The following is a 144,179-nucleotide window of genomic DNA, read 5'->3' on the forward strand; positions in this document are numbered from 1 at the left end:
AATCACAATCAGCATATCCATTGTTCTGCTGTCCAATCTTCACCAATTACCCATACGCGTCAGATATCACTTAAGCCAAGGTTGCAAATTAGTTTACCGCTGTATCCTGTACTTATCCGTGTAGTCAGTCACCATGCGTCTCCTTGTGCCTTAAGATTTCCTGCCAACTCTCATCTGCTGCCTATCCAGTGACTTACCTGCATACTCGTTGTCCTTCCTGCAAACATTCTTTGGATTAGCCATTCCTCAGCCTAGAAACTGTCAAGATCATCCTGCATTCACTTGCATGAGCAAGTTCTAAATAAATATCTCACCTTTGTCTTCTGTTTGCTTTTCGGTTCTGCCTTTATGCACCTCATGACATAAAGCACATCACGGAGCCAGATATACGATATGTTCTTTGGTCTATTTGTGGAGTTAGCATGTTCTCCCCATGTATGTGTGGGTTCTCTCCGGGTACTCTGTCTTCCTACCACTGTCTAGAAACATACATGTGACGTTCATTAGTATTTTTAAATTGACCCCACGAGTGAGTGTGAGCATGCTTGTCTAATTTGTCTCTGTGTGGCCCTGTGATGGACTGGTGAACTATACAGGGTGTATCCTGCCTCTCGCCCAATGACAGCTGGGATAGGCTCCAACCCCCCCACGACCCTGAATCGGATTGAGCAGGTATAGAAAATGGATGGATGGATTGACATATTGTACTGATCACTCCAAGATTACTTTTGTATGTTTACTGAGCAGGAGAGCTTTAGAGTGGGAAGACATTTGACCACCCAGGTAGGGGCACGTATGCAGAAAAATGGTACAATTCTGTCAAGTTTTGGCCACTGCGGTGGAACGTTCCAAAGTCCTCCATACTTTATGGGCAATCTGGTTGGCATGACAAGGCCTTCTTGGAGCTATTCTTGAATAGGCCTAGAAAAACCATGAATAGGGACGAGCAATTTGTAATGCAAGGCAGCCTCACTGCACTTGCAGTAAAGACTGACAAAAACCTGAGAAAGAGATGCAGGGAGATAAAGTTTTCTGACTCTCCAAGTTCTCCAGCTAATCCTGGGGCAACTTTACTGAGACTGAACCCTTATCAGGTCTATTGAAAATTATTCTTTGAATATTTTAACTTTACTTTGACTTCTAGACCAGGTTCCAAAAATACTGAATTTCATGCTCACTCCCGATGGTTTAGCCCACAAGACCCTCAAGTCAGCCTGGACACCATCCTTCCCTCCTCCTTTGTGATGGTCACAAATATTTCTGGGTATCGCCATTTGAAAGATTCTTTGAAGATGTCTATTTTGTTGCCATTCCCATGTTGTAGTTAATCATGTGGCAGGATCTGAAAAGAGACAAAGAGGAAACATATGTAAAGGTAAGTCATTTATCTACAAGACATGGTTGAATATGTATAGATAGTCAGGCGACTGGTTGCAGGACAGAGTTGTTTCTGAATGGGTCAACATCTTTGGGGGAGAAAGGTCGGTAAATACTTGATGGTTTTTGAATCCGGTAAATCTGGTATTTGAGCTGAATGGTTAGCTGGACTCCAGTCTCCCTGTAAGCGGAAACAAGGAATACTTTAATGTGAACTCAAAACAACGCCAGACAAACTCTTGAAAGCTCTAAGAATTGGCCGACATGATACCACATGTTGAGGATGTTGAGCAGTTAAGCCGGAGCAGGAGTAACTAGCCATAGGTGTAGGGGATAGGTAGTTAGGATCGCCACCTTGTCCACCAAGAACAAACATAAATTAACACAGAACAATGACAGACCCTAACATCCCAAGCTTCCATCTACTTTCAAGACAACCATCCTATTACTATGTATACTGTGCTCTATCTTTTGGATGACAGAGTTACTATTAACTGGCAGAACACCGTCTTCACATTAGTCTTATTTTTCCTGGGTCGCTCTACTTTGATTGTGTGTATTGGTCTTTCCCTTTCTACCACTGAAACCAGGCCAGAATACAAGCCTCAGTGTGTTGTTGGATCATTGTATTGTTCACATAATATGGTGTTTTTCTCTGGGTAAGGGATTTTTGAGGTCATTGGGTGTTCACACTATGTGTCTGCTCTATGACACACTATAGATTTTTACCAAAATTTCATCACTGAATCCTCTGACTGGGGCTGTACGGTGGTGTGGTGGTTTGCACTGTTGCCTCAAAACAAGACAGTTCCAGATTCAATTCCCAGCTGGGGCCTTTTTGTGTGGAGTTTGCATGTTCTCCCTGTGTATGCATGGGTTATCTTAATCCACATGCTTCAATTAAGTGCAGACTGATAAATTCCTGTCAATAATATTTGAATTCAAATCAACCTCTTTGCTTATAAACTGATTCTCCCACTGTCTAGTTTTGAACTGAAGAAGCCTTTCGGATTAGAGATTAAATGTCTTCAAGATTAAAAAATTAAGTCCAGATGACTGAGAATCTTCATCAACATGTGAACTTTATCTCATTATCACACTGACATCTTGTGGTGATAGGGAATAATGCTACCACTAGACTAAAGAATCTCAGTTGTTTAATCCTTCTCATGCCCTCTCTCTGTCTGCCTCCTACCTGTGACTTGAAAATCAATCTAAGCTAAATATTTTGAAGGAGTAATCAATTTTACCTAAACTTCACCTGAAACAGAGAAAAGCAAGGAGAGAGGAGTCTTGCTTGATGACCACAAGCAAGGATTCAATTCAATTCAATTCAATTCATTTTATTTATATAGCGCCAAATAGACTGTAACACCATTCAAAGGATATCTGTTGGAACAGGGAAACACAAGTTAATGACCACAATAATGTCACATATACATAATATCATTTGAGAAATTAAACAGGGGAAAAAGAGAGTAAAGTGAGGAAAGGTGTGACAGATGAGGCCCCCCAGCAGTCTAGGCCTATAGCAGCTTAACTATGGGATGTTTCAGGATCACCTGAGCCATCCCTAACTATAAGCTTTATCAAAAGGAAAGTTTTAAGCCTGGTCTTAAAAGTGGAAAAGGTGTCTGCTTCCCGGACATTTACTGGCAGCTTATTCCACAAGAGAGGGGCCTGATGACTGAAGACTCTGCCTCCCATTCTACTTTTAGAAACTCTGGGAAAGTAAACCTGCAGTTTGGGAACGAAGTGCTCTGTTAGGAAAATATCTTACAATGAGATCTTTAAGATATGATGGAGCTCGGTCATTAAGAGCTTTATATGTAAGGAGAAGAATCTTAAATTCTATTCTGAATTTAACAGGGAGCCAATGAAGAGAAGCTAAAACTGGAGAAATATGATCTCTCCTGTTAGTTCTCATCAAAACTCTGGCTGCAGTATTTTGGATCAGCTGAAGGCTTTTCAGAGAATATGTGGGACAGCCCAATAATAAAGAATTACAGTAATCCAATCTTCAAGTAACAAATGCATGGACTAGTTTTTCTGCATCACTCTGAGACAAGATGTTCCTGATTTTAACAATATTACGAAGATGAAAGAAAGCAGTCCTAGAAACCTGTTTTATATGCGAGTCAAATGATAAATTCTGGTAAAAAATAACTCCAAGATTCCTCACTGTAGAACTAGAAGCCAAGGAAATACCATCTAGAGTAACTATATAGCTAGACAATTTCTCCCTGAAACGCTCAGGTCCAAAGATAACGACTTCAGTTTTGTCTGAATTTAGAAGCAGACAGTTCTGAGTCATCCAGGTGTTTATGTCTTTAAGACATGCTTGTAGTCTGACCAACCTATTGGGTTCATCTGGTTTTATAGATAAGTACAAATCGGTATCATCAGCATAGCAATGGGAATTTATGCCATGCTGTCTAATGTTGCTGTACTCAGCACTAACTGGGATACAAACTGAGAATTCAGACAGAAACTCAGAATAAGGGCCAGGTGGACGATACACAACAACAAACACAAGAGGTTTCTGTGATTTCCACTTTGCGTGGGAAAAACTGAGAATCAGAGATTCAAAAGAGCTCAAACTAATCTTGGGTCTGGGACTGATTAGTAACCATGATCTGAAAATAGCTGCCACTCCTCCTCCTCTACCTGTGGTTCAAGGAACGTGAACATTATTACAGTCAGAGGGAGTTGATTCATTAATGCTAACATGATCCTCCTGCTGCAGCCAGGTTTCTGTGAGATAAAATATATCAATATGATGATCACAGATCACTAACAGAGACTTCGAAAGGAGAGATCTAATATTCAGCAAACCACATTTAATAGTTTGATGTTTTTGCTCAGTTAAATTTTTTGTGTTAATTTGTTTTAGGTTTTCTGGATTTGCAATCACACAGCTGTCTTCAATCAACAGTTATCCTGTCACTACTTAAGGCTGAGGAAAACTTCAGTTCAACGCAAGATCGTTGCATTCACCTTGGTAGTGTGGTTTGGCCTCCATATTTACCATACCTTGATGTTTGTGTTTTGTTAGGATTTTGCAACTGTGGACTGACCCCTTGTTTCCTCTGTGCAGATGGTCAGCCTACTGGATGTTAGTGGTGACTTTCCAGTGGACTTTCCTGCCGACTACCCATGAACTCACCCGCATTGTGGCTCACTTCATCCTTGCCATTGACTTGCTGACTCACCCCTGTGGAATAAACTTTATCCTCAAGTCCTGCGTTTGAGTCCAACCCCATATGAGTCATTGTGCAATTTACCTTCATGAGTTCAATTACATTATAAAACCAATGGTGGATGCAAAGTTGCACATTCAAACACCAAAGGAAAAGAGCAGAGACCAGGGAAGGTCTTCTCATAGTTCTTTATAGTTAGCCAAATCAATCAACAGCTTTCTCTGTCTTCATGGTACAAGAATGGCCAGGCTGTCCCAGCAAGAAGAGACTGTCAGAAATATTAACACCAAAGTGTATAGTCTATAAATGATCAGAAGACATCTTAATAATTAAGAAATAAGAAAAAACAACTTTTTTTTGATCAGCATACCTTTACTTGATAAAATGACGCAAGTAATCTTGAAGTATTGAGGATTTACTGATTAGCTACATGATTCCCTACATGTCTAAATAAACATTTTCTAGATATAATAATGTCAAATGATTTAGTGAATATTACCATATTTCACAGCTTTGGCAGCTAGCACAATGATGCCCTCTGTGGTCTTCATCCCCCAACATTTTCCCAGTACAATACCACTTTCACATCTGTGCCATCACAAATATCCAACAAGTCACTGAACCAAAATTCCAGTTTTGAACAGACTGAATACTTTTGTTTAACACTGGGAGGGAATCCGCCTCCATTTGGGTGAACAAGAGCAAATATGTGACATGCATGCAAACCCACTGTGGCATTACACCTACTGCTGAATTCACCTAGTTACAAAAGCAGATCAGTTGTTGGACTGATCGTCCTTCCTCTCAGAAAATGTAAGGGTTCTCAAATTCAGTTGATGTTTTTGCTTTAGTTGTTGATTTGTGATAAAGGGTATCACCGCTGCTGCACCCTGGGTGGGTGAACAGAACAATGTTTGACAAGGATTTCCAACCTTTTTTTTTTCTTTTTTGCACAGCATACAGGTTTCACTCACACCTGGTGAGCAAATGTGTATTTATTACAATGTGTAAAAAATAGAACGATTCAAAGAGCCTCAATAAATAACAAAAAAATACTCAATGTTTCATAGTAATTTTATTTTAGCTCAGTTAATTAAATGCAGTGGAAAAGTGAAAAGTCATCATTTTTGATCCATACAAAAATAACTGACAGAGATTTTCTGCAGTTTTCTGTAGTGTTATTCCCCATACATTGTGCATACAAACTGAAAGAGGCATTAAAATCTGGGAAAAAAACATACATAAAATACACCTGTTTTAGGTAAACAAAAATGATTGGAAAGTTCATATCATACCAGAGGATCTCAAATGTATCTTGACCCTAAATTACAAAAGCTTTACAAAATAATAGCAATAATTTCAAATTAAACGTATTGATGGACAAGACACCAGTGTTGAAACCTCAGAACTCAAGTGATACAATCCACCTTTCTGGCCTTAGTGAGGACTCCAGTAGCAGCATTCTGAATCAGCTACAGCTTTCTGATAGATCTCTGAGGCAGACCAGTAAATTCACTGTTACACTAATTACTTCGACTTAATATAAATGTATGTACCAGTCTCTCTAAATAACTTTCAGACATTACTCATTAAATTATTTAAGTATCTTTCCCTTTCACTTTGAAACTGACTTGATGTAGCTGTGAAGATTCAGGTTTGACTCCATAACGACATAATTAATGTGGCTTCAAGGAACATTATTTATCTGTTCTGAACTTTGCTTTTCTTAGCTTTAGTGTATGTACACCTCACAAACCGGGCAACACAACTGAATATGCCACACACTTGTCATTTAACAGCAATCATCAGAAATAAGTAAGGAATGCATTCCTCAAATTTAGGCTGAGGGATTGAGCTATTCATTAGAGGTAGACCAGTGTTGAAGTCAGGCAGTTGTTGTTAGTATGACAATGTGGAACCTTTTACATAAAAAGTTTTACATTTTCCTGCATGCAAAACATCGCTGTTGTGTTTTTCACCTTTTGCCCCAAATACCTTGACAACATTTGACTTTTGTGCTGAATTTTTGAGATACACCTCATTGTTCGGCCATCAAGTTGAATAAACAAAGTAGCGAACAGACTAAGGAGCCATTAGCTTGTCTAACTGTAACTATACTCTTAACACTTACTGCACTATCAAATCAAAATCCCTTGTGTGACTTTGCCAAGTTGATTAAATAAAAGTGGTATCGGAGGAATATTTTGATCTTTGGTATACCCAGCTTTTAAAAGAGTCCTGGTTGTTATTTGGGGAAATACGGTTTGGTGACTGCAGCCTGTGGAAAGATAACTGACAGAAGAAATGTATTAACAAAATGTAGGAAGTCTAAAGCTAAGTAACTGGAAACATTTGTTAGCAAAATATCTATGTTTATGTTTACGCATTTAGCAGACGCTAGACAGCAAGTTGAGGCTCTCAGGTGTTGTCTTTTCATTGTTAAATCCGGATTGGAGAAAATGTTATCATATTCAACTTGGATTTTTGTTGAAGGAGGGACTGTATTTCCAGGTGCTATAATGGAGGCATTTGTAGGCTGCATAATGTTCAAATTTTTGTCTGTGAAAAAAAGAGGCAAAGTATTTGCAGGCTTTTGTAAACAAACATTTAGAGACTACTGGCACTGAAGGATTTGCTAATTTGTCAGCAGCAGCAAACCTGGAGGTTAGTTTTCACCAACAATGTTGAGTTTTTTTCTTTTCTTCGTGGAAATGACCTTTTGTTCAATGGGTAAACCAGTGTCAATAACCCTTGTAAGCTTAGAACTGAATAAGCTCCTTAACTTAAACTGTTAAGAAAGGAAGAAAAAGTCTGATTCAATATTTGACTTCTGACTCTGAATATTTGTGTTTACACAAATGGTACTTTGATACAATATACAGAAATGATCAGATAGAACAACAACAGTAACCACAACCTTAGAGATGATTCTGGCCTTAGAGATTTTTGGTATAGTGTTTAATGCAACCACCTAACCAATTAGGTCCAAACAGCTATTTGTGTCCTAGTTGAGTGTCATATATGTAATTCATCATCAACAGCCCAGTCTTGAAATATACTTTTTAACTTGTTAAAGCTGGCAATTGTTCCTCTTGTGACACTTTCATAAACTTTTAACATTGTGCTGGTATATTAAACAGTGTTCGAGGCTAAGCTGTTCTACTACAACACACTGCAGAAGCAGAAAACACAGACGCGCTCTTATTGGAAGACAGTGTTTGACAGACTCTATCTATCTAATCTGACAGTTATTATGCTTTTTTTGGCATTTTACAGCCTATAAATCTAGCAGCCTGAACATTATTTTTTCAAAGCACATTATCTAAGCAGGCTCATCTAAATCTTTTTAGAAATGAACTTGCTAATGCAGGAGATTCCCTGTTGGCGCTTGAAGTCTTTTTGATCGAAAAGTGAGTCCTCAGAAGTCTTTATCCCAACCAGACAGCTCATCAGGAGGCTCTTCTGTGTCAGGTGGGAAAATATCAAAGTTACTGTGATCCATTGGCCCCTTTATCTGCAGAAACAATGAAAATTATCAGTTTTTTAGTCATTGCAAGATATTTACTTTTGTATTCAGTGCTCTTGAAGTATTACCAAAGTAAAGAGGAAAATTTAAGTATTGCAGCGAACACACATCTAAAATTGATTTTGTTAAGCATTCTCAGCACATGAAATGAGTTATAAGTTATACTTCCCCACCCCCACTACTGCACTATCTCTTTCTGTACTTCCCTCTAGGCCTGCACTCAATTTCTACATTGTCACCCCTGTCACCTCTGACGGAACCTGACTTGTGTTTTTCCTTCTGTGTAGCTATAAGCCAAACTGAATAATAATATTCACGGCGGGCTGAATAAGTAAGTACATTACCTTTGTTTGTTTTCTTTCATTGCTCTTCTCATTCACAATAGTTTAACTCAAGTGGTTAATCTCTTAGTGCCGTAAGCTTCAGCCGGATGACCAAGCCAGATTTGAGGAGAAGTATACTTCCAATATTGTTTTTTTTTTTTTTTTTTATCAATTTTTTATTTTATTTCTACAAAAGAATATAGACAGGCACATGTGAATTACAAAAATAGATTATAAGATATGCTTTCATCTGTAATCCACGGAGGATTGATAAGAGTGAAAGCCAAGCCTCTATCGCTGACTCTTTAGCCCCGTGGACCCTAGCTGTCGACAACTCCAAATAAGTGATATCCATATATGTTAAAACCCAAACACGACGAGATAGTAAATGAGGAGGTTTCCAGCGTGTAGCGACTAGTTTTTTTGCGGCCGTAAGTCCAGCCAACAAAGCTTTTCTCTTGTCTAATGCTAAGCCTAACCTTGACAAATCATTAAAAATAAGTGTGGCGGGCGAACAGGGCAAACTGACATCAAACAGCTTAGAGAGGTTAGTGGCCACCATCTTCCAGAAATCAGCCACTGGGGTACACTCCCAAAACATATGGAAATACGTGCCAACCACTTTGGAAGAACAGAGAGTACACACAGGATCATTAATAACCTTCATTAAATGAAGCTTCCTAGGAGTTAAATGAACCCTATGTATATAATTGTAATGTATTTGCTGGTGGTCAGGGTTTCTGGATGCCAAGCCCACACCAATCCACACTTTATCCCAGTCAAATGCAGGGTCCAGATCTGGAACATCTCTCCTCCACGTCGCGTCCAATGCCAGGGGACTGTAAGCATGCTTTAACAAAAACCAATAAAGTTTTGATACAAAGCCCCTCGTGCTCCCCACAGAGTGGAACAATGTATGAAGCGGATGTGGTGTGAGAGGGCCCTGTACAGGGACACCAATCTCTTTTAAAGCCGATCTCAGCTGCAAATAAAAGAAAAAGGAGGTGCGCGGGACATTATATTTTATACATATGCTTTGAAACGTAAACAATCCCTCCTCCCCATAAATATCACCAAGTGTACAAATATTATTTTTTTCCCAATCAGGAAAACAAATAGGATGACCACCAATCATCAATCTGTCATTTTTAAATATTGGAGAATGTGGGCCCCAAACAGGACATCCCACTAATTTCTCCACACTCCTCCATACCGACAACAAATACGAAATCAAAGGGCCAAATCTCAAACGACAGCAATGGAGTGATATGTTAGAATGTAGAAAGTTAACGAAAGAGTATGGCGCTATTATCTGCTCCTCCATAGCTCGCCATGACACCCGAGCATCAAGTTGGAACCAGGTAAGGAGAGGTCTAAGTGTGAAGGCCCACCCATAAAACTTAAAGTTCGGGAGAGACAGGCCGCCGGCCTGCCTCTCTCGCTGCATTGTGGTAAGTTTAATGCGAGGTCGTTTGCCATGCCAAAGAAATTTAGTTATTGCTGACTGTAATTTGTTCCAATATTGAGGGGGCGGGGGAAGGGGGAGCATCGAGCTAACAAAGTTTACTCTGGGCAAAATATTCATTTTAATTATGGCTATCCTACCACGGAGTGAATTAGGCAGGTTAGACCACCTGTCCAGATCCGCCATCACTTTGTTAAGTGTATTACAAAAATTGTTATTAATTATCGTCTGTACAGAAGAAGAAATATCTATCCCCAAATAAATAAAGTTTTTAGTGATCGGAATAGATGCAGGGATGGGAACATTACACATAGCCTGATTTAAAGGTAGCAAAGCAGATTTCTGCCAATTTATCTTGAAACCTGAAAGCTTGCCATAATGTTCAAAAGTTGATAACACATGTGGAATACATTGTACCGGATTGTTCATATACAATAAAACATCATCAGCGTACAGTGATACGTGATGGTGTATTCCTCTAATAGAAATTGGAGAGATTGTGGGTGAGCTGCGGATAGCTTGTGCCAAAGGCTCGAGAGAAAGGGCGAACAACAGAGGACTGAGAGGGCAGCCTTGTCTTGAACCTCTTGAAATAGCAAAGGGAGGAGAGCTAGTTTTACCTGTCAGCACTACAGCAGTCGGGTTACTGTACAGAACCTTGATCATATTAATAAATGACAAGCCAAACCCCATGAACTCGAGCACTGACCACAGAAAGGGCCACTCCAGGCGGTCAAAGGCCTTCATCGCATCAAGTGAAAGGACAGCAGCAGGAGACTTTAAGTTCTGAGCACCATCTATAACGTGAAGTAGTCTTCTAACATTATCCGTGGCAAGTCTAGACTTTATAAATCCTGTTTGGTCGCTATGAACCAAGTCCGTCATATGACCCTGGAGCCGCCGAGCCAGTATTTTCGCAAAAATTTTCAAATCTGCATTCAAAAGCGAGAGAGGCCTGTAGCTGGAGCACTCTACTGGATCCTTTCCCTTTTTGAGCAGCAGTGAGATTAATGCAGAATTAACATCCCTGGAAAAAGAACCCACTCTGATTGAATATTGGATCATGTCCACTAACAGCGGGCCGATCAGGGGCCAAAAGGTGAGGTAGAATTCAGGTGGAATACCGTCCGGCCCTGGCGATTTACCTTTACGCATCTCCCTAACAGCTGCCTCACATTCCTGTAGTGTGATAGAGTCATCTAGCTTTGCAGAGTCATCGTTACTAAGGCGGGGTAGTTTAATGTTGTTTAAAAAATCATTGCAGACATTCTTGTCAAAATTACTTTCCGAATTATATAACTCTTGATAAAAGGAGGCAAAAGAAGCATTTACCTTTTTCGAGTCACATTGTATAATGCCATCTTTATCTTTAATGCAAAAAATATCAGCAAAGTGCTCATCCGTCCGAAGTTTCATTGCTAATAGATGACTGGGTTTCGAAGAGTTAAAATAGTAAGTTTGCCTTGTCTTGTGCATGAGAAATTCTGAGCGGCGCTTCAGGAGAGCGTTGATCTCTTTTTTAGTCAGTTCCTTCTGTAAAGCTGTGTAAGCGCTAAAATTATGCTGCAAGGCAGCATCAAGGGTCGAAAATTTTAATTCTAAAGCTTCCAATTTGGCTGCACGTTCCTTGTTTCGTGTTGAAGCATATAGAGTGGTGTAGCTCCTAATAAAGCCCTTCACCGCCTCCCAAAGTATCCTTGGATCCGAAACAGAGCCGACATTAAACCCTAAAAATTCGCTAAAATTGGTTTCAAACTGATCTCTAAAGGATTTATCTCGTAGTAAAGAAGAATTGAAACGCCACCTAGGGGCCTAAGTGGAAGACGGACGAACCGTAACTGAACAATATATTGGTTTGTGATCAGACCAGGTAACTGGAATATAATGTGCGTTTTGAATGTTTTGAAATAAATCATTTGAGGCAAAGATAAAATCTAACCTCGAAAAGGATTTATGTCTCCCTGAGTAAAAAGAAAAATCTTTTAAAGAGGGGTTTAACATACGCCAAATATCGACCATGCCTGTGTCGGTTGCCCACTGGCGCAAAGCCTCAGATGAAAGACGTTGGTCCCTAGTCTCAAAGACACCTGTTCTGTCCATGCTGCTGTCCCACACCGCGTTAAAATCTGCACCTAGGACTAAATGAAATCCTGTGAGATCAAGCAAAGATTTAGTTAACAGTTCAAAAAAAGTGACATCAAATGCATTAGGTGCATAAGCAGAAATGAGTGCAATATTCTTCCCATCCATGCGAATCTTGGCAATGGCTATCCGACCCGCATCATCTGCCCAAGTGTCAATCAAATCAAATTTAAGTTTGCGTTTACACAGTACCGCTACCCCTTTGCATTTTGTAGCAGCAGATGATGTTGCAATAGAGTGATAAAACTTATTGGCTAATCGGCCCACATCTTTGCGCAGCAAATGTGATTCCTGAATCATAGCAAAGTCAATATTTTTCTTACGGAGAAATTCAAGTACAGTGGTTCTTTTATGTGGAATGTTAAGCCCCCTGGCATTGACTGAAATGAAATTGAGAGCTGTCATATACAGGGAAAAATAGTGACATAAAAAATGGAGTTGCCCCTACAGCAGAGAGAGAGAAGTCTGGATCCAGAAAAGAAAAACACCTCAAAACCAGAAAAGACACAAAAAAACATTGAAAATACCCAAAAGGGCAAAGGAAAGCGAGGAAGGTGAGGAAGCTAAAAACTATCAAACCTTCCTGATAATCCAAAACTGGATAAACTAACTCAAGAAACTAAGAGTTTCTGGCTACCCAGGTGTGGCAGCGGCACCATCAGCCATCAAAAGGCGAAACAGCAGTGTTAGCATTTTCACCAGCCTTAACACATCTGCCTTATAACAAAATAGCACACATTTAGTAGACCATAGCAACTCCGGACATGACCCCCCCCCCACACACACACATATTGAACAAACAAACATGACTTGAGACCTGGGCATAGGAAAAAAAAAAAAATCATAAATAAATAAATAACTAAGTAAATAAATAAATAATAATGATTAATAAAAACAAAAATAAGTAAATAAATAAATAATAATGCCTACCCGTTAATAATACGCGCATGATCTATAAATGATATAATAAAGCACAATGCTATAACAACAGCAACAGAGACAATAAACAAAGGATAAAGTAGTGGACCCATGCTACGAGGTAGGTTATAGGTAGTGGTGTAATGACACGTCTCCAACTACCAGTGGTATAAACCCAAAAACTTTCATATAAATGACTGTCATCGTCTTACCCAAGTCACTCTGTAAGGTGCAAAAAATGGGGGGGTGTCCATTAAAGTGCAAGGCCTGGATCAGTTAAAGGTTTTTGATGCATTGCAAAGCCTTCTTAGGATCATCGAAACGATGCTTTGTCCCGTTCGGCGTTGTGAATGACAGCACAGCAGGATAGCCGATGCCAAACGGTATTTTGGCTGAGTGAAGCAGACGTTTACACTCCAGGAAGGAGTGTCGGCGCTCCTGCGTGGCCTTGGAGAAGTCTTGATAGAAGCTTATCCTCTGGTTCTGCCAGCGGACGTCTCCCATATCTCTCGCAAGTTGTCTCACCCGCTCCTTCTGTTGAAACCTCAGGAACCGCACGATGAAGGGCCTCGGCGGATCTCCGGGCTTAGCTGGTAGTAGAGAGCGATGAGCACGCTCCAAGTCCAGGCCCCCTTCGAAGTCAGCATGAAGGATTTCGGGGAGAGTAGCCCTCAAAAACGATATGGCATCTTTTTCTTCAACGCGTTCCGGGAAACCATAAATACGTAGATTTACTCGCCTCTCTCGATCCTCGTACTCCGTTAGCTTGGCGTTCAGCTTTTCAACCTCAGAAGCCGTAGCCGGGGGCGAGTCACAACGCTGTCTCTCCACCTCCTCGAGCATATCCAGACGAGTCTCCGCACTACTTATCCTGGTCAGCATGTCGGCTAGCTTGCCCTCCATCGCCTCAACAGCCCTTCTCGTTTCCGACACATCCTTACGGATGTCAGCAAAGTGTGTGGCTTGATCATTCAGGATTTTCGTTTGGTCGTCTGATATTTCGGCGGTAGAGATGGACTCATCCACGGCCTCCCGAGCTGGAGACACAGGAGAGGCCCGATCAGCTTTTGAGCTAGCGGTAGCCCTGGTGCTTAGCTGTTGTTGAGACGCATTTTCGTTTTTCCGGGAATTTGGCATATCGGTAGTGGGAGAGGCTTACAAACGGCAACTTGTGAAAAAAAAATACTGTGAAAAATTGCAGATGGATATATGTTCACACAAAATATTAACCGACGGTGCCGCAGCCTCCAACCTAAGCAGCCATCTTGCTCGGCGCCATCACGTGACCCCCCTACTTCCAATATTGTTGAAAGCAATAGAAAGTGCCAATGTTGCCTTTTTAGATACTTCAACTTCCATGTAAGCTTGTATAAATTGAATTGCTCTTTTTGAGAATTGGTCTTTCGTTCAGACGGCTGAATTTTGTGTCATTGTCACTAAATTTTTAAAGTAGGTACACCAGTGTGACTTTGGAATATTGCTTAAATGTAGCACATCTGCCTGCAGTAATTTGTAAATGTGGACCGTACTATTCAGTCTACAGTAAACACATCCATTGTTTTCCACTTGTCCAAAATCAGGTCGCAGAGGAAATAGAGAGAAACGCAGAGATCGCTCTCCCCAGTGAGACTCTCCAGCTCTTCCTGGGGGATCCCAAGGCATTCCCAGGCCATAAGGGATATATAATCCATCCAACGAGTTCTGGGTCTGCCCCAGGGCCTCTGCTTAGTTGCATTTGCCCAGGAAACCTCCAAAGTTAGGCAACCAGGAGGCATCCTAAGCAGATAATCGAACTACCTCAGCTTACTCCTTTCGATGCAGAGGAGCAGCAGCTTTACTCTGAGCTCCTTCCGGATGTGAAAACCCTTACAGCCGCTTGTATCCGTGATATTATTCTTTCGGTCACTACCCAGATCTCGTGACCATAGGTGAAGGTAGGAACAAAGATAGACCAGTAAATTGAAAGCTTTGCCTTCCGGCTCAGCTCCCTCTTTACCACAAGGGACTAGAGCAGCGCCCTCATTACTGCTGACAAAGCCCCAGTCCGTCTGTGCATCTCCCGCTCCAACCTGCCGTCAATCATGAGCAAGATCCCGAGATACTTAAACTCCTCTACCTGAGGCAGGGACTCATCCCCAACCTTGAGAGAGCATTCCACCTTTTTTCCAATTGAGAAGTATGGCTTGTATGACTCTCATCCCGACTATTTCAAACTGAGCTGCGAACTGCTCCAGTGTGCGCTGAAGGTCTCGGCTTGAAGAAGCCAACAGAGCCACATCATCTGCAAAAAGCAGAGATGCGACCCTGAGGTTCCAAACCCAGACGCCCTCCTCTCCCATGACTACATCTCAAGATCCTGTCCATGAAAATCACAAACAGGATTGGTGACAAGATGCAGCCCTGGCGGAGTCCAACACGCACTGTAAAGGAGTATGAACTTGCGGAATGCGGACACATCATGGTTATACAGGGACTGGATAGCTCGTAAAAGCGATTCCAGTACCCCATACTGACTTTAATATTTTGGTACCGCTCCAGCAAGGTCTCTGAATTACTTGTAGTCTTGTGGATCCAAGCCAGTTAAGAGCGGACTGAGGTCGTAAAGGCAGTGGAGTCTTTACAGTGTTCAGTAAAAGTCTCAAAATGCAAAACTCTTATCCCTTCTCATGAAACTTATCTGTTACAATATGCAGAGAACATGAATATCAGCATAAGGATTTTCCTCCTTGCAGGTTTTCCTTTGTCAAATCACCGTTATGTGTATCATGCCATACAATTACTCACTTGGAAATATGACAACTGGTCAGACTAGGACAGTGGCTAGGGCTTATTAAATTGTTGTATAGTAACAGTAAAATAATCTTGAATGAAATATGCCAAGAAATTAAGATCCTGTAACTATTCCTGACGATGGTGATGATGGTTTTAAAGGGGAACTCCGGGGCATTTGAAGAGCAATCCAATTGCTAGAGGTTGTCAAATACTGACAGTAGGACACAGACTGGTGCAAATCGGCGCTCCCTGTGCGGCGATTGCCCTGTTTGCGCAGCCTGTCATGCTAGCCAAATACGTGGTGGTCAAGGGGCAAATTCTAAACCTTCCACGTAAAACAACATTTAAAACATTACAACAATATTGTTGTAATGTTTTAAATACTTGAACGCAGTTTTTCTAGAGAAGATAAGTGCTTTGGATATGGGAGTATCGTCCATTGACTGTTTTGGGCTTTGCCCGAGCATACCGACAACCGGTAAGTGACATGCTGTTTATAAAGTTGTTTTGTAACGTCCCCATGCCAGTAATGTAAGAACCATGCATATGATTTTGATGGTAAGGCTTGTGACTTTATTGTCGGATGGTTTATAAAGTGGTGTGATGTTTCTGCAGTGTGCAAGTTGTTGTTTTACATGGAAGGTTTAGAATTTGCCCCTCGGCCACCACGTATTTGGCTAGCATGAAAGGCTGCGCAAACAGCGCAATCGCCGCACAGGGAGCGCCGATTTGCACCAGTCTATGTCCTACTGTCAGTATTTGACAACCTCTAGCAATGGGACTGCGCTTCAAATGCCCCGGAGTTCCCCTTTAAGTGTCTTGTACAGTGTCACACCGTGGTGAGGTTAAGTTGGGTTTTTGTCTCGTTTCATGTATTGTTTCGTCATTTCCTGTTTTATTTTGAAAGATTAACTTCCCTCTCGTTCCAGGTCACTTGCCCTTCCTCTCGTGTTCCAGTCTGATTGTGGTATGAATGATTCCACCTGTTTCCCATTACCCCGGTGTGCTTAAGAGTCTGCGTCTCCCCCTGTCTTGTGCCAGTGTGTTGTATCTGTCCCAGTATAGCGCATCATCCTAGCGTTTTTCCCAAGCCCGTTTCCGAGTTCCGAGTTCCCAGTGGTATTTTTCCTCGTAAGAGTGATTTTGTTTTTCCCAGAGTAAGTTTGATAATATAGAACCTGTAGGAGCTACAGAGTTAATTTTTCTTATAGCCTTTTTGTTTTCCCTCCAGAGTGGAGTGGCCTTTTCGTTTGTAAAATTTTCATAGTATATTTCCTCCGATTTCTAGGAGAGGGTCTTTTGTTTTCCTCCTCAGTAGGAGTGACATTTAGTTTAAAAGTAAAGTTTCATGGTCTTTTGTTTTCTCCTCCGCTAGTGGAGTGATTTTGATTTTTGATCATTTTTATATAGATATACTTCTCCACATTTGGAAAGTATATTCTTAGAGTAATATTTCATAGCCCATTTTAGTTTCTCTCACGAGGAACTGGTCGATCTGCTGCCTCAAATAAAAGTCTTGGAATTAAACCTCTTGCATCTGCGTCCTCCATTCTCTGGTCCTGACAGTACACACTGGCCAGAATGGACGCAGCAGGATCCGAGCTTTTGTCCGAGGCTCTCTCTTCCCAGAGCGATCGCCTTACTCGGCAGGAGGAGCAGATGGCTACGCTTGGCCAGGGGGTCGACAGCCTCGCCCGGAGTCAGCTGGCTTTCCAGACCGCCGTCTCTGGCCGGATGGATCGGCTTGCCAGCCAGCTGCAGCAAGTCCTGGGGCACCTCGACAAAGATGCACCTGCAGCGGCCGCACCCGCACCTGCGCCTCAGCCCTCTCCCCCCAACTACGGTGCCAGTATTCGGCTGGCTTCCCCGGAGCGATTCTCTGGAGAGGTCGGCTTGAGCAGAGCATTCATCAGTGACTGTGAGTTGCATTTTGCTCTCAACCCGCTCCAGTATCCCACCGATCTCCACAAGGTCGGCTACATGATGACGCACCTGACCGGGAGAGCTAAGGCATGGGCCAGGGCAGAGTGGGACAGAAAGTCTCCACTTTGCAGCTCCCACCAGGCGTTTAAAGAAGCTCTGCGCAAGGTATTCGACCCCGTTACCGCGGAGCGGCAGAAGGCGAGGGAGCTAAGCGGTCTCAAACAAGGTCGGGAGACTGTTTGCGACTTCGCCATCCGTTTCCGAACTCTGGCGGTGGAGAGCGGCTGGAACGATCGGGCGCTGTATGACGTCTTCCTGAAGGAACTGGCTGTTCCCATCCAAGAACTACTTCTCCCGTTGGACCTCCCTGCGGATGTGGATTCGCTAATCACCCTCGCGGTTCGGACGGACAACCGGTTGCAGGAGTTAAAGGCCCATCGGGGAGAACACCAACGCTCGCCCGCTTTTTTCCAACCCTCTCGTCCTTCCCCACGGTCACCCGCACACGGATCTCCACCCGTTCATCCCCTCACTCCGCCTCCTGCCGGAGGAGAGGAACCCATGGAGTTGGGCAGAGCTCGGCTCACACAGGCGGAAAGAGAACGCCAAATCCGAGAAGGGAGATGCCTTTACTGCGGGGAGATCGGACACCTCATCTCCACTTGCCCAATCCGACCACCCCAGGTAAAGAGAGACTCTGTGGTTACAAGTGCCACGCCACGAAAACCTTTCAACATCAAGGTAACGCACAGGAACACCACTCTCAACCTTGACATTTTAATTGATTCTGGGGCAGATGAAAGCCTCATGGACTGGGGTGTAGCTAAAAAACTGGGTCTTAAGACGGAACGACTAACACAACCCATTAACGCCAATGCGTTGAATGGGCAACCCCTGTGTTCCATAACCCACATTACGGAACCCGTAACCATGACTACGGACCTTCATCAGGAGAAAATTTAATTTTTTCTGTTCCACTCCCCTTCTCATGCTCTGGTTTTGGGTCACTCTTGGCTCACCAGACATAATCCGCGCATCGACTGGCCTTCGGGCAAAATACTGGGATGGGGAAGAGCCTGCGAGGGAACATGTCTGCCAACCAAGTCTGGTAAACCGGCTCACGCCACTGTTAAAAATATTTCTGTCCCTGTCACAGAGTTCCAGCCGCCCGACGTGACCTCGATCCCTGCCTGCTACCACCATCTCAGAGAAGTCTTCAGCAAAGACAGAGCCACGTCTCTTCCCCCACATCGGCCTTACGACTGCGCCGTGGATCTCATCCCAGGATCCACTATTCCCAAGGGGCGCCTCTACTCCCTATCACGGCCAGAGCAACAGGCCATGAAGGACTACATCGATACATCTCTCAAAGCGGGGCTCATCCGCCCCTCTTCCTCCCCGGCTGGGGCGGGATTTTTCTTCGTGGCCAAGAAAGACGGCTCCCTACGGCCCTGTATCGATTACAGTCCACTAAACGACATCACCATAAAGAACCGTTACCCACTCCCTCTGATGTCATCTGTATTCGACCAACTCCAACAGGCCGCCGTCTTCACAAAACTGGACCTGCGCAACGCTTACCACCTCGTCCGTATTAGAGAAGGGGACGAGTGGAAGACTGGTTTTAACACCCCTAGTGGCCACTACGAATATCTGGTGATGCCCTTCAGCCTCACCAACGCTCCTGCTGTCTTCCAGGCCATGATAAACGACGTCCTCAGAGACTTTTTGGATCATTTTGTTTATGTTTATTTGGATGACATTCTGATTTATTCACCTGATCTGGACACACACAAGTCCCATGTTAACAGAGTTTTGAAAAGACTGCTTGAAAATCATTTGTATGTGAAAGCTGAAAAAAGTGAATTCCATGTAACCACTACTACTTTTCTTGGTTTTATTATTTCCCCCGGCAAAGTTCAGATGGACCCCGCCAAGATCAGTGCTGTGGCTGAGTGGCCGACCCCAGATAACCGCAAAAAGGTTCAACAGTTCCTGGGGTTCGCCAACTTCTACAGGCGGTTCATCAGGGGTTTCAGCGCCATCGCCGCACCGCTCCATGCCCTCACCTCGCCTCAGGTTCGTTTTCTCTGGGGGCCGAAACAAGAAGAAGCTTTCCGCCGCCTCAAACAACTCTTCACCACCGCTCCCATCCTCACCTTACCTGACCCACAGCGCCAGTTCGTGGTCGAGGTGGACGCTTCCAGTGAGGGCATCGGGGCCGTTCTCTCCCAGAGGGCAGAGTCTGACGGTAAGATGCACCCATGCGCTTTCCTCTCCCGGCGCCTGAGCTCGGCGGAGAGGAACTACGACGTGGGGAACCGGGAGCTGCTGGCTGTTAAGATCGCCTTGGAGGAGTGGAGACACTGGTTGGAGGGGGCAGCTCATCCTTTTATTGTCTGGACCGACCATAAAAATTTAGAATACATTAGGAAAGCCAAGAGGCTTAATTCTCGCCAGGCCAGGTGGACTCTGTTTTTTAACCGTTTTCGTTTCACGTTGTCTTACAGGCCAGGATCCCGAAACATCAAGCCCGACGCCCTGTCCCGTATTTATGATCCTGCGCCTGTTGCCAAGGAACCTGAGCCCATCCTTCCACTGAACTGTGTGGTTGGAGCGGTAAATTGGCAAATAGAAAAAGAGGTGAAGGAAGCCAACGGTGAGACCCCTCCACCTAGTGGATGCCCGGAGCAATGTTTATTTGTCCCGGCTAATCTGCGTCCACAGGTGATTCATTGGGCTCACACCTCGCTGCTCACCTGCCATCCGGAGAACCATGTTCGCCATCTCCCAGCGGTTCTGGTGGCCATCCATGGAGCCGGAGGTCCGGGAGTACATCGAGGCTTGCTCAGTCTGCGCCCGCAATAAGACTTCCTCCGGAGCACGCAGGGGACTGCTGCACCCACTGCCGATCCCCTCCAGACCGTGGTCGGACATCTCGCTGGATTTTGTCACGGGGCTCCCGGTCTCTGAAGGTAACACCACGGTTCTGACCGTGGTGGATCGTTTCTCTAAAATGACACATTTTATAGCATTGCCTAAGTTGCCTACGGCCAAAGAAACGGCCAGACCGAGCGCCTCAATCAACAGCTGGAAACCGGCCTCCGGTGCCTGGTTTCCCAGAACCCGACAACGTGGAGCGCCCACCTGGTCTGGGTAGAGTTTGCCCACAACTCTCTGCCCACCTCCCCCACCGGTCTCTCACCCTTCAAGTGCGTCTACGGATACCAGCCTCCCGTGTTCCCTGACGCTGAGCGGGAGGTTTCCGTTCCCTTCGCCCATGCTCTGGTTCGCCGCTGTCGGCGCATCTGGGCTGCAGCCCGTCAGATTCTGACCCGCCAGGGGGACCGCGTCAAAAAGGCCGCCGATCGGAAGCGACGCCCTGCACCCGATTACCAGCCTGGGCAGAAGGTCTGGCTCTCGGCCCGAGACCTCCACCTAAAGGTCCCCAGCAGGAAGCTGGCTCCGCGCTTCGTGGGTCCCTTCAGCATCTCCAAAATCATCAATCCAGCCGCCATCCGTCTCCGCTTACCCCGATCCCTCAGAGTACATCCTACATCCCACCTTCCACGTCAGCCAAGTCAAGCCCGCCAAGGAAAGCCCCATGGTCCCGACCTCCAAGCCCCCGCCGCCACTGGAGGCGGCCGACGGGGGAGTTTTATATAATGTAAAGAAACTTTTAGCCGTAAGTAATCGAGGGAGGGGTAAGCAGTACTTGGTGGACTGGGAGGGTTACGGCCCAGAAGAAAGACAATGGGTTCCCAGGAGTTATATAGCCGACCCCTCCCTCATCTCTGACTTTCATAAAAACCACCCTGAACTCCCTGGACCGTCCGGAGTCCGGTCCTAGAAGGGGGGGCTCTGTCACACCGTGGTGAGGTTAAGTTGGGTTTTTGTCTCGTTTCATGTATTGTTTCGTCATTTCCTGTTTTATTTTGAAAGATTAACTTCCCTCTCGTTCCAGGTCACTTGCCCTTCCTCTCGTGTTCCAGTCTGATTGTGGTATGAATGATTCCACCTGTTTCCCATTACCCCGGTGTGCTTAAGAGTCTGCGTCTCCCCCTGTCTTGTGCCAGTGTGTTGTATCTGTCCCAGTATAGTGCATCATCCTAGCGTTTTTCCCAAGCCCGTTTCCGAGTTCCGAGTTCCCAGTTCCCAGTGGTATTTTTCCTCGTAAGAGTGATTTTGTTTTTCCCAGAGTAAGTTTGATAATATAGAACCTGTAGGAGCTACAGAGTTAATTTTTCTTATAGCCTTTTTGTTTTCCCTCCTGAGTGGAGTGGCCTTTTCGTTTGTAAAATTTTCATAGTATATTTCCTCCGATTTCTAGGAGAGGGTCTTTTGTTTTCCTCCTCAGTAGGAGTGACATTTAGTTTAAAAGTAAAGTTTCATGGTCTTTTGTTTTCTCCTCCGCTAGTGGAGTGATTTTGATTTTTGATCATTTTTATATAGATATACTTCTCCACTTTTGGAAAGTATATTCTTAGAGTAATATTTCATAGCCCATTTTAGTTTCTCTCACGAGGAACTGGTCGATCTGCTGCCTCAAATAAAAGTCTTGGAATTAAACCTCCTGCATCTGCGTCCTCCATTCTCTGGTCCTGACATACAGTCAGTGACATTTCTGTTAAATGTGGCATGTGCAAAGTATAACTTGAATAATATTAGATATTCAGCCCACAGAAACTCGCATTGCTACCATGCTGTGGATACTGTCAGAAAAGAAGGGCAGAACCACAATCAACACCAAAACATTTCAGGGAAGATCATTCAGAAATATTGCTGGCTTATGTTTTCCACAAGTGTATATTCAGACTCTGAAATAGTGTTTTACGATGAGTTATTTAATTACTGATTCAACAAGAATGTATAAATGACGAAAATGTACATTTATTAAAGCAATTAATTACAGTTCTAACCTACATGTTTATGTAGATTCTCAGTCATCCAGGTTATAGTAATTATAAGAGCTCAAAGTGCCAGATTTCTAAAACGATTTATTCTCATCCAGGGAAATATGTAATGAAACGGGTAAAGGGACATTTTTGAAGGGCAGGGTTTACAAGGCACAGTACGAGCTTAATTTGTAAGATTTTACCCCTAACACTGATTCCCACTTCCAATGTTGTTGTATGAATGGGTTTTTTAGAGCTTATTGTGGCTGAGTCTCACCTGTCTTCTAAGTGGAGACAGCAGCTGGTGACATCTCAAGCCCTCCCAGTTGAAGCCTTGGAACCATCTACAAAACAAACAAAATCTTCTGACTTCCGTTTTGCTCTTCAAAATGTATACTACAGAAAAATATTTTTAGATTAAGGGTTTCAGAGCAGTTTTCTTCATCCAAATAGAAACCTCGTCTTGACAGAAACGCTTCAGTTTTCATTATCTCCTAGTTGCTTTTTAAAAAAAATGTCTGGTAAGTTTTATTCAGACTTACAGTGGCTTGCAAATATATTCATCATTCATGCGTTTTTCTTTTCTTTTTTTTTGCTGTACAACTTGAAATGTAAATGGTAAAATCAATACAACAATATAGAAAATGAAAAAACAAAAATAAAGTCCATACTGAAGAAGTGAAATAAAAAAGAAATTGATTAAAAAAAGAAATGTGGCGCAGCATATTAATTTAGCAAGTAAATCTTCTCCTTCTGCTGGTGTACAGCAATCTTGAAGTCATGAAGTAGATCAATCGGATTGAGTTCTGGGCTTTGACTAGTCTATTCCAACAAATACAAATATTTCCCCTCAAACCAGACGAGTGTTGTTTCGGCATTATGCTTAGGGGCATGGTCCAGCTGGAGGGTGAACCTCCATCTGTGGAAGACTAAAAAAGTTTTTTCTTCTAAAATTTCCCCATGGTTAGCACCATTTATCACTTTCTCAATTCTAACTAGTCTGTGCTGATGAAAAAGACCCCCATGAATCACCATGCTTCACTGTGGGATGATGTTGGGATTGCACCAGACCCAGTGTTTTTCTTGATTGTTCCATTTTAGTGTAATCTGACCATAGGACTTTAATTCACAGTGAGTTTTGGTGGATGGCCCTCTCCTGACAAGTTTGTTGGGGTGCCATATTCTTTCCAATTTGTGATAATGGTGTAAATCAGTGGGATTTTCAAAGTTTATTATATTGTTTTACAACTCAACTCTGATTTGTACGTCTCCACAACTTTGTTGCTGAGCTGTTTGGAGAGCCCTTTGCCCCCTAATAGTGTCACTTGCTTGGTGGTGCTTCTTGATTAGTGGTGTTGCAGACACTGGGGCCTTCCAAAACAGGTGTTTTTATACTATGATCATGTGACAGTTAGATTGCACACAGGTAGACCTTATTTAACAAATGAGACTTCTGAAGATAACTGGTAGTACCCGATTTTATCTAGGGACTTCATGACTAAGGTGGAGAATTCAAATGCATGCACTAATTTATTTATTAATTTTTCAAATATATTTTTTGAGGAATTCTTTTGCCCATTTCAATTATCCAATTTCGATTACTCTTTGTAGATATATTTTCTTCTTTGGTGAATAAATCCTACAATTTTTTTTTTAAATTACAAGTTGCTTGTTCCGTAAGTACTAATGCAATCCCATACCATCAGAGATGCAAACTTTGGAATTAAGCCCTGATAATAAGCCAGATGGTCCTTCTTGTCGTTAATCTTGAGGAAAACAGCATCCATGATTAAAAATGAAAGTTTATTTATCAGATCAAAGAGCAATTTTACACTTTGCCTCTGTCAATTTTAAAATGAGCCACTCATGACAGAAACATGCCTGTCTCATTTTTTCCAGCATTGTCTGATTTTATCATGTAGGTAGGCTGCACGGTGGTTTGGTGGTTAGCACCATTGCAAGAGCATTTCAGGTTTGCATTTCATGTGCAGATTGCTCAGCATTCAACACCATAGTCCCCTCCAGGCTGGACGCTAAGCTGTGTGATCTTGGACTGAACTCCTCTCTGTGTAGGTGGGTCCACAGCTTCCTAACCAGCAGACAACAGGTGGTATGGGTGGGTTCCCATAATTCATCCCCCCTCACACTCAACACTGGATCCCCTCAAAGGCTGCGTGCTGAGTCCCCTGCTGTACTCCTTGTACAAACATGACTGTGTGTCCACACCAGACAGCAATATCATTATTAAGTTTACTGACAACACAGCCATTGTGGGGTTAATCTCCCATAAAAAGAGAGGAGGCTTACAGGAAGGAGGTCATCCACCTGGAGAGCTGGTGCCGGGAGAATAGCCTACTGCTGAACGCCAGCAGAACTAAGGAGCTGATTGTGGATTACAGGAGTGACATCCGTCCACTCTGCATCGGCGGGTCTGAGCTGGAGAGAGTGGACAGCTTCAAATACCTCAGTGTGACCATCTCACAAGACCTGTCCTGGTCACTGCACTCTAATGGCGCTTTTCCACTAGCTCGGCACGGCTCGCCAAGGCTCATCACGGCTCACCACAGCTCATCACGGCTCGGTTTGGTTGTGTTTCCATTACAAACTAGTATACTTCGTGCCTCCTCGACGTGGGCGGGGTCGTCGTAACACGGCTGCTCGTGTTGCTGCTCACCCTGTGGCTTTTTGTCGCACAGAAGGCAAGAGAAGAGAGCCAGAGAAGACTAAAACAATACAAAACAGTATTGAAAAGTACCGGAGAGTTTTGTTACGAGCTTCAAAAAGACGACGTTTGGAGGTAAGCTAACGGTTGCTAACGCTAGCTTTTATTATCCGCGTTATGACGCTTCCAGTGACGACACTCATCGCCCAATCATTGGAAGGCAGTCGGCTGACGTCACGTTTTAGTAACGCTTCGGCCCGCTTGGAACCAGGGCTGAGGTGATACGGAAAATCGTCCCGGTTGCAGGTACGACATGCTAGTGGAAACACGCAATAGTGCGCCGAGCCGAAACGAGCTAGTGGAAAAGCGCCATAACAGGAGTGTTAAAAAGGCCAGGCAGCGTCTGTTCCACCTCAGACGCCTCAGAGTTCAGGCTCCCCCTCAAGGTGCTCAGGAACTTTTACACCTACACCATTAGCCGCTTTCGGACAGAGCCATTCTAAGAACGCAGTTATAAGAACGGTCCTCCTCGAATTCCGTTCTGATAACTGTCCTTCCCCAGCGGAACTGTTTCAATTTGCATTCTCACATGAGCCAGGTGACGTGTTACTTAAACGCCACATTCAACAACAGAACAAAACAAAACAAAACAAAACCCGCGAAAAGTAAGGAGAGAAGAAAACAACACCACAAAGAAGCTAACATGGAGAGCAAGGAGGCCACCGTGTTCATGGTCTGCATGATGGTGATATACCTGCAGGACATTTACACCAAACGATGCAGGTCGAGAGCTGAGAAGATCCTCAGGCAGCCCCACCACCCCGGACACTCACTCCTCTCCCTGCTGCCTCCAGGCCGTCGGTTCCACAGCTTGAGATTCAACACTGAGAGGATGAGGAAAAGCTTCTTCTCCCAGGCCATCCGTCTGCTCAACAGTGAGCGTCTAACTGGACTATGTCACTTTCACTTTCTGTCTGTTAATACTGTACATTTTATATACATTGTTTTTTTTATACACTGACACTTTAAACCGAGACCCCTAACCCTAACCCTTTTTAAATTGTGTGTGACTATTGTGATACGTGGTGCGTGGGCTCTGATACTATTCATATTTCATTTGAATTCTTATTTTATTGGAAGTTTCACTGGACATTGTACTGTGTATGTAACCGTCTGACCTAGTAGACTATTAGGACAAAATGATGAAAAAAAAAATATGCCTTTGACATTATAGCCATCAACAGGACAGCAAAAACAGAAAATTACAGTAGGTCAACATTGCTTCATTAAAAACCTTACCTAAAATTTTTCAAAGAAAGAGGAGAATGGTATCATTTGAACAAACACTTACTTGTGTTTTTTGATGTCCATGATACCGTTCTTTTTGTTTCCCAGCCTCTCCACTGGGTTTAGCCTGACCAAAAAAGAAAGAGATATTTAAAATGGTTCATACTAGTCTTTTCAAACAGTGTAAAATGTAGTTCGATTTAAAGACCCAAACTAAGGTGACTTAACTCATGTTTATCAGATAGATTCTGTTTAGAAAAATCAATTAATTTGATGTGAATCTTCTACTTGTATCAGAATTAGTCATGGAGCTCCACAGGGTTTTGTACTTGGACTGTTACATTTGACCTTATAGATGCTTTCAGGAGGCAATATCATAACGCAGCATTACAAAAATGTCTAGAGGTCAAGATGTTTAAATTTCTGCTTAAAATTTGGATATGTAATATAGTATTTCTTTCTGTCCCAAAACACTTCACACCTCATAAAATCATGTTTTGTAGCTTCTCTAGGTAACATTACCTTCATCTCCAATACTACCTTGGAGTTACCTTTCTCCAGGATATTTTTCTTAACCAACACAAATAAAAGGATTCATGACTACCTTCTTTCACCTGCCTAATATTGTCAAAAACAGTAGCATCTTACAGCAGTGCATGTTTTTGTTCTGCAGCTACTGCCCTGTCCAACTGGTCCAGTGTTTATTGTCTTTCATTGTTGTCTCTTTCACTTGTGGTAGGACTGCTTTGAGCACACTGGGGAGTGTCAAAGAGGGCGTTGATCTTAAGGAATTCACATCATCTGTGCTGTCCTATATTAGCTTCTGCACTGACGCTGTCCTACCCACAAAGACGATCACAGTGTTTCCGAATGAGAAGGTAGGTAGGTAGATAGGTAGATAGTACAGTGAGGGCCCTGCTTAAAGCTCAGGATGCTGCTTACATATCAGAGGTCCGTTTCACGTAGCAGGTTTAGTGAAAACTCTGAGTAGGTTAACCCTTAAATTAGGGAAACCCTGAGTTTTCCGTTTCACAAAGGGAGGTAACTCAATCCCGAGAAAGAGGGGTAACTCTAGCCTGTTTCACAAAGAGAGGTGACAACCTCACGGTCAGTTACCAGAGTAACAGACTCTCTGAACTTAACCTGGTCGGGACCAGGTTTTGTTCAAGAAACCTCGAGTTTCTTTCTCTCTCCACCCTCTTTCAGCCACACACGCCATTTGATTTCCTCATTCATTCAGTCAGCAGAGCGAGTTCTTCTACTTCTAGAAGTCCATTAGGCACAGTAGGAGGCAACTTTTTTCACGAACATGTCCTTTTGACAACGATCCCGTGGATGAAGGTGCAGCATTATTGCGCAGAGAAATAAATATTCGTCGGAGATGGTTATCAGACCGCGCATAGATTTTTGCATTTACAGACAATTATCTTTTAGAGCGGCACCATCAGAATGTGTTGGGACAAAAGAAAAAAAGACATAAACGACAAATATATATTTGTATGAATAGGCTTAAAAAAGACATATATAGGCCTATTATATTTTATAAAGGCACTCGTGTCTTGGGGGTGGATTCCCTCCGGGGATTCCCTCAGCCACTGGCCTCCCGTTAGAGGTGGTGGCCACCACCCGTTTTACGGGCATCTGTCTTCTTTGTGTTGGCTCAGTAGAAGTCTGTGTTAGTTTAAATAGGCTTAATTATTTAACAGAACATGATATAGATGATGACTCTAAATTGTCCTTCGGAGTGACTGTGAGTGTGTATGGTTGTTTGTCTCGTTTGTCTCTATGTGGCCCTGTGATGGACTGGCGGCCTGTCCGGTGTACCCCGCCTCTCGCCCACTGACCGCTGGGATAGGCTCCAGCCCCCCCGCGACCCGACTGACGGATTCAGCGATATAGATAATGGATGGATGGATGGTATAGATGAGAAGACATAGTTTATGTGTGTGAAAACAGCATTATGTTGGGAATAAAATAACTGCACAGTCAAATAGCCACTTAATATTTATTTTACAGTGTAAAACATGATAAAAATGAGGTACCTCCATGCCGAGGTCTCACCTGTTTGAACAATGTTTTTATTTTTCATCTTAAACTGCTGCCAAGAGTGCTTCTCCCCTGCGGGATTGCACCTAAATGAAATAAATGAATGGGCTACCATTCAAGCAGTTTCCCCTGTAATATTATTGTGATTGCAAAGGACTACATTTAAACTTACACTTTTGCTGCTGCAACGGTGTTGCACTTATTTCTAAAAACGTATTGAAACTCGCCGTATGAGCACATTAAGATTTCCAATTCGAGGTTGGTGAAAAACGTAGCCCCTCCTCTTCCCCGTTGCCAAGGTGACTCGTCGAATCGGGGCTCCATTGATGCTGGCTTTTTAAAGTTGTGGTGCACGCGCTAAACTCAAGGTGAACTTACTCAGAGTTGATTAACCTCACTCAAATCAGCGTTTCTGGAACCGAAAACTCAGGGTTTTCTATCTCAGAGTAGATCAACTCAGAGATCAGGAATAGACTCAGAGTTGGTTGAACCTGCTACGTGTAACGGACTCCTGGAGACGAGCTGGCTTACAGCAGGGCCCGGAAAGAACTAAAAAAGGGCATCCAGTTGGCAAAGTTACGGTACAAACAGCCCATTGAGGAGCACTTCAACAACAACAATCCACGTACCCTGTGGAAAGGCATCAGGACCATGACGGACTACAAGAGCAGCAACCAGCACGTCAGCTGTGACCCCATTTTGCCTGACACCTTAACCCCTTAACGTTTTTATGTCCCGCCGGCGGGACGTTGCATTCTTCATGGCAAATCTGGGAATTTCCTCAGGCCGCCTTTATATGTACTTAAATATGTTATATACCGTTGGAAAGCTAAGGGTCTTGCGATTCCAATGATGTATGCCAATCTAGGATACAATCAGAACTGTGTACACAGTAAACACCTATGTAAAACCAGTCGCAAATACAAAAAAAGTGTCAAAGTTACCTATAAAGCCTCACAGTATTCTAAGAAAAGATACAATTCTAATAAAAACGGTACTGTCACGTTGGCAAGGGTCCAGTTAATGTACTCCAGTAAAATAGGTAGTCTACAACAAGTCTTACACAAGACACATTGTAGTAACCCGAGTGGTGAACGGGTATTAGAATAATACACGCAGACGTCTGGTACCGTGTTTGATCTTTTACTAGCATTCGCCGACACATACACACATTAGCCAGTAGTCGGAACAGCTTCCATGTAGCACAGGTGTTCTCTCTCTTTCCGGGCGGGGTACTGAAAAACACCTAACAAAGATTCCGGGGCGCAGCCCTCTAACCAAGCAGTGACATAAGATTCACTCTGCAACACACATAGTCTGCGGCAGAAAAATTTCAAAATTTCTGTCAGATGCATTATTATCCGCATATTCTAGATCATAACTTCAGTTAACATGCATGTATTAGCCACACCGTCATACCGAAACAGGTCTGTTCTTTAAACTTTTGAATGACATGTGACTTGCTCTAATAGATGACTGTTTACAATGTCTGCTGGGGCACAATAGTCAATTACACACTGATGCGTCAAAAGTATCTGCACCTATTGTTATGTGTGCAGCCCAAACCAGTTGTGGCTGATTCTGCTTTGGAGTGGCGCATTGAATAGCTAATGACATTCTGAAAAAAAACGGTATGACGCGTGATGGGTGGGCTTTCTCCTATAAATAGCCACAAGTGTGCGTAAACATTTCCTCTGCAAGTAGTCGCTAGCTTCAGTAGTTGCAAATTATATAGACACTTAGATACTTTATTGCTACTGAAGGAAATTGTGACTCAGCATTATCACTCGGCAGCATTCACATCAGTAAATTCTAAAATACATTTGTTTGTTTGTTTGTTCTTTGTTTTACATAATAGAACGTCTGAAGATAATTCAGACGACGACTGGGTCCCACGTTCTACAGCCTCTAAAAGCAGAGTGGAACCAACCATACGCTCAGAGCAGCCCTATCCCCCCTTTCCTGGAAAAGGTCAATCAAATAAAAGAAAGGTCAAGGGAAAAGAGGGGGAAGGGGGAGAGCCAGGACCAGTGGTCAAGCTGCAATTTCAGGAATGACTGAAGAGTCATACTGGAATGATACTAAGGTTCAGGACATTACACCTCCAAAACCCATCTTCAAACCCCAACGTCCCGGACCCCTGCTTATTTCCACACCGTTATACACAGCATTGCAGCTTTTTCAAAAAATCAAGAGTCTGCCTGACCCAAACAATTTTTGTTATCTCAATCTGGCTCCCCTGTGCTGGCCTTGGCTGCCAGCTGCAACTTCTCCTGGATGCTATGTAAATAAGACGCTCTGCCCCATGTGCTCCCTCCCCTTCCTGAGGACACCTGTGGAAACTGTTTAGGCTGGTTGATAAACTTTCCATCGCATTATCAAGGACAATGGCCTCTGAGACAGTGCTTCATGGACTTACTTGCACACACTCACATGCACACTCACACATGCTCAATGATTAACATACGCAATTCCCACACCTCCTCACCGGTCCCAATGCTTGATGTTGTGTGTATGTGTTGCTTTTTTGTGCTGAGGTTTTTTGCAATTTCAAACTGTATCCTGGTAAGGGTAAAGTGTGAAATATGATCTTTTCTACTCCTCTCACCTAATGTGGTATTTTCTCCTATCTGGCTGCGCTTATCACTGAGCTGCATGGCCACAGTCACCCATCTCCCTTGTTTTGTTTTTTATGTTGTCCGTCTGGATGGGTTGTACTGGAAACTACTTTTCGTTATGCTATACTTGTATATGTGTAATGACAATAAAGTTGAATCTCATCTCTCATGTATGGGATTTGTAAAATGCCCTTCATTTACAGATTACTGGGGAAAGGGAACACTCTACAGCCTTCCATTCCCTAAATCTGTAATGTCTTGTAGAAAGTTCCTCCTAATATGCCGGTCCCTGCACCTTAGGTCAGAGGATGCTGCTAACGATCAGAAAAGGGCCACAGCAGCATATGATCGTATGTGCAAAATCAAGCCTCTTTATAGTGAATTGAGGGACGCATACAAAACTCATTATCATCCCACTCAACATATTTCCGTAGATGAGCGTATGGTTGCATCAAAAGCTGATGGCCTGAAGCAATACAAGAAAAGCAAACCTGTACGCTGGGGCTACAAGCTTTTTGTTCTTGCAGATTCATCCAACAGGGACTTGGGACTTTTTTGTTTACGAAGGGAAATCAGAAAAACTTGGGAAAGAGCTAAATTAGGATTCTGTCATGCAGCTGGTCAACACCAATCAACTGGGCACAGGGTATAAACTTTTTGTTGACAATTTCTACACCAGTCCAATGCTTTTCCATGACCTGCTTCAGCGAAAGATCTGGGCATGTGGGACCATTATGTGTTCCACTCTGCACACAGCCCACAGAGAGGACACTGTCCAGTGGAGGGTAAAAGGTGGACCCTGAAGGACATCCCTGTTCCACCAGCAGTGAAGGACTACAACCAGTATGTACTATGTATTTTCTGCCTTTTGAAATGTAATTATTTGTGTGCTGGACATATTTTTATACAATTTCCCTCGGCTTTCAAAATGTCCTTTTAGGTACATGGGGGGACCTATCGGATGCCCTGATAGGATACTACAAGGTCTTGCATAAGACACAGAAGCGGTACAAGACTTTTTCTACCATTTCATGGACATTGCCATTGTGAATGCCTTCATATTACATAAAGAACATGCCAGAAGGAGAGGTGAGGTTAATTTGCACCAAAAGGCATTCAGGGAGACCTTGCCTTGGAGTTGGCAGAGGCAGGGTCTACCACCACAGCGGAACTGAGCCATTTGTAGCCAGTGAAGTGCGCCACGTGTGATTTGCCCCTATGCTTTGTGCCAGGCAGAGACTGCTTTAATGATTGGCATGTTGCCAACAGCAATTGATTTCAATAGAAATTGTGAATAGTGTTCAGTGTTGTTTGCTATGTCATTATTTATGTATATAAACTAACTGCATTTAGACCATACTATTTGTTTGGACTTTTATTGCACAAAGCTCTAGTAATAGACAAAATGTGTTTGTGCTTCTGTCAGTAATACTGACAGAGGATCTGGATGTGGGATAAGACAGTCCCAAGTGTAACCTTTCATTAGAGCCCAAGATCATGACTGTATGTTGAAGTGTTCAGGAATGGCAGCCTTTTTTCCCATGGATTCCAAGGCTCTCCAAATGGCACAGTTTTGGCACAGGTACGGAGGTACAGACAATAAGAAATATAAAGATAGTGAGCCAGGCCTATCCTGAACAGGCGGACAGTCCTGCTGATACCTTTTAAAAAAATGCAAGCTGGATGGAACAATATATGGTTAAAGTTTAAGGTTAATTTATAATGGTGTATAAGGGCACGGGCAGTCAAAAATAATAATAGGTAGAGGGGGAGGAGACTGGGGAGCAGTGTTGTTTTTGACAACCATCTTAGATTTAGTCTTAGTCTTTTGGACTAAAATGCTTATTAGTTTTAGTCACATTTTAGTCACTTCTATATGTGATAGTTTTAGTCGACGAAAACTCAAAAGGGTTTTAGTCTAGTTTTAGTCAAAAAAAAAAGAAAAAAATAGTATAGTCTACCGTGTTAAGAAAATAGTATGGTCTTAACTATCAAACAAGCAGAACAAAAATACATAGCTTATTAACTGACCCTATACTAAAGCTTTCTGATTTTTCATTCTGTACTGTGCGTGTGTCCCAACTTTACTGTAAGCGCACTAAACGCACAGGTCCTGGTTAGGGCTGCACAACGTCACTTGTGGCTTTTAGGCTAAAGCTAGCAGACTGTACGTATAACAGTAGCTCGACCTGTTTAACAAGTCAAGTTACGTGCTGACAGAACGTACACACAAAGAGATAACCACACCGTCACTGAATGTAAACATGCTGCTAAAGTAACACACACATAATGAATTGACGTTAGCGTAACAAAAGCTAACTTTAGCCTGAAGTTAGCAGCCCATTTGCGCCAGGAGTATGTGGGAAAACGTACTAATGTATTAGCTTACTATGAAATTTATCGATTATGTTAACAGCATTTGTAACTTACCTTCGAAAAAATATCCCTGTGGCGAGCCTTAAGGTGCCGCAGCAGATACTTTTTAGGTTTTAATTGACACACACAATAAGCAGAAATGTCATGCATTTTAAACGTCTGACAGATCACCCACTAACATTTTCGTCCATTCTCGTCTCGTCAACGAAAACTCACACACGTCTCGTCATGTTTTCGTCATCAGAGAGCTATGTTTATCTTGTCACCGTCTCGTTATCGTCATGAAAAAAAGTGGCGTCAACGAAATGATTTCGTCATCGTCATCGTTGACAAAAACAACACTGCTGGGGAGGGGCCCCATAGAGAACAAAAGGCAAAGTCCTGACGGAGCTAGTCAGTCAACACTGGCGTCGCTTCGGGATGCCTTGCATGTTTGACTGTATCTCTGATACTGACTGCACTGACTGAATAAATGCAATCTGCTTGCACATTGCTGTCTTCAGAAGATCAGTTTTGGCTCAGCTTTGTTTCCTGATTCTACATTTACCACTGATACAACCTAAATTGTTCCTGAGATCCAGACTGACTGAGGTGACGAAGACAAATGCAAATCATGCAATCACCAAGTCCTTATTTTAACTGATACTTCATGATCTGCTCCACACCACCAATTACAGTGCGATTAACTTGATATATCTGTTTAAATGAACAGTTACTGGAATACAATATCTGATAGTGGTGTGTGATTCACCGTACTTGCAGAGTCTCATGATGAGGTCGTCTGGACGCTTTCCTATTCTCTTTGGAAAATCCACCCTCTCGATGCCATGCAGGACCATGGTGTAAATCTTTATTGGGTCTGACCCCGCAAAGGGTGGGCTGAAAAGAAAAGCAGTTTTGATATTTCCAAATAAGTGCAGCATTACAATCTTTACTTTTTCCATGTTTTGGGTAAGCAAGGCTATTCATTTTATTCATAGATAATGAGACATTGTATAATAGCAAACATTCTGACAATCCATTGTCTGTTATAATATTTTATCTCTAAAGCCCACGAGGAGTTGTGTCTTATCATCCCTTGTTGACAGAATGATAGGTATTATCAAGAATGGATACTAGGTGAGTTCTTAACTGGAACCCAGTCTTTCTTCAAAACCTTCCATCCACCTTAAGGTGTAATTCAAAATGTTGACATAACTTATGGCTGTTGTGCTATTTGAGAAATGAAAACCCAGCAGAACTTATTAAGGATTCTATCTGACTCACTTACTTGCCAGTGAGAAGTTCAAATATGAGGATTCCCAAGGACCAACAATCAGCCCCAAAATCATGACCTTTGTTCAAGATAACTTCTGGGGCCACATACTCTGGTGTCCCACAGAATGTCCACGTTTTTTTTCCAAGGCCAATCTTTTTAGCAAATCCAAAGTCTGCCTGGGGACATACAGAAACATTGTATGTAGAAGTTAGAAAGAATGCCGCTATAAAATGAAACATGCTTTTTAATTGATGTCACTCTAACCCATAGATTCCACTAGAAATTGACACATTTTGCTCTGGCTGCAACATGTTTTCATGTTTTGTTCCATTCCTCAGAATTCACTTCAGCATCTCAAAAGTGGAGTATACCGAACACATTGTATCAGTCAGGAAAAGTGATGTACTTCCCTTTGTATCTAAAATTTCTGTCATTTACCCTTTTATCTACAGTTCCAGCAATTTTTCCACACTTTCTCCTCTGGTGTTGCCATTTATGAAAGAAATAAGATATGTGGCATCATATAACTTCTAGCATTTATGGCAGCAGCTGAACCTCTCATCACTCGTGGTTAAATCCTCAATTTGATTTTGATTATGTAATGAGTCTGCAAAGAAAACTTTTTTTTACAAAACAAAAGAGATTCTCTTTGACATTCCTGAGTCCAACTTTCTGTCTGACTTATCTGTTATGTGCAGACTGATGTTTTTTCTACCAAGAATAATCCATGTGCATATTCATAGGGGATCAGAGTTCTGAGTAGTATTATGTTGACTGTTGTATCTGGAATGCGGCACAATTATTTTCAATGAAATCCAGGGCTAACCGACTGCAACAAATGGCTTACCATTTTGACATAACCCTCTGCATCTAGTAGAAGGTTTTCAGGCTTCAGGTCTCTGTAGACAATGCCCATAGTGTGGAGATGATCAAAGGCCTCCAGGACACAACCAATACAGAACCTGGCCGTGGGCTCCTCGAAGTAACTCCTAGTAGATTAGCAAAGACATGGGATAATATATCTTGTAGAAAATATACACATTTAAATACACCAATAAACATTTGTGTCAAATTTTTATGTTGTTTTCCAGAAGGACTTCCATCCCTTAAGGTCTCAGTTGAGCTCTTTTACTGACATAATTTTGAAGGCTCTCCAGTGTTTTTTCAATATTTCTCTGGAGCAGCTTCTTTTTAATTAAATCAGTTTCTGGATGTCTTTAGAGTTAGCTGTGAAAGGAATTACTAAACAGAACATACACTTACATGTCACGTAGCACCGTCCACAGCTCTCCACCAAGACAAACTTCCAGCAGGATGTAAACAAACTTATTGTCCCGAAATGTTCGAAATAACCTGAAATACATGCACAAACATGTGAATGGCTGTGTGCTGTAAAATAGAAATTTAAGTGTAAATAAATATATGAATAATGACAATGTCTTTTGATATGCTGTTCACTGGTAAAAAAAAAAGAATCCCTAGTTCCCAGCAAAAACATATAATAATAACAACTAACAAAGTACAGACAGTAAACCTTGTGTTTACCTTGAATAGGGATGGCTCAGGTAATCCTGAAACATCCCATAGTTAAGCTGCTATAGGCCTAGACTGCTGGGGGGCCTCATCTGTCACACCTTTCCTCACTTTACTCTCTTTATGTATATGTGATATTATTGTGGTCATTAACTCGTCTTTCCCTGTTCCAACAGATATCCTTTGAATGGTGTTACAGTGCCGCCGCGCCCCCCCCCCCCTTTCTGTCTTCTTAAACCCCAGCTGGTCGAGGCGGATGGCCACCCTTCCTGAGTCTGGTTCTGCCAGAGGTTTCTTCCTGTTAAAAGGGAGTCGTTTCTCTCCACAGTCGCCTCAGGCACGCTCAGGACGGGAGATTGGACCGAAAAACAAAAAGTTTTCAGTGTAATCTGTTGGTTTTCTTAGCTAGGAAATTGTTTTTGAATTGGCTCTATATGAACGAATTGGATTATTTTATGAATTATGATTATTATTAATTAATTGAATTCCAATTGGCTTGAATTGGACTTACTATCTAAGTGCCTTGAGATGACATTTGTTGTATTTGGCGCTATATAAATAAAAATGAATTGAATTGAATTGAATTAAACACACCAACAGCAGTGGGAAGTTTGGTATGCTGCTCAGTGGCATTAAAGACAATAATAGAATGAGACAACATCAATAACTCATCTCCTAGGACCACATTTTTCCTATTAGTCATGAAAAAAATAAAACATCAACCTTTGGGTACCAAGATGGCGGTGAAGGCTTTTTCAGTTATTGCTGCATTGGCTCTAAAACAAATCCCTTGGTAAGAGTCACAGTCCATTGACCCTATGATTTATTGTACTGTTAGAATTAATTTAACATCAACACTATATCGAAAAAAGAAAATAAACTCATCATTAAAGGAAAAATAAGTCTAGGGGAAGAGATAAGAGACACAAACATTGAACTTCACATTTTGGCTGAACTTTCCTCTTTGAATGACTGCTTACACAAGGCCTTTGTTCTTTAAAGTCATAGTCAAGATAAATCTCAGTGAAGAGATGGGATCTGGGTCAGCAGCATTCTCCCAACATGTTACTTAGCAACTCCACTGAGACACTAACACCCTAAGCATCCCAAATTGTATTTCCTACTCAAGGGGGTACAAGAGGTTTGTAGGGAATACATGTATTGGCTCAAGTTAGTCACATTTCTCTGATAAAGTTTTAAAAGATCCCACTGGTTTGGTTATGTAGAACCAACTAAATCTTTTGTTAATATCTATAGCTTGTGATGGCTGCTTAAAAACCTGAATGTGTGACAATAGATGTGCTCCACACCTGATGATAAATGCTGAGTTTGTTTGCTGAAGGATGTTTTTCTCAGAGTAAATGTGTTCCTGTTGTCTGGTGTCAACAATATGCTTCTTTTTAATGCATTTCAGAGCAAATGTCGTGTTTTCATCCTTCAGCTTCACCTGAGAAAAAGAGGAGAGGAGCTCACTGAGCAAAGCAAGACAGTAACAATCACTGAATAAACCTCTCACAATAAATGTATATGAATACTGACTGAATGTGTGTATAATGCAAATGAATGAAAAATATCACTTTTTTTCTAGAATGGCTTAAAAGCTACTCGACCCTTACCCGACATTAAAATATCTAATCATCATCTAGATGTAGAGCTTTAATTTCCTACGAATTGATTATGTTGTAGATTTTCTAAGATGGGTTATGGGTCACACAATTAGACTTGCCTTTGCCCCTGACACCTTTTGAAGTATTTTAGACATTATGTGACTATGTGACATAATGCACTACTCTCCTTACCATTGTTAAATTTACTTTATTGGAATATTGGAAAAAACAGCAGTCAGAGGGAACAAAAACCATCCAAATTAATTGTAAGGGTGAGCTAACACGTAAAAGGTGATAGATTGGGCATTATAATATTCCTGAAGCTCACAAGCTCCACTCGTCCAAATCCTCCCATGCCCAGTGTAGCTATGACTTCAAGCTCTTGGAAAGGCTGATGTATAGGCAGCAGAGCGAGCCTCTTCTTCAACCTCGTTATCTCCAAGGCCTCTGCAGAATCAGTTTGAGGAGAATGGGGCCTAAGAGAGAAACAACATGGGACATATGGTTACATTCGGAATATTAAGTCTACGTCTCGTCTGATTCACAACAAAAGTGGAAATTCAGTAGCGTATTCATGAAAAACAGTGATAACTGTCACCTTACAAGTTCGCTTAATAACAGCTATATATCAGCTTGTTGTGTTTTTCAGTCACTCACAGGGCATTTCTTCTCTCGTCCCTTCTGGAGAGCTCTTCCACATATTCCTTGAGGTAAGCCTGAAGTTCCTCATAAGTTCCCACCATTTGGTTGAAATTGCTAAAGGAGTAGGGGTCAAACAGGGGGACAACTTTCAGTTCTGTGAATATAAGTGTGCATGCGGGATCGAGCTGGCTGGACATTGGATGAAGAAAAGCTGTCTAAGGAAATAGTATGTCATATTTTCAATAGATGCATTATTTGTGGGGAATAATCCCACACAACTGCACCATAACCCAGAAATTGGGTGAGTCAAATTATTAGAGACTCAATTTATTACTTGCTTGCAGAAACTCTACTATAACTGCATAACTACACATGCCTGATTAAAGTCAGTTGAATAGACTTCAGTGATTGTAGTATGCCACTTGCGCTAGATGCTTTTACTGTCCTTGAAAAATAAAGTCTTTTCCCTTGTGTATGCAACCTGGAATTGACAGATTGCATAATTTTGTCCTTTATTCATTTACACGTTCTGGTTTCAGTCAGTTTAGTTACTTTAAATGTGTTCTCAGTGGTGAGAGTGGGTCGTCCAATCACCGGAAGGTTGGCGGTTTGATTCCCACTCTCGCCACTCAAAATTGGTGACAGCTGGAGGGGTGTCAGTCCACCTCCTTGCCAGGGCCGAGGTGCCCTTCAGCAAGGCACCGTACCCCCATGCTGCCCACCGCTCCAGTGCATGCCATCTGTCTCTATGAGTGTGTGACCCTCTGCATGTGCTCAACAGGTGCCAATCTGGATGGGTTAAAAGCGGAGAAGAAATTTCGTGCATCACTGTATGCATGACAATAAATCTGATCTTATCTAAAGTTAACTTTTACACATGGTGTTATGTGGTGTATGTTTACGACTTGTTTGACTCATGAAGCAAGCAGTCAATACCTGACATACAAAAATATTGCAAAACATTTCTGTATAGAAACTTTAGTCAACCAATGCAATCTCAAAATGAAAAATTAAAATTTTGGGAATCAGACTAACTTGTCAGAGTTGGCCAAAAAGAAAAACATTCCACTAACAATCACATTTTTTTGGATTTGAGCAACCAACTGTTGGATTTGATTAAGTGAATTAATTTGATGAATTAAGTTATTCTGATTTTCTGAGTCAGAAATATGACTTTGAAGGGTGTTCCAGTTGATTTTTTTCCTCAGAAAATTCCTACTTCTGAGTTTAAATGAAATGCACAATTAGCAACACTAGTTGTATGCTAATGTATTCAAATTGAAGGCTAATATTAAACGAGTGAAATTATTGAACTTATGTTCAGGGTGAGAGTTTAAATTGTTTTTGAAGTTTATTTATTTATTTATTTTTTTAAAGTTTGCTCTCTTTCCTCTGTTCCAATTATATTTGTGTCCACGGAAAGGTTTCTGCACCCATACACTGCAGACTCAACAACCCGCTCTGTCTGCTTTGGTTAATCACAGCCCATTTGTCCCCCTCTCTGGAAGAAAATGTGTTATTGTCACAAGTTGGCCCCCAAAATTATGACAATACTACGTTTTATTTGGCCTATTCATTTACATTGCCTTGCAACCAGGTCACGTGACTATCAAGTTTCCCTCAGCGAAAAAAAGAAAATGGCCGACTGTCTGCTTTTTTTTTCTATGAAAAACATAACATTTTAAGAAATCATCTGCATTTGTATGCATTTCGATGGCATTTTTAGCGAGAACTACGCATAATATTTTCATAATCTTTGTTCAAGGAATGTAGACGATCTTTCGTTTATAAGTTTCGCCGAAGATTTTAGTATCTCCTTGAAAAAACGTAAGAATAAAACGTTTTGTACCGTTGTTAAGGTTGTTGCTATGGACGCTGCTATCTCTACGTCACCGACCTGCGCCGACATTCCCCGTACTTTCTGTTTATAAAAAAAATATATATATATATGTATATAAATAAAATATATATATATAAAAAGATATAGCCAAATGACAATAGTGACCTTATCATAGAAATGGTTGATAATACATTATCAACCATTTCCATCAGTGGGCCATTATTTCAGTGAGCCAGTAGAGGGAGAAGGCCTGTTATAGACTGATAACGGTCAAATAGGGTGGATAGATATACTTATATTATTATCTATGATCAAAAAATTATCATTTGCTTTTTGTGAACACATATTCCAAAAAATGTAAAATGAACAGAGTAAAGCATAATAGAATGCATACACAACAGAAGTTCTGTTGTGTCATATGTAACTACACACAATAAAATTGTTGTTCCTTCACATCAGCCTAAATTCCTTTGCATTGTCCTAGTCGGGCTGCCGTGCCTCAGCCACTGGCACTTGCGCCATGTAGATATAGTGTGGCTATATAAAAAAAAAACACCAAAAAAACAAATACATATATATACATTTCTTTTTTTAAACAGAAAGTACGGGGAATGTCGGTGCAGGTCGTGACATAGAGATAGCAGCGTCCATAGCAACCACCTCAACAACGGTACAAAACGTTTTATTCTTAAGTTTTTTCAAGAAGATACTAGCCTGGGAATTCCCATGCTGCTTTGCGCTCGATTTCATTCTCACTGCAAAGTCAGCCTGGAAACCACCGCCCTTATTTTTGCCAGAGTTTGGGAACCAATGACAGAATGGGGGGGGGGGGGGGCAGCAAGACGATGACAACGTCTATGCGCTACACCGAAGCTTGTAGAGTGTTAATCCAACATGACAGCGGACACAACGTTACCGTTCGATGCAGCCTTAGAAAGTGTTTCGGAGTAGATTCACCCTAGGGTCATTTGAACCGTGACATCCAGCCAAGTAGCCCACCCGAAGTTTTTCCGATATTGGCTGAACATCAGCTGAGTTACTGAGTTATCCCGAATAGCTTAGTACAAGCGCTAACGGACCCTGGCAAGTATCTCCAAAATTACCATACTAAAATCACATGCCATGACACCAAACTTCTACAGTAGTACAAATATGGTCTGTACTCACAAAACGATGCATTTGGAAGTTTGTATATAGTCCATGAGTTTATTATTATCAACACAAGCCTGATAGCTTTTCTGCTGCTAAAGCTGCGTCGACGTCACTTCTGGGAGCTTCAAAGTAAGATGAGGGTTGATCTACTACTGTAGACAACAAAGCAAGGCTGCTCAATTTCTCCATTATTAAAATAAATTCACAACTCTACAACATAAAAATTCATGTAGAATATAGCATATAGGCCTACTTTGTTGTCAATTTAAGTAGCTTAGAGCGCAAGTTTACTTTTAGTTTACTTTTTTTTCTTCTTCCTCGTCGAATTTCTGTCGTCATCTTGTATAAGTGATACAATTGGCTATGAATCGCGCACAAAGCAGCATGGGAAGAACCTGACGTCATTTGATAGACATTCGTAGCGCCCAATAAACGGCTCTAGGCATTCGTAAACCACGCCTCAAATACGAGAAAATGCACACCTAGTTCCCAGACCACCATTTCATCGAGATTGCGGACGCGTCAGCCAGGCTAAGAAGATACTAAAATCTTCGGCGAAACTAATAAACGAAAGATCTACATTCTCTGAACGAAGATTATGAAAATATTATGCATAGTTCTCGCCAGAAATGCCATTGAAATGCATACAAATGCAGATGCTTTCTTACTTGTCCAGTAGAACCTTTTCCGTCATGGTTGGTGCCATGCTGCCTTGCTGCACTCACTCACTTCAGAGGAGGTGACACTCTATTGAACATGACCGGGAACACAACTACGACGCACGTGCGTGTACAGATCATCTACAGTGACAGACATCGCACTCCAACAATATTCTTCAGTCACTTGCGGTGATATTAATATTATTAATTAGTATTTCATTCGCACATTATACCTATTTCGTGGGCACGTTGTATCTATGTCGTGGCCACGAATTAGTATTTTGTGCGCACGTTATACCCATTTCGTGGGCACGTTATTACGGAGCCCCTAAAGGGACATGGAGGGATTTTTTTTTTTTTTGCGAGATCTCGCAAAAAGTATTGCGGGATCTTGCAAAAGTATTGCGAGATCTCGCAAAAGTTTTTTTCCCACGTCAGTGAACCGGAAGTAACACAGACACAGCGATGGAGGAGCCTACCCATCATCCGTGGGAGAAGTTTATTGATTTCTATTTTAGTATTGGCCTAACATATAAAGACATCAAATCCATTCTTGCACGTAGACATGGCTTTGACATAAGTCTACGGATGATGGGTAGGCTCCTCCATTATAAAGTGCTGCATCCTGAGAAAAGTCCTTTTATATCCTACATTTTCAACGTAATAAGAAGAATCACTGTATGAATTTTTAGATGAATGACAAACAAACAATAGTATAAGTGCAGACTATATATTATTTAATGCCTGCTGAAAGACACTAATATATTTTAAGTTTCTGGTTAGTGTACCATGTGAAACTGTGCCTGTGAGCACTGTCGTTAGAAAAGAAAGTTTGAATGTGGGCTCTTCCGTGGGGAGTTTGATTGTTCTCTCTGTGCATGCATGAGTTCTCTCAGGGATTAAGCCTACAAAGGTTTTAAATCCACTAACAGGTTTAGTCCATGGTCAAGTAAAATGGCCTAATCCTGACAGAACTGAGCATCTTGCATGTTTTATCACACTATCATTGAGAGTGCACTGTTCTATGCTGCTGTCTGCTGGGGGAGTTGCACTACAGACAAAATCTGTAGGCGCCTGGACAAACTTGTGAAAAAGGCTGGTTCTGTTGTTGGCAGAAGGCTGGACCCTCTCAGTGCTGTGGTGGAGAAACGGATGAGGAGGAAGTTAGATTCTGTGATGGAGAACAATAAACATCCTCTCCACAGCATCCTGCAGGACAGAGCAGCTGCAGTGAGAGGCTGCAGGACTGAGAGGTTCAGGAGGGCCTTTGTTCCCACAGCCATAAGGCTTTTTAACAGTGACTGCTGAGTTCTTCTCAAATTGATTGATTGATTTTTATTTATTTGTTTATTTTGCCATTTAGTCATTTATTATTATTTAGTTAGTAGTAGTATTATTATTGTTGTTTTATTGTGTTAATTCAATCATTGTAAATATTTTTAAAAAAATGTTGAGCTCCTTGAAAAATTTGAATTTCCCCCATTGGGGGATAAATAAAGTATTTTTCTATTCTATTCTATTCTATTCTATTCTATTCTATCTGATCAGATCAACTAAACATCAGTCACAGTCCACATAGTTAAGCCTGTGTATGATGAATAGAAAAAAGATCAACAACGTTGGTCCAGCACCTGTATACACTGCGGTAGCACAAACAAAAACGCAGTTTTATTTTCATCCAGGCAGATATACTATTAACATACAAAATTCACATTGCTTAATCAGTCATGTGAAATTGGGGGAAAAAATAAAAAATAAAAAATCAGGGTCGAGAAGGAAAACTCTATCCATCTATTTTCTATAGCCACTTCATCCTATTCAGGGTTGTGGGGGAGCTGGAGCCTATCCCAGCAGTCACAATTGAGAGACACCCTGGACAGGTCACCAGTCCATCACAGGGCCAACACAGAAACAAACAACCATGCTAGCACACACGTACCCACTCCTAGGATCAATTTAGATTAATCAATTAACCTAACATGGATGATTTTAGACTGTGGGATAAAGCCAGAGTACCAAGAGAGAGCCCAGGCATTGCACTGGAGGAACATGCAACACCCAAGCCAAGATTGAAATTGGGAATTGAGAAAAAAAACTAAATTCTGTGCTTGGGTGTTAACAAACAAAAAACTCATAACACATAACACAGCCCTGTCACTGACTAAATGTGTGTGTAGGAGGAAGCAGGGCCTTGCCATTGCTCACACCACATATTATTCGTGCGGGTCAGAATGTTCTCTGTCAAGATGATAACGGAAGCTGTTGTGGACACAGTGGTGTCGAACAGAAATTGGATTTTGGCCACCTACGCACAGAGTGAAGAGGATCTCACAAACTGTTGTCGTAGGGAATTCTGTGTATGCTGCCATGTAATATGTTTCTATGTTGTTCCTGTTAATAAATTCCCCGTAAGAGACTGCAAAGGCGAGTCAAACTACTCTTCTCCACAACAAGTGCTGCAACATCACAGTAGCAGCTCATAATGGAATCATCCAGCCTCCCCATCCTAATTCCCACCCACAGCGTTGAATTTGAGAATAGAATTGCCAGTTTTTTTAATTAGTTTTGTCTGTCCTCTAGTGTTACCTCTTAGGCAAGGTACCATATGCACTCTTATATGGTAGTAAAGTTCCTTAAGAGTTATTGAGTGTGATTTGTGCTCAAGTTTGTACCACCAATCTCAAAAGAGGCCCACCCTGCAGAACAGAGAGATCAATTGAAGTTGAGTGGCTCACTCCACCCCCTAAAACTACCCGTTATGAATAGGGGTGTAAAGACAAGGCTAAGGCGAATGTCGTACCTTAATCTTGTGGTATTTTGAGCAAAGCATGTCATTGACATTTTAATGTAGACCTCACAAAATTTTCTGAATGTCTCGAAATGGGACAAGATATGCCTAATTTGAGAATAGAGACAAATGAGTCTTATCTTGCAGTGAAAACTTAAGAGTACTGTAGTAGAATCTATTCTATGTAACAATTTTAGATAGATTTCTTTGGACAATATATTCTGGATTAAAAGAACATTGTATTCATAGACTTAAAATTTTACCCGCGTGGTTTTATCAACATTATTGACGTGGATGATTTGCAGTTGAACAGACACCAGAAATACATACAATTTTAGATACATATTTGAAAAATAAATGCTGGCCTAAAATTGATGACTAAAGCCTACACAGTATATTTCAACATCCATCCATCCATCCATCCATCCATCCATTATCTTCTGCTTTTCCGGGGATCGGGTCGCGGGGGCAGCAGTTTGAGCAGAGAAACCCAGACGTCTCTGTCCCCGGCCACTTCCTCCAGCTCTTCTGGGGGGACCCCGAGGCGTTCCCAGGCCAGCCGAGAAACATAGTCTCTCCAACGTGTCCTGGGTCTTCCCCGGGGCCTCCTCCCAGTGGGATGGGCCCGGAACACCTCACCAGGGAGGCGTCAAGGAGGCATTCTCACCAGATGCCCGAGCCACCTCATCTGATTCCTCTCGATGCGGAGGAGCAGCGGTTCTACTCTGAGCCCCTCCCGGATGACCGAGCTTCTCACCCTATCTCTAAGGGAGAGCCCAGACACCCTGCGGAGGAAACTCATTTCGGCCGCTTGTATTCGTGATCTCGTTCTTTCGGTCACTACCCACAGCTCGTGACCATAGGTGAGGGTAGGAACATAGATTGACCGGTAAATCGAGAGCTTCGCCGTTTGGCTCAGCTCCTTCTTCACCACGACGGGCCGGTGCAGAGCCCGCATCACTGCAGACGCCGCACCGATCCGTCTGTCAATCTCCTGCTCCATTCGTCCCTCACTCGTGAACAAGACCCCGAGATACTTGAACTCCTCCACTTGGGGAAGGATCTCATTCCTGACCCGGAGAGAGCATTCCACCCTTTTCCGGCTGAGGACCATGGTCTCAGATTTGGAGGTGCTGATTCTCATCCCAGCCGCTTCACACTCGGCTGCGAACCGCTCCAGTGAGAGCTGAAGGTCACGGCCCGACAACGCCAACAGAACCGCATCGTCCACAAAAAGCAGAGACCCGATTCTGAGGTCGCCAAAACGGACCTCCTCAACGCCCTGGGTGCGCCTAGAAATTCTGTCCATAAAAATTATGAACAGAATCGGTGACAAAGGGCAGCCCTGACGGAGTCCAACCCTCACAGGAAACATGTCCGACTTACTGCCGGCAATGCGGACCAAACTCTGACACCGGTCATACAGAATCAGAGTGGTGTTTTGTTATTTCAACATTATTTCGTTCAATTATAGAGATTCAAGATCAAGATTCAAGAGGGTTTATTGTCATTCCAGCCATATACACAGTATACAGTGCAATGAAATAACGTTTCTCGAGAAGTTTTCAGTGCAACAAACAGCAACAACAAAGAACAGATTGATTATAGATGCCATTTTAAATGGTTGTCCATTAAGCATCCATGTAAGGCTGTGGTGTATGGATATAACCTCAGAAAATAGCTTTATCTTGTCAATATCAGCATCAGTACTACATACAGCTACTCACTCTCTGTCCACCACCAAGCAGTGTGTGTCGTTCTCATTGCAGATAATGTTGGCTGAGCGAAAATCCTCACTGTAAACAAAAAAGTGCTGTTCAGTCAAACAAACTCAACACAAACACAAATTGTACACATAGTCCCCAGTTATTAGTGCCTTAACCTACATCTTCAATGTTGTCTTTGTATTCGTACCAGGGCCCACTGTGGTTCAGAAGGCAAAGCAGCTGTCATTACCCTTGATTAAAGCTGCGGTCGGCAACTTTTTTTTAGTCATATTAGCTTGAACTGTCATGGGATTCTGGAAGTAGAATATTAAATAGGCTGTTTAGGAAAAATAACGAAATGTGTAGCTCCCTCTGAAGCCTGTAATCATGCTTGCAAAAATCGAGCGCTCCCGGCTGTTTTTAACCAATCAAGTTAGGGTGGAGGAATCCTACCTGTCAATCACAGCTTGTGCACACGCTGCTGAGCGTGAGTCTGCCCGCAGCTTGTGTGCGCTCACACTGGTGTGAACTCACGTGCACAACCTCGTCCACAGAGGGGGAGGGGTTTGGGGGGCGATTCGTAGCTTGTTAGAGGTTGGGGGAGGGACCTGAAAGTTGTATCAGTTCGAATTTTCCGACTTTAGACTCGCAATTTTGAAAACCTGCCGACTGCAGCTTTAATTCATCAGTGTATATAATATATCAAAGGTAAAAAAATAAAAATAAATTAAACCAAGAAGTGTTGTTTGACTGCAAATGGTTAATGCGGCTTGATGTGATCTTGTTGTAATAAATCAAGACTCTTTGCCGTATCATGCCTTGGTGACACAAATGATTATATAGATTTTGTGCTGTTCTGTCAGGGTCTATGGGTGTGGTGGAATTGTTTTATATTATTTCCCCCTGGACCCCCTCTCCAGCCCATACCCCCTTGGACCAGAGCCCCACCCTCCCACACCTTCCTTTATAAATAAACTTGTTCTTTGTCAGTTGGTGTCACATTTGGGTTCCTAGCTGAGGCGTGACATATACTGTGATATGGTAACATCAGTCTAAAAAGACTCATGTCTTGCCACTGTTCATGTCTTGTGGTTTTTGTGACTTCAACTAAGTTTTGCTATTCTGTTTTCAGAAGAGACTGAGTCAGTAATTACGGTCCTCAAGCTGTAAATCCCAGTACATGGCACTTTACACCACCCCTGTTGCTGCCTTAACAAGTTCTGATGAATTATTTCCTACTCAAAACAGCACAATAAACAAGTCATGTTGCATTTTTTAAAATTAAAGCTAAGTATTCATAAATCAAATATAATTGAAGTAACTACCTTGAAAACTAGAACTGTGAAATTTCTCCCTAGAGACCTCCATATGACCTCAAAATGTCATGTGTATGCAGTTTAGAGGTTATCACACTTCAAAATTAAGCAACCTAGGAAAAACAGTGCACTAGACACACAGTTTTTCTGACTGACCAGTCTGTGTGTTGATTTTGTCAGAATTCTTTTCAGAATCAGCAGTCTGTCCTTTTACCATTGCACACTGGATGTGATGCGGTTTACCAGAAAGAGACTATATCAGGTAAGGCCAATGTCATAAGCTCAAACCTGTGCTTGTAAAGTGTGTTAGATTTTACAATCTTTCATTGCTTCGTGTGTTATTTTTACCTGATGAGGGCTTTCTCTCCAAAATAGTTCCCAGCTCCTAACGTCTTGATTTCTTGAGGTTCGGCAAATCCCTCTGTACTTTGTGTGACTATGACCTATTTTGAAAAAAATGAAAGAGAGAGAGAGAGAAACAGAATAAAGTACAGCAGAAACCATGGTTTTACATGTCAAAACAGCAAAAAACAACAACCATAAGAAAAGAAATTAGCTTCACTCACTCTCTTCCAGTGGTGACCTGCACGTTAAGTATAACATTAAAACCCAACTAATGCCAAGCTAATTATTGTATTATGTTAGGTGCATTCTTCTTCCACACTCCCCCCTTTATAATACCACCTAAACATTTGGCAGTGTATAAATAATTTAATCAGTTGCTTAACCATTATTCTTATTTATATCACAAAATGTTGATTATAAATTTAAGAAAGTGGTCATTTGTAATATAATGCTTAAGCTCCACAGTACGTGACTGATATGTTAAGCCTTATCTCAACATCCAGGTCATTTAAGTCAACATCACACATTAAATCTCACTCTACCACTGGCAATTTTAAATCAGAATGGAAGACTAACCTATTTTCTTTTTTACCTTAATTCTCTTCAATGTTGCTCTTTTGTCAGATTTGCACCGCTATCTATCTATCTATCTATCTATCTATCTATCTATCTATCTATCTATCTGATTTTTATAAAATAAATATATTTATAGAAAAAATATATGTATTTATTTTCTAAAATTTTTTGGAAATGTGATATATAAATAATGGCAAATTTAATTGACTTGATATGTATATATTCTTTTTTTTCTACTTTAAAAGATATTATTATTAATAATAATAATAATAATAATAATACATTTTATTTAAAAAGCTCTTTTCTAAATACTGAAAGACACTTTACAAAAAAACAACATAAAATCAACAAAAATATAAAATAGTATACTAAAAACACATTAGACTGAGGTTAAACATTAAAAGCAATTTTAAAAAGGTGTGTTTTTGTCAGAGATTTGAAGGTGGACAAGTCAGTAGAGAGTTCAAAAGGGAGGGGGCAGCTGCAGAGAAGGCTCTGTTGCTCCAGGTTCGGTGCTTGGTTCTGAGTGGTGGAGTAAGGAGGTTAGGATCTAATGAACGGAGGCTGCGGTTGAGCAAGTCAGTGAGGTAGGACGGGGCCTGGTTATGGAGGGCTTTGTGTGTGAGGAGGAGGATTTTGCACTGAATACGTGGTGGAACTGGAAGCCAGTGGAGGTTCTGGAGGACAGGAGTGATGTGATCACGGATGGGGGTGTGGGTGAGCAGATGACGTGCAGGTTAGTTTTGGATGTACTGTAGTTTATTTAAAGTTTTGGATGGTGTTCCATAAAGGATGCTGTTGCAGTAGTCAATTCTGGAAGTGATGAAGGCGTGAATGAGGGTTTCAGCAGCAGAGAAGGAGAGTGATGGGCGGAGTTGTGGAATGTTCATGAGTGAAAGAAAGCAGTTTTGGCTTATGTGATGGTCAAAGGAGAGGTTACTGTCAAAGATGACTCCAAGGTTGCGACTGTGGGGGGATGCGAACAGTGTGGAATTGTCAATGGTGAGGTGGAAACTGTCTGGTATTGTTGTGGGATTTGGGGCCGATAATGATCGGGTCAAATTTGTCACAGTTGACTTTGAGGAAGTTGGTCTGCATCCAGGATTTGATGTCGGTGAGGCAGTTGGAGAGAGAGGAGTGAGTGGCGGGGGTGATGGAGTTGGTGGAGATGTAAAGCTGGACGTCAGCGGCATAACAGTGGAAATGGAGGCCATGGTGGCGAATGATGTTGCCAATGGGGAGCAGATAAAGTATGAAGAGGAGTGGACCAAGTACCGAACCCTGGGGGACGCCTTGGGCCAGAAGAACAGGGGAGTAGGTGCAGTTGTTGATGTGGATGAATTGTTGTCGGTCTGTGAGTTATGATTCTTAATACAGTATTCTTACTATATTTAAATATAGTCTGTGACATGTTAGAAACTGTGGTAAAATCTGTTGCTAAATACTAAGTGCAGAATTAATGTTTTGGCCCCATAAATACACATGAACATGATTTATTCTAAAGGGAGGGCTACAGTTGAACATGATGGTGTAGTAATCCTCATGGGAAATGTGTTTTTTTCAAAGTGTATGTCTGGCAAGATTGTGCAGATATCCCACCTCTCCTTTTGCAATAATGAAGAAAGTGTTCCCCTCTTCACCCTCTCGAATGATATACTCTCCTTTTTCAAAATAATCCTGAAAAGACAAACTCATTTGCTTCTCATGAAAAAACATTCTGAAACATTTAGTGAGAAACAGCTGCAAGAGGATAAATGTGAAATCTTAAGCTAAAAAGAACACGAAAAAAGAAATATTCACCACTTCAAGACAATCAACAATCTTGGCCAGCTTTTCCTCAGGAAGATCTCGGAGCAGAGACACACTTGCAGAGAAATAAACACAAAGTACAGATGTTGATATAAATTAGGGTTAAGTAGTATCAGTGACATATTGTCTATATGAATAAATGACGAACATATATTCTTATTTTGCAACATTGGTATTTTTCTAAATACCATGCATTTTTACAAATAGAGAAATACTTTGATCTTTTGTGTCTGTTTTGACCATTTGCATGTGGTTTCTTAATGACAGCGCACTGAGCTCTCAAGGTGACCATATAGTCAAAGAATATGTTTAATGCCCTCTTACTGACGTGTTAAAATTGAAACCTTCCCTCTGCTCGTCGCCAGTGAGTGAGTTCTCCATCTGTGGTACTACGCTGGCCCATCCACAGGTAACTCTGGTAAATCCCTGTTTGAGTGCTCCTTGTTAGGGGTTGCCAATCCCCTTTATTTCATTCACAAGAGCATGATCGGGCAGTACCTTCAGTCCAGAGTCACTAAACCGGTGTCACAGGATTTGGAGGTAGACCCATGCAGTCCTGTTAACATCTGTGGAAAAGTTAGAGTAGAGAGTATGCTGACCAACATCACGCCCCACTTACTGTCCTAAGTGGCAGCGTTTTGACTTTCCTGCCAGAACATGCCCCTCCACACAGTCAAAGAAACTCTCACCTTGTTTTATTGGCCCCTTTTGAAACTGAGAGAGTGATTAACCTGACTACTGTTTGACTACCTTGCACCATGAGAATCAGTGGCGGCTGGCAGTCTGTCAAACAGGGGAGGCTGGTAAATTACAATATGTCCAGATTACAAAGAAAAAGCGAGAAAAATAATTCAATTTTGACACACACCCTACATTGGCCCTGAGCAACAAATGGGCCCACACACGAAACGACTCTTGTTGAAACTGTTGTTGAAACGCAAACACATTTGTTGGAAAGTTGATGTTTTTTAATAGGCAAATTGTTATATGTTCTATGGCTATGATTTGAATACAGCTCTTTGTAAGAAGCAGAGTGTTCTGGAATAAGTATACCTGTGGTGGGGAGTCTAACATAGGCCTAGAGCTGGGTGCCTGCCACTGTCACACATTTAATTCAATCATTACCCTCTAATATTGATTGGGAAACTGATTGGGGAATTGACTGTTATACTGACCACTTTTTATTATTACCTCTTGTTGAAGAGGTCACCACTAGATCTGTAGGCCTATTTATAAGAAAATTCTGCCCTCCTTTCTTTTTCAAGAAAATGCTCTGTCACCCTGTCATACCAGGTGGGAGTCTTCTCCAGAGCCTTGACTAGCTTCCTCTCAATTGCCAATAAAGCAAGGTTGCTGAGTCTAGTTTGCCCCATGGTGTTTCTGGTGTATGATTTGACACGTTTCAAGCAGGAGAAGCTCCTCTCTACACCTGCTGATGTTACCCCTATGGTTGCCACTAAGGTCAACAGCTTGTACAGCTCAGGCATGGCACAGTCCAGGCCCATGTCTTTAAAGAAAAACAAGTGCTCACACAGCTTACCTCTGTTGCCCTGCAGCTCACGATCACCATACAAAACTTTGAGTTCCGATCTTAGTCTGTCAGAGTCAAAGAAATGGCCATACGTTTTGAGGACATTGTGAAATGCCTCCTCAGGAAACACCTGATTCATGTCATCATACTTTTCTGGGTTGATTAACTCCAGGAAGCGCATGCATTCTAAATCGGCAAACCGACGAGACATCTGTTTAACCAGATTGTCCAGAATGGACATGTAAACGTGCCTGTAGCGCTCCTGTGGATCTTGCACCTGTCGCCTGCGCTTTGGCCCATTCTGAGGGTCAGATGTCAGAGTTGCTTTTCTGTAAACAGCTTGAAATCCCTCTTCTGATCTTTTCTCTTTTGCAAATGCAAGAAGAGCTTCCACTTTCTGTTTACAGTACAGGACATCCATGACCCTCTGCTGCACAATGTCAAAGATCACATCAGTTTGGGAAAAGATCTGTTCATATGTGTACAATACGAAAACAGTCTCAAAATCCTCCAGTGTCCTGATGTAACCTTTGGCAGCGCTCAGTGTGTCCTGGTCTACTGTCTGGTCTGCCACAATGTTTTCAAAAGTCTGCAGGAGCTCATCATAATTGTTGGTCACAGTGCTGACTGCATGTAATGTGTCAAAGACAGACTGGGCATCTCGCCCCTTTGAGACATCGAAAAACCCGATAAAACGCTCCTGGATTTGCCCTGCAATGTCTACAAACCGAAGAATTATTGACAGTTGTGCATGGCATGAAATGTCAGTTGTCTCATCGACTTGCCATGCATAAAAGGGAGCAGACTGAAGTTCATCCTTTATTTAATCAGTGACAGTGGCTGAAATGGCAGAAATTAAGTCATTTTGAATAGTATGAGACATGCCAGTAAACACAGGCGATGATTGGAACTGTGTAGCAACCACATGGTCGTATTTTGACAATGTTTCAACAAACTCCCTGTAATTCCCCTTGTTTGCAGACTCACTGCTTTCATCATGTCCCCTGAAGGACAGCTCCTGTCGGCCAAGCAGTGAGGTGACATCAATGAGGCGGTTTAAAAATGCCCTGTTCTTTTGAACCACCTCATTGTGCCTGGCCACATGGATCTGCACACCCTCAGTGACAGCATGCTCCACCCTGACCCTGCCAAGACAGCTCAGCCTTGCACATGCATTAACATGTTCATTACTTATTTCATGTCGTTTGCATGCCCTTTTGAAATTATGCAGGTCATCAAATCCCACTTTTGACCAGATACAAGATCCATGTAATGGCTTTATCAACAGACATGGCCAACAGTACAGCCTCCTGGTCACAGGACTTGCAGTTAGCCAGTTGACTTTCTCGTACCACGACAGCTGAAAGGAACGGTTGTTCTTCCCTATCTTTTTCACCAAGTCAATATTAGGCATTGGTCTACCCTGCTCCTTGATTTTAATTTTCTCTTCGTAAGGAAGACTGGAAAATGGCCTCGCCAGAATGTAATCTACGATGCTTGGCATTTTACACAGCTTTCTTGCAAGCTAGCTTGCTCCCTCAAAAGTACCTCAAATAAACAGTTTTGGAATAGGGGAATACAAAAAGGTAACGCACGTGACAACACTATTAACACTTTATTCGAAAGATACTATCAAGAATATGTTGACGAAACTGGGATATACCGCAATTAATAGCTTCTACTTGCTCACAGGACTAGACGTCTCAGCTCGCATTATCCGCATGGGACTGACACGAGAGTCTCGCTGCCTGTCTATATTTTTGCGAAGAAAAAAAAAAACAGCCTCTTTCTCGGTTCACCCAATCACGACGAGATCACAGATCATGTGTATCCGCATGGGAACGACTGACACGACAGTTCACCCAATAACAAGTCGGAGCCTCAGTCTCCTCTCCCCGCCCTTCGCTCAATTTCTCCGTTCACTCCCAGTGAGGCTGAGTCTCCGGAAGCAGAAAATATTCTCGGCATTAACCAATCATCGTTTAGCATTCTGCCATTGAGTAAGCGCATATCCACACATGCCATTGAAGTCCAGTGAGACTCGACTCGCTGGCGTTGTCATGAGGGGGAAAAAAAACGCAAGCACAGATTAGGCCAACCGCGGATCCTTATTACTGACTGATTTCATCTCTAGGTTGAGCACATGCATTTCTATGGAGCTGGATCTGAAATAGCAATGTTATAAAGTCGGCTAAAGCATTACATAATACACATTGGTAAACCATGTTCTCGTGATTTCGCACAGGAGGCTGAGCCTCCGTTGTACTCATAAAGGAATCGCGGCTGATGAGAATACACCCCACTTTCCACGTCTCTCAGGTAAAGCCTGTTGCTACCTCTCCAATAATCAGTCTCCATCCATTAGTTCTCCATCAGTGGTACTACACCGGGTAAGCACTCATGTATTTTTAAGTTTCTCGTCAAGTTCTTTGTGGATTTTTGCTAAGACTTTTGCTGTTTACAGATTCACATTCATGTTGCCAAAGTTGCTAAAGGTAAGGAGAAGCCACACTGCACGTCACTGCTGCCAACACCGATACCAAACCCATCACTCATCGGTCAGAGACTTCACAGTAAAGTCCTCCTGATTTCCAAAGTTCCACGACAGAAAGAGCCATTCTGCAAAGCCAAACTTTGTGGGGAAGACGCCCTGAGTCTCAAGATCAATATCACCTTCCATCACTGGAAGCCACATCGCTTTGTGCCAGTCTTCAACGTTTTTCCCATTCACCGGACTAAAACCTGACAGGAAAGTTATTCTAAGTCTCTACCAAGCTTCTCACAGTCTGTTCTCACTCCCTCAAGAATTTAATTAATTGTGGAACCTCGTCACCCTTACCGCTCTCTCTCAAAACCACTGAACCTTTCACGAAGAGACTCTCTGACCAGCTTTCACCTGAGCCCACCAGTAAATATTTGTTTATCTAATCCACATATTGTGAATACATCACTTACCTTTTTACTCACCTGTTCCTCTCAGTTTCTTCTTTGATCCTGCCTTCCTGAAGACCTTAACAGTGACTACATCTAGCAGCTAGCTATGTTTCGTTCACTGCCTCACAGCCTCACCAACAACATTTAAATGTTGGGGGCTTTGGCGACCCTGTCAGGTCTTTTGTACCTGCGCAAAAAGCTGAAGTACTCCTCATGTCTGGCCTGTGTGGTCTGCATCATGATGGTCTGGAAAGTCTGGCGGTCCAGTGTCCAGATGTGAGACTGTAACACAGCTGGAGGAGAGTTGTATGATTAACAACCTATTACTTTTTCATTTCTGTGGAGAACCGTTCAAAGTCCTCGTATGTATGAAAAGTATGAAATGATTTTTCAAATGTTTCAAAACCGTTTACAAATCTCTCCTCTCTTTTTGAATTTTTTACATCAGTTGCCAAACTTTCCCCCTTATTTGGCTAGGCTCCCTTTAAATATAGAATTGAATTTAAAATTCACTTTCAGATTCCAGGCTTACTTGTGGTTCCAAGAGTTTCTAAAAGTAAAATGGGAGGCAGACCTTTCAGTTATCAGAACCCTCTCCAGTGTAACCAGTTCTTAGAATAGGTTTCGGAGGCAGACACTCTCTCTAACTTTTTGTTTGATAAAGCTTGTTATTAGAAATGGCTCAGATAATCATGAAATATCTTTTAGTTATGCTGCTACAGGCCAAGACTATTGAGGGTTATTTCCAATTCAATTGGACTGTATCTTTCAAGGGGCCTTGAGGTGACATTATGTATATATATAAACTATACTATATATGTATATATAAACTGAATTGAACTGAAAAGAATTACTATAGAAAATTGTGTTACAGTCTGTCAAAATGTAATTATTTACATTATTTATATTTACAAAAGTTGTTTAGTGGCATAAATCCATTGGCTGCACATTTCCTTGTAAGGATGAAAATATTTTCACTCTTATACAGTATGAAATATATGGTAGAGTAGTTTTGAAGAGCAACTACAGGTCCTTCTCAAAAAATTAGCATATTGTGATGAAGTTCATTATTTTCCATAATGTAATGATAAAAATTGAACTTTCATATATTTTAGATTTATTGCACACCAATTGAAATATTTCAGGTCTTTTATTGTTTTAATACTGATGATTTTGGCATACAGCTCATGAAAACTCAAAATTCCTATCTCAAAAAATTAGCATATCATGAAAAGGTACTCTAAACGAGCTATTAACCTAATCATCTGAATCAACGAATTAACTCTAAACACCTGCAAAAGATTCCTGAGGCTTTTAAAAACTCCCAGCCTGGTTCATTACTCAAAACCGCAATAATGGGTAAGACTGCCGACCTGACTGCTGTCCAGAAGGCCATCATTGACAACCTCAAGCAAGAGGGTAAGACACAGAAAGAAATTTCTGAGTGAATAGGCTGTTCCCAGAATGCTGTATCAAGGCACCTCAGTGGGAAGTCTGTGGGAAGGAAAAAGTGTGGCAGAAAACACTGCACAACCAGAAGAGGGGACCGGACCCTGAGGAGGATTGTGGAGAAGGGCCGATTCCAGACCTTGGGGGACCTGCGGAAGCAGTGGACTGAGTCAGGAGTAGAAACATTCAGAGCCACCGTGCACAGGCATGTGCAGGAAATGGGCTACAGATGCCGCATTCCCCAGGTCAAGCCACTTTTGAACCAGAAACAGCGGCAGAAGCGCCTGACCTAGGCTACAGAGAAGCAGCACTGGACTGTTGCTCAGTGGTCCAAAGTACTTTTTTCGGATGAAAGCAAATTTTGCATGTCATTCGGAAATCAAGGTGCCAGAGTCTGGAGGAAGACAGGGGAGAAGGAAATGCCAAAATGCCTGAAGTCCAGTGTCAAGTACCCACAGTCAGTGATGGTCTGGGGTGCCATGTCAGCTGCTGGTGTAGGTGTACTGTGTTTTATCAAGGGTAGGGTCAATGCAGCTAGCTATTAGGAGATTTTGGAGCACTTCATGCTTCCATCTGCTGAAAAGCTTTATGGAGATGAAGATTTTCAGCACGACCTGGCACCTGCTCACAGTGCCAAAACCACTGGTAAATGGTTTACTGACCATGGTATTATTGTGCTCAATTGGCCTGCCAACTCTCCTGACCTGAACCCCATAGAGAATCTGTGGGATATTTTTCCCAATACTTTTGTATATTTTGCTCTTTTGTTATGATGCATAACCATAGCAACAGGGTGGTTTACAACAGGGGGCAGCTGATTAACATTGGAAAAGCAGAAATAATTCGACAACTGAAGCCAGAAATCCCACTGGAATTTAAAAGGAGGCGTCGTGGATGCAGAGCAGGAGCAAAGAGGAGAGAGAGAAAGAAGAAGTTCAAACCATCTCTGCCATCCATCATCATGGGCAATGTAAGATCGTTAGCTAACAAGTTGGATGAACTTCTAGCCTTGACAAGGACTCAGCAAGAATATCGGGAATGTAGCATAATGTGTTTTACTGAGACATGGCTGCAGGATCATATCCCCGACTCCAGCGTCTCTCTGCCGGGCTTCCTGACTGTACGAGCAGATCGAGATTTAAAGAGTAGCAGGAAAAGGAAAGGGGGTGGATTGGCAGTGCTTGTCAACAACAGATGGTGTCACCCAGGACATGTTACTGTGAAGAGTCGTCTCTGCAGTCCTGACATTGAACTATTGGCAGTAAGTTTTCGTCCATATTATATGCCAAGAGAGTTCACCAGTGTTGTTTTGGTGGCTGTTTATATTCCACCCTCAGCTGTTGCCGACACTGCATGTGATGTCATCAGTTCCGTTGTTGCTAAGATACAGACACAACACCCCAATTCTTTTGTGGCAATATCTGGTGATTTTAATCATGCCTCACTCTCTGCTACACTGCCAACTTCAACGTTTGTCAGCTGCTTTACCAGAGAAAACAAGACATTGGATTTGTTTTACACAAATGTCAAGGATTCATACATTTCCAAATCAAGACCTCCCCTGGGTAAATCAGATCACAACCTTGTTTTTCTCTGTTCAGCATATAAACCCCTTGTCCAGAGACTACCTGTCACAAAAAGGACTGTTAGAAAGTGGTCACAGGAAGCTGAAGAAGCCTTACAGGGTTGGTTTGATGCAACTGATTGGATTTCTCTTTGTAAGCCACATGGAGAGGACATTAATGCCATGACTGAGTATGTGACTGACTATATAAACTTCTGTGTGGACAACACCATCCCCACCAGAACAGTGAGATGCTTCCCTAATAACAAACCCTGGATCACCAGTGAGCTAAAGGAACTATTGAACAAGAAAAAAGGAGCCTTTAGGGAGCGAGACAGGGAGTTACTGAGGAGTATACAGAAGCAGCTCAAAGTCAAGATCAGAGAGAGCAAGGAGGTGTATAGAAAGAAGCTTGAGAGTAAAGTGCAGAGGAACAATATCAGAGATGTGTGGTCAGGAATGAAGAAGATCCCAGGCCTCAAGCAGAGGGAGGATTGGATGGATGGAAGTCTGGACAGAGCAAATGAGCTGAACACATTCTTCAACAGGTTCAGTTCAGGAACAAGTTCACCATCCTCCCCTCCTGTTCCCAGCCAAAGAGACATCCCACTCTCCTCTGACCCACAGCATTCCTGTAACATCTCCACCTCCACCTCAGTCATGGATTCTTCTGCTTCCACTAGTTTGTCTTCAACCAAATCAGGAGATGCTGCTGTCCCCTTTGCCTCCCCCTCCCACTTTTCTGTTTCTAGAAGTCAGGTGAAGAGGCAGTTGGAGAGACTGAACCGGAACAAGGCTGCAGGTCCAGATGGTGTCAGCCCCCGAGTCCTGAAGGCCTGTGCAGAGCAGCTCTGTGGGATTCTGCAACACCTTTTCAACCTTAGCTTGACCCAAGAGAAGGTACCACTGTTGTGGAAGACATCCTGTCTGGTTCCGGTACCAAAGAAAACTCACCTTTCAGTCATCAATGACTACAGACCTGTTGCCCTGACATCCCACATCATGAAGGTCCTGTAGAGACTCCTCTTGACCCACCTGTGTAAGCAAACCAGCACATATCAGGACCCCCTGCAGTTTGCTTATCGCCATGGAGTTGGAGTTGAAGACGTTATCATACACCTGCTTCAACAAACCCACTGTCATCTGGACAAAGCAGGCAGCTCTGTGAGGATCATGTTCTTTGATTTCTCCAGTGCATTTAACACAATTCAGCCTGATCTGCTTTGTCTGAAACTCCAGAAGACTCAGGTGGAGGCCTCAACAATCACCTGGATTAATGACTACCTGACAAACAGACCACAGTTTGTCAGACTGAAGAATTGTGTGTCTAACCAGGTGATCAGCAGCACAGGAGCACCACAGGGGACTGTACTCTCACCATTCCTTTTCACTCTGTACACTTCAGACTTCCAGTACAAGTCAGACTCCTGTCATCTACAGAAATATTCAGATGACTCTGCAGTTGTCGAGTGTATCAGAGATGGACAAGAAGCTGAGTACAGAGAGCTGGTGGACCGCTTTGTGGCATGGTGTGGGAACAATCATCTCATCTTGAATGTTAACAAAACAAAGGAGATGATTGTAGATTTCAGGAGAAACGGGGTCAGATCAAACCCTGGAAGGCTGGTTCTGTTCTGGGGACGACTGTGGAACCTCTGGAGACAATAATGCGAAGAAGGATTTTGCATAAAATCAAGAGAATTATGGACAACCCTGAACATCCTCTCCATGAGACTGTTATCGGAAAACAGAGTCTCTTCAGTCAAAGGCTTCTTCAGTTTGGATGCAAAACGGACCGCTACAAGAAATCTTTCCTGCCCACAGCCATCAGCATCTATAATAACTCCTTGATTTAATTGAGTTACATCAACATTTAATTTCCCTCTGGGATAAATAAAGTATTTTTGAATTGAATTTGAATTGAATATGCAATTACAATCAAGATGTGGATGACTAAATGTAAGTAAAACACATTTTATTACCTTTTGATTTAAACTAAACAAATATGAAAAAAAGACATGATCCATGAGGCCATTAACTTTTTACACAGATGTGGCTAAGGTTATCGTGTTTGTGTCCAAATTTGTTCCCTACGCAGATAATTTGATTCTCTAATCCACATTTTAATCCATGTGATAAAGTATCTTTGGGTGAGATGCTGAAAATTTAATTTCCGCCAGCATTTCTTAGCAGTATGTCAGTGGACATATGATAGGAAAAATCCCTGTCAATGGGTGAATATGAAGGAAATGAGTCAGAACATTTAAACTAGCTATTTAAACCAAGTCAGAATGGCCCAAATGCTAAACAAGAGTGATGGACCATAATGCTTTTTGTCAGTCTATGGTTTCTAATGTTATATTTCGCTAATATATTTTAGTTTTGTTTAGGTTGCCCTCTGTTTTCTGTTTCAAATATTTTGTAAACTTTTGTTCGGTGTTTAGTTTATATTTTCCTTATTTACATGTTATGAATTCAAGCCAGCTTATTCATGTTTTATCTTGTTTATTCTTATGCGCTCTGGTCAACTTAACCTCCTGTCTGATTTTTTAGTGTTTGTTTCCCTTGTTCATTTAGTTAGTTATGGTTTCTGCCCTTGAGACAGCAGGTTTCAGTCTTTGTTCTGTTTGGGTCCTTCTTTGCTATGAGTCTTGAAAGTAGTCTTGTTTTTGGGGAAATGCGGCTGTTGCTCACCTTTGACTGTTGCTGTTCTCTTACAGTTGTACAATATTGCCAGTTCTCCAAATGCTGTACCAGGACGCATCTCCCCCAGGAGCTTTCCATTCTGGAAGACCTCCAGCAAACCCTCTAAGGAGTAGATCAATTTGTCAGTTTAATTCTCAAAGAAAGTGTAATGCATAGATTTTAAGTAGGCTTTTATGGCTATGACTTGTTCACAGTCATCTTCAGGAAAGACCAGGTGAAATGGCAGACAGACATCAGTTCTAATCAAAACTTGTGGTCACAAATATGTTTAAACACCTTTGAAATTACCAAAAAAATCCAAATATGGAATTTATACAACACAGAACACATAATACAGAACAAATGATGTTGAGGATAGGTCTTACACAATCAAACATCTGCTCACATTGCACAGATAACACAACTGATGATTATGTGCACATTTTGTGGTTTTGTGCGCCTGTCCAGAAGTCCTGATTTGAGGTATGTGAGAACTTCCTGTTTGTCCCCACACTATGCATACTAGGTGACTTAGGGGATCAACATGGAAATTAACTCAACACACATGATCCTTACTGTCTTATGTTTCGCAAAAAAAAACTATTGTTATGAATTGGAAAACAAAAAATAATCTGTGTGTTAACCTGCATAGAAGCCTTCTGTCAGATCACATCAGTATTAAGACAATGTCTGCTTCCTCAAAATATCAATTGGCTGAATTTCATTCTCTCTGGTCCACGTTGATTAGTTACTTAGTTAGATCTCTTGGACGTGAGAGGCTACGTTGGTCATTCTAGGGGAGCAATGTGTCTGGCCTTGTTGGGGGCTTTGGTGGCCTGTGGATAGTATTGCCTTGTGGCGGTGGGTGGGCATCTGGAGGAGCCTGCGCTGATGGCTGCTGGCTGCTGGCTCTGGGCTGGGTAGATGAGCTGCTGGGTTGCCTCGGGCATACTGTCATGGGAGTGGATTGGTGTGCGCCCTGTTGTTCAGTCTGTGTGTTGGGGTGTCCTCAGAATTTTACTTGATGGGGGTTGGGGTGTTCTACGTCTGTTGGGGCCGCTTGAGTGGACTGGGGGGTGGTGAGTCTCAGACTTATGTCATTGTCTATTGTGTTGTGATGGTGAATGCTATGATTGAATGTTACGATTACATGGTGGGATTGTGTGCGGGCCCCAAACTGGGAACCGGGGGCAGAGGCCCGTAGGGTAGGTTGCTAGGCACACAGGTGGGTGCTTTCCTTGGGGTGGGACTCGCTGTGGGACCCGGCCTTGGTGGACCTTGAGCCCTACTACCCTCTAGAACAGGGGTGCCTACTCTTGCCGGTTGGGGAGCTGGCTTTCCAGAGGAAGGTCATTTTTCTCCCGGTCCTACTTTCCCACCCTCATACCCCTCTCTCCTCCTGACCCTTTACACAGCACAGACCTACGCACACAGGGACTTGGACTTGCACACTCCCCAAGTTGTGAATGTTGTGTGGAGTGTTGTGGATGGGGCCATCTAGGTGGCCTCCTTTGCTGTACTCAGTTTCTAATTACACCATATGGCACATTTTGGTTCCCAGGGCACTTTGCTGGGGGCATTAGGGTAGGTACTTTGGACTGGCGTCTGGAGTGGGCAACAACAAAGGAAAAGGGCATAGGCCCCACCTGACACCCAAGAGGACCTGGATCCTGCTTTGGGGCTGGGTGGTTCTTGGGCTTGTGTGGTCAAGAGGACCCGTATTCAATTCATGCTTGGGTAGCCGGTGCCGATGGGCTGTTGCCCCTGTCTCCCTGGGGCTCTGTCTAGGGCCTTCCTCTGTTGTCTTCTGGGTGGGTATGTAATTGTCCCTGCAATGGGCTGTGTGGACTCCATGCTTCATGGAGACCAATGATATATATTTTGCACGCACACATACTCACACAGACAAACACATGCACACATACACACAGACACACACACACGCTCATTCACTCACTCACATGCTTCTTACAGAGTTACTGTGGTTTTAATCATTGGTAACCACAGTTGTGTTTCACATAACTCTTCCTCCTGGGGCGGCTGTAGCTCAGGGGGAAGAGCAGTCGCCCGCCAGGTCGGTGGTTCGACTCCGGTTAACACTACAGTTGGTTAATTTTGAAACATTTCCAATTGTGCCTGAAAAAGGTTCCATCCTTGGGGTGCAGGTTGGTTGTAACAGGTTTGCAAGTTGTCAGCTTTCCAAATTGGGGATTGAAGGTAGTACCATGCAGTGCCTAATATATTCATACAGTGCTGTATGAATGAAGAATATCTACAATTTAAACTGAAATTATTCAACATATTCTTATGTCCATTTCATCACACTGGTTTGTCAAGATTTACATCACTTTTAAGCACATGGGGTACCTGCTTACAATCACTTTCTAAAGCATATAGTATCCCTAAACAAATATTACACACATTTTGTTGAGCTAACCTGCCAGTACATAGAGGTAGTTTCCAGCTTCTTCCTCCTGGATAACCAGCTGTCCCTCTGTGTAAACCTTCTCATACATACAGTCTACCATCTCTCTCATGTGCTGTGGCTCCAATTTCTTCAGAAAATCATTGCTCATGATGGCCTCGTTAATGAGCCTTCTGGTGCTGGAATGAAAAAAAGCAGAGGCAAACCATGTTAAGTAAATCTACATTTAAGTCTACTCATGTATCCCAATATTAAATTAATATCAAGGTGCTTTAAAGTCTGTAATGCAATGCAAAGTCAATCCTTAGATTAATATGAAAGGTCACTTTCCTACTCTAAGGCCTAGGGGGGTTTGTTGGCTCAACAATTTAATGATTTCCCTGTACAGTTAAAATAAAAGTTATACCCAACTACAAATCAATTTGAAAAATAAAGCACTTTTGCATATTCACATGATGGTAATTCGAGATACGCTACCTTTATCAAATAATGATGCAATGATTACAGTTTATGATTATTGGTTGTGAAACAGCTTCATTTTTGGGATGTGGGCAAACATACCTACAACACATTTTCTGTTGAGAATAGTTTCATGGTGGCTATGTCTATGCCCTATTTATCTGGCATGTCTATTATACCAACAGTATCTAGCAGATATGCTTCCAGGGCTCAAGTCATTGTATTATCATTGGCAGTTTCAATTAATTCAGCAGATTTTCTCAAACATGTGTTTCTTTGTGTCTCTGATTACCACATCACACAAATGATGTACCACTGCATTCAATAAAAAGGTGCATGCTGATTGAGTCTGAGAGCAGTGGCCAAGCAGAGGTTGTGTAATTGAAGCCCATAATGACCCAGTCTCAGCATTTAGATCCTGTGACCTTTTGTCTCCTTCCATGTCTCTATTATCTGCCATGCTAATTAAGCCTTTCAGATGGGAGGGGGGTTACAAAAGCCTACTAGAGCTCTCACGTCCTCCTGTTAAAGAAATTCTGTTTGTATTGATGGTCATTGATCAAACTGTTTGAATAACAATGGATGTATTTTTTGAGTATTTGAAGAACTGATTAAATTCGATAGATGGAAAATTTTAATTTTCTGTATTTTTGGTTTTATACAGTATTATCTACAATATAATGCTTATTTGCAAGAAAATCACTGATTACTATTTTTAGTTAGAGAATTTCAATGTCCAGCATCAATCTAATTTAGATAAGATAATGGTTGTAAGTTACAGTCGACCCTGGAACATGACCTCGGGAAAGTTTAATTGGTTCTACAAATGTAATTTCCAAAAGGAATTGTTAAATATTCTTAAAATGAGTAAAAACCTTAGATTTGTATTTGTTAATTGGTTTGAAATTATTTTATCAGACACTAAGCCAAAAAAGTGACAACTTTAATGTATCTATGAAATACAAACAAATTAAAGATTTTATGCCAGCAACACACAGGTTTCTTTACCATTGTGTTACATCACCCATTCTTGTAATTACACTTTTTAATAATGTGGAAACTGAGGATACAAAATGTTAGTTGCCAAAGGAATGTGTGTCCATACTTGGTGAATACAACATTTCCATGACTGTTGGTGTTTTTCTCCTCATAGTGTGCCATACATTTGCAAGTCAACCTTTGGCTGTCAAGGTGGTGCCCAACAAATAATGTGGGCTACATAGATAATAAGAAATATTTCTGGGGAAAACCTGGTCTAATTAGAAGAGACGGCATCCATCCCACTTTGAAAGGGGCAGCTATCATATCTAGAAATATGGAAAAAATTATTAGTCATCCAGAAACATTAGGGGTTCAACACAGGGTTGAGACCAGGATGCAGAGTTGTAGTCTTACACACTTCTCTGCAGCTTCCCACCTGCTGCTACTCCCCCAAAACCCCATAACAATTAAATAAACCCGAACCCAAATTAAATAAATCAATAAACACGAGATGAGCAAATCCAGAAAACCTCCAAAAAATTAAGACAAAAAATTTAACTGAACAAACACATCAAACTATTAAATGTGGTTTGCTGAATCTTAGATCTCTCCTTTCGAAGTCTCTGTTAGTGAATGAGTTGATTTGTGATCATCATATTGATATATTTTGTCTTACAGAAACCTGGCTGCAGCAGGAGGATCATGTTAGCATTAATGAATCAACTCCCTCTGACTGTTTAAATGTTCAAGTTCCTCGAACCACAGGCAGAGGAGGAGGAGTGGCAGCTATTTTCAGATCAGGGTTACTAACCAGTCCCAGACCCAAGATTAGTTTGAGCTCTTTTGAATCTCAGTTTTTCATCACATTCCCTTGATCTTGAGCCGACTTATGGCATTGAGAGTGAACGGTTAACAGTATTCCCTCATAACCCAGTCTTATCAATTTTTGATAACTTTTAAGTTTACATTACTTGACTATACAGCATCTGAGAACAAATTTATTTTTAGTAGGCGTCTATCAGAGAATGCTGCAACCAAATTTAAAGAATTAATTTCATTATCATTTTCTTCACTGCTATGTGCAACAACAGAGGACAGCCATCTTAACTTTACTCCCGTTGAACTTGACTCTTATTGACAGCACTATAGTTTCAATGCGTACAACACTGGACAATGTTGCCCCTCTGAAATGGAAGGTAATCAGTAAGAAGAGCTTCTTTACCAGTAAATTGGTTTCTAACAGAGAAGATTCATGGAATCCTTCCCACTATTATCAGTGATGTATCATCAAGTAGAGCAGCTTTAGAAGTATCTTTAGAACCCGATTTATATTTAGACGGTTTCTGCCCTGTTGATCTCTCTGAGCTAACAGCAATAGTCTCTTCTAAACCATCAACTTGTATTTTAGACCCAATGCCAACCAGACTGTTCAAAGAGAATTTCCACTTAATCAATACTTCCATTTTGGATTTGATCAATTTGTGTTTGTACCTCAGCCTTTCAAGGTTGCTGTAATTAAACCTATACTTAACACTCTGGGGTCTAATGCCCACCAGTGGGCATTTTTGACACATCTCCAAAAACACATCTGTAACTCTGTGAGTTTTTGTCATTCAAACATATAAGTGACACCATTAAAAACCTTGAAACTTCTAGTTTTCAAATATATATATTTTAAAATAAATTATATAGCTGGCCCTTTTTAAAGAGAGTGAACAGAAATCTTTGGATTTTCTGTTGTCTCAGACTGCAGCAGCTTCCTCGGCCACACCTATCGCTATTCACATGTAAAGTACCAGGTGATTGAGTGGCTATTCACAGGTGAGAGCACGCCCCATTCAGCCAGCATGTGGGGGAAGGCAGCAATGTCCTGCCAGTGACAGACAATTATCACATGGAGAGTGACAGGGGGGTGGGGGGGAATCAGGGGTGTTACACACCCATCTAATTAGTATTCAACGCTCAGAGACACTGACTGGAGTTACAAAAACTTTTTTACAGTTTGTGTGAAAACAAAAAAACATTTCTGACTGCACTTTTTACTTTTATGCAGCCAACACTTTTGTTTACAAGGTTCAACCTTCAAAAGTCTTGGCTAGATATATTTATAGTGTGTTTTCTTGCACTGTTTGAAGACCTCTAAAACTTGTTTTTTTGTACAGTTGTGTTTACCCTCAATTTAAATAAAACTTGTTTGTATTACATTCACTTCACTCTCATATTGTTTTTTGTTAGGCTTTTCAGAATACAACCATATGTGTCACTTTTGCATAGATGTTTACAGTTAGTTGAAATACTTGAAAATGTCAAGGTGGTGACAACTGCCTCAAAGTCTCTGAAAAGGCCTTAAGGCTGATTCTTACTCGGCGCAACCTCGCTCTTACTAGCTGGTCGCAAATGGCGCAAACGGTCACGTGACCCAAAATTCCGCCACGCCCCCCGTCACAAGCTAGAAAATCCTCGCGCGTCGCAAGGGCGCGCACACAACTTTTTTTCTGACTTCGCGCGCGCTCAACCGGAAACAGCTGACCAAGAAAAAGAAAAAATGAACACTGCAGAGACCGCGGTGACCGAGAGGATGCGCCTCTACAAACATCTGTACGACACGTCTATGAAGTTACACTGGGACAACGTTTGACAAAGTTTGTCTTGTTGCAAAGGGCGAACATTCCACCTTCTCTTCTGTTTTTGCCGCAGCCGCTTTAGCTCTGAGATACATATACAGTTCTACACCCAGAGTAAATTCATTCCGCATCAGATGTGCCAGCCTCTGCTGATGTGACACCACAGGTGGCATTGTGTATGCTTTCTTCGTATGCTTTTCAGCTTGTTTCCTCAACAGTGACGCCCGCTGGTCTGGAGAGAACTGCAAATGTGACGCATACTCGTCGCAAACTGCGCTTATGAGCTGAAGGAACTGTGAAGGGGCTGGTGCTTTCGATGACGTCATTAATGGTTCTCGAGCCAGAACAGTTGCGCGTTTGCGCCGAGTAAGAATCAGGCTTTAGACCCCAGAAGTGTTAGCTAATTATAGACCTATATCCAATCTCCCTTTTTTTGTCTAAAGTTCTTGAAAAATATTTGCAGCTCAACTTTGTGATCATTTACACAGAACTAATCTGTTTGTAGAGTTTCAGTCAGGATTCAGAGTGCATCATAGCACAGAAACAGCACTGGTGAAAGTTACCAATGATCTCAATAAATCTACTTACCTTTAACAACAGTATTAGAAGGCCTAATATAATTATGTAGTTCATTTTCCTTTATGTAACAGTTATCTGGGTTTCCAGTGCATAATCTATCTGAACTAAAGCAAGACTTTAAGAGCATGTAGAAAGAACAAACAAGTACTGGGAGTGAGCTTATTATGGTCATGCTATTTTCACATTGTAAGCTACACCATATTGCCATAAGTATTTACTCACCCATCCCAATAATTCAATTCAGTTGTTCCAATCATTTTCATGACCACAGGTGTATAAATCCAAGCACCTAGGCATGCAGACTGCTTCTACAAACATTTGTGAAAGAATGGGTCGCTCTCAGGAGCTCAGTGAATTCCAGCGTGGAATGTTGCCACCTGTGCTACAAGTCCAGTAGGGAAATTTCCTTGCTGCTAAATATTCCACAGTCAACTGTCAGTAATATTATAACAAAGTAGAAGCGATTGGGAACGACAGTATCTCAGCCTCGAAGTGGTAGGCCATGTAAAATTACCGAGCGGGGTCAGAGGATGCTGAGGGACATACTGCACGGAGGTCACCAACTTTCTGCGGAGTCAATCGCTACAGACCTCCAAACTTCATGTGGCCTTCAGATTAGCTCAAGAACAGCGTGTAGAGAGCTTCATGGAATGGGTTTCCATGGCCGAGCAGCTGCATCCAAGCCATACATCACCAAGTGCAATGCAAAGCGTCGGATTCAGTGATGTAAAGCGCATCCACCACTGGACTCTAGAGCAGTGGGGACGCGTTCTCTGGAATTACGAATCACGCTACATCTGGCAATCTGATGGACGAGTCTGGGTTTGGCGGTTGCCAAGAGAACGGTACTTATCTGACTGCATTGTGCCAAGCGCACTAGAGACGGCTCATCCATACGCAGTTTTTATTGTTGCCGGTGACCTCAACCACTGCAACTTAAAGACTGTATTTCCTAAGTATCATCAGCATGTGGATATTGACAAGAATACGCTGGATCAACTATACCGCAACATATGTGTTGCATACAGAGCTGCACTCCGCCCCCACTTCGGACTTTCAGACCACATCTCTCTGTTCCTGTACCCAGCCTACAGACAGAGACTCAAACAAACAAACCCTGTCACCAAACAGGTTAAACTTTGGACACCAGAGACTGAGAGCACCCTGTAGGACTGTTTTGCCCAGACAGACTGGGATGTGTTCAAAGCTGCAGCCATACTGGAGGACTGTTCTGTCAGCACACAGAACTATGCAGAGTATGTCACTGGGTACATCAGCACTTGTGTTGACAACATCGTGCCCACCATACAAGTGAAGAAGTTCCCAAACCAAAAGCCCTGGATCAACAGTCAGGTACCGTGCATGCTGCGTGCTCGCTCCACTTCATTTAAATCTAGCAATGAGATGGAGGGCAAGGCCTGCAGCAGATCACAGAATACAGGAACACCACCAGCATCATCAGCTCCTCAGACAGCCTGCCTGATGACCTCATCAGCTTCTACAACCGCTTCGAGACCACCAGCGACATCACAGGGAGAAGTCACCACACCTGGCCCACTCAACCCCCTGCTTCTAATGCACCAATAGCATACTCAGTCCAGGTACTCAAAACCCTGAAGAGGATCAACCCCGCAAGGCCGAACAACATCCCTGGGCGGGCCCTCAGAACATGTGCCAACAAACTGGCAGATGTTCTCACCTCCATCTTCAACCCCTCCCTCATCCAGAACACGGTCCATTCCTGCTTCAAGACCACAACCATCATCTCCCTCCCCAAGAAGAGCCCACCCACCTGCCTGAATGACTACAGACCAGTAGTACTCAGTCCAATCATTATGATGCGTTTTGAGAGAGTGATGCTGGCCTACATTCAAAGCACCATGCCAGACACCCTGGACCCCCCTGCAGTATGCCTACCGGTCCGACAGATCCACCTCAGACGCCGTTGCTGCTGCCCTCCACTACTCCCTCTCCCACCTAGAAAACAAAGACTCCTATATCAGGATGCTCCTTGTTGATTACAGCTCCGCCTTCAACACGGTCATCCCCCACAAGCTCACCCATAAACTGAACCCCACCCTCTGTGACTGGCTCCTGGACTTTCTGACTGGCAGGCCTCAGTCTGTACATCAGCTACTATTCATCCGAGAGCTTCCGGTGGAGAGGGTGAGCACCTTCAAATACCTGGGGGTGCACATCAGCGAGGACCTCACCTGGACAATGAGCACTACACAGCTGCTGAAAAAGGCTCAACAGTGGCTGTATTTTCTGAGGAGGCTCAGGAAGTTTGGAATGTCGGCTGATATCCTCAGGAATTTCTACAGCTGCATTGTTGAGAGCATCTTGACCAGCTGCATCACTGTGTGGTACGGCAGTGCCACTGTCATGGACCCCAAACGCCTTTCATCAGGCCATCAGGACTGCACTCCCCTCTTTGCAGAGCATCTACAACCACAATCCACAGGAGAGCTGCCTCCATAATCAAAGACCCCACCCACCCCTAACATGGACTGTTCACACTTCTCCCCTCAGGCCGGAGGTACAGAAGTGTGAAATGCAGGATCACCAGGCTCAAGAACTCTATTTTCCCCACTACCATCAGACTCCATAACAGCTAATAAATTGCGAACTACTACACGTCTACATTTGCAATACCAACAACCTGTTTACATTTGATTTGCACTATTCAGTATATATCTATTTATTATTTTTCTTTTGTTTATTTGTATTTGTATTGTATTTTTTACTACTTTCACTGGCATTCTTGCAGACAGCAAAGTAGGTTTTTCATTGTACATGTAAACATGTTTCTGCTGTGCATATGACCATACAATCTTTGAAACTTGAAAAGTGTAAAGTTTGGTGGAGGGGGATTATGGTGGGGAGTTGTTGTTATGGGTGGCCTCTTCCTGTTCCAACATGACTGCACACCAGTGCACAAAGCAAGGTCCATAAAGACATGGATGAGCGAGTTTGGTGTGGAAGAACTTGACTGGCCTGCACAGAGTCCTGACCTCAACCCGATAGAACACCTTTGGGATGACTTAGATCGGAGACTGTGAGCCAGGCTGTCTCGTCCAACATCAGTGTCTGACCTCACAAATGCGCTTCTGGAAGAATGGTAAAAAAATTCCCATAAACATACTCCTAAACTGTGTGGAAAGCTTGCCCAGAAGAGTTGAAGCTGTTATAGCTGCAAAGGGTGGGCCAACGTCATATTAAACCCAATGGATTAAGAATGGGATGTCACTTAAGTTCAAATGTGTGTAAAGGCAGATGAGACAATACTTTTGGCAATGTAGTGTATTTTAACCTTTACAAGTACCGTATAGTACATTTCAAGTCACCAGAGGAGGGTGTTTCTGCGACCTACTGTGATTTTTTGCGAATGGCCTTTGCAGTTGAGATGTATGATGGTCTGAATCCTCCACAGAAGTTCTCCGAAGTGGGCTCAGCAGACACGCCTTCCTTTGCTTTGACTCTGCGGTGGACTTCCACAGCCACCCTGTGGAAGCGACTGGGACCTTGGTTGATAACACTGAATTGGCGGCAATTATGGTGGCACAGGGCGGGTGAAGGGTGTCCCAGGCTTTTGTTGTAACAAATCGCATCCTGGAGCTTCTCAACCTGGGAGACCTTGGCCTCTAGTTCCTTCTCAAGATGCTGCAGCTTAAGCTTCTGGGCATGAAACTCTTGGTTTCGACATGCCAGCTCCGTCTCTAGATGGACGATTCGCAACCTGTAGATCAGAGTTGGCTGAGTCACGCTAAACACTAAAATAGAATTCTTCACAAAGCCTGAATATCCTACATAAACTCAGCCAACAATTAGAAGATTAGATTATTGAAAACTTGCAGTGAGAGAGGTTGACCATGCATATCAGACCAACCAATAAGTTACTGTAGTTATTGAGATAGAAAAATCTAACAGAACAGATGTCGGCATTTATCGATCTAAGAGGGTGTTTTTCCAATCAGTAGGTTTTCTTTAGTCACAAGATGTGGCTACTTAGACAATGACTTTTTAAAATTTATTCTAAGTGAGTAGCAACAAGTCTAGTGTATTGTTTTGTACAAACCTTAGCTACTTCATAGAGAAGAGAGTGGACTAATATTGCTATTACTGTACATATTTCCAGAATGCTATTGTGATGGCCATAACAGATTAAATTGATGCCGCGGTCTTCTCCATAGAAATACATTTTGCTGCTTAGTAACAAAAGTCGTATTACCATTATGTCTTGATCATCATCTCACTAACTTGATTTTCCATTCACTAGTAAAGCAAATCTAAAGCAATCTTTTGAAAAGCTGCAGGAAAGATATGCGAACCAGACACTTTTCCATAAACTGGCTTAAGTTAATAGTATCTCCAAATGGTAGCAGTTAAGGAAGAATGGTAATTATTGTATTTTGATAGAAGAAGAATTTGTCCTTCGTGGTAACTAGGTGTCCGGGTGAGTAGTTAAAAAAAAAAAGAAGACTTTCGATTGTTCTCTTCTACTTGACGTCATTGTAAAACATCAAGGGGTTAAGGAAAGATGGTCGGACAAATTCTAAAGGACTAAGGACAAGAATCCAACCACACTGGCACTAAGTTGTGATCTGGGTCTGTAGCATTGAAACTACAGGTGTTCATAGTTTGTATGACTAAATGGAAATAATCAAGTGTTTGAAGGATGGTTCTGTATTCCAGGTGTTGATTAGTTAATTGATTAATCAATTCACTAGCCTTTTATATAGAGCAGAATATATTTAATACAGCAATGCAACGCAATCCAATTCAATGCATTTTAAAGTACTATATTTGGACTACATTATATGTAAAAAGGTAGCACCACATCCACATTCAGGTCATGGTGTACTAGGTTGTCAACAGAGGGCACACTATTTTTATTATTATGGTTTGATTCTAACCTGAGGATGTCTATGTGCAGGCCAGGAGGGTCTGAGGGCATGGAGGCCGGGCAGCTGTTCTCCTCAGCCCGCGGGGCTTTTATCGAACCATTGCCCATGGTCAGATGCTGGCTGGCCACCATAGGGATGGCCCTCAAGTCAAACTCACCACGATAACTGTCTAAAGAAACATTGTAGCCAGACTAGATGTTCCTCTTTTTCTAATGCCCCTTTGTTAAATTCTGAAAACCTTTCACAAACAAAAAATGAAAAGCACAATTAATTCACACATCAATCATTCAACACAGAGATTATTAACATTAAAATTAATAGTATGAAAACCTGTCAAATAATTTAAGGTGGATTGAATATTGTTACAGAATCAACTATCTTGCATCACAATTTATGAATGCTATTAACTCAAAAAATGTCAAACTGAAGCTTGAATGACTCAAATGTTAAATTTCTAATGACAACATTCCTGTCACATTAATCAGTTATCCTCATGCAAATCTTGAATGAGATTTAAAATCTGTACTGCCTATTTACAAAACATACATAGCATTTTACTTACAGAGTGGCTGAAAAATGTGTCCAAAATCATCAGTCATCTAGATTTCTCAAACTCTGACTGTAAAAACACTGCTTCATTCTGCTCCTAGAAGTTAACAGTGTCTTGTAATGGTTGCTGTCTGCAACCAAAATGATACAAATCCTCCCCGAGAGTAGCCTCTTATGATTGTCACATCTACCAACAATTGGAAGTATCTAGCAGCCCCTGGTGGCGATATGGCATTTTGACATTCATACACACAGAGAGGGGTTTTCAGATTTCATTGAAGTATATCAAATTAGTTTCATCCTTATTTGCTACAAACAGTCCCTGTCTGCAAATGGCCATTGCTTGAATATATCAAGTAATTCATAAATCTATATTCATACTCAGCTCTGAGGTGTACAGGTACAATAAACTAAAGGTCCATAAGTCCTCCTTCCCCCAGTCTGTTACATCTCACAAGCTCTTAGGTCAATTTAGCCTCAATAAACACAACAACTCTTAGATCAATTTAGCCTCAATAAACACAACAACTCTTAGGTCAATTTAGCTTCAATAAACAACAACTCTTAGGTCAATTTAGCCTCAATAAACACAACAACTCTTAGGTCAATTTAGCTTCAATAAACAACAACTCTTAGGTCAATTTAGCCTCAATAAACACAACAACTCTTATTTCAATTTAGCTTCAATAAACAACAACTCTTAGGTCAATTTAGCTTCAATAAACACAACAACTCTTAGGTCAATTTAGCTTCAATAAACACAACAACTCTTAGGTAAATTTAGCCTCAATAAACACAACAACTCTTAGGTCAGTTTAGCCTCAATAAACACAACAACTCTTAGGTCAGTTTAGCCTCAATAAACACAACAACTCTTAGGTCAGTTTAGCCTCAATAAACACAACAACTCTTAGGTCAGTTTAGTCTCAATAAACACAACAACTCTTAGGTCAATTTAGCCTCAATAAACACAACAACTCTTAGGTCAGTTTAGCCTCAATAAACACAACAACTCTTAGGTCAATTTAGCCTAAAAAAACACAACAACTCTTATTTCAATTTAGCCTCAATAAACATAACAAAGCAAAGGTCAGTTTAGCCTCAATAAACACAACAACTCTTAGGTTAATTTAGCCTCAAAAAACACAACAACTCTTAGGTCAGTTGAGCCTCAATAAACACAACAACTCTTATGTCAATTTAGCCTTAATAAACACAACAACTCTTAGGTCAATTTAGCCTCAATAAACACAACAACTCTTAGGTCAGTTTAGCCTCAATAAACACAACAACTCTTAGGTCAGTTTAGCTTCAATAAACACAACAGCCCCCCTCTGCTACAAATCTACTTTTTTACTGTTTTAACATGTTATTATTGTGTTTCTGCTGGGTTACAAGACCTAACACAAGCAAAATCAGCCATCAACACAATGACTAAAAATGTCTGCGTTAAAGCACAACCTTCCGCCTAAGGAGGTGAAGTCAGACAGACCACATATACTTGGGCTGTTTAACCTAATTAATTCTAATTAATTTGTAATTCATACATCCATATTCATGCTCAGCCCTGAGGTGCATAGGTACAATAAACTCAAGGTCCATAAGTCCTCCTTCCCCCAGCCTATTACATCTCACAAGCTCTTAGGTCAATTCATTCACTCTTGTCTCTTGCAAATGATGGGAAAAGCTTATAAAAGCAAGGTTCTATGACAGTCATGACATGTTCTCTTAATGACCTAAGAAACAGCAAATCAAACTGACTCTGAAAAATGAATTCATGTATTCATATTGAGCAGGTTGGATTACTATAATAATTACCTTCAGGAATAGCCAAAAGGAAAAAAAAATAGTAGGGTAACTTCAACTCCTACAGAATGCAAGAAAAGAAAAGAAAAGAAAAATAAAGGATAAACACTCATAAGGATGGCCTGGAGGCTGTGCAGGGGAGGAGAAGCTGCTCTCGAGGGCGGCCTGGAGGATCATGGAGTCCCTCAGTGGGCTGGGATGCAGGCAAAGGAGAGGACCCTCCTGGGGCAAAGCTGGCAGGGGACCTGCAGCCTTCGAGGCAGGCACTTGGTCAGGGGAGCGCCTGGGGGGTCAGGCATGATCAGGATTGGGCACTGGTTACTGAGGAGGTCACTCATGAGTAAACCAAAAACAAGAAACAAAACTCAGGAACTGTCTGACTGACTGGCTGTGCAGAGAAAATAAAGACAAGGACTGGTGATGGACAAAGGACACTAAGCTGTCATACTGGGGGAGCAAATGACTAACAAAAGGCAGGTGAGGGTGATTTGATAAATAAATCCAGGTGTAAAACAAGAACAAGAAGTAAGCTTAATAGAAAGCAAAAGGGGCCATGCTCTACAAATTAAACAGGAAGCAAGAAGACCAACAAAATCAACCAAACCAGAACATGAGAGAAACCAGAAAAACTGTTCATGACAAATTGTCTATGTCAAGGAAAAAAACTTCAAACATCCCTGCATACACAAGCCTAAAAGGAATAACTTTGTTGTGTTTGTGTGTATGTTACCTGTCGTGTATTTTCCTGTGTAATTCTGTTATGTGTGTTGTTGTTATTATTAATGTATCTTATGTGAGATGACATGGAGTTCTTGCATCCTTGCCAATTCTTTGTGTACGCATGTGTTTTTAAGTTCGTGTGTGTGTTAAGTTTATGTCTCTTTATGCTTATGATATGCATGTATAATATATGTTGCTAGTTCTCACACATTTTGTGTATATTTAGCACATTGGGTTTACATATAATGAAATGTTCGATATATATATAAAATTGCCAATACAACTGCCAATTTAATTTCTTGTGTTTTCTATGTAGACGGCATGGCAGATAGCCTATGGGTCGCAGTTCCCTGCTGCAGCCATGCAGTGTTCATGAGGCAAGGCAAAAAAATTAAAAATAAATCACAAGCAATCCAGACAGCAGCCTGGCTGCAAACCAGCTGTGTTTCCGGGCTATATCTAGGATTTCCCTCAGATAAATATTCTGTATCTACGACAACCAGTTGAAAAGGCCTATGGTGAAACAGGTTTTTCACGGTTAGCGAACTGCACACTGTGTCTGACATCTTATACAGTTGCCTCTGAAGCTATTAGACAGACTCTTTGTTTCCTGGGCACACAGACCCATGTAGCTGCAACAGTGTTGCTAAAAATGAAATGAGTCCAGACGGTTGCATCAGGGAACAAGAGTTAGAAGCCCTTGTAATTTTTTTTTCATTTTTTATTGCTGGTTTGTTCTTTACTATATTAGCTTAGCAGAATTAGTTTTTTAGATTAGGAGAAGACTTTAAGGAAGTACTACGAGGCTTGCATATGAATTGAACTCACTAGTAGCACCAGTAGATTGTTTTGTACATATATGCTGTTATCAAGCTCCATATACTGAAAAATAACAGTTACAGTTTCATTAACTTATTCTAGAATTCATTCACTATGCTGAACAGCCATTTAAGTGAACAGCGATTTAATACGTTGAATCTGCTGAAAAAAAGACCTGATGGAGTCTTTAATTCTCTATAATGATTAATATAATATACTATAATATAACTAATTACCCCATGAGTGAGCGTGTGTATAGTGTTAACCTTTTTAAAGACATCAGGACTTATATAAATTTTTGTTTGGGTGGCTGTATTGTGTTGCTTCCACCAAACCAAGAACTTGCTGCATAAATGGTTTAATTTATCAGCTCTTTAACTGGTTGCCGTTCTCAATTATACAACCCCTGGCAAAAATGATGGAATCACCGGCCTCAGAGGATGTTCATTCAGTTGTTTCATTTTGTAGAAAAAAAGCAGATCACAGACATGACACAAAACTAAAGTCCTTTCAAATGGCAACTTTCTGGCTATAAGAAATACTAAAAGTAATCAAGAAAAAAAATTGTGGATGATGAAATCATTTTTCAAGATGATAATGCATCTTGCCATAGAGCAAAAACTGTGAAAGCATTCCTTGAAAATAGACACATAAGGTCAATGTCATGAGCTGCAAATAGTCCGGATCTTAATCCAATTGAAAATCTTTGGTGGAAGTTGAAGAAAATGGTCCATGACAAGGCTCCAACCTGCAAAGCTGATCTGGCAACAGCAATCAGAGAAAGTTGGAGCCAGATTGATGAAGAGTACTGTTTGTCACTCATTAAGTCCATGCCTCAGAGACTGCAAGCTGTTATAAAAGCCAGAGGTGGTGCAACAATATACTAGTGATGTGTTGGAGCGTTCTTTTGTTTTTCATGATTCCATTATTTTTTCCTCAGAATTGAGTGATTCCATATTTTTTTCCCTCTGCTTGGTCTAAAAAAGTAACTGACTGCCACAATTTTTTTTCTTGATTTCTTTTAGTGTTAAAGCCAGAAAGTTGCCATTTGAAATTACTTCAGTTTTGTGTCATGTCTGTGATCTGCTTTTTTTCTACAAAATGAAACAACAGGATGAATGAACATCCTCCGAGGCCGGTGGTTCCATAATTTTTGCCAGGGGTTGTATATGCTTTGTGTATCATATCCACAATCACAAAGTCAGACATAAAGGGGAAAAACAATACCAAGTCAAAAAAGTTTTAACAAGAAACAAATAAATAGGACTTCAAATAATATGCTGTAGTTGCATGTGCTGACTTAGTGTAATTTATCTACACTAGAGTTAAAGGAAGTTTTTGTTTTATTTATTTAAAGACTGTACTTCAAAGACCAATGATCTATTTAATATGAACTTGACTCCAAGTCACTTAACAAAAGCTTTAGGAGGTGAGATGAATTTGTATCTATTCAAAATGACAAATTTTAGTTGGTCTAACTATTGTAACATTTCCTGTGACTTACAATGTCTGAGTTGTATGTACTTGAATAGCCTGATTTGCTTGTTAAAACCATGCAAACTGATAGTTGTGAAAAATACAAACAACATGTTTGACCAGCAGATTTGTAGTCTCGGAAGATGATGGCAGTTTGTCTAGGGGGATGAAATGGGCAGCCTAAGAGAAAGGGTTGATAATGGTGAGTATGACAGTTTTACCATGTGAGGGAGGTAATCCAGTGATGAAATCCAGAGAGATATGAAACCAGGGACGACTGGGGACCTCCAGAGGTAGAAGTTCGAACAAGTGGTGCAGGCAGACACATACTCCCTGATGTCCGTTTCAAGGGATGACCACCAAAAAGAGTGTTGGGCATGTTACTTTTAAAAAGTAATTAGTTATAGTTACTTCTCCCAAAAAGTAAATGAGTAACTGAATTACTCCACTATAAAAGTTACTAGTTACCAGGGAAAGTAACTATTGCATTACTCTTTTTTTTCCTAAGTTTAAATATGTCTAAGAATTTGGATTTTTTTTCTAAGCAGGTTTCACAAGCCAGTTACATAGAATTGTATAGAGATGTACTTACACAGAACTTAATATTTATTGCACCTCAACAGTGTCAGGATCGTGGGTGCGAGGCGTAAGTGACACGGATGCGGACTTCAAAAAGGCAAACTTGGTTTATGATACAAAAACAAGGTTAACACAAAGCGCGGCTGAGCCGGATACCACAACTAAACTGTGAAAAAATAAAAAATATTGATATACTTTCTGTATAAGTGTGAATAGTTTATCATTGATAATTCTTTGTGCCTTCAGGTCAGAGAAAGGACTCTGACTTTTGTGTGCACTTATGCACATGTTATAATTGGCTTTGTTCTTAGACATTATGTATTCATATTCTGTATTGTACTAAATAATTTATGTTCCTAGTTTTTGTACTTTTCCACTCTGCTCATATAAATGCAATGTATGTCCAAGACTTTAAGATGATGTAGCGGGATAAAATAACTGGGTCAGATAGGTCTGGTACAGTAGATACAAGCCTAAAACAACACTCTCTCACACACACACACACACACACACACACACACACACACACACACACACACACACACACACGTTGTTTATCACATCCAAAGAACATGACGAAGACGGTGGATGGCCTGCTCATGTCACTACTAAACAAAATACTTTGTTTAACTTAAGACTTTCTCCAGCTTGTTCTTGGGCTTCCAATGAAATGATCGGGCTAACACGCACTTAATGACAGTTCAGACTACCCAGCCTTCTTGTAATTTTTTGGGTGGAGTGTTGGGAGTTGTCATGATCCTTGTGTTTTAGCTTTGGTATTTTTTTGCGGGCTTTCCTTTGGTCTTCAGTTGCCCCTCAGCTAGTGACTTTATTTTGCAGAGTTTCCCACGTGTTTAGTGTTTTGAGTTTTACTTCCTTTCCTGTGTCACACCTGGTTTTCATCACTGATTAGCACTCACTTGTATAAGATCCCCTCATCACTCCTTTAGTATATTTACCCCTTATTTTTCAGTTGTTTCTTGTTGGATAAATTCATGCTGTTTCAGTTTCATGTCTCTGTGTTCTTTCTTTATGGATTCTCAGTTTGTTTTCCTTGTGGTTTTTCCATGAAATAACCTCTAAAGACCATCTGGTGGCTCCATTGTTCTCTTCTCTCCTTTGTCAACATTTGGGTCTGCTCCTCTACTATCCTGAAAGCAGTTGTACCGCTCTGGGATCCATTTGCCCTGCTGGGGAACTTCAGTTCTCCTTTGGGTGACAACACTGAAACCTGGAGGGCTGTGATTGGGAGGAACAGCTGACGTGATCTGAATTTGAGAGGTATTTTCTTTTTGGACTTCTGTGCAAATCGTGGACCAATGCATGAAGCTTAAATGCTTTAAAAATATCATGTTTACAAACATATGATGTGTTAGTTTAAATAGAAACATATTAAAACAGCCTAAAACTGACCTAGAAACATGTTGGAAAACTGAAAACTGATTAATGACTGATCAATTTATTTATGTTTTTACCTTGCACAATAATTTCTGCTTTTTTTTGCATGGCAAAATTGTTTGCACAAGTACATTGTACATTGGAGTTGACAGCTGGAGGTTGTCTTTGCAGGTGTGTTCAAGTACAATAGTTTACGCCAATGCTACTGATGCAAAGAAACACTGCAGGGGGCCGTCTTGTCACACCACTAGTTCTTGCCATTGGTTTGGTGTATAAAAAGCCCATGAAGGCTTAAGACCTGGGGTCCCTGGTGTCTCAAGGTGTCCTGTGTGAGGTCCTTTAAGCATATGAGGTGTTGCACCCTCTGCTATGAGCCATTCAGTGCCTGTATAACTGCACAACTGAAATGAGGGCTTGGCTGCCATTGCTAATAGACAGCCAGGCTTGTTGTCTGTACATGTGCCTGCCTTTTGTATTAAACTCTAGTAAACTCTTCATGACCTTTATGAACAGAATTTCAAGGCTTAGACAAAAACTGGAGAGTTTCCAGCTTGCTTGGCTTAGAATTACCCTGTTGGTTTTGGTAAATGACGTGGTCATATTGACTTTTGCAGCCAAGTGTGAGACAGTAAGGATGAGAATAAGCATTTCAAGTATGAGGCCAGGGTTCCCCACTGGAAAACGGTGGATTTCCCAATCTGTGTTGTGCAGTCAATGTCCAGCTTAGTCTTCCTTCAGAAGAGCTTGAGGTGAATGCAGGTAGAGGGAGCTCTGGGGATGTCTGCTTAGACTAAAGCCTCTGCTACATGCTCCCAAGCTAGAGGTAGAAAACGCATGGATGGATGGTATCATGACTACGTTCAACTTAGTCTGATTTAATTTTGGATGAACATATTACCATAAATACTGTGTAGCAAACTCAAGTGTGGATTAGTATGCAACTTGATCTTTGAGAGTCCTATTAATATTTCTGCGTGGGAATGTTGACTCGGACACTACAAAGACACAGATGTAGTATTTCTACACCAGAAAGAGACAGCCATTACCTCTATTTGAATTATCTGGAGGACATTAACGCTCTTGTACCAACTAGTAAAGCTATCAGTGAATAAACAAAAGAAGTCTTTCATGTGAAGGTAAAGTGAGGGTCTTAAGATGGACCAAATATTTATTTTACATGCCTTGACAACTATCTCTCCCCTCATCTAACAAGACAAAAAAACAGATCTACCACTCTGAAAGATTCTTTTTTTTTTCAGGGTAATTCTCTAAATTTGTTTATCTTTATCCAGGTCCTTTATGATTTTCATTGACAACTCAAGCTTTTTGATACCCTTTTCAAGATTGACGCATAACAAGGAAGAAATAATTCATCTGGAAAATTACAAAAAATTTTATGGAGCCACATTGCCATCTAGTGGTCAGTAGCACTGAGTAGTTAAACCTAAAATGATAAGGTAATCAGAGTTCAATTTGTTAACTGATGTGCCCATGTTCCAACTGTTTTTTTTTTTTTCTTGTACTCCCTTGTGTTAAACACAGGGAGATACCCTAGTTTAGTTCTTAATTCATATTTTTGTAACTTTACAGATATCTATCTGGACTTGAAAGGTATTCAAGATTTCCACCTGTGATCAATGCCATTTCAGTTTATCTTTAGGATTTAGAGGATGTTGTTAATCTAAATTTCTTATTTAATTTTAATGCATTTATTTTGTCTTTGCATTATAACTCACTAAGATATTTTGTTCTCAGAATCCTCTGAACAAACATGTGTGTTCAGACAAAACTATAGAGAAATTGAGTTTTCTTTGTTAAATCGAAATGCTTAACACTAGAATTAAAACTTCTGCTTTGCATGCCTTTAGACAAATTAGAGTTCATCCAATTGATAAAATAAATTAAAATGAACTAATTAATTACAAAATAGCTTAAATTATCCAGGTAAATTCAAGTACTTCAATAAAAAAATAAGAGACTTAGGAAATGTTTAAAACATATATAACCTAAAAAACCCTATCCACGGGGGAAACGAATTTAGGAAACTTACCGCTACATGTTTGATCAAGTTAGATGTTGAGTTTCTCAATGCTGAAATGTGCGTTTGTTTTGGTTGACACAGAAGACACATAATGTAGAATCACCTATAACTGAGGATGAAATAAGGAAGGCAATTTCTTCAATGAAAAATGGAAAGTCCCCAGGTTATGATGGGCTCCCAGTGGAATATTATAAAACCTTTGCAGATATTGTCATACCAGTTTTACAGAGGGTGTATGAGGAGATATTTGATTAGGGTTGTGTAGCTCCAACTTTTAATGAAGCTGTAATCTCACTAATTCCCAAAACAGGTAAAGACCCAGCAGATCCCTCCAATTTCAGACCCATCAGCCTGCTCAATCTTGACTGTAAGATTCTTACTAAAATCTTAGCGACACGTTTACAGTTAGTTTTACCAAGCATCATTCATCCCAGTCAGGTTGGTTTCATGAAAAATAGAACTTCAACTGATAATGTTAGACTCTTGCTACACCTAATGTGGCTGAGTAAATCCCAAAATAGTCCTATAGCTGCCATCTCCCTAGACGCAGAAAAGGCCTTTGATAGGGTTGGAGTGGCAATTTCTGTTCTCCACTCTATCTCATTTTGGTTTCAACTCCAACTTCATTAAATGGATAAAAATGCTGTATAAAGAACCCAAGGCTGCAGTGATGACAAATGTGTAACCGGATGGACTGGATGGGAGCAAGGGTGCAATAATGGGGCCAGGACAATGGGGGAGCTATGGGATTTGCTGCTGTGAAATACTGGGTTCATGGGGAGAAGAAGAGGAACCTTTAAAAGCTGGGCCTGTTGAGAGCCCAGGCCCTTCTGCTCCGACTCCCTGTCAGTCCTTCGCTGTCTTCAAGTTTATTCTTCTAATGCTCGTCCTGATTTAATCTCTGATATTCTTCTACTGTTGAATGACCTTTACAAGAGAAGCTGTTACATCTCATTTCTGTGGGTCCCAGCTCACATGGGTATTGAGGGAAACGAGCTAGTCGACCAATGTGCCAAAGAAAGTTTAGAGAGCAATGCAGTTAGGTTGCCAGTCAGGCCTGGTCAAACAGAACTGAGGAGTAAGCTTATGAAGGAAGTGTTCCAGTCATGGCAACTCCAGTGGGACAGAGATGTAAAGGGAAGACATCTGTATGCAATTCAGCCGTCTATAAACACTCCGTGTACTGTACCTGGAGTTAGGTCTCAGCAGGTAGTGCTAACACGTCTCAGATTAGGGCATTGCGCCCTGAATTCTAATTTACACTTGATTCATAAACACAGAGATGGACTCTGTGACGTGTGCAGAGTACCCGAGACAGTTTCCCATGTATTATTAGTGTGTGTGAATTATAGAATGTTTAGGCGTATACTTTTTACTGAATTGTTCGATCTTGGTGTTGCCACTGTCTCCATCCCCGTTCTGTTGCAACTGAAGGACTATAAAGTTACCTCCAGTTTAGTGAAGTTCTTAAAATCCTCTGGCCTCTATGCCAGAATTTAAGAGACTGACGCATCAGTAGTGATCCTGATCATCCTGTAGGTGGCGGTAATACGCCAGTTGGCGTCTAACCCGCCAGTCAAATTCAGAAGAAGAAGCCCAGGCCCTTGGTCTCCTTTGTGTCAGCAGTGGGTAAGGTGGATGGTGTGCAGCTGAGTTTTCTGGTTTGCTGGTTTGCTTTGAGTAATTTATGTGCTTTTGCTTTAACAAGAGCTAAGTGTTGTGGTTAGTTGAGTGCCGTCATGGAGCCAGAACAGCCTTAAGCTCCGGTCTCCTTCCATATGAGTTTTGCTGTGTTTATTTGGTTTGTTTTGTGTTAGTTTTGTTTGTTTGTCCAGGCCAGGGCGGCCGACCTGTGCTGAAATGCTGCTCACCTTCTGCCTTCCCCGAGTGGCTCAGCCTGAGGTCCAGTAGTCGTAGTTTCTGCTTCATGGTGATTTGTGGTGGCCTTTGCCTTTTTTAACATAGTACTAGGATTAAACTTAATAAAGTAATGCTTTCTTAACTGTTTTAATGGTAATATTTATGAACTTTGCCAGTTACTGGGGACTGCAGGCTGTAGCCACTGTGTGCACCTACTACTGGGCCTTTTTGTGTGACAATTGACTTGTGGGTAGCCATTAGTAGTTATTGAGTGCCATGTTTGAATTTCGGTGTAATGCTTGCAGTGGTGTCATTTGTGAACCTGAGATATGTATGTGGTTTGCACTCTTTGTTTGGAGTTTATTTATTCCCTGTTACTGACTTGGTGTTATCTATTTAAGGTCCCAGTGGTGGGTGGCAACCTCTGACTCCTCCCTCTCATGAGCTTGGTTCTAAATAAATTGTAAACCTTTGGACACTTGACTCTTCATTGTCTTACGTTGGTCGACAGAATCTGGTTACAAATGGAATAATCTCCCCCTTCTTTAATCTCACTCGGGGAACTAGACAGGGATGTTCATTGAGCCCATTACTGTTTATCATTTTTTTTTAGAGATTTTAACAGTGTCTGTTAGAGCACACCCTGGAATAAGAGGTGTAAGGGGAGGAGACAATGAACATAAATTACTATTATATGCTGATGACATTTTAGCAGTAATATCTGAACCTCTGACTTCGCTGCCACATCTGATGGACACCATCCAGTCTTTTTCAAAATTTTCAGGCTACTCCATCAACTGGAGCAAATCCGAGGCAATGCCTCTCTCCAATTCGTGTATATCATCTATGGTGGAGAAGTTTAATTTTAGGTGGGTACGACAGGGAATGAAGTATCTTGGCATCAAACTTCATGAGGATATAGATGAAATAGTGGCACTAAACTTTAACCCGTTACTTCAAAAGATGAAAATAAACCTTGATAAGTGGGGGAAACTAAAATTGACATTGTGGGGAAAAATCAATGCTATAAAAATGATAATTGCCCCACAATTCAGTTATGTAGCAATGATGTTGCCAATTAATATACCATCTACCATCTTTAGACAATTGGATGATATTATAAAATGTTTTCTATGGGCTGGGAAAAGACCACGAATTAAATTGAGAAAGTTATGTGCACATAAAGAGAAAGGAGGGCTGGGCCTGCCAGATCTTAGATTGTATTATTTAGCTTTTGAAATGGCTAAAATAGCAAGATACTGGCAGGCTGCAGAGGATGAAACAGCTTGGATGAAGGTAGAAAAGGAGATGTGCTCGCCTTTCCAACCTATGGAAGTGTTATCACAAAGAAGGTCTAACATTACAAATCCAATACTTCTACATTCAAGGGATGTCTGGAGTAAAGTACATAAAATGTTTAAACTTACACATACTCTACAAAGATATTCATCATTGTGGGAGAATCCTGATGTATGCATTGGGAAGAAACCAGTGAATTGGAAACAGTGGCATGTCGGAGGTTTAAGCACCATTAATGATCTATTTGAAGATGGAGTATTTTTGCCATATAAGCTTTTGCAGAAATTTGATTTGGTGGGAAAAGATAATTTTTGGAAATTTTTGCAAATGAGGAGTTGCATCACTTCAAAGCCATACAATATTACCGATAATATGATCCTTCCACGATTATATGAAACTTCCACTTAGAAAACGAAAAGCCTCACAATTTTATAAAATGGCTATTTCTTCTCTCGCAACTGACTATGACCAGTTAAAGATAACTTGGCAGAGGGACCTTGGTGGAGAGATTGATTGTGATAGATGGGCAGTAATTGTGGCTGATTGTGGTAAATATGTGAGAGAGGCAAGGGGTAAACTTACACAATATAATGTATTACATAAATACTATTACACACCATCCAGACTGTACAGGATGAAACTATCGGGTGATGACTTGTGTTGGAAATGTAAGGAGGAAACTGGTACCTTTGTTCATTGTATGTGGGAATGTGTCTTGATTAGACCTTTCTGGACTCAGATTTTAAATATGGTGAGTAACTGGCTTGGAGCAGAGATTCCCCTAAGTCCAGAGCTCTGTCTACTGGGGGACAAGTCTCAATTACCCAATATAACCAAATGTAATTTTTCTGTAATCTCGGTGGGTACAGCAACAGCTTGGCGAGTCATCTTAAGACATTGGAAGGCATCAGAAATTCCACATGTGAAAGAATGGGTGTGTGCAATGACTGAAACTGCGTCTTATGAATGTATGCTTAATAGATTGAGTGGTGATAGGGAAGAGGGGGTGACACCCTGGGGCAGGTTTTGGAACTATATAAAGGTAAAAAACTAGGACTTTTTTTTGTTTGTTTGTTTTTTTGTGCTTTCCCCAAGTGGGGTCCTGTAATACTGTATGCCTCAGCAGTTAAATATCATCATGTACTCAGCTTGTCTTTGTGTCAGCAGCCTATTTTTTGGACAAATATGTGCAAAGTCGATTATTATTTTTATCTTTATTTATTTTTTACTCATACACTACTTGTTCCTGTATAAAGAAACATGTTTAATTTGCCATGTACCAAGCCTAAGAAAAGTTCAATAAAAAGAAAAATATAAAAAAAAGAAGACACATAATGTAGCTGCTGTTTCCCACTCTTCGTAAGGTAAACGGTATGAGGCCTCGTCTGCGTCTTCATTTCCGACCGTTGATTCTGACATTTTTTATCTATTTCTTTGTTTGTTTGCTACGACTGTAAATTGTAAAGCTAACCCGTCCCGCCGCTTAGATTCAGTATGGTGACCAGACTGCACGGCTACGTTTGATTGGTGAAAGACAGTCACGTGGTAGAGCCTTTGGCAGAAGTCTCTCTCTCTGACAAAGTAAAACATTAAAATGAGGCGTACGCGGGGGGATAAAAATAATGAGGCGTGTAATGTAAGAAGAAAAGTAACGAGCTCATTGTAGCCTAATGTAGCGGAGTAAGAGTTCAGTTTCTTCTGCACAAATCTACTCAAGTAAAAGTAAAAAGTATAGTGATTTAAAACTACTCCTAGAAGTGTAATTTTTTCAAAAACTTACTCAAGTAAATGTAACTCGTTACTACCCACCTCTGAGCGCAGGCCACGACAGCTGTAAGAAATAACTTTGATGTCCATAGCAGACTTATTCCTTTTTGCTCATGCCAGCAACAGGGACACATATATCCAGGGAGGGGAGAACAGCACTTGTGCCAATAATGGTTTTACGTGACAAAACCGCTTCACATTAGTTCCCTCAGGCCAAAGCTCTGGGTTATACATAACAGCCACATCACTACATTCAGCTGATACTTTAAATGAGGCATGCCTGCTTTTAACAGTATTGATTCTGTGACATGTTACATCGTGCCCAAGTTTAGCTTTAAAGGGATAGTTCGCCTCTTTTGATATCAAGGGAGGCAAAAATAGCGCCAAGCGATTGTGACTTTTTCATGCACAACGATTTTGTGATGCAAATGTATTACTCTTTTGAACGCATATTGTTTTGAGAAGCAAGACGCTTTATTTGTTTAGCCCCAGCCAACTAGCCGGACTACCTTCGTCAGCGCCAAAACGAGGCTGGAACTCGACTCACAGGACACAGCGGGGGGTAAGAAAATGTTCATAAATGATATTGCTAATATGGGATGTCATACAGCTTCATGTCAAAAGAGGCGAACTATCCCTTTAAGGTAAGCACAAAGCATTTCTGCTTCTAAGTCAGGTGAGAATTTCGAGGCAAAGACACACCAGTTTATAAGTAAATGTACATTTACAGATTATATTTAGTGATGAAAAATAAAAAAAAATTGTTTATGCAATACATTGACCATTATAAGCATGTCTGCAGTGGATTATAATAACATTATACACATAAAGAAAAACAAACACTGGAGGTATAACACCCATTTTAAAGCTGTCTGCATAATAGCATGGGAATGCTATACCTTGTCCTCCTATATACTTAAACATGCCAGTGGTTAAGGGCTCTGCTCCAGCTTACCTTCAGATGTACATCCTTCAACAAAGCATGCGATATTACTGTCTGTTTCCAGGATTTACTCCTATTGTCTCAGACACCCCATTTGTAGAAGATGTCATTCAGTCTGTCTGTTCTCTCTGGTGTCACATGTAAAATGAATTAACTGAATCTGAACTGAATCTAAGTAAATTATTTTAAAGAAGTTTTAAATGACTTGGAGGAAAATATGTGCCTGCAGATGCTTTGACTGATGACCCGGCATGAATTCTTCTTTTCTGTAGAAGACATAATTATTCGATATTTCATTTTTGGTGTTTCATGTGAACTGAATACATACATCTGTAACCGTGTTTATTGTGCTTCAAGCCAGAAAACTATTAGAAAATATTAATTGACTGATTTAAATCTTAATCTAAATAAAAATGTTTCCTGTTAAAATGATATTAGATGACAAAATGAGTCTGTAAGTTGTGCAAAAACAAACAGCTTTCAACTCAACATTTTATGATACAATATCATTAGGGAAAATGTAAAACAAGCCTGAATAAACAAGTACTTTTCCAGCTATTTATACTGTTGGGTAGTTTAATCTGAAACAATGAACTGTATTTGATCTAATCAAAGTTTTAAGATTAATGTTAATTTTCCTTCTTTCCAAGGATGTTGGCCCTTTTATCAAGGTTTCTTTAATAGAATATTGAGTATGCTACAACTGTTTGTGATGGTTACATGCCGCCATTCCGACATCCCACCATTCTGATGTGGCGACTAGGGACGTTAACCGATGACCGTATGACAGATGGTTGACCAAATCAACGTCGTCCGATTAGAATTTTTCTGCCGTCGGTTTAAAAAAAAAAAAAAACTCACTATATCTTTAGAAATGTAATGTGAGCATGAGCCATCCCACGATGGAAGAACAACCGCAGCAGAGCTCACGTAGCACGTAGCACGTGTAGGCTAATGCAAATGTATCCTGACGGCAATATTGTGACAACCTTCACTGCCAGCTTGTTAGTGGCTGCGTGTGGACTACGGCGTGTGGACTTAGCCTACTTGTTGTGATATATTCATCTGTACCTAAATGGCATGACGACAGGAACTTATTGCAAAGGATTTTGTGCAGCATAGGCTACCACAGAGGCTGTTGGCATTCGGTAAGTTTTTTTTTTCAACAAAGTCATTGGTTAACCTACTTTCCTGTAACACCGCCAAATGCACCGTTCTCTGTTTGTGACTTTGTAACGTGGGCTTTTAACAACCTGAGTTTGGTGCCGCGTTTGATTCGTGTTCAAAAAGTACCGTGACTGGAAGGGCGCCGTTGCACGTAATGTGTGGCTGTGCGTGTCTGCGCAGGCACAGCAATTATTTTTCTACCCAAAACCCTTATTCCTCCACAAGTACACCTAGAACTAGTGGTCAATGATTGGGGAAAATGTATAATACCAAGGGCACGAACTAACATTGATTGTGTGATGGGAGCCTAACCATTCTAAAATGGGGCCATAACTTGTTCCACGAGGCAGAGACAGACGCGCGACAGGACACAGATATCATAAATGGCACTTATAGAATTTTCGGTGACCGACTTTAATCGACTAATGAGGCTCAGTGGTCGGTCAAGACTTTTTTTAAATTTCGACATCCCTAGTGGCGACAAATGGCGACACTTTATTTTCTAGCAAACGTCCCGCCATTCCGACACTTTTTTCCTCCCATTGTCAGAATGGCGGGATGTTTTATATTTTATAAACGTCCCACCATTCCGACAATTCCTTTAATAGCTATTAAAGCCTTTTTTTTATTATTATTTTTTTTTTTAGAGAAACTCCACAACCAACTATGATAAATTATTATCAAAATACAATAATTCCCACCTGCTGCTACCCACCCAATCGATTAACACAAAAGGAGCAAATCCTCTTGTGCAAAAAGAAATTATTAAAACAAAAACTTTAACTGAACAAAAACATCAAACTATTAAATGTGGTTTGCTGAATATCAGATCTCTCCTTTCGAAGTCTCTGTTAGTGAATGAGTTGATTTGTGATCATCATATTGATATATTTTGTCTTACAGAAACCTGGCTGCAGCAGGAGGATCATGTTAGCATTAATGAAGCAACTCCCTCTGACTGTTTAAATGTTCACGTTCCTCGAACCACAGGCAGAGGAGGAGGAGTGGCAGCTATTTTCAGATCAGGGTTACTCATCAGTCCCAGACCCAAGATTAGTTTGAGCTCTTTTGAATCTCTGATTCTCAGTTTTTCCCACGCAAAGTGGAAATCCCAGAAACCTCTTGTGTTTGTTGTTGTGTATCGTCCACCTGGCCCTTATTCTGAGTTTCTGTCTGAATTCTCAGAGTTTTTATCCCAGTTAGTGCTGAGTACAGATAAAGTCATTGTAGTGGGTGACTTTAATATTCATGTAGATGTTGAAAATGACAGCCTGAATATGAACTTTAATTCTATATTGGACTCTATTGGATTTTCTCAGAGTGTTCACAGACCGACTCACTGCCTTAATCACACCCTTGATCTTGTGCTGTCTTATGGCATTGAGAGTGAACAGTTAACAGTGTTCCCTCATAACCCTGTCTTATCTGACCATTTTTTGATAACCTTTGAGTTTACATTACTTGACTATACAGTTTCTGAGAAGAAATTTACGTATAGAAGGTGTCTATCAGAGGATGCTGTAACCAGATTTAAAGAATTAATTCATCATCTTTTTCTTCACTGCCATGTGCAGATATGACAGAAGACGACTACCTAAACTTTACTCCAGCAGCACTTGACTCTCTTGTTGACAGCACTATAGTTTCAATGCGTACAGCACTGGACAATGTTGCCCCTCTGAAAAGGAAGGTAATCAGTCAGAACAGGTTGGCTCCTTGGTATAATTCACAGCTGCGTGCTTTAAAGCAGACTGCGAGAAAGCTGGAGAGACAGTGGCGTTCCTCTAATTTAGAAGAGTCTCAATTAGTCTGGAAAGATAGTTTAACAATGTATAAGAAAGCCCTTCGTAAAGCTAGAACTGCTTATTATTCATCATTGATAGAAGAGAATAAGAACAATCCCAGGTTTCTTTTCAGCACTGTAGCCAGTCTGACTAAGAGTCCGAGCTCTGCTGAGCCAGTTATTCCTTTAACTCTCAGCAGTGATGATTTCATGAGCTTCTTTATTAATAAAATTGTTTCTATCAGAGAGAAGATTGATGGAGTCCTTCCCACTATCATCAGTGATGTATCATCAAGTACAGCAGCTTTAGAAGTATCTTTAGAACCTGATTTGTATTTAGACGGCTTCTGCCCAGTTGATCTCTCTGAACTAACAACAGCAATAGTCTCTTCTAAACCATCAACTTGTGTTTTAGACCCAATCCCAACCAGACTGTTCAAGGAGGTTTTCCCATTAATTGACACTTCCATATTGGATTTGATCAATCTGTCTTTGTTGACAGGATATGTACCTCAGACTTTTAAGGTTGCTGTAATTAAACCTTTACTTAAAAAACCTACTCTTGATTCAGAAGTGTTGGCTCATTATAGACCTATATCCAATCTCCCTTTTATGTCTAAAGTTCTTGAAAAAATAGTTGCAGCTCAGCTTTGTGATCACTTACACAGAAATAATCTGTTTGAAGAGTTTCAGTCAGGATTCAGAGTGCATCATAGCACAGAAACTGCACTGCTGAAAGTTACCAATGATCTCCTCTTAGCCTCTGATAGCGGACTTGTGTCTGTGCTTGTCCTGTTGGATCTCAGTGCTGCATTTGATACGGTCGATCACAGTATCTTATTACACAGACTTGAACATGTTATTGGGATTAAAGGAACTGCATTAGGCTGGTTTAAGTCATATTTATCTGATAGATTTCAGTTTGTTCTTGTAAATGAAGAATCTTCCTCACACACCAGAGTAAGTCATGGAGTTCCTCAGGGTTCTGTGCTTGGACCGATTCTTTTCACTTTATACATGCTTCCATTAGGTAACATTATTAGACAGCATGGCATAAATTTCCATTGCTATGCTGATGATACTCAGCTGTACTTATCTATAAAACCAGATGAACCCAATAGGTTGGTCAGACTACAAGCATGTCTTAAAGACATAAAGACCTGGATGACTCAGAACTGTCTGCTTCTAAATTCAGACAAAACTGAAGTCGTTATCTTTGGACCTGAGCGTTTCAGGGAGAAATTGTCTAGCTATATAGTTACTCTAGATGGTATTTCCTTGGCTTCTAGTTCTACAGTGAGGAACCTTGGAGTTATTTTTGACCAGAACTTATCATTTGACTCGCATATAAAACAGGTTTCTAGGACTGCCTTCTTTCACCTTCGTAATATTGTTAAAATCAGGAACATCTTGTCTCAGAGTGATGCAGAAAAACTAATTCATGCATTTGTTACTTCAAGATTGGACTACTGTAATTCTTTATTATTGGGCTGTCCCACATATTCTCTGAAAAGCCTTCAGTTGATCCAAAATGCTGCAGCCAGAGATTTTATGAGAACTAACAGGAGAGATCATATTTCTCCAGTTTTAGCTTCTCTTCATTGGCTCCCTGTTAAATTCAGAATAGAATTTAAGATTCTTCTCCTTACATATAAAGCTCTTAATGACCGAGCTCCATCATATCTTAAAGATCTCATTGTAAGATATTTTCCTAACAGAGCACTTCGTTCCCAAACTGCAGGTTTACTTGAGGTTCCCAGAGTTTCTAAAAGTAGAATGGGAGCCAGAGCCTTCAGTTATCAGGCCCCTCTCTTGTGGAATAAGCTGCCAGTAAATGTCCGGGAAGCAGACACCCTTTCCACTTTTAAGACCAGGCTTAAAACTTTCCTTTTTTATAAAGCTTATAGTTAGGTCTGTTGAATCTGATAGTGTATCTGCTAGTGTGTCTTGTTCTACCTCTGGCACCCTCTATACTTTCATTACCCCCTACCCGAACCAGGGTTTGAATCCCATTCCCGCTTATCTTACCTCTTTTATTTCTCCCCCTACCCGAACCAGGGTTTGCATCCCCACCCCGCTGTGACTGGTGTGCAGTTGGTGAGAGGCTGAGGTAGCTTGTGGCTGTAAAAAGATGGTTGTTGTGGTGTGAGGAGCAGATCTATATAGGGAGTATAGGGAATTACTCACTGAGTCTGGTCCTTTATTTTATTATTTATTTTTTCGTTAGCACAAGTTTCTTGTGTTTACCTTGAATAGGGATGGCTCAGGTAATCCTGAAACATCCCATAGTTAAGCTGCTATAGGCCTAGACTGCTGGGGGGCCTCATCTGTCACACCTTTCCTCACTTTACTCTCTTTATGTATATGTGATATTATTGTGGTCATTAACTCGTGTTTCCCTGTTCCAACAGATATCCTTTGAATGGTGTTACAGTGCCGCCGCCGCTGCGGCCCTCCCCCCCTTTCTGTCTTCTCAAACCCCAGCTGGTCGAGGCGGATGGCCACCCTTCCTGAGTCTGGTTCTGCCAGAGGTTTCTTCCTGTTAAAAGGGAGTCGTTTCTCTCCACAGTCGCCTCAGGCATGCTCAGGCCGGGAGATTGGACCGAAAAACAAAAAGTTTTCAGTGCAATCTGTTGGTTTTCTTAGCTAGGAAATTGTTTTTGAATTGGCTCTATATGAACGAATTGGATTATTTTATGAATTATGATTATTATTAATTAATTGAATTCCAATTGGCTTGAATTGGACTATCTAAGTGCCTTGAGATGACATTTGTTGTATTTGGCGCTATATAAATAAAAATGAATTGAATTGAATTGAATTGAAGTATTAACATAAATTGGGCAGGTCTGAAACATGTCAGATTAAGCAGAAACACAGTGTCAGTGAGCTGTAACAGCAGCGAGCTGGAGCGGAGCTCTCTACAGATGCATCTTTTGCATGCTGGCATCATATGCAACATTAATAATTACAATTACTGAAATCAATGACAGCTCACCTGTGTCAGACGTCCCACTGTTGCAAATAAAACTAATTTCATATATTAGGCTACCCAAAACGTATTATTAGTTTTTTTATTAGTTTTAAATCAATAGGTGAACAGTGTTTGTCGCTCCTTTTTGTGTAAAATAAAAAATATTTGAATATCATTAATTTGCTTTTGCTTTTGAAAATGACCATGGACTCATGACATTGTCAGGATCTGACGGTATCCGACACACTTACATGACGCTGTTACACGCACACACCAGATTTATAGTGAAATAGTAACAACACAGCCCTTATGGATGGATCCTGAGCAGAGCCAGATTAACACTTTCTGAGGCCCGGGGCTAATTACCAGGATGAGGCCCTTCAATCGTCCATCCATTTATATTTTCCAGCGGCTCGGCGAAGCTGAGAAAAAAGTGAAGATGGATTGAACTAGCCTAAAAAAAGAGCTGGCGTCACAGCAACAATCCACACTACAGACTCCAACAAGGTTCAGGGAGTGGGCCACGCATGGAATCCAATCAGCAAGGGGGTTTATTTTCTGAATTCGGGCACGCAATCCCTTCTACGCATCTGCCATGTTAGACGCACTGTCAAAGCACTGTCCCCTGCCATTTTTAATGTCTATGTGCATGTCCTGCAGCACACCTGTGACAGAGTCAAAAAGGGACTCGCCTGTACGGCTAAAAATGGGCAGAAATTAAAAAGATCTTGCCCTCCTGAGACACATAACGCACCACAAATCTTAATTGGTCAATGTGACTCAAATCCGGTGTAGAATCCACAATAAGTGAAAAATACTTTGCGTGTTGTACGTGCAGTATTATCTCTGATTGAACTCGCTGGCCCATGAGTGCAATAAACTCCTCGCATATAGTCGATGACAAATAGGAGGGTGTCCCCCGCCCCTTATTTCCAAAACGTTTTAAGTGTTCATCCAAAAAAGGGTCAAACTTGGCCAGCAACTCTAAGATGCCCAAATAATTCCCGTTGTGCTCTGAGCCCAGTGTTTCATTTTCTCCCCGGAATGCGAGCCCACGCTCTGACAGAAATTTTATTACGGCCACAACTCTCCTCAAAACCCCTTTCCAGTAATTCGCCTCATCTTTCAGTTGATCCTGCAGCCCCGCGTCGATCCCACGCACCTGCGTGCGCGCAAGCCAAGTAAGCACAGCCTTTCTGTGGGGCTGGCCCGCTTCGTGCATCTCAACTCGGTCAACTGAATGTTTCCAATCAGAGAATCCGTGCGTGAAAGCGGACGAATCATTACTGAATAGTTTGCAAAAAAAAACAAAACACATTTCCAGTAGATGGGGAGTAAGGCAACCATTCTCTTACCACCTTCTCTCCATTTCTGAGCGAGCGACTGAACAATGTTTTGCTCAGACATCGCTTCTGATTTTTATAGCTCCTTTCAGAAGCCGAAAAATCGGCATCTCTATGTTGACATCTTTATGTGGGTGCTTCAATTCCCTTTCCGACCCAATAGCTTCGCATCTCCTCATTAACTTCTCCCCAGCATGCAATATCTGTTGATATATCTATTTTCGCCCCTGTCTCAGAATCAACAGGCTCATCTGCTACATTACCCACTGGTTCTTCTCCATCACTTGTTTCCTCAGAGATGTAGCACTATTGCTAGCAGACTGGCTAGTTGGGCTGGTTAGTTGGCTAGCGGTGGTAGCTGCTACAGCAGGCTGACTACTCCACATCTTGGTTAATTTGGGTGTTTTCTGTTATAATTCTGTCGCTCTTTCCTTTTTGATTGCTTGTAATTTTCTTTTTTTTGCTCCGCTCTCGTGTTTCCTTTGGCCCGACATTTTCGCTCGTTTTCGTTTTTATTTATTTTTTTCCTCTATTATTTTTTTGTCATTTCACATTCAGCGACCGGAGGCCCCCCTAGTGGCGAGGCCCGGGACTGCAGCCCTTTCAGCCCATTCTTTTAATCCGTCTATGGTCGGAATGATGGGATGTCGGAATGGTGGGATGTTTGCATGGTGGGATGTTTGCATGTCGGAATGATGGGATGTTGGAATGGTGGGATGTTTGCATGGCGGGATGTTGGAATGGTGGGATGTTGGAATGGTGGGATGTCGGAATGGTGGGATGTCGGAATGGTGGGATGTCGGAATGGTGGGATGTTTGAATGTCGGAATGGTGGGATGTTTGCATGGCGGGATGTCGGAATGATGGTATGTTGGAATGGCGGAATGTCGGAATGGTGGGATGTTGGAATGTCGGAATGTTGGGATGTCGGAATGGCGGTATGTCGGAATGGTGGGATGTCGGAATGGCGGGATGTCGGAATGGTGGGATGTCGGAATGGTGGGATGTTTGAATGTCGGAATGGTGGGATGTTTGCATGGCGGGATGTCGGAATGATGGTATGTCGGAATGATGGGATGTCGGAATGGTGGAATGTCGGAATGATGGGATGTCGGAATGGTGGGATGTCGGAATGGTGGAATGTCGGAATGATGGGATGTCGGAATGGTGGGATGTTTGGATGGTGGGATGGTGGGATGTTGGAATGTCGGAATGTTGGGATGTTGGAATGGCGAGATGTCGGAATGGGTGGTGCATAAAAAAAGTAAAATGAAGGGGACAACACTTTCCACTTTTGCATTAGAAGGGTTGTTTTGAAAGTGAGAAGGTTCTAGATATGAACCTGCTCGTCAGCTTGGGGTCATGTTGATCTATCTTAGAAAAAACATCCCTTGTGTGAGATTGGGTGAGGTTTTAGCCCCACTTTGTGAGAGAGAAGAAATTTTATTGCCTGTTAAGCTTTATCTGATTGAATAAACTGTACACAACTAGGAGCTAGCTAGAATTTGTTCAGGAAAGCAAAATAAAGGGAAAAAGAGAAACTTTTTCAAAATGTATTATTGTAGAGTGGTGAGTGCAGAATGGGGACTCAAAAGGAAGTGTGGAATTTGAGACATGGTGAAACATGCAAGATATGATAGAGAATATACTGAAATATGCAGAAATCATGGAGCAACTGTCACGTCCATGGGGTTTTCAAGCTAAGTAATTTCATGAAAAGCCAAGTCATTTTCCTTGTTTTGTTTTGTCTTAGTCACGTTTTATTTCCACAGTCTAGTTTTGTCATCCGGCTCAGCCACGTTTGGTTTTGACTTTTGTTTTGATAAATAAAACATTTTGCTTCTACCTTTTAAATAGTCCCCATCCATGTCCTTCCACGCCTCACGCTTCCACCAAACCTGACAGCAACATCACTGCTATAATCAAATACCATCCATTCCTGCTGCTGTGTGAGCTGATCAGAGACAATTAAGTCAAATAAGTGATCCACACAGAAGCAATTGCACTGAAACAAACTGAAACAATGTCATTTGAATTGAATTTATTTTACAACATTTACCAACTGTCTTTGATCAGATAATAATTATTGAACAAGGCCACAGTGTTGGAAGTTAGTCATTTTTCTTTAAATTCTGAATTGGCGCATATTATTTCAGGTTATTTTGATTATACCAGCTGCTTTCCAATATGCAGAAAGACTGACGTTGCAGAAACTTTTTGTGTAATGTGACCTTTAAGTAAACTGTAATCGTCTCGGAGTTGAGGTTTAAAGTGTTAAAATGAGAAAAACACAAAAAATGATTTACACTCACAATGGGTTTCTTTATTATGAGTCAAATTGATTAAACATTTTGTTGTCCAGAACAGTGAATCTGTCTGTAAATCAGAGACATCAGCTGCCATTGTTTAGATTAGAAAAAAGTAAAAATATATATATTTTTTGGAAACAAAAAGAACCCAAATACCTTCAGAAACATTAAGTTCTGAAGTAGCACTAAACTAACAGACTTACCAAATGCATTTCAGTGAATACTTCATTTGTTGCACATTGAATTTAGCAAAACAATATACGACTCAGTTAAGTGTCATGCAGATTTCTTTTGATCTTGCAGAACAAAATGTACAGTGCTGTAATAGTCTGTCATCAATATAGGGGTCAATTATTTTCAGTAATGCTGTAAATAACACAGGCTAAATAATAACATGCAAATAAATTCTGCATAATGCCCACGTATTCATCTTCACTGTAATCTGACAAATATAGAATTTTCAAACCAAAACCAAAATCATTAATCAAATACTCTAATTTGACCAAAATTAAGCTATTATTATGTTTCTGTAAAAAAAAATCATTTCTAACATTAAGTATTAATTAGACACTGCCTCAACACGACAAGATGCTGTTGTGAATGGCTTTGATACACTGGTCATAAAAAAACATAGTTGCTGATTGGCTTGTAGATGTCCATGCTGAGGAGACAGGACTCTCCCTGATATAATATATCAAATTATATAGATTCATGTTCTTTCCACCATTCAATAATATTACAAGATAATTTCATGTCATCTTGTCTGTCAGTTTAGCAAACTCATACAATACCATTGATCCTTTACTGAGGTCGGTCACAGACATGAATCAAAAATGATAAACTAACTAAATAAACCAGTTAACTGATTATATCAAGGTTTAAAATAAGTTACATAAGGGCTCCAAAGTGCCCCATGGTAAAAGCCCAATAACAAGCTATGAAGTGTTGCAGTTTCAAAAGTAATGCCTTCGTCAACTAGATGCTAGCTGCTAGACCTCTGACCATGCACAGACTTTCAGAATCAAATCTGTCATTCCATCCCTACTTTGTATAGTTAACATTTTCAGTTTGATACTAAACCAACAGCTTTGTTGTGTACTCATCATGTGGAGTGTGTCAAATAATGCCTTCATTTGGGTACAGTGCTGATATGATGGATAATATTGTATATGGCTAATAAAACCATATGTTTTGGATCCACATTAGGCATGTATTCTGTTCCTGAATCCAAAATCCATACAATACAATTAGTGATTCCTCCTTTGCATAAAGAGTACAGCGTTACAGATAAGTTGCGATGAAGCAAATAGGGTTACAAAGGTCTCATATTTGTTCAAGAAAGAAATGTGAAGGTTAAAGCAGATACTGTATAGAAACAATAAGGTATACACTGTTTATGATGAAGGCTCAATTTTTCTAACAGCACCTCAAAAACAACCCTAACCTATCCCTTCATTATCTCTCTTTACTTCCAAATGTACCAGTACTGAGTTTAAAGGAACCTGTGGGATATTGAGTTTAGCTAAAGCAGGTAACAAACATTTGTCTATATTTTATCCATTGATGCTATGTCTTACAGGCAGCTTTAAAAAATACTAATCACAAACAACCAGATGTTTCTAGTTGTCAATTGCATTTACAATTAATTTTTTAAATGATGGCTGAAAGCTCAAGGCACTGCAGCTAGAGACACCAAGTGAAATGGACAACATGCATTATACAAAATATATTTAAGAAAACACAAATAAACAAACGCAACCAAATAGACGAAACATAGTTAAACAGAAAAAACACAGTTAACGTTGAATGACAAAACGCTATTAAGTTGGTCAGCCTAAAAGACAAAACCGTTAAATAAGCAAAACAATTTAACGGACAATACAAGTAAATGACAGAATTAAAAAGCAGAACCAAGAAGGTTCGTCATATATGTATTTACTTATGTATTTTAAGCTGCTGTGCTTTGAGCTTTCTTGACCATGATAAATTTATTAGTGTAGGTTCATTTTCCAATATGATATTGAAAATGACAAGAATAAGTAATTAATTAGAAGATTGTATTTTTCAGGTACGATCATTTTCCATCACACATTTGTCTTATATTTAAAAATCAATAATTACACCTCAATAACAATGAAAAATAAAATTATTTTCTTTCAGTTTTAAACTACTGAACTCAAACACAGGAAAAGAAAAATACCAACAATAAATAAAAATCCAACTATTTTGAGCCAGGTCTGGTTACATGGCAGCTGTCAATATGACATAAGGAATGCTTTTGAGCATTTGATTTTTTTTTTATGAAACAGGACGTATTTTTTTAGCTTGTAAAACACTGACAAAAGGGATTTTCAGTTTATTTTTCTATTTAGTTAACAGCAAGTACATTTTCTTTTTTTTTTTTTTTATCACTGATGCATTTTTGTTTCACTTTAAATTGAATCTCTTAATGGGAACAAGTAGTCTCTTGAAAATTCTTTTCTCTGCTTGGTTTTCTTAATTTTTTTCTGTATTTAGAATTGTACTGATATATTGGGAGGCAAAAGTGAAAACTAAAATTTTGATCAAAATATTTTACAGATTGTAAATGTACTAAACAACTGTCATTCATTTGAATAAAATCCACAAATGAATTAGCTCTCATGAAATTGTGTTGCTTATTCTGTTCTTAAAACATGTTTCATCAATGCATTATATTTACAAAGACAGAGTACTTTTATACATAAATCCCTTGTCTTATATTATACAATACTTACAAATACAGCATTTCAAAAGTGGTGTCTTTTAACACCTCAATACGAAAAAAAGAACAGAAAACTATGACATCACCACATGTGATATTTGATGCTGGTTTCAAAGTATTCTCCTTTACTGCCCAAACATTAAAACAAAATGTCATAGCTGCAGTTAAAGGTATATTTTCGAAAAGGCAGTGAGTCAGATTATATCAAGAAGGAATCATGTTTGCTTTTTTTTGGTTTTACATGGAAACACATGGCATCTATTTGCTTTGTGAGCTGCTCTGAAATCTTTGTCACAGTTATAGTACTGATGTCACATAAAGCACAAATAGCAAGTGTCCATGTCTCAATTTCTCTGAGCTAAATAGTTCAAAGTGTATGCACAAAAAAAAGCACATCAGTAGGTATATCATCTCCATGTGACTGTGACAGATGTTCTGTTCAGAGAATCTTCAGTGACTAATTACAGGATGATGAAAGGTCTCTGCTATCCAGTCTTTTTGAAGTTAATCTGCTCATTGCTACCACAGACTTCAACTCTACTGGCCCTGTGTCCAGCTTCCCAGAAGAATGTTGAAAGCCAACTCCAGGATTGGGTATAATCTCAAAGATGTCTCCAGATATCTTCAAGTTTTCTTTCTGCGACTTCAAAGAGATGTCTTTGGTAGAGCTACTTCTTAGCCAGTTGGAAAGGATGTTGACCCTTTAAACATATGTATATAAATACAGTTTTATCACTTCAGAAGCACCAGCAAAGGGAATTCAGATTTGTAATAGACTAAATGCTTTAATGTCCAGCGCAATTTCCAGAGTTAATGGCTGTACTGTGCCAATTTTCTAAAACTTGCCTTTTGTTCTTAAAGACAAATTCTATCATTTATTTCATAGACAGATGACTTAAATATCATTTAATTTTAAAATGAGTCATGTGTATGAAGTTGATACCTAGTTGTATTTAAAACATGTTAAATATTTACAGGGTTTTGTGGCCATTGATAAGTCTTAGATTCTTATTTTTGGAACCCACCCCCAACTGTGGCATTCTGTTGCAGTCTGGTCATATTGTGTCTTTCTTGAATTTCTACTGAGTTTATACTGAAAAAACACTGCACCTGAAAAGGTTTTTGCCTTAGTTTTTGCCTTAATTTTGGCACTTAAACGTCTGTTATGATGTTGTCAAGTTGTTTATCTGGAAGAAGCTGACTGAGCTTTCACGTGAGAGACGGAGTGCTGATGAAGACAGAGCAGGGATATTGAAATGCAATAATATGCTGTGTTGTGTATGTCACTTAGACATGGCTGCAGGAACAGATTTCAGACTCCAGATTCCAGACCTTGAGTCGAGATTTTGTTAACTTTTCTTAATTTAATCGTATTTTTCCTCAATAATTCAATTATATGATATCCCTTGGAGGAATAGTGTAATGTTATTTATCAGCAAACTATGTTCATGATAAAGTGGCTGTGCCTTCTTATAGCCTTTCTGTAACAAAAACAAATAAGAGAGGTGTACAACAATGCCAGGTCAATAATACCAGGCCTCACAGAACCTAAACCCCCACAGAGATATAGTTGATGATTATTAATTTCATGTGTAAACAAGTTCTCCTGTTGAAGCTCTTGGGTAGTTTCTGCACAAAAGGCATCATTTCTGTGCTTTAACCAAAAGCAAAAGTTGGCAAAATTGAGATCTATTGAATATGAATAGTTATAATGATAGAAACAAAAGCAATACTGTTTATGCAAATAAGGCCAAAGGGTATTATTGCCAAAATATTGTTCATTAATTAAATTCCGAACCAATTTTACTAGTAGATGCACTAAATGCCGTGTCAAGTGTTTGCTCTGTTGCAAAGTGAAGAGCTTTAGTTAAAAAAACAGGACTCTGGATTGCTCTGGACATCATGACAACCTATTTATAATTGTGTACATTTAGGGCTTTGTTAAGGGTTTTGGCCATTGGGTACAATTTTAAGATGCAAAGATTCAATCTTAAATCAAAGTGAGTTATCATTCTTCAGAGACTATCAACGAACTGAAATCAGTAACCAAACCCATGCATAGACCGGCGATAAAATATTTCAGAATTATGTTAAAAAAAAGTCAATTTGGAGCCATTTCATCTTCAGTGAACTGCACTCAGGTTAATAAGAGGCATGCCAGAAGATTTATGTTATAGATCTCCCCATGCAAATGGCTTCCTTACTTTCTCTTTAAAGTGCATTGAGATTTCTTATGAGTTGGCACTGTATAGCTAATCAGAATTTAAAATGCTAAATAAAATAAGTCATTACAGTCTCGAGTTGGCCAAATCAGGAAGTGTTGAGAAATAAACCTAGAAAAAGATATGGAAGAATGCATTGCATAATTCCTGTTCAGGCTACCACCACCTTTGATTAACTCAAATGTGTCACTGGTTTGAGAACATAACTTTATCGGGCACTACTCTATGCAAATCAAGTGTTTACAGTTTGTTTTAGACAAAAGTTAAGGGTTTTCTCACAGAGTACTTGACTTAAGTATTTTTCTTTTACACAACTAAATGTTACTTGACGCAACAGCTAGCAATAATGATCACAATACATTGTAATGATGGGCCCAAAATCTCTACAATACGGAGCCCCTAAAGGGATATGGAGGGATTTTTTTTTTTGCGCAAAAGTATTGCGAGATCGCTCTGTCTGTTTTACTTCCGGGGAAAAAATACTTTTTGTGAGATCTCGCAAAAAAAAAAATCCCTCCATGTCCCTTTAGGGGCTCCGTACTACAATCTGAACACTACGAATTCAATTATATGGGCTGATTGAATGGGAAATTTTATTTCATTAAACTTTTCTCTTGTACTCCAATACATTTCTTAGGGGAGTATTACTGCCCTGTGTTATTTTATAAATGAAGACAATAGTAAAAAGCTATAACATAGTTTAAAAGTACTAGCTGATTGACAGAAAAGTATCGTGTATTTTTTTTGTTGTTCATGCAAAGATACAAAGCATGAAAAGGAAGCTTCTAAAATGTGATAAATAACTTTGTATTTCTGATGATAGTCTACTTACTTTTAAAAAGATAACATTGCCAGTGTGGGACTTTCTCTATGATATTTATGTTACTTTCTTTATGATATTTACTACTGGAAACAGCGTTAGGTTTATATTCAAAGGCCATAAACTCAGTTAAAGGTGTTGCTTGATATTTACTGAAATTTAAGCAACACTCAAAATTTATTCAAGCACAAGCTTACAGTTGTACTTCATAGTTTCCACTACTGCAGATTTAAATTGATTCAGACTACAGCTGACTAAAGATTTGACAATAGACCCATAATCTGAAATGGTGTATTTCTTAAATCCGTCAAATAATTTGTTTTTAAAAAGATATTTCTTGCACATCAAATCCATAAGACACTAGCTCAAAGAATATTTAATCATAACATGGCATTTAATTGGTCTTGCAGCATTCTCTAGCTTGAGTTTCAAACATTTTTAAAACAAAAACAAAATACATTTAATCATAGTTACCATGTTGAACACAGTGAAATGCTTTAACATATCTGAAGTAGTATGTAGTAGTAGTAGTATGAAGAAGTATGTAAATCAGTATGACAAAATGAGCAAATTGTAGGCCAGCTGTTGTCTAAGGCATGGGTTAATGTGAGATACTATGCAGCAACACAACACGGTGAATACTTGTTGTTTGGTAGGATACAACAATAAACTCTGATGCCAACGATAATTTGAGGCAAACAAAACAAAGTTTTATCAAAAAGCAGCAGCATAATGGATCAAGCTTCACTCTGGTCAGTTCCTTCTTTTCTCCAATCCCGAGTTACTTGGAAAAGTTAATGAGGTTAGCTTAATGCGTACAGGCTCTTCATCAAAAACTTGTGGACATAAAGTTCTTGATTCAACCAAGACAAAACCTTCATTGTCCTAGTAGATTACAGCTTTTCTCAAACACAGATGAAACAACGTGACAATTGCAACAGCATGCGAGGATGGACAGCAGTATTTCCATCCAACAATATGGGTTGCATACTCTGCCTCGGATCAGACGGGAAACAATCGATAAACACTACAGTTAATAAACAGAACCTGGCAGTCATAAAGCAGGAATAGGCTGACCCTAAAATTTGACAAATCTATCCTAAGGTGTGGCATTCCTGCTGATTAACTGAACATTTAGTTTTCAGGATCTTTCATGCTTTAACACTATAAATCATTAAGGCATACTGGTTGATACCCTCCTCTGTGACACAAGTTTTAACAGCAAACAGTGACTGTTTGAGAGACTTGACTTATCATTACCAAGGACACTTTGTACTTCAGAGACAAGATTTTCAGGCTGTCTCCTAAAGATTAATCAACATAATATAGCATGATCAACATTTAGGTTGGTTCTGATGGTAACAATGAAGATAAGCTTTTTGGCAAATTTCTTTTGCTTAATTTTGGGTATCTTTTGTGTACCAACAACTGAATTGGTGGTGGGTTGGAGCTGCTTATTGCAGCAAAGAAATAATCCCAAATTAACTTTTGGGACAGTGATGATCTTAAGCAAATTCTTATTTTTTGGAACTGACTTGAGGAAAATTCACGATTTAAGTCTAGATTCAGATTAGAATGCAAACCTAACATATGCAAATACATAAACGTTGATTACACCAACAATATAAAAACTGTCAAGTTTATGATGTAGTTTGTTGTTTGTAATGAAATGAACTTAGGTGTTGCAACGTATCCTCATTGTACCACCACAAAAACATCCCTTAACTAACTGCCCAGAGTTTCTAGTACAACATCCTCTGCTTCATCCCTCATTGGCCTCTAATACAACAACATGGCCAACTGTTTGCCTTAGTAAGCCTTTAAAAGATAGACGACTTGCTGACAGTGAAAGAAACTATTACACTATAGTGCATACTAATCAACATGAACAAAAATACTGATACAGTATATCTCCTATAAGCTAATAAACTGGACACTTTCAGCTTCTCTTATATATATATATATATATATAAATACAACTATTTATTTCAACTTAGGAATATAACGCTATGTGTAGCCTGTTATGTAGTTGAATAACCTGATGAAAAAAATATATATGAAGATTTCTACAACTATCATTCTGGTAGGAACGTAAGGATGTAGTTCAAAGCTTTGTGCATGATTATTTCAAAGTCATTTTCTACAGAATCTATAATTCCAAACCTTATGCCATCCCTCAATATTATTCAGTACAAATTGTTCTGGAACACAGTGCTTGGATGAATCAGCACTACTTTGAAATCTTACTTTGATGACAGCCTGAAATCTGGTCTATGAAGTATGTGTGCTCTTCAGTCAATATGAACACATGGCCAAAAATTCAAAGCTCAATGTCAACTAATGCAAATGAAAATGCTTTGCCATATTCTTTAAAAAAAAAAACTTCATAATTAAGAGGAGAGTTCAACGAGGACATTCCAAATGCAAACATAAATTTCCAGCCCCACAAATCAGTGCAGCATGGTCCATGACAACAGAACAAAACTAAATAATGCAATAAGTTAATAAGCATTATCCATTTCACAATATGCACAAATATCATGCATATGCAGCCCCTTTATTATCTTTAATTATCCAGTCATCTTAAAATAATGCATATATGAAGAAAAAAAATCCATTACATAATCATTATCATATGCATTAAAATAAACAAACTGTACAAAAAAAATTGCCATATATTTTAAGGTTTTCTAAAAAAAATGCTTCCAATGTATAACAGAAAAGAAGTAAAAAAATAAATATCCTATGTACAATCACACAAGCCAGTCCAAAGTTATCGTCACTGCAAGGAAAAAGCAAAATGCAAAATATCAAATGTTAGTTCAAACAATATATGTGCTGAAGTTAGCATGTAGGTGAGCAACTAAAGTGAAAAACAACAGCACAACACAATGTAAAACTTACTTTATTCCAACATCCTGGTACAGGTAAGCCATCATCACCCTGTCAAAAACAGAAACAAAGTGAAAAATAATATATGGCACACCATAGTGTATCATGCAGAAGTTAATCAAAAATGCATGTAACAACATTGTACAATTACAGAGAAACAGTGTTGAGCCAAATAATCTCTTTATAGAGTGACAAAGTTGACCATATGTGGTTTGAGAACTACAAGTTAGTTCTAAATCATATTTCAAAGATCAAAAAAATGTGCGTGCGCTTCCCTTTTTTTCTTTCTCTTTAATAAACACATACATTTAATCCTCAGAAATGGACCTAGTGGTTACTGGAGCTAACTGAATGTAATCTTTTTTCTTAAAAGGACAAGAAATATCAGACAGCATTACTGACACATATGTGGAAGATGCTTCTAGTTAATGTGAATGCAAATGGGATTTATTTCACTTGTCTTCTGAACACTTGATGGTGAAATGGTACAGAAACAGTTTCACAAATGTGTATGTGTGCGTAATTGAATAAAGAATAAATAGGGATGTAAAGATTAAATATGTGTTCTAATAAACCATAAGAATTAGCCTATACTTTGTAAAATCACATCAAACTAGATTACTTTAAGACAGTTATGACATTACAGTGTTGTTTTCCCACTAGCAGAAGAAAAAAATCTGAGCCATCAAAGCAACAGCAATGGGCACTGTATCATCTACAACATTTTACTATAGCCAACAAAAAAACAGAAAGCCAACTTATCCATTTAGGTCCTTTCCTGGAAAGAAAACTTTGACTTTAACTTTAGCCTTCTTTCCAGAACCAGAGGGATCTAAAACCATGTAACTCTACTGTATTTCAAACAAAGAATTCCTCACTTAGATGCGAAACACAATAAGCATATCGGACTATCACCAAGACAGTTAAAAGATCTGATATTTATTGATCCCTTTACAATGCAGATAGGACAGTTAACTGATAAAGAGAGTTGGATTCATGGCACCACAGTGCTGCTTTATTTGATATGACATGTAGGAGGACAACATTATTGCTCTTGCTGAAGATTTACAGTTTATGGGAAGGTAAAGAAGTTGTCTTTACCAAATGAAAAATTTATATTTTTTAAGAAGAGGGTGCAAAAAAAACAATTTAGTAAAAGAAGAAAAAATTCAATGAAAGAGAGACAATATTTTCCAGTATGGTCCCATTGATTTTGACCCTTTTTCTGCAGTCTTACCGTTACATTTACAAAAATATGGTGAGAAGCTGAGGTCCAAAGCTACACTCTCACCTTTGAAGAGCAAATTTAGATATTAAAAGAGACCTTAAATCACCAATACCTCCCAATAAAAATCTATTAACCTTTATCAATGTAGCATTGAGCACGCTATACACTGATAACTATAACAACATGGTCATCTGCCTAGTAAGTAAATTAAGTTGAGAAAGGGCCTTTCTCAGTCTGGTAGCAGGACATAAGCAATGCATCCTTTTCGACCCTGCAGGGTGTTCGGTGGGGTCTTTCTGGACTGAACTTGCTTCCCACAGATGTCATCAGATTTTTGAGCATTCGTGACAAGATGGGCAGAGTTACACACTTTATCTGTCAGTGGTCTTAATGTTGTAGCTGATTCAGAACAACCACAACCACAGAGTACAGCCACCTTCAATCCATTCTTCTTTCGAAACCAAACTACAGCTCGCATACTACATTTTTTACTATGAATGAGAAGCACAACGGGAGAATTAGGACAATTAGCTGTCAGAGAGGATGTATGCCGTGCAAACGAGCAGATTATAGACTGCAGTTTTGTCTTTGGGAAATAAATGACACAACCTATGGACAACTGGTTAAACAGATATTGGGTTTCTTGTAGTTATCTAAGAGGAAGACAGGTCAATTTGACAAAATTACAATCCAGTGCAGTGCAAGCAGCCAGTTCTAGTGACTGGATCTTATTAGATTATTCAAGCAGCAGACTTCAGAGTGAAAAGCAATAATGCTTACCATGCAAATACCAGATTTTTGGCTTACAGGAAATAAATTAGTGGAACTCTGCTTTTTCACTACTTTTGATAATATAATGAAGTCAAAGTAATCAATGTTGGATTAAGCCAAGTCATGTTGTAGTGATTTTAGTAACAATATTAGATTTGTATATGCATTTATCAATTTAACAAGAGATTTTAGTAGTGATAGGCTTATTGTATTAATTATATATTTGTCATGATACTTAATGTTAGATTTGCAGAGGGTTTGTTGGAGACATTTAATGAGTAAATCACTAAATAAATGCTTGTAACTTCTATGCTCATTTCCATGTTTTTGCCTTAAGTGCAACATCTTAATAACCACAGTTAGAGGTGCAGTTAGGGAGAGTACAAACATGCTAGAAAAAGTAAAGGGAAAGAAAGAGCACCATACCACAGGGCAAGGGGCATCCAGCCCATCCAGGCCTGGCAAGCCCGGTTCACCTTTCTCCCCTTTAAAGCCTCGGAAACCCTGTTTATAAAATCAGCCATTTTAAATCCATTTTTGCAGATCATGTGCAGTGGAGCATCCTCCACTGCTCGCTGAAAGGACGACCTCCATCTTTGTCCTCTGGGTGACTCGTTGCAGGTTTGCTTATCATGCAGGCAACCCGGGACTGACAGGAACTGGGCTCACTGAGATGACGAATAGTTTTTAACTATTCAATCTATAACTCTAATACCAACTGAAGTCCATTTTATTGCCTAGCATTGATCTTGAATCAGATTGATGTTTCAGCAAAGTTTTTCATTTGGGTGAAACAGAACCAGTTTCGGTGGTGTACCATGTAATCAGACACCACACATCCTGGAACAGCATAGTCATGATGGATGCGGCTGAGGGGAAAGACATCTGAGCCACCATGTTTACCATGCTATGACCATAACCCTCACTCAAATAAATGGCTGAAAATTGATAAATCAGGCTGGGGTTTGGATATGGTTAAAGAAAAATGCCACTTTCTTCCTGGTTTTGAATTGTTTTGCTGATGTTGAAAGTGTCCAGTGCACAATGGAAAGAAATGGCCAGAGAAGTTTACTGGATATGATAGACAGTGGTCAGCAATGGACAAAATAAAGCTTAATGGGTTAGAAACGTATGTAGAGCAGGTATGAGTGGCTATATCTGAGCTTCTGTGAGGGGAGACTTAAAAGTGAGACAAAATACCCTGGTAAATATCAATACTCATCAGCAGTGGTTGCCTTGTTCCTGTCTGTCTCTTCACTGAAAAGAGAAGTAACTCAGGCAGAGTTGTGGTCTGTGGTCTATAAACATTCCCCACTTAATAAGTGTGTATCAATATAATGTTATTGCCATTCTTTTGATCTCATCAAGCTTTTTTGATGGACAAAAACATCAAATTCATTGGCCATTCCAGTGGTCAATTCAAAACATCAAGTCATTTTTTCACACACACATTTCCATAAATATACATACATGTGTGTATATATAAATAAAGGACTGGCAGCACGACCAAAACTCTTCCTGAGTTTTATTAGAAATATTAAATACCAAAGCCAAAGGGAAGCTGACTACTAAGTACAAATCTTCAGATAAATCAAAGCCCAGTGATATTATTTTGTATCCTTAGATAGCGCTCCTTCCCTTTGCCTCTTGGTTTTCTACATCGAACCACTGACATACCAACGGACAGGGGGCATCTAATCCAGGTGCTCCTTGGTCTCCCTTATCCCCTTTGGCCCCCCTGTTGCCTTTCTTGCCCCTCTCTCCCTGCAAACAACAGTGTATTAAAAAAAGACAAACTTTAATCCTCCTCAGTAAGCCACATGTTTTTTTCTTTTTAAAAAAAAAGTATTTTTTTTACATATATGTAAATTATACATGATAAGAAAAAAGTTATTTTAATTCAATTTTACATGTTTGCTGTCTCTTTTTAGTTTTTGTCAAAAGGCAATAAGATTCTTTAATATGAATTTAGTGGAAAGGGAAAGTAAGTAGAGGGAGTTAGGGAGGAGAGATAAAAGCCACTGCAGTTGGTGAGCAGGTTTCTTATCAATAAATACCTTCAAAACTCCTAAGAAGTAGCTTTTGAGAGACTTGTGAGTGAAATGTAAAAAAACTGAGAGAATATGTTTGTTAAATACTCTCAAACTTTCACGTAGCCCAGGAAGTTAATACTGATTAAACCACAACATTTGAAAATGAGCCGCATATCCTGTTAAAATTCTGTTCTCATGCCAGAGAAAGCAACAAGGTAACCTTTAAAGGACTTTGCATTTGGTCAGGCTTAAGAACTAACAGACTGAAAACATAAGGGTCAGTGTCATAAAATGAACAGTGGTCACAGTCAGGAAAAAATCTCAGATCTCTTCAGTAGAAGTCTGTATCTGAACTACTCTGCTCCAGCTCCTGACACAGCAACTTAATGGACTGGTTCATTGAGGAAAATGTAAGAGATTCTAGTAAATTTAGATATAATCTTTCAAAGCAACAATGAACACTGAGAATAAAAGGCTGAATGATTCTCAAACCGATCATAATCTCTTCCTAACCCACCACAAGCAGTCTCTTGTGTGTAAATACTTGATCATCTAATTTGGATATCAAGTATTATTATGCCTACTAAATATTCCACAGTCAACTGTCAGTGGTATTATAACAAGGTGGAAGCGATTGGGAACGACAGCAACTCAGCCACAAAGTGGTAGGCCACGTAAAATGACAGAGCGGGGTCAGCAGATGCTGAGGCACATAGTGCGCAGAGGTCACCAACTTTCTGCAGAGTCAATGGCTATAGACCTCCAACCTTCATGTGGCCTTCAGATTAGCTCAAGAACAGCGCGTAGAGAGCTTCATGGAATGGGTTTCCATGGGCGAGCAACTGCGTCCAAGCCATACATCACCAAGTGCAATGCAAAGCGTCGGATGCAGTGATGTAAAGCACGCCGCCACTGGACTCTGGAGGAGTCGAGATTCTCTCTCGGTCGCCATCGTTCACTGTGAGGAGTGGAACGGAGCCGGAAGGTGAACAATCAATCAAAGACTTTCACCATAGACGTCGCGAGATTGGGTCATGTAACGTAGCGACACCTACTGATCGGGAGGTGAATTGCCTTGCGTATCCGAAAGCCCGACGGAGAGCTTCGAAAGGACGGACTACGGAGACGGATAGTGACGGAGAAGCATACTGAGGCCTATAGTTCCGGTGAAAGGAACTCTGAATGCTTCAGCATACCAAGAGATTTTGAACCATTTCATACTCCCAACTTTGTGGAAACAGTTTGGGGATGGCTCCTTCCTGTTCCAACATTACTCCGCACCAGTGCACAAAGCAAGGTCCATAAAAACATGGATGAGCCAGTTTGGTGTGGAAGAACTTGACTGGCCTGCACAGAGTCCTGACCTCAACCCGATAGAACACCTTTGGGATGAGACCTCTGGCCTTCTGGTCCAACTTCAGTGTCTGACCTCACAAATGCGCTTCTGGAAGAATGGTCAAAAATTCCCATAAATATACTCCTTAAGCTTGCCCAGAAGAGTTGAAGCTGTTATAGCTGCAAAGGGTGGGCTGACGTCATATTAAACCCTATGGATTAAGAATGGGTTGTCACTTATGTTCATATGCTTGTAAAGGTAGAGGAGCGAATACTTTTGGCAATATAGTGTAGCTGCATTAACTTTTATGTCCCCATAGTCAGCACTGGCTGAGGCTGAAGATTTGAATAAGACAAAGACAAAAAATCTGGAGTTGTTGAGTTCTAAAAAAGTCAGGTTACCAGATTTCTGCAGCCCCCTGCTCATGTCTGCTGCACATTATAGGTTCCAGGCTACATTATGTAATGCTAGTATAATATATCACAATGTGTGACTAAAGTTGCATTGTGGGTAATATGGCTAACAACTTTGAGAAAGAAGACAAATATATGAAAGAGGAAAGACATTGGGCCTCATGCAAGAACATTTTCGTATTTTTATTCTAAATTTCTCTTACTTTTTTCATACAAAGGTCTCGTACGAACACGCCACATCAGATTCAACAAACGCTCTTAAAGGGCCGTGTATAATCTCGCAGCAGTGTGTCGCAGTGAGCTTGTCGCAGACATGACGCAGTTATTTTTGATTTATGTCTGCGTTAACTGCGACACACACGCAGACGACCTGGTTTCCGACCATAAACCGCCCTTAACTTGGGAAAAAGTGTGTAAACGACCTGCGTAAATGATGAATGCCACCTGTGCGTATTTAAGTGCACGTGCACAAGGATAGTGGATTTGCATACTCCACGCCCAAAATAATACCATATAAGGCTACGATCCCTGTCTCCTGTGCCAGGACTTGTTGAGTCATGAAAACAGCATTAAGGCGCAAAAAAAACAACTTTAGGGGCTCTGAGATTGAAGTTCTGCTTTCAGAGATCCAGAAAGGAAAATCTGTCTTTTTTAGCAGTGTCAGCAGTGGAATTACGGGACCTGCTAAAGCGAAGAAATGGGAAGTTATTACAAGTGCTGTTAATTCCGTGTCACCTGTAGTTCGTAATGTCACCAAAATAAAGAAGAAATGGTTTGATATGAAAATGGCTTACAAAAAAAAAAAAAAACGTCTCGCCATGGCCAGGCGCTCGATGACTGCAACTAAAGCCGTGCAATCAGTTGTTGCCTCATCATGATGGCACTTTGATGGGGGGGGTCTTCTGGCACCACACCTTCTGGTCTGCCTGGGCTGGTTCAGGCGGAGACCCTCGTTCATGGCAATATTGTGCAAATCCGGCATGCCTTCTCTGGGCTATAGAGCAGTTTGCCCCCCGCTGTATAAAGACACACCCACCTGGCCTTCAGCTCAGTGCGCTCCACAACAGCACGGGTGTTTTGATGCGTATATGTGTGCAGTCTATTGCTCTGATTATGTTTGGCAGTCCAGCCACGGCATGAAAGTCCCTCTTAATTTGTACTTGTTGGACAGTGGTGTATGGGAATTTGATGTACCATGGGTGATCAACTGATGAGAGCTTTGATGACCAAGGGGAGCGCACGACTCACAGAGGACTGGGACACCCCCGATCTGTCTCCAATCTCCCTCTGAAAGGTTCCAGTGGCCAAAAATCCAAGGGTGGTGAGGACCTGGACGTGTGGTGGAATTAGGCGTGTTTCTCTCTGGAGTTGTGGCTCTAGCAAGCTGCATATTTGCAGCAGCACAGTCCTTGGCAATCTAAATCGCGATTTCAGCCATTCGTCTTCCTCCGCAAGGATATCTACACGGCCTCAGAACACACGCTCTCTTCCAAGAGCCTGACGCGCTAAGGCATCCAAAAGTAGCAAGTCAGCCGCTGGTTACGCTTCCCATCGACCTTGTGATATACAGATTCAAATTAACCTTCAATTAGTGCATAATTTAAGTCAAACAGAATAATGTCAGCATCATTATGGGGTATAATGTATATATTTATTTATGATTGCTTTAAAGTAATTAAATATACAATCCATTAGTCAAGCAAACTTGATTGGAATAACAGCGGACTATTTTAGGAAACGACAGCTCTGGATCACTCATAAATTCTGTTCTTACCTGAAAGAAAACGTAAAATACGAAAAGATTGGCGAATGCGGAAATTCTCTGAAATCACTCGTACGCACGACTTAAGAACAAATCTGTGCGTACGAACGGTTGTTGCATGAGGCCCAATGTTTCATATGGAATGTGGTTAAGTAGCTCTTGAAAGAGTTAATTCTGGATGTATGCAGTTTAGAGTAAGTTGTCGAACCACAGAATTTTCAGAGCACCTGCTCACCAAGGCCAAAGGTTCCAGGTGAAGAAATTAAACATTGTATATAACAAGTTCAGTACATTATAATACTGCTAGCCAATTTGACATATACGATAGGGATAAGGGACTGGAGGGACTTGCAAGGAAAGGGTTTTGTTAAATAGGTGAAGGAGCAGTAAAAGGGTGGTGTAAGAGCAAGAGGATTAACCCAGGACTACATTAGAATGCAGGAGAAGGATGAGGAGGCCAAGGGTTGTGAGAGGGAGAGAGGGCAATCCCTGCAATAAAAAGAGCCACAGGCCACAGAACAAGGTGGAGGGAGGGAAAAGGGAATAGGAAGACCTGCGGAAACAAAGGAAGACAGGACAGAGTAAAAACACCAACACTATCTCACAGCTTTGACTTCAACACTTTCAACCGGACTGTCTATTAGAGCTGTCCATTTTGTTTCTTTGAGTTTATATTTGAGTCAAGGCCAGTTGAATGTGTTGAGAGAGCTTATGAAAAAAGGATTACTTAAAAGATGGGAATGGAAATATTAAAAGTCACAGGTTAATGGGATGGAAACAAAAACCTTCTCATCGAGTAAGGGTGTGTGAACAATACAAACAGACTGATTTTTGTCTGATTCACAGCAACCTGGAAATCAGATACAGTTTTTACACAAATTCATTTAGCAAGGCTGTTTTGATATTTCGAGCTTATTAAAAGAATAGCTCAGTGTTTATGTACATATACCTCTACTTTAATTCTAAGAATACAGTATATAATAGTATATAATAGTTTTTGTTATCAGGTCATAGTTAGCAGAGATAAGAATAAGACGAGAAGTATTTTTGACATATAAATATATGCCTGATATCTTTATCTCTACTTCAAGCCTAAGATGAAATTATCCACTTTTTTATGTCACATGGAAAACAATTAGACCGAAGTATTTGAGACAAACACAGCTTTTTCTGCAGTCATTGAACCTTAATATATTATATATTTGATTAATAAAACAAATCCAGTAAAGTTGCACATCAGTAACTACCACATTCAAAAAAGCCGCTGCAAAACAAATCATTTGCCTTCAAATCAAAAGACATCTTGACGTAAATTATTCGGAGTCATGCATCTAATCAAAGAGTACATTCTTTTTATTGATATGCAGCTCTTTAATTCACATCTCTGCCTTGAGAGTGCCTTTGAAGTTGTAACAACTCAGCTCTGGTGATCTATTATCAACCCGCAAGGCAGATCCAACCATAATGGCAGGTTAATAATGCCGCAGATGCAAATACCAACCTTTCGTATTAGCCCTCACAAACAGTGTTTAGTTTAGCTGCCGAAATTCATGAGTAAAAAGACACAGAGGATAACTGATCTGCATGTTTTCCACAGATTAAAATAAAACATGTTAATTAGACAGAGCGATGCCCCTATTTCTTCTTCTTTTTTTTTATAACAAGCAAAACATTTCTGGTGGTTGCTTACCCGATTTCCTTTGAGTCCTTGTGGTCCTACTAAACCCTGCAAAAAGAAAGAAATACATTTCATGCATGTGTAGTGAAATTCACCTGTTGAAACATAGTTATATTTATTACATGTTACCAAATGTGCTTGTTTGCAATGTCCATACATTCTATAGCACTCTCTTTTTTAGATGTACCCGGGTTAACTTTTGCAGCATACTGATCACATGCAGTAGAGTCCAGACTGAACTCAAGCCAGTGTTGACCAGAGTTAACAAAGAGCTGAAAGTTGCTGGGTACCAGTAGCGGGCTGCAATGCAGCCATCGCTCAGAATTTTCCAAAAGGAGCATGTGGAAATATTCATGCTGCATGTTAATGCATGTTTTGGTGCAATCTACTGTTTTTTTCTAAGCTAGGGAACTTTTCAGTTTAATTTGCATTGTATGAATTGGACTAATTTGGATTGTAATGAATTTGATTGAATTTGGTTATATTTGTAATACAATGAATTTGATAAGAATTGGCTTGAATTGGCAGGCCTGTATGCCTTGAGATGCCATTTGTTGTGTTTTGGCATTATATAAATAAAACTTAGACTTAAGAATTGAATTGTAGTTAGTGAGGTTTGATTAAAAAAATTGGAGAATAATTTGAAATCCAGGTTGCAAGTAATGTAGATTCTTGAGAGAATCCATTTTGGCCACAATGTACTAGCAGCTGAGTCGGTTTGAGTAGATTGAACAACAGTGAACAAAGGCAGGTCATATTGACTTAGCAGCTTCATCTTGTTGATCTGACTGGTCGTTACAGTTGGCAATAAACTGATGTGTCATCCAGTTCTGCATGATAAATCATCAAGTGTGTTAGGTTAGTGAGCATAAAATTTTAAGACGGTCGGGCAGCCGCATGGAGAAACATATGCCACCTGATTGACGGGACCATGGAATCAAAAGATTTCTAAAGCTTTGAAAGCTGCATTGCGATGGTTGGAATAAAATTGAAATACAGTGATCATAAACAAACTATGGCTCTACAAAGTAAAGTTCATATTCTACTCGTTAAAATATTCATAGTGACATAGGCAAAGATATTCATACCATTGTCCCACTGAACTGGTGCTTTAACACCAAACATAACTTCTTTATTGATTGTTGTCAAACCAGATTGTATCTAAATTTCAGATTACATAAGAATAAACAAATAGGAATTTAAAGTGAAATTAATGAATGTGTTTTTTTTGGCACATTCGTTATTGATTTAAATTTCAGTTCGAAGACTCAGTTCGAAGATGCCTCTAGTTATAAACATGCTGCTTTCAATTATTAAAAAAATGCAAAATAATGTATAATATGGAATTTCAGACTTACAGGGATGCCTTGTGGCCCAATTGGTCCTGGTAATCCTGTATCTCCTTTCTCACCCTGTTGCTACCAAAGAAAATCAAAGTGTAAATGAATCCAAAATCCTATGTACTTTTCCAAACATTTCTTTTAAACTGAGTGACTCACTCTCTCTCCCTTTGGTCCAGCTGGCCCTGGCATACCGGCTGGTCCTATTAGACCCTTTAAAACAGAAAAGAGGAATAAAAAACTGACAACAATTAAAAACAGAATAAAAGAGAACATTTTATCATTCAATGCCTAAAATCAGTAAGTCAACAAGCTTTCTGGTGGACATGCACTGTTTTTACAAAACATAATATTTTAGACTGGAGAAAAATACTTTTTGAACAAGCTTGTTGAACTACTGCCTTGAACAGTTAAAAAAAGGAAGGAAGATAATAAAATGTCAACAGTTGTGACTCTGTGTCTGAAGCGAAGTCAGGATTGGAGAGGAAGACCTTGCATCTGAAGCATATGCAGTATGTACAGTACTTTATGTAATACAGCCATCCAGATGTGCTGCATGACAGGTCAACATGCAGCACGGACATTTACGCATGCTCCTTTTGGATAATTCTGTGCAATGGCAGCTTTGCAGTCTGCTGCTGGTAATGACCAGGAAGCAGGAAACTGCTGAGGCAGGATTGAGGACTGAGTATTTACACTCTAGAGGTATACAATATGTTAAAAAAAAAAAAAAAAAGAAAAAAAAAAAACTTCAAAATGAGAAAGGGTGCATTTTAATAGCAGTACCTTTGTCAGAGTTTAATTAAAGTTGCAAGAGGTCAGAGCACACTACATATTTACACAACAGTAAATCTAGACAGGGCTGAATGCGCATGATTTGTTTGTGCCAATTTGTCTTATTACTATGTTTTCTCAGAATCACAAATCTTTTATACCATCTTATCTGAGTCTCTCAAAGAAAAGTCAGTTGTCAAAGAAAAACGCTTGCTCAACAAATATTTAGAAAGTGTGGAATTGTGGGTAAGCCTAGTCCAGTTCAATCAGAACAACTTAAAAGGCATGCAAACTTCACCATATTTGTGCTCCAGTTATGGACTGAAAAAATCCAGTGTTTTCTTTCTTTTCTTTTTTTTACACATCCGTTTTACATTAACCAGCAGGACGTTGGCAGTAAAGCTAATAAAAGAATTGTATTGTGAAACATCTGGAATATATAGTAGAACCAAGGATTGAGGACATGGCAAAAAAGACTGGAATGGGTATATGACAAGGATGATGTCAGATGTACATCGGGAATTGTTATCTTATCATTAATCTATTAAGAAAGTAAGTGCATGTGTTGGACATAAAAACTTAAGGGATAGAACCAGGAATATTATAAGTCAGTTTCACATCACCGTCAGTTGCTTAGGTCCTCGCTGATTTATGTATTGTAAATTTTAAAACAATTTATAATTATTTTCAAGAAAAATAATGTCCCCTTCAGATACTAATGGTTTCACTTGGGATTCACACACGAATAATAATTAACAAGGAAAATAATAATAAATAATAAGGAAACCAAAGCAGAGTGGAGTGGTTGTTGGCCCTTAAAGAAGCCAATAAAAACCCTGTTGGAATGGAGCTGATATATATGTACAGTTGCTGTGTTTGGCGTTAAGGTAGATTTTTTTAATTTAGACAGTGTATCCTCAGAACCCAACCCTGAACAGTCCTGTCCTTGCAGAGCTTCTTTAGGACAGAAACAAGACAGGAAAAGGATGGAAAGCAAAAAAGCAAGCTAAGGACAAGCAGACGTGGCAAACATCGAGCAAGCAATAGCAGGTTCAAGGAGTTGTTGGGGGAGGAAGAGGAACGGGAGAAAGAGAGGAAGGGTTCGGAGACCGGAACAGGACTTGCGCCACTCACCACTGGACCAGGTCTGCCGTCTAACCCATGAGCCCCCTGTATAGCGTTGTACATAGTTAGAGAGCAGAGATGATGGGGAAGATGGTGAGAGTAAGGCGGGGGAGGGGATTGGGGTGGGGAGGTGGGGGAGGAAGGGGGTTGGATTGGGGATGGGTGGGAAGTGACAGAAGCTGTGACTTTGTGACTTCAACAACACACTCAGATCATGACAAATGAAGGGTGATGAAAGTGGTGAAGGTGGAGGTAAGGTGAGTGACATTAACTGGTGGATAACATCAAGTTTCACCGAGTGATGCTCTGTTCGCTGACTCTTCTGACACCAATAAAGGTGGATGTAATGTCATACTTTGTTTAAATGGATTACCTTAAGCTCCTGTTATCCAGCTTAACATTGCTGTTGGGTTGGCTGCTCCCTGCCTTTATAATATTTTTTTTCCTAAAGCATGAATCTAAAGTTCTTCTATATTTGACTCTCAACATGCATGTGAGTCTTGACTCCAAGCCCAGTGATTTCCAGTCGATGTTTTCAAACCGTGGGAAACTAGGCATTTGAGAATGTTTCTGCAGCACATTATTATGTGCCATAGCAAGTAATTGGAACAACAGGACAATGTGTGAAACTATCAAAAATGGTAATGAAGATAACCCAGTTCAGCAGAAGGGCTCGCTGCTGTGTTAAAAAACAAACCAACAAAAAAAACCAACTCGACTATAAAATGCTTTCTGTGACACAGGAAAATAGGATATATTAAGCTTTGATACATTTATCAAATATCAGTCATGGACTTACTAGTAATTATTAAATAAAAATCTTTAGGTGTATAAAATATATTGTTATTGATATCAGAATAATGCATGCAGTCAGAAATTTAAGAATAACAATTTTCTGAGATCAATCTTAGCATTTGGCTAATTCTAATGTTCCCTGAAAATTCCCATTGTCCTCTGCCCTATAGCACTAAATATGGCTTTGTTTTTTTTTGTTTTTTTACTTTATGAAACAGAATATTTCTTTTTGCTTTTTACATGTTTCTGAACTACTTCTGAGCTTCTTCATTCGTTTGTTGTAGTATTTTCAAAATGATAACTTGTAAATGTCCTGTGTGAACCTGTGCTATTGCCCATACTTAAAAGGGGATTTTGTAAAACACAGCATAGGACATGAGCAACAGTTTCATATACAAAAAAAGGCCGATTTCATTTTCAGGTTGGATGTTCATAAACATTCATCATGGATATGAATTTCAATATTGTGTATCGTGTGTGTATAGTGCAATATTGGGTTTCAGTCATTTCTTTGGACTGTAATATTTCTGGTCCAGAATATTTAGACAAAATACATCTACAATAGAAAAAAACTGTAAGATTTAGTACACAGATTTACTGTAATATTACTGTAGTAATACTTAACGGTTACTTGAATGCACTTTAGTAGTTGTATTCTCTTGGTAGCATCAGGTTCTGCTGTAAGTTTCAGAAAGCTGATTGAATATTAAATCATTCGATCTGATGTTTGTTATCATTCTTCACCAAATTGAGATTTGTTCAGTTAATCTGGTCAGTTTTCTGGCATAAACATGATTTTAAGCACAGTCCACATATGCTCTTTTGAGCTGAGGTGAGAACATCCTGGAGTTCATTCCAAAAGCTTGATATTGTATTTGTTCTACAACCAACTGTAATGTGTATTTGTTCCTGTTGGAACTCACATCCAAGTTTGAGATTGTATTAAAGACTCCTGAGATGGTCCTATTCATTTGTGCTGTAGAATTTTTTTTTTTTCTGTGTTATTTCATTCAATTTGTGAATGAAACGGTTTCACTAGCTGTAAAACAATCCAAGCGTCTTGGGGTTGAATGGGATCTCTCTCCAGACCTTGGCTAAATCGATACACCTCCCAATAACTTGTACTCACACACAATAGTCTGAACTGATAATCTTGGAGTCTGCAGTAGTTTAGAAGGAGCTCCAGGAGTCACTTGTAATTAGTGCATATCTATGGTCTTCCTTCTCAAATCTGCTCAAAGCATCTTAGACATTCATATTGTGTTGCATGCTTGTCAATCAGGAGGGTGATTATGATTATTAACAATAACTTTAAATACTTTTAACTTGCAAAGTTAGAAGACCATTTAAAACTTTAATTATTACTAAATTAATCAACTGAGCATAAATCTATTTTCACGAAGTACAAATGATTATAAAACAGTTAACTTCAGAAAAAGCTAACCAGATTAAAAATAGCACACCATGCCATCTTAAATAAATATGAAGGTTGTATAACTGTGTATCATTGTGACTCAGATAAAGAACACCTGAAAAAGTTAATGAAAGCACAATATTGACGTGATATTAAAATGAATGTGGTGCTGATGAAGAATTGTTTAATGTTTTAATGTTTAATAAACCAAGAGCCAAGACCAGAACCCCACAGGGATAGATGCCATTCATCCAAATATAAAAGAATCTTAGCATAAAAAAAAATCAAACATCCATTACATACTATAACTTAAATAACAGTTTGAAACAGTGATATATTATAATGCAAATGAGTCTGTACTGCATTAAGAAAGACAGGATCAGTACTTACAGGGAGTCCAAGATGGCCTCTGTCTCCCTTGTCACCCTTATGACCTGTCGCTCCTTTTTCTCCTTTCATGCCTATACCTGGCTCTCCCTGAAAGACAGGGCAAGGCAGAATCTCCTCCTTACACTTTCATGCATAGAAAGGCACAGGACAGGATAAAAAAAATTGACAGGCTAGTATTGTACTGTATCTCATAGAAATGTGTCTCACCTTAGGCCCTGAAAATCCCTGAGATCCCTGGATGGAACAAAAAAACAGCTGGATTATGACCACTACTGTATTTGACTAACAACCAGCAGAACTACAAGTTACAGTTGCAAGCAGTTTGTTTAAACTCTTTTTTAATGTAATGAAAAAAAAATATTGTACATGGCTTTTAGATATTGGAGATAAATCTCGTATTTGGCTTACCGCAGGACCAACTGGACCTGGAGGCCCTGGGGGCCCTGGAGGACCATAGATCTAAGAGACCACATAAAAAAATACTTTTCAGCTAAAAAGTGTTGCTCATAAAGCATATTCCATGGTCTGATTTAGCATGCACTAATCAGACTTCTGAGTTTGTGACTGATCCTTACCATTTCCGACCTTCCTCCATCTCCAGCTTCACCTTTAAGACCCTGTGACAACAGGTGGTAAAGACACAGACACCAAGTTCACAATGTATCTAATTGTCAAGACAATCTAATGAATTAAATATTTTTTTTACACAGCACAGCAATTAATCAAACAGGTCCCCAGACAGCATGCGTCCAGACAGATGCAGCCTGAGGGGCATCATTGCATACCATTGCGCCAGGTAATCCAATAGGACCAGGGGACCCTGTGGCCCCTTTTTCACCCGTAGGGCCATCTAAACCCTACAGAACAAGAAGTAGAAATAGCCATCACGATAATCGCACAGCGTTTCAATTCAGGGGCCAGCGATGTGTTGTCACTGAATCAAAGCAATCAAGAAAAAACAATGGAAAGTTTTGTTTTTTGTATTAGTATTTTAAAAACAAAACTTTACACCAATAAGCAGCAGAGACGGTAAAACTGCATCTAAAAGGTTTTTTTTTTTTTTTTTGCTGTTTCAGTATGGCTTAGAAAGTTAATTGAATTCTAACAAAAACATTTTTGAACCCTAATTTTTACATACTGTTTAAAAATGCTCATATGGTTCCATTGTGCACTTTGTTCATATACATATACAACTTGTGTATGTATATATATATATGGTTGTGTGTCTTGTGTGGCCCTGTGATGGACTGGTGACCTGCCCAGGGTGTGCCCTGCCTCTCACCCAATGCCAGCTGGGATAGGCTCCAGCCCCCCAGCGACACTAAATTAGATTAAGCGGGTATAGAAAATGGATGGAAATATATATAAATATATATATTTCCATCCATTTTCTATATTTTCTATATTTCCATCCATTTTGTATATGTATATATATAGACTACAACTTACAACACAAAAATGTTTTGTAATAGTCATACTTTATTTGTCTAGTTTTATGTTATAGTCAAGTCAGTTTATCTATATATAGTAAGTATAATAATCTAACACTTAGTGGGAATACTATGCATAATGGTGATAAACCTCTTGTGAGTTTATTTTTGTAAATTATGGCTTATACAAACAACTTAGTTTTTTTTTTCATCATTTTTAAATCACTCCATCTTCCATCATTAACCTTCCACAGATAAACTTGTACATTCCCTCAAAACAGAAAGTAATAGGAGCATATTCATACATGCTTCAAATGATACTAGTATAAATTGAACAAGTCAAGCACATGATGAGCTCATTTGAGATACACTATATTGCCAAAAGTAGTCACTCACCCATCCAAACAATTAAATTCAGGTGTTCCAATCACTTCCATGGCCACAGGTGTATAAATCCAAGGACCTAGGCATGCAGACTGCTTCTACAAACATCTTTGAAAGAATGGGTTGCTCTCAAGAGCTCAGTGAATTCCAGCGTGGTACCATGATAGGATGCCACCTGTGCAATAAGTCCAGTGGTGAAATTTCCTTGCTACTAAATATTCCTCAGTCAACTGTCAGTGGTGTTATAACAAAGTGGAAGCGATTGGGAACGACAGCAACTCAGTCAGGAAGTGGTAGGTAACGTAAAATGACAGAGCAGGGTCAGCGGATGCTGAGGCACATAGTGCGCAGAGGTCACCAACTTTCTGCAGAGTCAATGGCTACAGACCTCCAACCTTCATGTGGCCTTCAGATTAGCTCAAGAACAGTGCGTAGAGAGCTTCATAGAATGGGTTTCCATGGCGAGCAGCTGCATCCAAGCCATACATCACCAAGTGCAATGCAAAGCGTCGGATGCAGCGGTGTAAAGCACGCCGCCACTGGACTCTGGAGCAGTGGAGACGAATCACGTTTCTCAATCTGATGAACGAATCTGGGTTTGGCGGTTGCCAGGGGAACGGTACTTGTCTGACTGCATTGTGCCAAGTGTAAAGTTTGGTGGAGGAGGGATTATGGTGTGGGGTTGTTTTTCAGGAGCTGGACTTGGCCCCTTAGTTCCAGTGAAAGGAACTCTGAATGCTTCAGCATACCAAGAGATTTTGAACCATTTCATGCTCCCAACTTTATGGAAACAGTTTGGGGATGGCCCCTTCCTGTTCCAACATGGCCGCGCACCAGTGCACAAAGCAAGGTCCATAAAGACATGAATGAGCCAGTTTGGTGTGGAAGAACCTGACTGGCCTGCACAAAGTCCTGACCTCAACCCGATAGAACACCTTTGGGATGACTTAGAGTGGAGACTGTGAGCCAGGCCTTCTGTCCAACATCAGTGTCTGACCTCATAAACACACTCCTAAACCTAGTGGAAAGCTTGCCCAGAAGAGTTGAAGCTGTTATAGCTGCAAAGAGTGGGCCGACGTCATATTAAACCCTATGGATTAGATTTTAAAAGCCTGCTGATGGTTTACAAATCCCAGAACGGTTTAGGCCCAAAATACATCTGTGATATGTTCAGAGAATATAAACCCAGCAGAGCTCTGAGATCCAAGGACTCAGGTCAGCTGGTCCAGTCCAGAGTCCAGACTAAACATGGAGAAGCAGCATTTAGCTGTTATGCTGCAAACAAGTGGAACAAACTGCCAGTGGAGATTAAACTTTCACCAAATGTAGACACATTTGTAGACACACCGATTTTGTTCATAATTTTTAGACACAAATGTAGACACACCGATTTTGTTCATAATTTTTATGGACAGAATTTCTAGGCGCAGCCAGGGCGTTGAGGGGGTCCGTTTTGGCGACCTCAGAATCGGGTCTCTGCTATTTACGGATGATGCGGTTCTGTTGGCGTCGTCGGGCCGTGACCTTCAGCTCTCACTGGAGCGGTTCGCAGCCGAGTGTGAAGCGGCTGGGATGAGAATCAGCACCTCCAAATCTGAGACCATGGTCCTCAGCCGGAAAAGGGTGGAATGCTCTCTCCGGGTCGGGAATGAGATCCTTCCCCAAGTGGAGGAGTTCAAGTATCTCGGGGTCTTGTTCACGAGTGAGGGACGAATGGAGCAGGAGATTGACAGACGGATCGGTGCGGCGTCTGCAGTGATGCGGGCTCTGCACCGGCCCGTCGTGGTGAAGAAGGAGCTGAGCCAGAAGGCGAAGCTCTCAATTTACCGGTCAATCTATGTTCCTACCCTCACCTATGGTCACGAGCTGTGGGTAGTGACCGAAAGAACGAGATCGCGAATACAAGCGGCCGAAATGAGTTTCCTCCGCAGGGTGTCTGGGCTCTCCCTTAGAGATAGGGTGAGAAGCTCGGTCATCCGGGAGGGGCTCAGAGTAGAACCGCTGCTCCTCCGCATCGAGAGGAGTCAGATGAGGTGGCTCGGGCATCTGGTTAGGATGCCTCCTGGACGCCTCCCCGGTGAGGTGTTCTGGGCCCATCCCACTGGGAGGAGGCCCCGGGGAAGACCCAGGACACGTTGGAGAGACTATGTTTCTCGGCTGACCTGGGAACGCCTCGGGGTCCCCCCAGAAGAGCTGGAGGAAGTGGCCGGGGACAGGGACGTCTGAGTTTCTCTGCTCAAGCTGCTGCCCCCGCGACCCGATCCCCGGACCAGCGGCAGATAATGGATGGTGTCTACATTTCTGTCTTCTCAAACCCCAGCTGGTCGAGGCGGATGGCCACCCTTCCTGAGTCTGGTTCTGCCAGAGGTTTCTTCCTGTTAAAAGGGAGTCGTTCCTTTCCACAGTCGCCTGATGCACGCTCAGGATGGGAGATTGGACTGAGTTTCAGTGCAATCTGTTGGTTTCCTTAGCTAGGAAATTGTTTTTGAATTGGCTCTATTCGAACGAATTGGATTATTTTATGAATAATTATGATTACAATTAATTGAATTCCAATTGGCTTGAATTAGACTTTATTATTTAAGTGCCTTGAGATGACATTTGTTGTATTTGGCGCTATATAAATAAAAATGAATTGAATTGAATTGAAAAATGATTAAATCCAGCTTAGAAACATTTCTTTTGTCATGTGTCTATTCATGAAATCTGCACGATATCTTTTAATTTATCTAGACTTATCTTTTTAATCATTTTAATTCATTTAAATTTTTTATTTGTTTCTCTTTATATTCTTTTATGTATTTTCAATGCTTCTTGCACTCCCCGCTGCAATGCTTTTAATTTATGTAAAGCCCTTTGAATTGTCTTGTACATGAAATGTCCTATACAAATAAATTTGACTTGACGACTAAAATACATGATAATCATAAGAACAGCATAAACAATTTTACTGCTTATAAAATATAAATCGATGTTCAAATTTTCTTGATTGTACAGAAATTATGGAGTTGGACACAATGCTGCCAAACATACCTAAAAAAACCCAAAGTTTTAATCAGTATAGCATTAGACAGTATAGAGTACATTTAAGATCTTACTAAACCTAAATAAAAAAGCAGCACTCAGCGTCTTTCCTGGGGTCTCAATCAGTTAGTGAGTCTCTAATGAAGTAATATGAGGGCAGCTGGAAAAACCAAAGCGTTTCCTCCAGATAATGACAAACACTGGCCATGGTCAGGAAACCCCAGGCAGTCATGTGATGTGTGTTGCGTGGTTAACATAGTCACTCACAGGTGATCCAGATGGGCCCATGTCTCCTTTGTCTCCCTTAGGTCCTGCTAAGCCCATGACACCTCCTTCTCCTCTGGGACCTTCAGGACCGGCGGGGCCTGCAGGACCAAGCTCTCCGGGCTTGCCTCTGGGTCCCTGGAAACACATCAGGTAAATATAGCTTCATTAACTGATTCTGAATAATTCCAGATGCAATGTTGAAATAAGCATATTTTTACATTAAATCTGACATTGAAAAACTTTAATAATTAATCTTAACAATCTTAACTTCAATTTAGATTCATGTAAGAATTCACCTGCCTGACTCATTTTATTGACTACTTATATTGAAGTTTTACCTTCTCTCCATCCAGTCCTGGAGGACCTGGTAGACCAACTTCCCCCTGAGGATTCACCAAGGTTAGATTACCAACTAAGCACAGGAGGACACTGCCTGATAGTCGCTAACACTGCATCGTAGAATTCTTCTACAACAGTTTAACCTGACTGTGGAAACTATATAGTTGTAATTTTATTGTTTGAGGTGTAGGTCTTCTTTAAATTGTACTGTAATAACATAATGCAAGAACATAATGTGTACACTTTAATTCTAAAATTGCTCCTACCTTGGCACCAGGAACTCCAGGGAGCCCTGGAGATCCAGGTAATCCAGGGGGACCCTAGGCAGATGGTTATGTCATTAAATTGAATAAATAAAAGTACAGTCTATACTTGGAATAAATCCTTGAAACTACTTACCATCTGGGGTATGTTGCGAATATCCTGTGAAGGAATATTTGTTGTTAATTCAGTGTTATTCATTCTTTTAATTTCTCTTCATACAAGACAAGTATGATGTTTAAGAGTGACATACATTTTCATTGTTCTGGATTTCAGCCCTTCCTGGCTCCCCAGTTGGGCCTGGAGGACCCTAAGAAGTGAGGGAGACCTTTTGTTGACTTTGTGGACACAATCATAGAAATGGGAATATTTAGTCCCCGTGAAGAAATTGAGTTCATCTGTCAGTGAAGACTTACTCTTGGTCCAGCTGGGCCTTCAGGACCTACTTCCCCCTAGATGGTAAATGAAGATGGAAAAGACTGTCTTGAAACTTCTTAACACGTGTATTTGAAAAGCAAGCTAATTAAATAGTCTTTTTCAGTCTTTTTTCTGTTGCTTTTGTCTTACCTTGTCTCCCATGTCACCTTTGCCACCCTTAAAGAAGGATAGTTACATAGTAACTTCATCTCGTAAAAGTTTTACTTCATCATGTCTGACACTTTGCTGTATTACAAAGTATCCATCAAACTATTTCCTCTCACCTGGGGTCCCATTAGTCCTGGCAGTCCCGCCGAACCTGGTTCTCCTTTGATTCCCTGAGCTGCAGTGCTTGGCTCTCCCTTCTCTCCCTATAATACATACAGAAGTGCTTAACCAATGGCATACTATTAACCAGGTAAACAATAGCAAATAGATTTCCAATGATATGTGTTGTCTAAAATGTTCCAGTTTTTATGGCAAAAAGAATAATATAAGGACACTAAAAGTCAAGAGAAATAATAAAACTCTGTGTAATTACGTATGTATTCAGTATTTATTTCGAATATTTTGTGAATAATGAAAAACAACATTTTAGAAGATCTTTGGTGTACACAAATAAGTGAATTTGAAACATGGCTGTTAATTAAGGCTCATCTAGTTGTATGTAATAAAATCAGCAAGCATAAGTACATTTGAAGTGATATCTCATATGGAAGATAAACTGATGCTTTATCTGCAAACATCAAGCAACAGACAGCATTTCGGGTCATACAGCACACACACCTAAAGTAAGTGTCATTAAAGAAGTCATAGAGTGAAAAATAATCCTTACTAATTATACTTCCTGGACTTTTGTTTGCATCACATGGTCCTCACCAATGAGTTAGGTTTGCTCACCTGACAGAGAATCGCTAAGCTGTCGTGAACTCACACACATGTAAACATGTGTATATATATATATATGGAATTTTGGTAAAGTAGTTTCTTCCAATAATAATATGGATATAGTTGATTCATGTCTTTGTTCAAAGATATTCCCTGGCATGGCATTTAATTTTCTCTGGTCAACTGCTGTCTCTTCCTCAATGCCCTCTAACTTTTTCCCAAAGTGTGTTGAGAGTTGATTTGGTCATGTGTTCACACATGGTTGAGGCTGTCTGCTTTCAGTGTCCATTCAGTCTTTAGTAACTAGGACCCTTGCCGTTTTGCTGCACTTTAAAGCGCTGCACTTTAAGGAAGGATCATCACCATAGACAAGTGATGGAATCTTATCTCAATGACAATAGGAAAAAAAAAGTTGAGTAGATTTGTTTCAAAATAATTCTGTCAAACATTGTTTTTCTTTGATGCAGAATGAATTAAAAACACTGTAGTTAGAAATGACTCAACCCCTAACAATGTGGCAAAATCTGCAACAATAACAGTTAGTACCAATCATCAAGGCTAATTCTCAGATCCATTGTTAAACAAAAGTATTTCAACCAACAAAAAGTGAGTAAAAAGGCAAACATAACACACTGCAACTTTACCCAAACTTTTGCCAGCAAAAAACACCAGTCTAATGAATACATGGCTTCACCACATCCAGTTACTTAATCAATAAAATGTCTGACACAGGCTTAACCAGACCATTAGAATGTTCATTCCATTCCAGGCCTACCCTATAACCCCTTTTTCCAGGGATGCCGGGTGTACCAGGGATTCCAGCCTGGCCCTTTGCAGTGGAAGAAAGACAGTTATTGCTTGTGAGTTATGCAGGTCTATGTAATAGCCAACTCATGATGCTGGAAAATGACTTTACCTTTAACCCAGGGGCACCTGGGAAACCTGGTTCTCCCTACAATAGCCAAAATATCACGAGGGTAAAAAAAACAGAGGAAAAAGATTAAAAAAAGACATGAAAAAAGATATTTAAGAAAGCTTAAAAAATTAAAACCATTTGAAAATACATGCAGACACATGCAGATTACACAGGCACCGTGTCAAACCCCTCTACAGGCTTTGCAATGGCAATGCAAAGGTTTTTAGGTGGTGCATGTCATTGTCCTCGTTGTCTTTGTTGGTTGGTTTAAGGTCAGTCTGGTGAGACTTGCAGTATGCTAAGTTCACTTTTGCACTGAACTCCCCAACATTCATAGACCTAATGCCCCCTTTTTTCCCTCTGAAAATAAAACAGCAGTTTCTTCTTCAAAAGCTACACTGCATGCTGTTCACTGCATTCCACAAGCTGGCTTGGAGCAGATAATAAGGAAAAAATGCCACAAATATATGCAGACATTAATCATTTTAAAGAGGTAAAAAAAAACTCAAAGAAGTATCATTTTCAGAACTACTACAAAGACAGAAACAACATCAACATCAACAATGAAAATGATGACTAGATACAACAGCCACAAAGAGATGTGAAACAGCAGCAGACAGAGACAAAAAAATATGTAACATAGCTGGCAGATGTATTCATATCTAACGTTTGATAGTTGTTTCAAAATTAAAATGAAAAAATAAAAAAAGTAATCTCTTCATTTAGAAATACAAAATCAAAGCTAAAATTAGAGTTACTTTCTGTCAAGTACCAGCTACAGCAGCTTGAAATGATAAGCCAACTAAAACTGGTAGTTAAAGATAGACATGAAAATATTCCTGTGTCATTTAAGCATTCTTGTTCCCATAAGAAAATTAATAAGTAGCAGGTTTGAAAATTATATGGAGTCACAGCTGTGACCAATGAAGCAGAGATGCAGCTGGCTGGCAGAGAAAGTTCCTACAATCCTGCATCTGCCTGTGGCAACGCTCTAGGAACAAAATTCACTAGACCAGGGGTTCCCAAACTTTTCCATGCCAAGGCCCCCCAAACAGTATTAGCTTCTGGCCGGGGACCCCCTTTGCAAACCACAGACAATGCTACAAAATATGTAAAGAAACATCAACTTTTAGAAGGTATTTTCTTTCTTTTATTCACGGACAGTAGCTTGCCTTGTGAATGCAGCCTGACTAAATGCTCTTCTTTACGTCTGAAGAAGTCAACCGTTTTTTCAGACTCTGACGGATGTTTTTGTATCAAGTGACGCTGAAGTTTCGAAGGTTTTGAACACTCATTTGAGAGGGTCTCCAGACAGAGGACGCATTTTGGGCAATCGTGGCCATTTTTCTGTATGGCTGTAAAGCCAAACTTAATGTATGCTGCCTCATACTTTCTGATTTTAGTCGGCCAGTTCTTTCGGTCTCTTCCAAGTCAAAAATCTGTCCATTTTGGCAAGATACCTACATGCTAGCTTGAGGAGCAGAGCAGCTTCAGAACAGGCGCAAACCGCCAGGTCTACCATGTTTTCACTGGCAGCCAATCAGAAAGACAAGCATGGCAAATAACATTTCGATATGATATATTATTATAAATTGTATTTTACAATACTGATTAAAAAAATGTGACCATTTTTTATAAAGATGTTTAAAAAAAATTTAATTCTATTTTTTTATTTTTGCATTTTTTTCTTATCTTCACTCCAATTTTCTGAGGCCCCCCTAGCGCCCCCTGGCAGCCCCCACTTTGAAAACCACTGCACTAGACCATTAATCAGAATGCTTATTTGCATAAGCAGGACATCTGATTCCAAAATTGATACAAATTAAACTTACATTCAGATTTGTTACACAATTCTGCATGCTCTATTTCATTGTGTGCTGATAGTGTTGGAGAAGCTCCAAAGCTTTGAGTGCCTGTCTGTCCCTGCTTCTGCTGCCTCCACAGCGACCTGTACGTGTAGTAAAGCTAATCCAGCTGGGATGCAGTGCATGAATATATGAGGTCAATCATTTTCTGTCAGAACTCAACATTGGACTACTGTAATTCTTTATTATTGGGCTGTCCCACATATTCTCTGAAAAGCCTTCAGTTGATCCAAAATGCTGCAGCCAGAGTTCTGAGGAGAACTAACAGGAGAGATCATATTTCTCCAGTTTTAGCTTCTCTTCATTGGCTCCCTGTTAAATTCAGAATAGAATTTAAGATTCTTCTCCTCACATATAAAGCTCTTAATGACTGAGCTCCATCATATCTTAAATATCTCATTGTAAAATATTTTCCTAACAGAGCACTTCGTTCCCAAACTGCAGGTTTACTTGAGGTTCCCAGAGTTTCTAAAAGTAGAATGGGAGGCAGAGCCTTCAGTTATCAGGCCCCTCTCTTGTGGAATAAGCTGCCAGTAAATGTCCTGGAAGCAGACACCCTTTCCACTTTTAAGACCAGGCTTAAAACTTTCCTTTTTGATAAAGCTTATAGTTAGGGATGGCTCAGGTGATCCTGAAACATCCCATAGTTAAGCTGCTATAGGCCTAGACTGTTGGGGGCACCTGATCTGTCACACCTTTCCTCACTTTACTCTCTTTTTCCACTGTTTAATTTCTCAAATGACATTATGTACATGTGACATTATTGTGGTTATTAGCTCGCATTTCCCTGTTCCAACAGATATCCTTTGAATGGTGTTACAGTGCCCCCCCCCCTCCCTTTCTGTCTTCTCAAACCCCAGCTGATCGAGGCGGATGGCCACCCTTCCTGAGTCTGGTTCTGCCAGAGGTTTCTTCCTGTTAAAGGCCCTGTCACACTGTTGCGTATGAGAGAAGCATATGAGTTGCGTATGAAAATTATCACTCATACGCTGGTATACGCTGACATACGCCAGGGGAACGTTAGGCATAGGTTGTATACGTTTCAAGCACGCTGGCATACGTTGGCATACGCTGAGGCAGAAATAAATTTTTGAACATGCTCAAAACTTTTGTGCGTATGGTTAATACGCTAAGCATACGCTAGGCATATGCTGAATACGCTAGAGGTACGATATAGGTACGTTACTGATAGGCCGAGAACGCTGGACATAAATTGCCATATGTTGGCATGAAGGTGTACCGTACAGCTAGCGTATTTATAGCCTCCGCCCGTCTGCCGCCTCCATCTCCGCCAGATGGGCGGAGATGGAGGCGGCAGGCAACCGACGATTCACGGGAGCGGTCAGGAGGAGGAGTTGGGGATCTTGATCGCTCAGAAGCATGTAACTCATCAGCCGCAGGTGCATCAGGCATTTCAGCAGGTTTGGGTGAAAATGATTCTTATGTTTTTTTTGCCTTTTCCTCGGCCCAGGGCCCGGGCAAACGACAATTGCTTCTTGGGAGGCATGATCGAGATGAATGTCTCGAGAGATGTTGATAGCGCGTCGTCTACTGCAATAATGGAGCAATGGAAAGGCTGCTGATATAGGCGCGTTGAAACGTATGCTGGGCATGCGCAGTTCATATGCTACTCATACGCTAGTCATTCTTTATTTTCAAGGACTTTTCGTGCGTATGAAAATTATATTATTAATTTTCATACGCAACTCATACGCTTCTCTCATACGCAACAGTGTGACAGGGCCTTAAAAGACTAACGTTGGTGAATCTGAACCCAGCAACGTAAGCAACGTTAGCATGTCCTCGGCTAACACTGCAGGTAACTAACTAACTAACTAACTAACTAACAAACACTGCCTATCATGTTAGTGCCATTTGCCTCATTGTAAAACCTGCTGTTAGTAACGGTTAAGGTTAAATGAATGCCTTCTCAGGCATTACATTTAGATGAAATCCCGAGAGACAGAGCCTGACTGGCTCAGAGCCAGAGGCTGGTGGTACTACCCCCAGTTCACCTCTACCTCCAGCTTCTCCTTTCACCAGAGCAGGGAAGAGTTAAATTACCCAGGCCATGATAGACCAATGTGGACCTCACCGTTGTTGGGTTTGTAAGGTCATGACTCGTGTTAATTCTAAACTAAACAAAGTTGATGCTAATCGACCGGTTTGTTGTCCTTTTTCTCCAAATGAGAATCGATAAGGGAACCGACAAAGAACCGAATCGTTAAGCAGAATCGGAAATGGAATTGGAATCGTAAATATCTTATCAATTCCCATCCCTACTTGTCTTTTTACCTATTGCCAGTTTGTGACCTGCCTACAAGCCATTGCTTTTTCTGAACTGAATTTCTGGTCAGAGTACCATTACATTGGATGTCCACTGTGAAAATATGTGAATAAAGAGGAGTAATAGAGAAATGAATTGCTGTGCTCCCATTTGCTCATAATCTCTTCCCCAGTTGGACAGTGAGCTGCTCCTCAGTACAGTGAGGGAGAAATGTAGAAAACCCTTTTCATTTACACACTTTCCTTTCTCATGAAATTCTCAATGTTGTTGTCTGTTCCTGCTCTCAGTTCCCATGAGCAAAGTTTGAAAACAGTTTTCAAGGACAGGTTTTCAAAAAGTCCAAAGCAACGCAACTGTAAGTCATCTCACTGACATATGGAATGAAGTTCTGCTGTGGTAGCTTTGCCTGTTTCCTTTATGTCTGAACATGTAGCTGTTGGCTGCTGGGAGCAGTGGAACTGAAAAGCTTGAGTCAAGAAGTCATTACTTGTGGTCAGCACCATGCAGAGATTAATAGTTATTGTGTATACCACAAAAGCCCTACCTGGCCGCCCTGCAGTATTTTACTCTGACAGAAGACAGCCAGCTGACTCAGATTATATATAGAACAGATTTCCCTGAGTTGATGGAAGCCTCAACTCCTTAGGCTACCATCCTTCAACAGTGAAGGATCAGTCTGCAAAATCACTTTCTGCTTATTATTAAAGAACACAACTCTTTTCATATTACTGTTTCCTGAGGATCGCAATGAATGGAAGTTTTCTTCTTAGATGTTCTCTCCCTCTCTCCCTCATCTGTCTGAGCAAGATAATGACCAAAACACACGCATACACATGGCTGCAACTGCTGCAGTCATGCTGTTGATGCCAATGGGGAGCTCTCAGCCCAGACTAACAGAGACTTCTGAAGTAGAAAGATTATGAAAAGGGTAGATACTGTTAACAATCAATCAATTTAGAAATTAATCGATTTAACGATGGAATCATTACTGCAGATATACAAACTGCTCAAAACTGTTTAGTACACCATGTTCGTTTTAGAACATTGCTTGACATTTTCCTTGAATTGTACACCATAAACTTAACTTATGTGGTCGCACTTTTTTAGCTGGATGACAAAAATGGTGTTGTTACAAAATATACAGGGGGAACTGTGATTAGGGTAAAATTAGGGTATGCAGTGGTGTTATCTGAGCATGGTCCAAGATACATGGGTACATGGGCATGAGTGTCACACCCGTGGGGGGTGGGGGTGTTTCGACACCCCCACTTTTACAGCAAGATGATTTCACCTTTTTGAATTTTCAATGACCAAATAAAGTTTTAACAAATCATAAAATGTGTTTTAAAGACTCTGTACCATCTTTAGAATAATTATATCCAGATTTGAGCAGTGCAACTATTGTAGTTTCCATACAGGACCCAGTTTAGTGTGATCAAAATGCAAAAAATGCAGTAAAATGGCCCTGTTCTGCATTTTCACAAATCAGAAAAAGGTTTCACAAATCCCAAACAAGGTTTTAATGAATCTATAGCCTATTTAGAATAATTCCATCCAGATTTGAGCAGTGTAACAATTGTAGTTTACATACAGGACCTAGTTTAGGGTGATCAAAATGCAAAAATGCAGTGAAATGGCCCTTTATGCCCATCCATTTAATTCGCGAATCGGAGTCTGGCAAATCGGATGCCAACTTCAGCGTCGTGTCTATGGGCTTGATGTGGCGCTCATGTGCCACCCCTGTAACACCCCCACATTTAAAATCACTTCTCCACCCCTGGGTATATGGGAATTCCTTAGTTCAAAGCAAAAAGAGATCTGACATGCAGGTGCTTAGTATTCATTGTTCCATGGTAAAGCCTCTGAAAAATAATATCAATTACCACACCAAACCACTACAGAGTTAGTCCATATCCTCACAGTGGTCTTCATAAGGGATTACAGGTCATTTATGTGCAAAAACACAGGCCCCTAACAGCAAACTTTCTCACTGTTTTTTTAACTCAAAATTCATCAAAAGCAGCAAAAATATCGATGATCTTGGCATGCATAAGAGAACCTCAACACGCCACACACATGAAACTCCACGCTTAGCTTTCACTCTACCTTCTTTCCCCTCTCTCCTGGGAAACCCAGTTTTCCTTCATCTCCCTGCAAAGTTAATGGAAACATCAGCTCAGAGCAGCAGGGCAGTAAAATCAGAGACGCCCTTTCAGCCGGAGATAAATCAAAATAAGAACAAAAGCTCAGGGGAGAGGGGAGGTGCTTCTTCGTCATGGGGACCTGACAGTAGGAGATCTAAATATTCAGACACGGCACTGAGTGTCAGAAGCAGAAGATGGTTGCCGTGGAAATTAAGCAAACAGAAAATCTCCTATACAGGGTTCACATTAAGGTCTATGTGAACCGATGCTGTTTAACACAAATACCCAAACTTTATTCGAGGCATAAATGAAAAACTCATTGAACATACAGTATATTTAGCTCAAGTCTGATCTTACAGGACCAAAATCATGTGTCCACAAAAAGTTGAAAATTTAACCAGACCTGGCCATAAAATGCCAAACATAAATCTTGTCAGTACAGAGCATTGGACTGTGGAGAAAGTGAACATCAAGCAGTTAAGAGTTAATAAACAGGAGCTACAACTACAAACAAAGGCAAGATTGTATCTACAACCGTATGGACAATGTGTTTCTGTCTGTATTTGTGTTCAAATCAAAAAGATTATTAACTGGATGCAAAATCATTAAACTACCCTTCATGAAACTTCAGAAAAATGAAAGAAAACTCCTTTATTACCTTTATTCCTTGGTCTCCTGTAACTCCCTGTGGGGCAAAGCAGAGACAAATGGTACAATTGTAACAAACTGACAACAACTGAGGCCCTCCACTAGATGGAGCAAAAAATCTACTTCAAGCATTGTTGCTTGAAGTAGATTTTTTTGCACCGAATGCAATGTTCAACAGCTGGATAACAGCGTCTGCAGAGACTGCTTCTCTATCCGCTTAGTGACCTTCAACTGGCCTGATGTACTCATAAAGCTCCCGGCAGAAAACAGAGACAGGAGTCTTGGCTGATTTCATGGGAAAACAACATGAGATGGAAGAACAGTTGAGGATTACAAGGCAATAATCTACACAGAAGCTCCCAGCAGCAAGGCCTGTGCAGCAGTCACACCCTTAAACGTCTGCTGTATAAACCTCAGAAAGAGGTTATGTTTTCACTGACATCCTCACTATTCAATTGGAATTGCAGTTTGTAATTTTGGAATCAGAGACAACACTGACACTGACTTCTTACAAACATATTCAGGTGTTCTTATGATTTTTTTTCTCCATTTCTTTCATTTTGTGATAGCAGCTGTTTCAGGATGCCTACATCCCAGAAATGTTTAACTTTTGCGCTATAAAGTTAGAAAGACAATCATTTTGAATGAATCAACCAGTCAACATACCACTCCAGTAAACCACCATTCCACCTTGAATGAATGTTTTATGGTTTGGGTTAGATATAGGTTATAATGTCACAACCATAAATGCAGTTGCAGATGTTGCTTGCCTACTGGTGCCTTTTATTATGGCTTTACGTATACTTCTGTGCAGGTACATCGATCTAACTAATGTCTTTTTCTTTAATTATTTGCCACATCTTTTCTACAAAGATGATTACAGACTGGAAAACTGTCATGGCAATCTCATTACACAACAAATCCCATATCAACTTAAAGGAGAAGTTTGTTTTTTATATACCTGGACCTTATTTCTGAGTGATCCTTTTTATATGGCATAGTTACTGATTTGTAAAAATAAAATCAGGCCTATAGGGCGTGACATAGTTGACCCAGTTTTCCCAATATGAGGTGAATTTCTCCAGTTTAAGATTAACAAATGCTGTTATTCTCTCCATTTTATATATGTCCATTGTGATGTCCATCCATATGTTGACAGTTGGGCTCTCTTGTGACAGCCATTTCCTGGTTATATTCTTTTTACAAGCCATTAGCAGGATATTTATGAGGTGCGTATCTCTTTTCAGCCATCCCTCAGGTATGTGTCCGAAAATCACAATCTTAATTTCGAGGGGTATTTCGCATTTGAAGATGTCCTGTAGGTGTTGTGTATCTTTTTCCAATAGTCCTTCATGACCGGGCAGTCCCAGAAAATATGGTAATGGTTTGCATTTTGATTTCCACAGTTCCTCCAGCAGACTGAGGAGTTATTGTCATAGTGAGATTTCTGGGAGGGTGTAATAAAGTACCTAATCAGGCTTTTCCAGCCAAACTCCCTCCACTTCTGTGAGCTGGTACACTTTGTAAGCTATTTAGATCACTTGAGATCCGTTTATCTCCATATAATGGGAGAGAACAGGGCATAGACAATACAGCCTCTAAATTAGGCATTATATGTCTTTATTCACTTTATTTCAGCCCCGGATAACAACAACAGGGTAGCTCTGAACTAACAGTGCAATAGTACGCGTTCATTCATTGGTCTTAAAGTATTGGTGAAATAAAGACATATAATGCCTTATTTAGGGGCTGTGTTGTCTCCGCCCTGTTCTCTCCCGTTATATGGATATACACGGATCTGAGTGATCTAAATATCTTCCGAAGAACACCAACTTTCACCAAACTGTTATCGGTGAGTAGATGAACGTATTTTATGCCAGAAATAAGGTCCAGGTTTAAAAAAAAAAACAAAAAAAAACGAACTTCCCCTTTAAAGGCTCTGTTTTAATAGTCCCAATTTGTAATAGGGTCACTTCATAAAGATTTAAACATTAATTCACAAACTGTTCTAGTTTTTGGAAATTCTACATTAAGGTAAATTTAAAAAAAATCTGAGCAAATCTTTCATTTGTTTTATCATTTTTATTATAATGTTTTCTTTTGTACTCTTGAGTAAAACATGAAACATGTTTGTTAAACCTTAAAATGTCAGACGGTGCTATACCTTTGGGCCTTCCGGACCTGGTGGGCCGACATCACCTCGGTCACCCTGTGGACAAATATCATTTGTTCCATTTCAGCTTCTGCAATGGTGGTGTAGTATCTGACTTTGATGTGTCCACTGTCTTTCTAAAATACCATTTAAAAGATTTCAGAGCTTATATTGAAAATATAAGAGAACAAATGTTCCTTTACAATAACACAAATTTACTGTCTTGGTAGGACACGATAGATAGATAGATAGATAGATAGATAGATAGATAGATAGATAGATAGATAGATAGATAGATAGATAGATAGAACCACAACAAGAAGATTCTTTATCATAAATGTAAAACAGAATGGGAACCTACCTTTTGCCCTGGAATACCTGGCTCACCCTGGGGAAATAAAACAAAAACAAAATAAGTATATACAGAGTATATCCAGTAACAAATTGCATATTTCATAGTGACTCTAGTCCAGAAAAAGCAGGTAATTTCAACTTTATCTGAAGGTTAAAAAGACATGTGTTGCATCGTAATTTTGCCCTGATTGCCATGCAGTCCAGTTCAGCTATTACTCCTGGTGCAACAGCACATTACAACAAAAGCAACCTCCTGCTCTGAGATTCAGTTTGTTTCCTGCAGTGAGAGGTCTTTATGGAACTCTTTCCACTGACCTCAAAATCTACATTCCTCCCTTCTAATATTCCATGACAATTAGGACAACTTGTGGAGATCTAATCCAAGTGAAACGCAAAGATCTGTAGTATTTCAGTAGCATTAGTGGGGTTAGTCTGAACTGCAGCTGCACAGAGGCCGGGTGGAAATAATGACTTGATCTATGTTTCATGTGGCTTAACTGTAGGAACTCTTGGAAGGTGGTCCTGATGTTGATCAAGTTTTTTTAAGGATTAGAAATTTGCTGTTTGGATGAGAAAAAACATTTCTTTACCTTCAGTCCTGGTAAAAGCTGCAGACGCAATGTAGAAATAACACGGTTAATGCTAAAGGAACATAAATGAGAAGACTTTGAAAGGAGAAAAATAATAAAAGAACTGAACCTGCACTTACCCTTGGGTCTTTCCCCGGCTTGCCTGGTTCCCCAGGTTTACCCTGGATGAAAGGAGTAAAAATTATTCAAATCTATTGAAATTTAAAGCAATGACATTTGAACATGTAAAATATTCAAATGAAAAAATAAGTAAAATGAAAACAATATAAACTGGATTTGTTTATATACACACTGCATTATGGCAATTATTTCTAGTTTATTCTGATGCATCTCTTGTCACTTGTAAACTTGTGTCAGTGGGTACTGTGGCTTGTAGTGCAAAAGTTCTTTGACTGGTCAACTTGATAAGAAATGTCCTATATAAATACAGTTAATTTACTTTTTAAGACAATTTAGTTTTGTTTGTTTTTTTCCTGTTTAAGTAGTTTCCTGTTTCATTTTGAGAATGCTCAGCTTCTATGCAAAAAAAGAAATCAGTATTTTGTGTTAGTTGAGTTCAGTCATTGTCTTCTGTGAATATATAGCCGTCTGGCCCTCTATTCAGTTGTCTTTTTGTGCTGTACTATGCAGTCAAAATTTGCAAATAGTCTGTTTTTATGTTCCATGTTAGCCCCTTAACGCCTATTGTTGCATATATGCAACAAACCTTTTGACTCAATCAACCAGCTGAGATAGCATCTTTATTCCCACAATACCAAAAATTTTATTTATTTTTGTGCAAAAGTGAAATTAATAATCTCAGCATTATTTACCATCTACTTAAAGGCTAAAACACACACAAAACATTTTTTTATATACAGCAATATAAATTCAGGCGTTAAGGGGTTAAATTACCTTGGCTTGTTCCTGGTGGGGTTTTGGATTTGTGGCCTGTGTTTTGACTCAGCTGCTTTGGCTGCATCTTGGCAGGTTTGTTCATATTAACTTTGACTGCTACCGCGGGTTTGAACTTTGACTGTCTAATAAAGATTCAGGCTTTGTACTTTGCCCAAAATTGTGCCCTGCAACTGGATCTCCAACAAGTCCGATCAGTGCAATCACAATTTGATGTTGACGTGCACACTATTTACACTTAACAAATAGGTCATTATTACTCCATATGACACAATTCTTTCAAAATCCACCTATATACAGTGGTGTGCAAAGGTTTTAGGAATCACTTCCGGGATTTCTTGCTCTTTTTTACGCTGAGGATAGTTCTTAACCACATTGGCTGTATGGATGGAGTCCTTGTCCTGCTGCAGAATACATTTGGAGCCAATCATACACCTCCCTGATTCAATTCAATTCAATTCATTTTTATTTATATAGCGCCAAATACAACAAATGTCATCTCAAGGCACTTAGATAATAAAGCCCAATTCAAGCCAATTGGAATTCAATTCATTGTAATCATATTTATTCATAAAATAATCCAATTTGTTCATATAGAGCCAATTCAAAAACAATTTCCTAGCTAAGGAAACCAACAGATTGCACTGAAACTGCACTGGTATTGCATGATGGATAAGTATCTACCAAATCTCCAACTCCTTTTGAATCAATGCAGCCCCAAACTTGCAAAGAACCTCCACTAAGCTTCACTGTTGCCTGCAGATACTCATTATTGTACCACTCTCCAGCCCTTCTGCTACAGCCAAACATTTAAAAAATTTGACTCATCAGCCAAGAGCACCTGCTGTCATTTTTCTGCAGCACAATTTGTATGTTTTCCGTGCATAGTTGAGTTGCTTGTTCTTGTTTCCATGTCGGAGATATGTCTTTTTGACTACAACTCTCCTATGAAGACCACCTCTGGCCAGACTTCTCTGTCCAGAGAAGTTTGTGCCATGGTATATGACCCAACATGAAACTGTCTTCCAAAACCTCACCTTCGTAGCATGTATTAATGACTGTATTTCAACCTACATGTGAAATGGATGATTAGCACCTGTTTGGTATAACTGGTTGACTATAATCCTACCAAAATTTGCTTACTTTGCATTTTATAAATTGATAAAACATAGATATTATAAACAGTTATTATTTATATTTTGAAAACATCCTTACTTTGATACATACACACACATTTATTTATAAACATATATATATAAAACACAGAGGTTGTTAATCCAGGTTTTGTTTGAGCCGGCATTGGCTTGAAGCTTAAATGTGATAGAAATGTCATATAAAAGCCAGGATTTAGTTTTCAAGCAAAAGACTTCATTACTGACATGATCATTGTACTTAACTTCACCTGTCACTGTAAAAGTTATCTGTGAGCTTAGTGACGTCACAACACATTTATGTAAGATCTAAGTTTTCTTTGAACTGGCCAGTGGTTGGATAAATCCAGGAATCTCCCCTCTTCCCACAATGTCCCGACATTTGATCTAAGATGTCAGCATCACCTGTTTTCTGGAATTTTTTTGAAGCTCACAATTGGACTCTCACACACACTTTCTTGCTGTGGGTGGGATGAAACATTTGTGGGAAATGAGAGGAGCAAGGCAAGTATTAAAATGTTACAGAAATCCCAGTTTGTTGGTCTCAAGCCAAGCAAACACTTGGCTGTTGGATTATCCTTTAGCTTTTAAGCTGTGGCATGGTAACATAGTGTTACTACACTGACAACAAAGGCTTTTGTGCCTATTGATATAATCGACATGAATACAGGGGTTTGGACTGAAAAAACAAAACAGAATTGCTGTTTCAGCATTGATTGAGCTTAAAAATGACTGATGTAGCAACAAACCTAATGGTGAAAAGAAAGAAAAAGAGAAAGAAAAAGAAAGAGATAAAGAAAGAGAAATTAAGAAGACAAAAGTCCTTGATTGCATTTTGCAGTTGATAAGAAGCTTAAATCAGCTTGTGCTACTTTTGAGTCTGTCCAGCAACTCCTAAACCGGACTAGCACTCACCGGTAGGCCACTGGCTCCATCATGGCCATGGATACCTGGAGGTCCAGGGGGCCCTGGAGGTCCTGGGGGTCCCTGCGCTCCAGGCTCACCCTGCTGAAAGACCTTGAGTTACAACCTGTCATTCTGGCATGAGCATTGTAACACTTACCATGCAAACACAACTTCACACGACACTAAAGGTAAAGCAGCGGGGGTGGTGCTGATGCAGAAATGAAGGTTAGCTCGTGAGCAAAGCAAGCGGTTCAAATGCTTAAAGCATGAAGACTCATTACTGACCTTAGGAAAACACATAAAATATTCAGGTCTCCACGTTCACTTTGTAGCTTTTCTAAGGCTTATATGTTTCACGATCGTATGTTAATTGTTCTCGCTCAGGTGATCAAAGACTCTTTTGACAAGGTCTTAGCAAGATAATGGTCAACAAATACTGACCGAAACTGGAGCCAGTGCTAGTTAGCGATCGTGATTTCAGTACAGAACTTAGTTTTACTGACCTCTAATGATTGGTGTAACCACATTATGGGCCCCTGTTAAAAAACTGTTTGTGTTCTGTTTGTGAATCTAACAGAGGTTATGATTTCCCAAATTATGTTACACGATTAGGGAGAATTTATACTTCTTTCTTTTATGATGAAAGTATTCCTGCTACAAACATTTTGCTTCTCATGATACAATTTTCTTTTTGACACAAGCCAACATTTTAATAAGAAGAAACTGATATATGGGAATATAATTTATAATTGGGGGTGCCAAGCTTGAATGGTTTGACAGTTTCTAATTATGCTACAGTTTTTTTCTACATGGTTTGATTTCATGAAGCTCCTACAACAAAGCACTGATCTTACTGCGATCACCCTGTGTTACAATAGAAGAACAGAAGAAAACGTTTAAATAATGGTTTATTACTGCAAAAATAATTCCTATGTTTTTGGATATTTTCGGGTGATATACACATGGATAGTGAAAGGCTGCAATCGTCTAATAATACATGCCATTCTGAGCAAAAGCAGACTGAACAAATACAACAGAGCAGATATCAGCTTGGCCAGGTGGGTTAGGGTTGTTTTCAGACCATTTTTCACCTTTTCTCGGTCTGATCGAACACATATACATATTTTTTCTTTTATTGTTAGGCTGTGGTTATGAGTAGAATCAGTAGAGCTGCATATATTTTAAAAAGCAAGATGTTGATTGTAAATGTAACACTGGGGCCTTGGCAGATCTTTAATGCAGAATTTACAATAAAATGTTTGCTGTTTTTGTGGTTTTATCGTACTGCAGGAAGAGGACTCAAATAGATTTTTGGTTTACTTTATTCATTTTGGTAATTTATCACTGGAATGCAGAGATATGAAATTAAATGAATACTAATTGCTGAATCTCTTTTACAAGTATTTGTATGTGTTGTCTCTTCTGGTCACTAGCTACCCCAATTCAGATCTACTACAATTAATCACAATTTAAATCTCATTATCTAAAATTTGGGTTTTGTTAAAAGCTTTAGATTCCAAATTATGTATCATTGAAAGAAGAAAAACTTTAGCTTCGAGTATGATGTATGACTAAGCATTCCAAAGCAGTAGCAGCCAAAAGTGGTTAATTCCAGCATGACAGAAGGGGAGAATTGAGGAGGTTTTGGTGGCACAGGATGATGGTTGGTATCGACATGGCAGGTTTAGAAGAGGGAGCAAGTAAGGGGCAGAGAGAATTGTACCTTGAGGCGTTTTAAGATTAGAGGGCTTATTGAGGGCATGTTGCGCACGGTGATGGGCAACATCTGCCAGG

The 144,179-nt window shown here is 40.4% G+C and overlaps 2 protein-coding genes across 5 annotated transcripts in view; both read right to left on the bottom strand.

Moving 5' to 3' along the window:
* Positions 1-5,666: 5,666 nt before the first annotated feature.
* Positions 5,667-73,573, bottom strand: prkg2l (protein kinase cGMP-dependent 2, like). Of its 4 annotated transcripts, XM_075481863.1 has the most exons (20): positions 73,462-73,573; positions 72,909-73,137; positions 71,366-71,731; positions 63,362-63,528; positions 60,934-61,047; positions 55,414-55,519; positions 50,753-50,816; positions 50,552-50,629; positions 48,380-48,474; positions 46,737-46,805; positions 38,586-38,684; positions 38,257-38,404; positions 37,632-37,768; positions 36,052-36,141; positions 35,636-35,777; positions 34,801-34,964; positions 34,287-34,409; positions 26,555-26,617; positions 22,819-22,885; positions 5,667-8,091 (listed from the first exon to the last, which is right to left on the bottom strand). In XM_075481863.1, the coding sequence occupies exons 2-20, from the start codon at positions 73,028-73,030 to the stop codon at positions 7,996-7,998; spliced, it is 2,310 nt and encodes a 769-aa protein (XP_075337978.1). In that variant the 5' UTR covers positions 73,031-73,137; positions 73,462-73,573; the 3' UTR covers positions 5,667-7,995. The 4 variants fall into 4 exon arrangements, with proteins under 4 accessions (XP_075337978.1, XP_075338009.1, XP_075337990.1 ...); XM_075481875.1 differs by lacking the exon at positions 22,819-22,885 and having other exon boundaries at positions 8,014-8,091; XM_075481884.1 differs by lacking the exons at positions 22,819-22,885; positions 26,555-26,617 and having other exon boundaries at positions 8,032-8,091.
* A 23,939-nt stretch (positions 73,574-97,512) lies between these two features.
* The window catches only part of col13a1 (collagen, type XIII, alpha 1), an 82,384-nt gene continuing 35,717 nt past the window's right edge, over positions 97,513-144,179 (bottom strand). Inside the window, exons 12-41 of the mRNA XM_075481908.1 lie at positions 144,109-144,171; positions 142,395-142,487; positions 139,554-139,595; positions 139,435-139,452; positions 138,852-138,878; positions 138,503-138,547; positions 136,349-136,375; positions 135,653-135,697; positions 129,395-129,430; positions 129,254-129,307; positions 127,875-127,961; positions 127,741-127,767; positions 127,590-127,625; positions 127,427-127,483; positions 127,312-127,335; positions 127,179-127,232; positions 126,912-126,956; positions 126,574-126,708; positions 122,254-122,325; positions 122,044-122,085; positions 121,877-121,927; positions 121,676-121,702; positions 121,469-121,555; positions 118,879-118,914; positions 117,130-117,183; positions 116,989-117,048; positions 115,643-115,678; positions 110,086-110,172; positions 106,422-106,460; positions 97,513-101,176 (exon numbers count right to left, since the gene is read on the bottom strand). Of these exons, the coding sequence (XP_075338023.1) occupies positions 101,144-101,176; positions 106,422-106,460; positions 110,086-110,172; positions 115,643-115,678; positions 116,989-117,048; positions 117,130-117,183; positions 118,879-118,914; positions 121,469-121,555; positions 121,676-121,702; positions 121,877-121,927; positions 122,044-122,085; positions 122,254-122,325; positions 126,574-126,708; positions 126,912-126,956; positions 127,179-127,232; positions 127,312-127,335; positions 127,427-127,483; positions 127,590-127,625; positions 127,741-127,767; positions 127,875-127,961; positions 129,254-129,307; positions 129,395-129,430; positions 135,653-135,697; positions 136,349-136,375; positions 138,503-138,547; positions 138,852-138,878; positions 139,435-139,452; positions 139,554-139,595; positions 142,395-142,487; positions 144,109-144,171 (1,539 nt within the window). The 3' untranslated portion in view covers positions 97,513-101,143. The remainder of the gene's footprint in view (positions 101,177-106,421; positions 106,461-110,085; positions 110,173-115,642; positions 115,679-116,988; positions 117,049-117,129; positions 117,184-118,878; positions 118,915-121,468; positions 121,556-121,675; positions 121,703-121,876; positions 121,928-122,043; positions 122,086-122,253; positions 122,326-126,573; positions 126,709-126,911; positions 126,957-127,178; positions 127,233-127,311; positions 127,336-127,426; positions 127,484-127,589; positions 127,626-127,740; positions 127,768-127,874; positions 127,962-129,253; positions 129,308-129,394; positions 129,431-135,652; positions 135,698-136,348; positions 136,376-138,502; positions 138,548-138,851; positions 138,879-139,434; positions 139,453-139,553; positions 139,596-142,394; positions 142,488-144,108; positions 144,172-144,179) is intronic.

This window comes from Odontesthes bonariensis, chromosome 2 (genome assembly GCF_027942865.1).
Source record: "Odontesthes bonariensis isolate fOdoBon6 chromosome 2, fOdoBon6.hap1, whole genome shotgun sequence".
NCBI lineage: Eukaryota > Metazoa > Chordata > Actinopteri > Atheriniformes > Atherinopsidae > Odontesthes > Odontesthes bonariensis.

Coding starts and splice junctions, on each gene's coding strand:
- prkg2l (XM_075481863.1), bottom strand. CDS start 73,030: ATGGTGGCCAGCCAGCATCTGACCATGGGCAATGGTTCGATAAAAGCC. Junction 63,529..71,365: donor GCCATTCGCAAAAAATCACA/GTAGGTCGCAGA, acceptor TTTTCATTCCAG/CACCAGAAGGCTCATTAACG. Junction 50,817..55,413: donor TACTTCAGCTTTTTGCGCAG/GTACAAAAGACC, acceptor TTTCTCTGCAAG/TGTGTCTCTGCTCCGAGATC.